This window comes from Bubalus kerabau, chromosome 15 (genome assembly GCF_029407905.1).
Source record: "Bubalus kerabau isolate K-KA32 ecotype Philippines breed swamp buffalo chromosome 15, PCC_UOA_SB_1v2, whole genome shotgun sequence".
Classification (NCBI taxonomy): Eukaryota; Metazoa; Chordata; class Mammalia; order Artiodactyla; family Bovidae; genus Bubalus; species Bubalus kerabau.
The window spans coordinates 26,784,858-26,929,036 of NC_073638.1; the positions used below are offsets into that span (position 1 = coordinate 26,784,858).

Sequence of the window (144,179 nt, forward strand, 5' to 3'; positions counted from 1 at the left end):
GAAAATCCCCTGGACAGAGGAGCCTGGCGGGCTACTGTCCATAGGGTCCAAAGAGTCGGATATGACTGAAGGGACTTAGCACAGGCCAAGCAGGTAGGAGCCCACTTAAGGTTGCTCAAAGCCCATGCCTGATGCTTCTGGCTGGGCCTCTTCTTGCAGAATTTCCAGTCCCTTCTCAAGGCCTCTTTTCTTGGGGTCACTGCCCCTATATTGGGTCCTTCCTGTGGGGGTTCAGCTGGACAGTGCTGAGGTTGTCAGAGGGAGGAACACAATACAAGTTCCCAGGACAAGCATTTACGTCGTTTCCTGATGCCCTCTGCTCTACAAGTAAGCCACTGCTGCGCAAATCCTTCATCCTTAGAACCCAAAGGTTCAGTCACCATACTTTCAAGTGGTACCCAGGGGTCCCTCTCCATGCGTGCATGCTAAGTCACTTCAGTCGTATCCGACTCTTTGCAACCACCAGGCTCCTTTGTCCACGGGATTCTCCAGGCAAGAATACCGGAGTGGGTTGCCACGCCCTCCTCCAGGGGCTAAGGATTGAACTCAGGTCTCTTATGTCTCCTGCATTTCAGGCAGGTTCTTTACCACTGGTGCCACCTGGGAAGCCAGGGGTCCCCCAGCAGATCATAATTGAACTGAACAAAGACCACCCCTAGATCTGTCTGGATATTAAGAAGAACATCTTTTTTCTGATAATAACATTTGCTGGGCACCTCCCACAGCCAGATGCTAATGGAAGAGGGAGTTTTTGGGGGGGAGGTCACTGGTTTAGATTCCAGGTAGTCTGTGAGCCTAGGAGAAGGGACTACCTTTCTGACATCCTCAGTGGTACTCAGTCGGTACTTGGCAAATGCTACAACAGACCCTTGCATTCAGAAATGAAAAGTGAAGTAACAGAGCCAGTGATACAAGGCGGCTCTTACATACACCCATCAAACTGTCAGCCCCTCATCCCAGCCCCTCGGGGCTTGGTCCTGGAGCCCCCTAGAAGGAGGGGGGTGCGGGAAGAGACAGCTTCCCAGGGGATTGTTCCACGCTGAGGTAGCATACTGGCTGCTGTGCCCTGGGGAACAAGCTCCCTGCATAAATGCACAGATAGACAGATAGATCTGATTAAGCATACAACATTCAGGGGCTTCATTTGGGAAAGACATTGATTCTAAATGGCTGTTTGCCATTGACAAGCCACAGCACCAAGGCAGACAGCTCTGGGTTATCCAGATCGTGTCCCCCATACCTCCATCCCCTGTGTGGGCACACACATTTACCCTGGGGCCCCTCTACCCTAGCCCTGTACCCAAGCTGATACTGCATTCCGGGCAGCAGACTTGCTTGGCAGAGACCAGATGCCAGCACATCCCTTCCTGTCCCCTGAGGATCTCAGACCCAGCTGTAGCAGCCAGGCAGCCTTGGGACCCTGACGTCCCCACAAGCACCCCCACCCTCAGAGCCTATCGGCACGACTCACCATCTCCTGGTCCCCTTTCCCACTCCATCCTCCCACCTTACTGCTTATGCCTGTGTAGGCAGGAGGCAAAGCCATGCGAATACATTAACATTTCCTTAATTCTATCTGCGCCTCCAAAACTCTGAGTCACAACTGGGTGGGTTTTCATGCTTGGTGAACTGTCAGCCTCATTCAGAAATGCCGTGTTCTACTTTGCTCCTGGATCAGCAAGGGGACAAGGGGTGGGACTTGTGGGATGGAAACTGGCACACCACACCCTGACTGGTCCTTCACTGACGACAAGACCAGAGCAGGGCCACTTCTAAAAGGAGAAGCCATAGAGGGTTCTACAAAGAAGGCTAAGAGCAATGCCCTGCGTTTGTATTGCAGTTTTTTACATTGTACAAAGTGCATCCACCTTTCTATTTCGTTATTCCCACACACATTCTGCGTACGTGAAAGCTGAGGCACAATGATTTGAAATGCCCATCCCAGATATCATACAACTAGAATCAAGACTAATGCTTGTCTTCTGACTCCGAGTCCATGCTGTGCCAGCTGGCCTTGCAGCTGCTGGCAAAACTCCAGCAAAGTCCCGGTTTCCCCAGAGATGGAGAGTTAAGGTTTGAGCTTGAAGCAGCAGTCACACACAGAAGACCTCAGACACACTTTTTCAGCCAGAAGTGTTTTTGAAAGAAGTGGATCTGGATGTCTTAAGCAGAGTACACCTACCCCAGCTACCCCCATCTTCCTCATCCCCTGCCCTGTTACGCTGACCAGTTTACATGTGCATCTTCCTCATCTGGCTCTAGAATTTGCCTCTCACATAAGGCTTCTGTCACCTAAGGACAGTTCCACATTTATACAGAGAGAGGAGGACCAATAGTGTGGGGTTCTAGGATGTTAGCAAGCCCTCTCTGCTCTGAAATAGCTCACTCACTTTTAACACTTATTAGACTCTGTGTACCGGAGAAGGCAATGGCACCCCACTCCAGTACTCTTGCCTGGGAAATCCCATGGATGGAAGAGCCTGGTAGGCTGCAGTCCATGGGGTCGCTCAGAGTCGGACACGACTGAGCGACTTCACTTTCACTTTTCACTTTCATGCATTGGAAGGAAATGGCAACCCATTCCAGTGTTCTTGCCTGGAGAATCCCATGGACGGAGGAGCCTGGTGGGCTGCCATCTGTGGGGTCGCACAGAGTCAGACACAACTGAAGCGATTTAGCAGCAGCAGCAGCAGCAGACTCTGTGTACAAGGCAGTCAGTCTGTTAGGTGCTGGGTGGATACAAAGATGAATAAGTGTGATCCTTTCCCTCTAGCCATGAAGTCAGTCACAGGAAACAGATACAATAATTATATCAGATGTTTTCAAACTGTGGTGCTAGAGAAGACTCTTGAGAGTCCCTTGGACTGCAAGGAGATCAAACCAGTCAATCGTAAAGGAAATCAACCCTGAATATTCATTGGAGGGACGGATGCTGAAGCTGAAGTTCCAGTACTTTGGCCACCTGATGAGAAGAGCTGACTCACTGGAAAAGACCCTGATGCTGGGAAAGATTGAAGACAGGAGGAGAAGGGGGCGACAGAGGATGAGATGGTTAGATGGCATCATCGCAACTCAACAAACATGAGTTCAAGCAAACTTTGCGAGATAGTGGAGGACAGGGAAGCCTGGTGTGCTGCAATCCATGGGGTCACAGAGTCAGAAACAACTGAGCTACTGAACAACACAGCAACAATGGTGTTGGTACAAAGATGCTGTAGAACCATGGCAACCTAGGGTGGCGGGAGAGGGAAACAGACTGTAAAGGGGTGAGGGTGCTGAAAGGGAAGGTGAGAGTAAACTAAAATAAAATATAACTTTTTCCCCTGTATCCCTACTGCCAGTCATCCAGAGCTTCCACCTGGCCCCAACACCCTGCTCTAGTCAGTCCACCTAGAGAATCCTTGGGCTTCTGATGTCAAGATGCCAGCACGAAATGTCACGGATGAACTTATTTACAAAATAGAAATAAACCTGCAAGTGTAGAAAACAAACCTATGGTTACCGGGGTAGGGGGGAGAGCGAGGGGGGAGGGATAAATTAGGAGTTTAGAATTGGCATATACGCACCACTGTATATAAAACAGATAACTAATAAGGACCTAATGTACAGCAGAGGGAATTCTACTCAATACTCTGCTGCTGCTAAGTTATTTCAGTCGTGTCCGACTCTGTGCGACTCCATAGATGGCAGCCCACCAAGCTCCGCTGTCCCTGGGATTCTCCAGGCAAGAACACTGGAGTGGGTTGCCATTTCCTTCCCCAGTGCATGAAAGCGAAAAGTAAAAGTGAAGTCGCTCAGTCGTGTCCAACTCTTCGAGACCCCATGGACTGCAGCCTACCAGGCTCTTCCGTCCACGGGATTTCCCAGGCAAGAGTACTGGAGTGGGGTGCCATTGTCTTCTCTGACTCAGTACTCTATAATGACCTATATGGGAAGAGCTTCTAAAATAAGGTGAATTATACCATATTTGGAGAAGGCGATGGCACCCCACTCCAGTACTCTTGCCTGGAAAATCTCATGGGCGGAGGAGCCTGATAGGCTGCAGTCCATGGGGTCGCTAAAGAGTCGGCTACGACTGAGTGACTTCACTTTCACTTTTCACTTTCATGCATTGGAGAAGGAAGTGGTAACCCACTCCAGTGTTCTTGCCTGGAGAATCCCAGGGACGGGGGAGCCTGGTGGGCTGCCGTCTATGGGGTCACACAGAGTCGGACACGACTGAAGCGACGTAGCAGCAGCAGCATACCATATTGATGTGTGTGTATATATATATATATATATATATAATGTAATATATATATAACTGATTCATACAGTACAATTTACTATAACATGAAACTAACATAACTCTGTAAATCAACTATATTCCAATTTTAAAAAAGTGTCAGTCAGTGTGAGCATTTGACCATAATGACTGTGCTCAATGAATGCCTGTCCTCTCTTCCTTAGCATCACCTGGAGAGAAGTACCAGATTCTGCCATGAGTCAGTCCTGCTTGAGTGCAAGGAATGTTGGGACTTTGGCAGCAAAGGCTGGTAGGAAACAGAAACTAGCTTGAGCCTGAGCGTGGCCAGACAACAAAAATGTATGGTTTGGTTTCCTTCTCAGAAACTCAAGATAGCAGGGAAAGGTCACACCCATCATGCACCCCAACTTAGTAGGTGGAATTGCCTGCAAAGGGATATTTCTAAAGAAGACCATCTCAATCCTCAGATCTCTAATAGATTCCAAATAATTAAAAAATTGAATTTTTCACATAAATTGAGTAAATCAGAATGGATTCAAGCTGATTCATGGAATTATGTTCATTCATTTATTCATTGGCCATTCCTTTATCTCACAAATACTAAGCCTTGATTACATAAGCCAAGCCCTGCACCTCTCATTCTTCATTGTTGCACTAAGTACTTGTAGTCTCCAATGACAAAGGGAAAGCTAGACAATCACCTCTGGGAACTGTGCACAACTTGGGCATGCCGTAGAATTGTCTCGTATGCACCTGGCATCTGTATGTGTGATAGTGAAACACAGTTGAGAAACCCAGTGCTAAAGGCTATCTGGGTGCTTCCTGCCCCAGCCCATATTGCTCTGTGGCCACGGGCCTCTGGGGCTTGTGGCTGGGATGCAGCCCACAGGCTGGGTGCCCTCCCTTGATGAGACTCCAGGGCCAGAAACTACTGCATAACTGATGTCAACAAACTTAAGCTTATTCAAAGCACACTCCTTCCACTGACCTCCGGACAGTCAGTAACTTCATCTCCAAAAACTTCTCATGCATACATGTCACCTCTTCACCATACTCCTTTCCAGAGCCCCGGCACCATTCCCAGGTACTGTTTTTCATCCCAAAGCAGACAATGCTCTTTCCTCTTTACACGTACTATATTTTCTTCTCATCTTGAGAAGAGCTGATAAACTAATTTCCCCTGGTGTGCCTAGTAACAGCCAAGAGTGTCTGACCTAGAGTCCCTCCTGAGGAAATATCAGACTGGTAGATGCAGCCACATGGTATTTGGGAGCTTTCTCAAGTTGGAAAAACTTAGGGATCCTCTAATCCCAACTGGTTTTGCAGATTTAGGAGGCTAAAGCTCAGGTGGGAAGAGGGACTTTCCCAAGGACACACAACTAAAAAATGACTGTCCATTAGTGCTGCTCAACAAAACAGCCCCAAACTTAAGGACCTAAAAGCAACAACCACGTATTTCACTCACAATTCTATGGACTGGAAATTTAGGTGAACTCAGCCGGGATGACTCATGCAGTCTGGGACCACTTGCAGGTCAGCGAGGTGGCTCTTTTTCTGGGTTTGACAGTCAACTGGGTGGTGGAGACAATTGGGCCGTGTATCTTTCACCATCTCAGCCAGCCAGCTGGTCTGGGTGGCAGCAGGGAGGCAGGCAAGCCTTCTGAGGACTAGGCTTGGGGCTGGTACATCATCACTTCTGCCATATTCTATTGGCCCAAGCGAGTCATAGGGGAGCCCATATTTGAGAAGAATGGGAATAGACTCTACCACTTGATGAGGAGAGCTGGGATGTCACACTGCAAGGAGTGGGGGCACTACAGGGAGGAATAAAGGATTGAGAGCTCTTCTTACACACTTAAGACTGGAACCCAAGTCTGCTGAGTCCTTGCTGAAAGTAGAGCAGCCCCTTTGGATCCCATCTGCATAACTCTTCCCTACTGTCCATGCCAGTCTCCTCCTCTACAATTCAGAAACATCCTCAGTGCTAGAAGAAGAAGAAAAAAAACAATCCAGCATTGGACAGAGTCAAGCTCTTCTGTGTTCTTGAGCAGAGACCATAGGAGCACAGCTTCTATGTAACTAAACCAACATCCCCCCAGTGCATCCATTGCTCCCAACTCCCACCTCCTCCAGGACACAGGCCAGAGTCCCCCTCCCTCTACCCTCAGCAAAGCCTCAGATCCCAGATTCCATTTTTTTTTTTTTGGAGCTCTCCCACATAAGCTCTCCACTGTTCCATCGTCCTGGATGGGGAGATGGCAGCCAATTTCCCAACACTGAACAAGCTAGCCCCTAGAGTCACTTTTGAAACACCAGCAAGGTGGTATGCCAACTTCTTTTCTGGGGGAGAACAAAAGCTATTTTTCTCTGTTTTCTTCCCTTGATGGAGAGAACCAAGACCCCTTTTTGAATTCAACTTTCTCTTCTCTGGCATTAAAAAAAAAAAAATTTAAAAACAAATCTGTCAAAATTCCCACCCTGCTTTCCTAGTCATATTTTTTAATTCAGCTGGCTCCATGTGGGGGAGTCTTCTATTAATAGGTATACCAGGAGGCTTAGCAACTCAGGCAGAAGAGTACCTAGGAGAAAGCTGCAGAGGGCTGATGCCCAGAACAGTGAGCAGGAATCAAACGGGGCTTAATTAGGAAAACATGACTTCCCTATTAACGCCCCTGTCCGTGTGATGCTGCCGCTAGGAAAAAAAATGCCAAGAAGCTTATTTGTTTTGCAATTATGGATGAAATAAAAAATTACTTGGTCTAATTGGACCTCTTTTACTAAAAGAAGCGTGTAAAATAACCTCAGTTTCATTAGCAACTCAAAATGCACTACTCAGTGTGCTACATATGTTTAAGTGAAATGTGGAGGGTCAATTTGCTATGTAAATTTCCACAAATTTGGCTAAACTAAAACGATTAACCTAATGTGTATGCAAATTAACTTAATTGATAACGACTTTTCTCCAGGAACTTTAAAAGGGGGGGAAATATATTCCGATTCTAACAATCCTCCCAAGTGTTCCGTCACCCAATAGCAAAATGATATCTTGACAAATTAAAGAGAATATAATGAAATCAGATTAATTAATGCCAAGACCAATTAGCACATGCAAAGAAACAAATCTCACTAATAGACAAACTCAGCAATCATTTGAATGAGATTTTGAGAGCTTTCCCTATTTGTCAATTTGTGTGTGTGTGTGTAATTCCACCTCTGAAATGTTCCTTTTTGTTTAGGGTATAGAATGTAAGCTAGAACAGACCACACACTCTGAAACCTCCACTTGGATTAAGAAACTGAGCCTCAAAGAGATGAATTTATTTGTTCAATGTGGAATGGGCACATTGGCATTAGAACCCGTGTCTTTCTTCTTCTCTAGCACCCTGTCTGCCAGCTACACCCTAGAATGTAAGAAAACATTCCACTGCCCCTTCCCAGGAAGGGCTTGCTCTGCAGAAAAGCATTCACACCCTTATTTTCCCCAGGAGATGGTTGGTTTCCCAGGCCAGAAGGCAGGGAAAGCATTCTAGAAGGCCCCTTCAGCTCTGGGATTACCTGATCCTATAGTCTACAGTGGAATGTTTACCATATTAGAATGCAGTCTACATTAGAATATACCTATATATTTAAGAATTGAAGGGATTTTCATCTTGAGTCTCTTTTCCCTGACTCAGGCCACCTTTTTTTCACACCAAAAGCAATCATCATAACAAGCTGCAGAGCTAACCCCAGTTCCCGCTGGGCTTGCCTTAAACCCCTGAGCAGTTAACAGTGAATTCTCCAGGCTGGTCATTTAGCTGGGAAATTTTCAGCCCATCTCTCCCCTTCCCCACTTTCCCATAGTCAAAGACTCTAGGCTAACAGGCAGAGCTCTGACTTGGGTTTATCATTTTTATTTATTTATTTTTCTTGTTATTCCAGATGGTTATTGCTGGAAGACTGAAGTCTGAATAACTTCCAGTGGGATCCTCCGACACTGGCAGAGTGGAAGGAGAAGCAACTCAGGATGCTGCTGGCGCACCAGAGAGCAGGTAAGCCTCTATCAAGGAGCCAGAGGTGGCAGGAGCGATACCAACAGCACCCACTGGGCTCATTCCGTGGACTCGGGCAACGGGCTGCCTCCTGTGGTCAGCTCCCAGCCTTGAGGTTCAGTTCTTGCCCAGACCTAGGCAGGGCGATGGCATGGCAAACCAGAAGAATAAGAGCAAGAAAAGAGAAACTGGCTGGGGAGTCCATAGACCCATCACCGGGCCACTGACCTTGCCCAAGCCATTTCCCCTCTCTGGCTGTCAACTTCCTCCTCTGATAAACAGGAACAGGGAAATGGATGCATAATCTCTTTTGGCTCTGACTTTAAGCATAGCATTAGGCTCAAAAAGGACATCCACCTCATTGAGTTGTTAAGAGGATTCATAACTATATACATAAAGTGCTTAGGATTGTGCGTGGGACATAGTAAGTGATCAATAAATGTTAACTTGCATTATTTTTATCCAGCCAAGCGGTTCTTCCCTCCTTGCTTGAACACTAGTGGAAAGGGTTGCTACACAGTGGTGTGTGGGTAGATATTTAACCACCAGTGGAGGTTGTTAGTGGGACTCAACTTCGTCAAGTTTGCCAACTGCCTCAGTGTACATAATCCCACTATGGCTGAATGCTAGCTATCAACATTGAGTTAAACAGCTCACAAGATTTCTGAAAATTTAACAGTTTGTTTTTGCATGCCAGTATGAAATCGCTCCGGGGCTTCCCAGGTGGCACTAGTAGTAAAGAACCCACCTGCCAATGCAGGAGACATAAGGGACACAGGATTGATCTCTTGTGACGATCCCCTGGAGGAGGGCATGGCAACCCACTTCAGTATTCTTGACGGAGAATCCCATGGACAGAGGAGCCTGGCAGGCTGCCGTCCATAGAGTCGCACAGAGTTGGACACAACTGAAGCGACTTAGCACGCGTGCACGCGTGAGACAGCTCCAGGGCCTTCCCTGGTGGCTCAGTGGTAAAGAATCTGCCCGCCCATCCACCTGCCAATCATAAACAATCCAATCCCTAGGTCAGGAAGATCCCTTGGAGAAAGAAACGGCAAACCACTCCAGTATTCTTGTCTGGAGAATCCCATGGACAGAGCCTGGTGGGCTACAGTCCATGGGAGAGCAAAGAGTCAGACACAACTCATGTGTGTGAGTGACTGAGCGCACACACACGAGAGACAGCTCCAGAGCACTACTGAGATGCAATACCTCCCATCCTCATTCTATTTAAACAACGATCTGACTGCTGCCCGTCCTGCTCGTGGAGAGACTAGATGATAATCAAATAAAAGGTACTGGTGGTTATCTTCCCACACGGCCCTCTTGGGGGCCACCACAAATTTCCTCCCCATCCATCCACTCCCACCTCCTCCCCTCAATGCTCCAAGCCGAGCAGTCTCTGTCTCTGGAAGCATAAGCTCACATTATCATTAATCTAAGCCAAGCATCATTGGGAAAGTAAATCTGCTGAAAAGAAACATTTATTCATTTTTAAATTTTGATGATGTACATATTAATCACTGTTGACAATTATCCACTCCACACGCCCTTGGATGAGTCACCTTGTCCCCATCCCCTCTGTCCTCTGCCTTTGACCCCAGCCTCAATTCTCACCATCATAGCCTCTCTTGTGGGGATGGTTTCACCTAGATCCCAAACTTGACATTCCTCCTGCTCCCAGGAAGTTGGTTATTTACCGACAGAAAATGGAGAATTAAAAGTAGAAAAATAAAACACCTTTCCCAGCGGGGGCCATAAAAGGCTCATGAAGTCATAAAGACAATTACTGGCAGGCCTATATGGAATACCCTCTGCGAGTCATCTGTCTTCTGCTGGCAATAAAGACATGCAGCAAATTAACCATGAGGGAGGCCCGCTCACTTACCCTGTAATTAGACAGAGCTGCAAGATGCTTCCTTTCAAACTTCACGTGGGAGGGTCTGTTCCGGCTCCAGGCGGCCCTCCTCCCAGCCCAGCCAGGCCTGGGCTCCTTTGGCAGTTGCACACACGACCGGGCTTGGAGCGGTGGAGGCAAAGGACAAGGCAACAGCCTCCCTTCAAAGGGGCCTCCCCTCAAGGCCCTGATAGTCTATTTACAGAGGTGGGCAGGGTGCAAAGATTCAGAGAAGTGACCATAAGCTTCTCTAAGTGACAGAAATACCTTTCTTTCCCTCCACAGCTTTCACCATGTACTCTCATGCGATGTGTATTTCAGCCACGTGAAAGGGCCTGTTTCTCAAGTTTGCCATCTGCCTTCTGACCTCCAGACTTTTGAATGTCCTGTTCCCTCTGCGTGGAATGTCCCTATCCCTACAAGGTCTCATCTTCCAGACAGTGTTAGTCACTCTGTAGTGTCCGACTTCTTGTGACCCCACGGACTGTAGCCCTCTAGGCTCCTCTGTCCATGGAATTCTCCAGGCAAGAATACTGGAGTGGGTTGCCATGCCCTTCTACAGGGGATCTTCCCAACCCAGGGATCGAACCTGGGTCTTCCGCATCATGGGCAGATTCTTAACCCTCTGAGCTACCAGGGTGCCCCCCATCTTCCAGAGACCGAATGCAAATCACAAGTCCTCCACAAAGCCTTCCCTGAGCGTAACCTGAGCAGGTTAACGAGCTCTTCACTCCCTGCCCACCTTTGTGCTAAACTTTTACTTTGTGCTCATCCCATCGATTATAAATCAGTGTTTTGAAATTATATTCCTCACCCCAGATTGTGATTTGGGGGCATGGAGAAGGCTGACTAATGTCTTGAAATCCCATTTGTCATCCTACCCCCAATCCCAGCTCACAGCCCCATGCTCTCACCCAAGTACATGCCCGATAAATATTAACTGGAAGAATAAAGTCAAAAAAAACCCAAAGAACTACCAGCTGAGTCTGTGATGTATTGAGAAGAAGGGGTAAGAGCCAAGTCCAGACCGTGGGGGGAGGGTTGGAGTTACAAGCCTGGTCCCTGTGTTTGGTGGAGACAGCGCCCACTCCACACCCCGTGTTCTTGGTTATGAGGTCCTTCCTCTCCACTCCGGACCCTGCTTTTTTGCAATCGACACCTCAATTCTGGCTCTGCACCGAAAAGAGGAAAATGAGAAGTGGTCAGGGAGCATCCTTGCATCTCCGGACAATCACCTAAGACATTAAGCTCCCAAGGGCAGAGTCTGGCATGCAGATGAGCATTGGCCCACGGGCCCTATGCTGAAAATAAATCCGCTGGAAGCAAGACGAGTTATTGGTTAAAAATAAAAGTTAAGGTGGTGCTGATGCTGCGTTTTCCTGAGCCCAGTGCATAAGCAGCCAGAACCTTCTTCTCCCAGGATGCCAGTGAGTGGGCAAAGGGCAAAGACTCTTAGGGAAGAGGAGAGAATTTGCAGGCTGGTGGCTGGGCTCTTTGAGGAAGGAGGAGAGGAGAGGGGCTGGCAGAAGATCCAGGTGCCCAGATGAGCGTTTCCACCAAGGCGCCTTTGGTGGATTTCTACCATTCCACCACTTTTGCCCTTTTAAAAGGGCTATTGTGACTTTGAGAATGAACTTACGGATGTCAGGGGGAAGGATGAGAGGAAGGGATTGTTAGGGAGTTTGGGATGGATGTGTACACACGGCTATATTTTAAATCTGCTATATTTAAAATCAACAAGTTCCTTCTGTGTAGCACATGGAACTCTGCTCAGTGTTATGTGGCAGCCTGGATGGGAGGGGAGTTTGGGGGAGAATGTGTGCATGTATATGAATGGCTGAGTCCCTTTGCTGTCTTCCTTAAACTATCACAACACTGTTAATTAGCTATACTCCAATACAAAATAAAAAGTTGTTTTTTTTTTTTAAAAAAAAAGGGCTGTTGCCAAGTCTTGCCCCAAACTTCCTGCTGAACCAGCAAATCAGAAGGCCTTTCAGTCCAGCAATGAATATTTATCAGGTGTCCACCACATGCCAGGCACTGCTCCAAATGCTACAAATACCAAGGTAAACAACATAGCCCCAGCCCTCATGGAGTTCTAGACCAGGTATGAGGTACGGGAGGGGGACAGTGTGGCGGATATACAAGTAACTAATGAAACTACCTAGGATGACTGTCTGTCACCATGGTGTATGATAGGGCCCTGTTCCAATCTGAGAACATTCACATGGAGGCCAGTGGTTGGATAGCATCTCCAGCTCCATGGACATGAGTTTGAGCAAGCTCTGGGAGATGGTGAAGGACAGGGAAGCCTGGTGTGCTGGAGTCCATGGGGTCACAAAGAGTGGGATACAACTGAGCAACTGAACAACCACAATGGAAACCAACAGGTGTGGGTGGGAGCTCCAGGCCAGCAAGGACCCCCAAATGAACCAGTGTGGCCACAGCGGGTGGGAGGGAAGGCTGATGGTGGCTAAAACCCAGTGGTTGTAGACCACACTGAGGAATTGGACTTTCTAAGGGGACTGATGAGGACTGAAGTCCCACCCACCCTCCACTCCCCAAGCCTGCATCCTGGCACAGGACTGCGTTCCCCAGGGGAGGGTGTCTTTTCCAGCTTCACGAAGGCATCATCTGGGACCAAGCCTGCAGCACTGAGACCACCCACAGGAGTGCTGGCTCAAATCCACACACACAGGCACTGGTGAGTGTTAGACTAGACATCTCTGAGGCCCCTCCCACACTTGCCTTCTGTAAGTCTTTGAAAGAAGGGGGCAATTGTATCACAGGGGAGGGACGACCTGTGAGGGAAGAGACCTCAAACCTGAAGAGCCTTCATTGTCTTTACTGTTCCGTCTGGACCACCCAGCAGACTTCCTACAGTTTCCTCACTGTCCAAAGCCTTGTGGAGGGGAGGGAGCTGATGCGGGCCTCGTGATCTGAGCAGGACACAGGCCAGGGCTGCTGCAGGAAGGGACACCTTGGACGAGCAGCCTTTGTGGGTCAGGTCTTGCAGGTGTGCTCTGGCTTCCTTCAGAGGACAGCCCAGGGAGCAGAGTCCTTGGGGAGAAGGCATCGTTTGCACAAAGTGTCTGTCGTTGCCTGAGGCCTGCAGATCCCCTGGACATGGTCCCTTGCTGGCTGGCACTCATCTTCCCTGTGCTGGGAGGACGGAGGGTGCTCTGTCAGATCCCATCCATCAGGGCATCGTGGGGGCACTGCAGGCACCACTGGCCCAGGGCTCGGCCTCCAGCCCCAGTGCCTGGGGAGGAGAGGTGGCTTCTTCTGTTTCCCTGCTCTCTGGTCCTGCAGCGGCTGTCCCCCGCCTCCTTCCCTTCCATGTCTCACCCCTACAGCAGCCGCCCCCAGCATCCTTCCCCATCCACATCTCACCCCTGCAGCAGATACCCAAGCTCAAACTTCTGACATCTCCCCATCCCCGCACCTTGCCTTGACAGGCTGAGCCTCTCAAAACTACCCCCTGGATTTGGTTGCTGGCACTCCAGTAATAATAACTGTGTCCATCTCTGGATGCTATCAGTAGCAGACCCTGTCCCAGGGGGACAAACAGAGCAGGGGAGGAGTCCATGAACAGACATATCCTTGCCTGCTCCCAGCATTATTTAAAAATGATGTGACATCCTACTGTATAGCACAAGGAACTATATTCGATATCCTGGGATAAACCATAAAACCATTCTTTTCCATATGGTTTATATCTATCTGTCTATATCTATATATGCTGTGTGCTGTGCTTAGTCGCTCAGTTGTGTCTGACTCTTTGTGACCCCATGGACTGTAAACCGCTAGGCTCCTCTGTCCTTAGGATTCTCCAGGCAAAAATGCTGGAGTGGGTTCCTATGCCCTCCTCCAGGGGAGTCTTCCCAACCCAGGGACTGAAGCCGGGTTCTGCACGCATTGCAATCCTAGTTCCGAGTGCAAAGCCTAGCCCACCGTTTATTAACCATGTGACCTCGAGCCTCATAAGAAATGTCTCTGATACATGCATCCCCATCTGTAAAATGGGCTAACATAACACCGGCCTTCTCAGAGATACTCCGAGGCTGACATGAAACATTAACTGTGAAAGTGATCTGTTTCTACCATAAAGTGATGGTCAGTTATAAAGAACTGTCACTGAGTCACACTGGCTTAGAAGAAATAAGTCAAACTGTAAGAAGACTTTGGTTAAATTTAACACACGAATACTGAGCTGTACTGAAAGCACCTATTCAAATTCAAAGATGAGATCAAGGAAATGAATATACCGTCTTATAGTGTTCTATGGGGCTCACAGACCAAGTTCAGAGTAGAGGCAGAATTTCCTGGAGGAATGTTTGCACACTGAGCTTTTGAGAGGAGAATGAGAAGGATGTTGATGCCGAAGGAAGTTGCTCCAGCAGAATACAGATTGATCAAAGGCAGAGGTGGGGAAACCAGAAACAGGCAGAGTCCAGGGTGACTGGACTGCTGTGTACCCACAAGAGAGCATAGGAGAGAGGCTGTGAAGTGGGCACAGTTATCCCCATTGAACAGATGAAGAGACTGAGGCTCAGAGCAGTCATAGAGTTCACACAGCAAGTGAGTGTGGCTGCAGTCAGCCAGGGGTCTGGCTCCATGTTCTTAACTGTCATCTCAGGGTGGGGCTATGGGAAGAAAGTGAACAAGGGTTCCTGCAGATGTCTGGGCACTGTGTGGGATGAAAAGATGAAAAATGAGTTGGGAGGCTGCAGTTATTGGGAAACTCAGGTGAATGAGCCCCTTGATAAGAACCAGTCATCCCAAGTCTGGCCAAACGTTGCTGAGGCCTTTTCTGGCCTGCGTGTCTAAAGCCTCTCCCGTGCCTGCTGGGTAGCGGTCAGGAGGGCTGATGATATTATTACACCCCAGCCCCCCATGCTAACAGCACCCCTGGGAAGGTCTCATGACCCTGGGCCACAAAGTTTGGTGTCCAGATGCCCTCCTCACTCTTGACCTTTTAGGATGGAAGCGTTCCTCCAATTCCTGCTCTGTCTTCACTATGCAGGTTGGACCAGGTGTAGCCTTGCAGCATCTCTGTGTACTTAATCCAGGATGGGCCACATTCCTTCTCCTACGAGGATACAGCAACCTGGCCTTCTCATTTACTGAGCCCAGGAGGTACACAGACAGAGGGGCATAATGGGGAGAACCTGCGTTTGTTTTGGAGGCAGAACAACACAGACTTGATTCCTGGATGTGCAACTCACAAGCTGTGTGACCTGGAGAAAAATCCCTTAGTCTCCGTGGGCCCCATTTTCCTAGTTTGTAAAATGGGGGCAAATAATACCTACCATGCAGAATGGAGAAGCACAAAGGTTAATTAGTGCCTATCCCAAAGTGAAAGTGAAAGTGAAGTTGTGTCCGACCCTCAGCGACCCCATGGACTGCAGCCCTCCAGGCTCCTCCGTCCACGGGATGTTCCAAGCAAGAGTACTGGAGTGGGGTGCCATTGCCTTCTCAGTAAGGGAACTCTAAATGCCAGGCCTCTTTGATAACCACTCTTACAGGCCAGTGTTTAAAACACCCACTCAGTGGCATTTACTCTTTGCCCAGAGCACCAGCCCAGATAAAGACAGATAGCTCTAGGCTCTGCCCCCAAATGGCACAGACAAACAGAGGGGCCTCCTGGCTACCTCAGAGGATAACTCCATCACCAGCTCCTACAGAAGCCCTTTGATGTGGATACAACCCAGGCCTGCAGCCTCATTGCTTATGAAGACGCTGGTGAAAGATTTATAGAGGAACTCCATGGGGGACACAGCAAGAGGAGGGCAAGCTGGAAAGCAAGAAAGTGCAGGTGCCTGGGGACAGAGCATCTGAGAGACGTGATTACAGACCCGTCCGTGTTAACGGAGATGTTAGCAGGGCTACTGTACACACCGGCTGGCAGGCTGCTCTCAGGAAGGGGACGAAACAAAGGCACGGTGTGCAAGGCCCCTTTCGTAGGTTGGCTCATTTGATCCTCACAGATCCTGCCCTGTAGGCAGGTGAGCAAACTGAGGCCAGAGAGGTTAAATAACTTGCCTGGTGCCACACAGCATCACAGACACCAAAAAGAAGGTGGCATTTGAGCTGGGCCATGAGAAATGTGTAGGGTTTGTACAAACAGGAGGCTGGCCTAGGAGGGGCCTGCCCTCTGAGCAGGGTCATCACATGGGCAGAGGGTATAAAATGAGCAAAGACAGGAGGGGGACAACAAACTAGGTGCCACTCGGGACAGGGGGCGTGCTGGGAGCACGTCTGGCGGGGAGCCTACACACGCTAGGCATTCTTGGGGTCCAAGAAATTCGCTCATGCCCATACAGCTGGGGAGTGATAGAGATGTCAAAATCTACCTCTTTGGGCTTTTTTACTAAGCCAAGATAGGACTTACTCTACCTGAAGAAACAAGATATCAATGCAATACAAAAGATACAAAAGAACTAAAAATACCCAGTTCAGAGAAGAGAAGACTGAAGCATGAGATGATAAGAATTGTCATCAAAGCTGGTGACCAAAGGCTCCCGTCCTTCCTCCCCAGAGACAGGAAGGGGGAGATGGTAAAAGTAGATGGTAGAAGCGGTCCAGGCCTGACTTCACCTCACTGCCCACTGACTCAGGCCCAAACTCCATAGCCTGACCCTTTCAGCATCTCCATACTCACCTGGCCCCACACTTGCCCCAAGGCCTGATTGCTGCCTGTTTCCCATCATGCTCTTGCTTTAAGCAGGGTTCTCACCATCCCCTGAATCTCCAAGCCCTTCCTCCAGACACTCTCCATCCCTGGCTAACCCCTCCTCCTCTTCCTTCATTTACAAAATGCAACCAATACCAGCTACCTCACAAGACTGTCTCAGGATTCCATGAGATGACTCGTTCTCAGAATCCACGGATATTTTTTGAGAATATTGAGCACCAAGACTTCCCTGGAGATCCAGTGGTTAAGAGCCCGTGTTCCCAATGCAGGGGGCTCAGGTTCAATCCCTGGTCGGGGAACTAAGATCCCACATTTCAAGGTTCCCCCCACCAAAATGCAAAGCTGTGCCTTAAAATATATTAAAAAAAAAAAAAAGAAAAGAATATCAAGCACCTGCTACATGCCAAGCACTGGGCTAAGCACTGGGGACTCTAGGGAACAACACCTGAGTCCTTGCCCTGGGGTTGCTGGTGGTCAGGTGGGGAACAGACCAGTACATCATCCACTTGAGAGCACTGACACTTTGGAAATGCAGTGGTGGGATTAGGGGAGGTTTGCTGGAGAAAGTGACAGTTAAGCTGAGACTTGAAGGATCAGCAGAAGTTGGCAAAGGGCGAGAGTGTAGAAAGCAGAAGGAGCAGCATTTGCAAAGGCTTTCAGGCCATGAAGAGCATGACATTTGGAGAAAGTGTCTGCAGCTCAGCGTGGAGTCACTGGGAGCAGGTGGTTGGGGGCAGCCAGAGATGAAGCAAAGGGTGAAGCAGGGGCTACAGCCAAGAGGCTTGAAGACAGCAGTCCTTAGTCTTTTGGGGTATCATGGACCCCTTGGAAAGCCTGGTGAAGCATTTGGACCTCTTCCCAGAATAATATCTTTAAATGCATAAAATAAAATACTTGGGATTACATAGGAAATAAATTATATTGAAGTGCAGTTAAAGAAATATTTTTTAAAAACTAATTTGTAATATAGTAATGTATGAGATTTTTATTAATGCTGTAAATAATCAGTTCTCTAGTGGCAAGTCTAATTACATAATTTTGAAGTAGTGCTGGGGGAAAACAATATTTCAAGATTAAGTGTAATAACTATAATACGATATAAAAATATCTGTGATTTCCATTGATGACAAAGTCACGGTACTGCCAAAATTGCTATGGATTAGATGCTATGGATGGCGCTTTCATGTGTAATTAAAGGAAATGCTAACTTCAGTGCGAGTTTAGTAGAATTAAAGACTTTTTTCTTCTCATCCATGTTTATAATCCCTTGGCTTTAAAGACTTGTTAAGGAGCATTTCCTTGATCCCTAGCTCTTGAAAAGTCCCTGCCACAGCCACAGTCATTTGTCCAGTCCTCATCTCCTGCCACCTGTCTGATAGATCCCTCCTTTTCAGCTCATTAGACTCCTTGCTGTCCCCTGAACATCCCAAGCAGACAGCTGCCTCAGGGCTTTTGCACATGCTGTCCTCTGCTTGGACTGCTGCCCCCCAAAATATGGACATGAATCCCTTTCTCCTCTCTTTTAGGACTCCGCTCAAATGTCACCTTATCAGAGAAGCCTTCCCTGGCCACCCTATGAAAACAGCAACACCTACTTGCCCCGCCCCCCCGTACTCATATCCCCCATTCTCTGCTTTATTTTTCTCAATCATGTGTACACTGTCTGATGTCTGTAAGGTTTTGTTTCTTGTCTTCTTCACCCCACTAGAATGGAAGCTGCATAGTAACACAGGCTCTATTTTGCTCACTGCTGTCTCCCTGGCATTTGGAGCAGTTCACACTAGAAGACTTTAGCCCCCACTCCCTTCTACTCATCTAAATCCTTCAAAGCCCACCAAGGCCCACCAGCAACATGGAGCCCCAACTGCTACTCCAGCCTTCTCTGGATGCCCACTCTCAGGGACACAAGGCGACTGAGGGTGGAAACCTCGCCTTGTAGTTTCTGCATTGCCCCCAACCAACATGCTGGGTATGGGACAGGCTTTCAAAAACACATGTGCCATAAAGAAAATGTGGTATGTATACATATATATATATATATATATATATGTATATGTATATATGTACGTATATATATGTATATATACATATATATATATAATCAAATATTACTCAGCCATAACAAGGGATGAAATTGAGTCATTTGTAATGATGTGGATGAACCTAGAGTCTGTCATACAAAGTGAAATAAGTCAGAAAGAGGAAACCAAATAATGTATATTAATGCATATATATATGGAATCTAGAAAAATTAAATTAATGAACCGATTTTCAGGGCAAGAATAGAGATGCAGACATAGAGAATGAACTTGGGGACACAGAGGAGGAAGAAGAGGGTGGGAGGAATGGAGAGAGTGGCATTGACATATCCACACTATCACATGTAAACAGATGGCTAGTGGGAAGCTGCTGCAGAGCACAGAGAACTCAGCCTGCTGCCCTGTGATGACCTAGAGAGGTGGGATGGGGATGGGGGTGGGAGGGAGGCTCAAGGAGGAGGACATATGTATACCTATAGCTGATTCACCTTGAGGTACATTAGAAACCAAACCAACACGGCATTGTAAAGCAATTATACTCCAATAGTAACCAAAAAAAAATGTATGCATCAGCCAGCCTAGGCAGTTTCGTGAATGAACGGAGCTGGCTGGAGGAGTCTGTGGAATCCCATCCATAGTGGGCTGAATGGTGGCCCCCAAAGATATATGTTCATGTCATAACCTCCAGAACCTGTGAGTGCTACCTTATTTGGAGAAGGGGCCTTGGTAGATGTAAAAAGGGTAAGGGTCCTGAGACGCAGACCATCCTGGGTGGTCAGTATGGGCCTCAGGGTCATCACAAGTGCCACTCTAAGAAGCAAAGGGAGATGGCACAGATGCTCAGAGGGGAAGGCGACGTGAGGATGGAGGCAGACACAGGATGGAGTGATGCAGCCGCAGGTCTAGGGATGCCAGGGCGGCCACCAGAAGCCAGAAGAGATGAGGGGTGCATTCTCCCCTCAGCCCCCAGAGGAACTGCAGGCTTGCTGGATTTTGGAGTTGGGCTGCCAGAACTGCAGGGGAATAAATGTCTGTTGTTTTAAGCCACCCAGGTAGTGGTAATCTACTAGAGCAACCACTGGGAAACTAATGCCCCATCTGTAGGCCTGCTATAGGGGAACACAGACTAACACTAGGCTTTTCCCCTCTTCCCGCCGCCCCCCCCCCCCCCACCAAAAGAACCTGGAAATTCAACCTTTAATGTGCAAGCTCCTGGTTTCTAAGTCTGGGTTTTGGTTGCGAATGCCAACTCTGGCTAACATGAGCTAACACGAATGCTGTATTAGAAGGAGTTGGATGAGCTCACAGAACTGAAAAGATGAAACAAAACCTGGAAAATGTGCAGGATCCAAGGGAGACCTGTGGCTTCCAGACCGCGGTGACATCTTCTCAAGACACTGATGGTACTGGTCATCCATAACCACACCACTGGCAACCACCAGACTCCAACCCCGAGGTCACAAGGAAAACATGTGGGGAGTGGGCTACAAACCCAGGCAGTGGGACTCCAGAGCCTGCACCCTTCCCCACACACAAGGAGCCCACTGAGGGAAGCTCTGTAGAAGGACAAATATCTGAGCGATGGGCACTCCCAGTGGGAGCAGCTTTTAGACTTGTTGTTTGGGACCCACAAGAAGAAATGCATTTTAGATCACCGACCAGCATAGAAACACACCACATATAAACCTGAAATAATATTTACCTTACTGTGTACAATTCCTGAAGACAGCCTTCTTTCTTCTTCTTTTCACTTATTTTATTTCTTCTTTTCTGTCTCCTCTCTCCCATCTTCTCCTATCCCATCCTATCCTCCTCATTCTGTTCTATTTTCATTCCCAGAGTGATGTTCATTTCTGAAAGGAAGAGAAAATATTCCCCATGCACGGAAATACTCAGAACAGATAACCACTTAAAAATTTACTTAGAGATAAATTTTTCCCCAAATCAAAATTTAAGAATGAACAACTTGGGATCCCTTCTAAGCTGATTTCAAGATCAGCTAAGGGATCATAAACCACAGTTTTAAAAACACTGCACTAGAGCAACTAATTCTACTGAAAAGAAAAATAAAAATACAAACAAACTAAAACAATAAATAACCAACATTATTGAAAGTGAAAGTCGCTCAGTTATATCTGACTCTTTGTGGATCCATAGACTGTAAGTCCCATGGAATTCTCCAGGCCAGAACACTAGAGTGGGTAGCCTTTCCCTTCTCCACAGGATCCTCCCAATCCAGGGATAGAACCCAGGTCTCCCATATTGCAGGTGGATTCTTTACCAGCTGAGCCACAATGGATGCCCAAAAATACTGAAGTGGGTAGCCTATCCCTTCTCCAGGGGATCTTCCTGACTCAGGAATCAAACTGGGGTCTCCTGCATTGCAGGTGAATTCTTTACCAACAGGGTTATCAGGGAAGCCTCAAAAGTATTGGGGACAAACAAAAAATGGTTTTGAGCTGGACACAGTCATGGGCTGCCAGTGTAGGTCCTTTCATTAAAATCTTGATCTGCTGATCAATGGATTGGTTGATGCAACTGTAGTAAGAGAATGTGGGGAGTGCTCTCTTTGGTTTAGGGTTTATAATGACAGCTTTAACTCTAAGCATCTAGCACAAGCCTGACACACAGTAGGTGCTCAATAAATATTTAAGTGCTATAAAGGAAAAGAATTGAACACACACACACACACAAACACACACACACACACAGGTATAGCCACTTTCCCAGGTGGCACAATGGTAAAGAATCCACCTGCCAGTCTGAAGGAGAAGCAAGAGACCTGGGCTTGATCCCTGGATCAGGAAGATCCCCTGGAAGAGAGCATGCCACCCACTCCAGTATTCTTGCTTAGAGAATCCCATGCACAGAGGAGCCTGGAGGGCTACAGTCCATGGGGTTGCAAAGAGTCTGACACGACTGAGTGGCTGAGTGCACATACACACACACATACATATATATATATAATTCATTTTGATGGACACCTCAAATTAACACAACATTGTAAATCAACTGTACTTAAATTGTTTAAAAGGAAGGAAAAAACAAAATAAATATTTAAGTGCAACTGAAAACAGATCTCAGTTCCCTTGTCCTGTAGCAGTCTGGCTGGAGTTTGGGTGTGGCTATGGGCAGAAAACGGACCCACATCCACAAGTGGCCCAGAGCCCAGGAGCACTTCCAGGCTTGGTGCCTGTCGCTCCTTCCCAAGCTCCATTTGTCACCGTCCTCATAAACACCCAGCCAGAGGAGTGCTTTGTTTCACACCAACCTGCATCATCCTCCCCTCCCCCTCTCCTTCTCGCATCTCTCTTTAGGCAATGCTATTTGTTAAACTGTAAAAAAAAAAACACCTAAGGAGGCTCTGTGGTTACAGGGCAGGAGGAGAGCAGGGGATGGGACAGGCAGAAAGGAAAGAGGTGCTTTTTCAACTTTGCCTCTAATGTCTTCGTTAATTGAACTCATCAGCTAAAATCATTTGCAGAAATTTTAAAAAAAAAGGAGAGAGAGAGAGAAAAGGAACTGATCATATGCAGGAGAAATAACTCAGATGTGAAAATCCTTCAGACTGGGAGATTGCACTATTTATTCACCCAAGTGTCCTGCTGTGTCTCTGAAATGCAGTGATTTAATGAGGTGCTGCAAAGGTATTTGTTATTAAGAAATTCTGTCTCTGCTTATTCTCCTCCGTGTGATTAGGACGGAGCCAGCGGAAGCTCCTCACCGGCACGCTATTAAAGATTTAGGAGGCTGTTGCTCTCCCCCTGCTCCCCTCTTACAAGCGCCTTTTGAAATGGTTCCAAAATTAAATATTGTACAAGCCGATCAGCCTTGTTTAACGCAGATGCTGAGTGAGATTTAAAAAGAAATTAGAAAAGCATTTGTGTTAACAGATGTTCTTCCTTTTCTCTCTTGGAGCTGAGATGATTGGGGCTGGGTCCCTCCAGAGCCACGCAAGAGCCAAGAGGGATAAGCCCCAGCTTGCACAGGGGCAGAGAGGGGACACCTGGGTCCTCGATCCCTCTGTTGGTGAGGACCCTGGGGCTCTACAGGAAGGAGAAAAGCAAGCCGCTGACCTGGCAGACTCTTCCCCAAAGCTCCTGTATCCTCCCAGAGCCTCTTCCAAGGCCAGGTTCAGCAGGTGCTCGCTGGAACTCTGCAGCCATGCAAACACCATAACCCAGAGCTTCAGAAAATCAGCAAGTGGACAGAAATCTCTGTCCCCGGACTCATCCAGCTATTGCCTTTGATGTTGGACACAGTCTTCTTAGAGCCTCTAATCCAGACCTTTCATCCAGGCAACGCCAGTTCTGGCCAGCCCCTCAGTAAGTTAGACGCCCTGCTTCCTCAGTCACACGTTTCCTCCCTTGAAGTCCAGTTAGATAGACCATACTAACTTGGTAAGCTCTGGCTGGCATCTTAAATCTCTCTTCAACAGACTTTCTGCTCTGTCCTTAGTTAAAACTAATGGGGGCCATCCCTTGAATAAGTAAAACCATCCAAGTAGATGGCAAGTTGAGGCTTCTCAAAGTGCTTATCCCTACTCTGTAAATTGATCCCCACGCCCTCCCTCGAGGCATGAGGAAGAGGTTCAGTGACTTCAGTGATGGGGGTACTAGTAAGTGGCAGACCTGGATCTAGTGCCAGGTCCCCCAAACTTAGTCAGCTGTCTCATTTGATATGCCACAGAGATGGAGAAACAAACTGTTTCTTTGCAGATTTACATGTTTGTTTATCGTTGTTGGGGAAACACAAGGCACAGAGACACAGTGACTTGCTCACAATCCCACAGAGGCATCAGGGACAGAATCAGACAAGAATCTGCCTCCCAAGGTCTAACTGAGTGTCCAACTGAGTGTTTCCCCATCGGTCAGTCCATTGCACCATCTACAGATGTTTGTTAAGTGACTGCTGCTTGCCGAGCTCTGTGCAAGGCTCTGAAGACATTTAGGGGAGGGGGTGAGGGGAGGAGCAAACCAGAGCCTCAAGAAGAAACAGACATTGAGCAAATTATTGCAGATATGGACAAAAGAATTTGCAAGGAGGATGGGGGCCATGGGACTATAAATGTAGAGAAGTAGAACCAGTCAGAACTCAAGGGCTCCTAAGGAAAGACAGCAAACAAACGACAGCCAAGAAACCAACTGCAGGTCTGAGGTCGCCACTATCTGTCCATTTAACCCAGGGGCGTCCTTCACTGCATTCAACTAGCTCCCCACGGAAGGATCCTGTTCAGTCCCTCCTGCCAACTCTCACGGCATTAGTTGTGGAGTGCTGCCCTTCTTTCTCCCATCCCCTCCGGCAACAAGGATGGCAGAGTAATAATCTCCACCCCACCATAACTCACCACTTCCTCTCTGAAGTCCCAGCCCCGCGCACACACACCCCAGAAGCAAGATGAAAGACAAGTCAAAATGAGAACCAGGCAACTTCCTAATTAACACTCTCGGAAACAGCCAGACCTCCTCCCCCGCACACAAACGAAGATCCGCATTTAAAGACTGGGATGTGGACATCCACGAGGGGGATGAAGATGTCTCTGGGCTGGACTGGCAGTGCCAAGAGAGGGGGTCAGGGGACAAACGCAGTACTGCTGTGACAAACTGAGCTTTGACAAACTGGACAAAGCTCCCCAGTGCTCTGGGTCCCTGTCTCCCCATCAGCAGGGGGCAGGCGGGGAAGGGCTGAGTCCAGTGCAACCTGAGGTCTTGTGGCCTCTGCTTCCTCTTGGAGGTTCTTCTGTGGAACTCAGCCTTTAACACCCCACAGCTCCTCCCTTAACTCTAAATGTCCCATTTTACATCTGAATCACCCAGGGAGCCTTAAGAAGACAGATGCCTAAGAACCACTCCAAGAGATTCTGGCTCAGCTGGTCTTTGTCAAGACCCAGGGCTTATTTCAGGCTCTCGAATGGCCAAGGATGCTCTCTAGCAAGTTAGTTGCAACTAGAGCTCCTCCCTGGAGGCAGAGGAGACCCTTCTAGGCTTTCCTTCTTTGGGCCCTACTATCAAGTCCTCCAAATCCCAGGGACAACACCCAGAGCAGGGAGCTTTCAGCTACTGTTATGTCTAAGGCTCTGTCTGTGCTCTTCCTCTAATCTACGTTACCTCTCCCCTCAATCTCTGTCCTCTCCAAAGACCCCACCATGGGGTCTTCCACAATCCCCCACCTCAGACAATCAAGCTGCCTCCACATCATCATCACTTACTATCTGTGCAACACTTAGAGCCCAGTGTCTAGCCTTACCGTTTGTTGCTGATGCATCTATAGTCCTCTGTAGATGGCAAATTCTTCGCGAGGAACTGTGTGTTTTATTTATCCTTTTATCCTCCTCACACCAAAGCCTTGCCTAGTGCTTTGAAACATAATAGGGACTCAGAGTCTTTAGTTGGGGAAACAATAGTAACACATGAAATGGCTAGAGAAGAGTATTAAATATGTATATTTCAGAGAGGCAAAACAGCCTTAGTCTAAGAGTCAGGAAGGTGGGATCCTGGTTACAGCTCTGTATGTAGGTATATACATTAGTCATTCAGTCGTGTCTGACTCTTTGTGGTCACATGGACTGTAGCCCACCAGGCTTCTCTTCCATGGACTTCTCCAAGCAAGAATACTGGAGTGGGTTGCCACTTCCTCCTCCAGGGGATCTTCCCAACCCAGGGATTGAACCCTGGTCTCCTGCATTGAGGGCAGATTCTTTACCATCTGAGCCACCAGTAACTTTGTCCATAAAAGCAGGTGGTTGGACTCAACCGTCCCTAGGCTGTGAAGAGCCCCTAACTGCCTCCAGATATTCACAGAAACAGCCCTGACTCCTCATTACTTAAGGAACCAGCACAGAAGCAGAATCGGTATTTCACGCTTTTTCATGACATAACTGGGAAAACACCAGGACACATGACAAGGGAGATTCCTTCCCCTCAAAAAACATGTGTCCATACTTGACACACTCACGTACATCCCATCTTCCTTTATCCTCAACCTCTACCCTGATGTCTTACAAAACCCAGGAAGGCGCCAAAGCACTGTTGTGCTTGAAGTGAACCAGAACAGACATGCACCAAAGGCACTAGGCTAAGTGGCATTATATTAAAAAGTCTCATGATGCAAACTCTTCCAGAGCTAAGTGCCCCGACTTTTATCTGGAAGTGGAAGGAGGAAAAACAACTTGTTTTTCTGCCAGTCAAGACCTGCTGGTTCAGCTTCCCTCTCAGTTGGGAATTCGTAGAGCTATAGACTAGGAAGTACAGGGATGGCCTCCAGTTTAGAGACTAGGTTGCTGTAGTAAAGGTTGCTAGCTGCTTTCTGGGAGCCACTCCCTCCTGTTTTCTCAGGAACACAGAAAGTCTCTATGATTTTTCACTAGGCACCCAGCTAAAAGATGACATTTTCCAGCTTCCTATCTAACTAGTGTGACCATCAAGTAAATAGTAGCCAGTGAGACAGAAGTACTGTGTGACACTTCCAGAAAGTCTCCTGAAAGGGAAGGGCCACCTCCTTCTAGCTACTGGGTGTAATGGCTGGAGCTCCAGATGCCGTTTTGGACCATGTGGTAAACTTGGGAAAGAAGCCACACAGTAACGAAGTGTCAAGTAGAAAAAGTCTTGGTCCCTAACTAACATTGTGGATCTGCCATACTTTCTTCTGATTGATTTTACATCTGATTTGCTTGCTTCTGATATATTTTATGTCAAGGAGGGAAGTCACTATTTGCAGTGGTGTCTGTTACAGTGGTGTCTGTCAATCCTAATTGATACTGCAGACAAAGTGGGCAGAACACTGAACTGAGAGGGAGGGGACAGGGTCTTGTCCTGAGTCTGCTATTAGTAACTTTGGGCCAGTCCCTAAATTCTATAGGCCTAAGCTTAACCTGTAAAATAGATCCAGATGAGAAAAGGAATGAATTACATAGTCTCAAAGGGCTATTCAATTTTCAAACCAGATACTTCTGTTAAAATTTTCAGCTGTCCCAGTGACTTAGTAGTGACCAGTTGGAGAATCCAGTCAAGAGTCCCCTGTGCACCAGTGAGGGCATCTTTCACCAACGAGACACCACTCAGTTCAGTTCAGCCGCTCAGTCATGTCCGACTCTCTGCAACCCCATGAATCGCAGCATGCCAGGCCGCCCTGTCCATCACCAACTCCCAGAGTCCACCCAAACCCATGTCCATCGAATCGGTGATGCCATCCAGCCATCTCATCCTCTGTCATCCCTTTCTCCTCCTGCCCCCAATCCCTCCCAGCATCAGGGTCTTTTCCGATGAGTCAACTCTTCACATCAGGTGGCCAAAGTATTGGAGTTTCAGCTTTAGCATCAGTCCTTCCAAAGAACACCCAGGACTGATCCTTTAGAATTGACTGGTTGCATCTCCTTGCAGTCCAAGGACTCTCAAGAGTCTTCTCCAACACCACACTTCAAAAGCATCAATTCTTTGGCACTCAGCTTTCTTCACAGTCCAACTCTCACATCCATACATGACCACAGGAAAAACCATAGCCTTGACTAGAAGGACCTTTGTTGGCAAAGTAATGTCTCTGCTTTTCAATATGCTATCTAGGTTGGTCATAACTTTCCTTCCAAGGAATAAGTGTCTTTTAATTTCATGGCTGCAATAACCATCTGCAGTGATTTTGGAGCCCAGAAAAATAAAGTCTGACACTGTTTCCACTGTTTCCCCATCTATTTTCCATGAAGTGATGGGACCAGATGCCATGATCTTTGTTTTCTGAATGTTGAGCTTTAAGCCAACTTTTTCACTCTCCACTTTCACTTTCATCAAGAGGCTTTTGAGTTCCTCTTCACTTTCTGCCATAAGGGTGGTGTCATCTGCATATCTGAGGTTATTGATATTTCTCCCGGCAATCTTGATTCCAGCTTGTGCTTCTTCCAGCCCAGCCTTTCTCATGATGTACTCTGCATACAAGTTAAATAAGCAGGGTGACAATATACAACCTTGACGTACTCCTTTTCCTATTTGGAACCAGTCTGTTGTTCCATGTCCAGTTCTAACTGTTGCTTCCTGACCTGCATATAGGTTTCTCAAGAGGCAGGTCAGGTGGTCTGGTATTCCCATCTCTTTCAGAATTTTCCACAGTTGATTGTGATCCACACAGTCAAAGGCTTTGGCAAAGTCAAAAAAGCAGAAATAGATGTTTTTCTGGAACTCTCTTGCTTTTTTGATGATCCAGTGGATGTTGGCAATTTGACCTCTGGTTCCTCTGCCTTTTCTAAAACCAGCTTGAACATCTGGAAGGGCACTCAAAAAACCCGAGACCACAGGCTTTGGAATTTGATAAACAACTTCAAATCCCAGTGCCACAGTTTCCTAACTCTGAGCTCTTGGACAAGTCATCTATCCTCATCCTTAAAACAGACAGACAATATCCAATGCTGCAGGGATGTTGAATGTGTTTGTGGGACTGTGAGTGGCAACCCACTCCACTATCCCTGCCTGGGGAATCCTATGGACAGAGGAGCCTGGTGGATTATAGTCCATTGGTTCGCAAAAGAGTTGGACACAACCTAGTGACTAAACAACAAAAAACAACAAACATCAAGCTTACTCAGGGCACCAGAGTGGCACAGTTAATCTTTGTAGATTGTGCCAAAGTTAACTGGATGCCTGGGGAAGAGGCCAAACACCCTGGGCAAACATCCTCTGTCCTCATGTGTCACCAGCATGGGAACCCCGATCCCCACTAGGCCCACGCTGAGCCACGTGAAAGGGGAAAGACAGCCAGGTCTCACTGCTCTCCATGAAGGAAAGAGGGTGGGGATCACAAGAAGAGAAAGAAAGACAAAACTGAGGAGCTGAGATTTGTGTGTGTGAGCACTTAAGCAAGAAAACAAATATCTTTATTGGCTCTGGACAGTCTGCCAATCAGCCACAAAATTACCAGCTTCTCTCTCCTCCCAGAAGGGCCTCCGCGGCTGTACACAAAAGCTGCCAAAGGAACTTCGGGACCTGGAGAATAAAAGCCCCTCTCTGCCTGGTGCAGGCTGATTTGCAATGCATTGCTTCAGCATAATTTCCCAACTCTGCAGCCACACAAAGGCATTTCTGTCCCTATCTGTGAGTTTAATAATTTCTATTTCCTACACCTTGCATTCATAATGCATCCACCCAACCTGGGTTTGGGCTGGGCACTGGCCTCAGGCCTTGGCCATGTCAGATGCCCTCTCTAGGGCCCCAGGCTGAAAAAGCATACATTAGACAATTTAGCATCATTGGAGGATGTAGCAACAGAAGGCAGACAGCCTGGCCTCCGTGAAATGTACCTCAAATGTTGTCACCTGGCCCTCCATGGTCCTTTACCCCACTTCATTAATTTATTTATTCTATGCAGCAACTACTAACGGTAGACATTCTCCTGGACACAGTAAGAACTGATTTCCTATCACAGATAGCACAGTACTAAGGAGGTATGATATATATATATATATATATATATACAGGGTAGGCGTGATTTGATTGATATAAGTGCACTTGCCCATAAGGCTTCCCAGGTGGCACTAGTGGTAAAGAACCTGCCTGCCAATGCAGAAGACATAAGAAATGCGGGTTCCATCCCTGGGTTGGGAAGATCCCCTGGAGAAGGGCATGGCAATCCACTCTAGTATTCTTGCCTGGAGAATCCCATGGACAGAGGAGCTTGGAGGACTACAGTCCATAGGGTCACACAGAGTCAGACACTACTGAGGCGACTTAGCACACACACATGCTCTTGACCATAACTCTGGGAAGGTTGGCACCATGTCCATTCAAGTTCACTCTTGATATCTTTAGTACTTGACAATATCTGTACATAATAAGTCCTCAATTCTATTTGATGAATATTGAGTGAAAATGTAAATGACTATCAAGATCTGTGAGCATAATGAAAAGAGATTTTGTTCTTTAAGTCTTGCTCTGTTTGGCATGACAGGGTGGGGGTGGGGGAACAGGGGAAGGGTACCGGTCCCAGGACATCTAAATGCCAGGGTCGCTGTGGAGATGGCCCTGGAGGAGAGCAGAAATGTGACTGCACAGAGAGAGGCACAGATGAGAGAAGCCGCTCCCTGCTGGGGGAAAGAGGCTGTGGAGACAAGAAGAACATTAGGAGTTTGGGGTGGAACGGTAGGCCTGCCGGCTGAAGGAGTAGGTCGGCCCCAGTGATCTAAGGCCTCACTCAGAGGCCAAATTGGGAATGACGTCAGACAAACTCAAGCTTGGGTCCCAGCTTCATCGTTCATCAGCAGTGAGATATCCATCATGACCTCTCACCTTGGGCTTCCCCGGTGACTCAGCAGTAAAGAATCTACCCGCCAATGCAGGAGACACGGATTCAGTCCCTGATCCAGGAAGATCCCACATGTCTCAGAGCAACTAAGGCTGTGTGCCACAACTATTGCGCCCATGCTCTAAGAGCCCAGAAACTGCAACCACCGAGTCCACAGGCCACAGCTACTGAAACCCGTGCACCCTAGAGCCCACGCTCGGCAAGTATAGAAGCCGCCACAGTGAGAAGCCTGCGCACCACAACAAGAGAGTGGCCCTTGCTTGCTGCAGCTAGAGAAAGCCTGCACAGCAACAAAGATCCAGTGCAGCCAAAAATAATAAATAAATATATTATATATGTACATATATACAAAGACCTCTCACCTGCATGTTCTTTTCTGATAAGTATGATCACTGCAAATCTCTCCCTTCTATTATCTCCATGAAGCTGAAAAGCAGTGGTCCTGCACGAGAGAGGGAGCATGGCCAGTTCATGAGGTTTTGGTGGAAGTCATATCTGCTTTTCACAGGAATCCTGACACTTCTGATTCAGGCAGAATCTGAGCCTCTCATGCACTCCCAAGCCCCCCTCTCCTCTCTGTTTGGGAAACGCCACAAGATCTCTGTACCCCCACCCCTGCAGGGAGAGCTAATTTCGCCAAGTAGAGTGAGAGGCACAGACAGCCTGATGGGCTGGAGCAAACTGTCTGCCGCTGACTCAGGCCAGAGAGGGGTTAGGGGAGTGGCTGATGGGGGACCATGTGTCCTCCAGATGCTTCCCTGAGCAGGCGGCACTCGATATATGCTGCTTCCTGCAGACAGTGAAGGAGAGCCCTCCTCTTCCTCTTGCCCTCCACCAGCCATATCACAGATGCCTTTCTGTCTGACTCAAGCTTCTTTGCACCTTCCCCTGCAGGATACCTATGCCAGTACTGAGTGCAGAGTAATATCAGAAGGGTTAGATTTGGAATGGATCCTTATCCCCACCCTCATTTCACGGAGGAGAAGACTGAGGCCCAGAAGGTAATGAGACCTGCCAGAGTCACACTGAGTCAATAGTGGAGGCAGTGGCAACTGAGTGTACACACGCTGGCTGGCTGTTTCTGCCTATACAAGGTAGAAGACTTGTAGCTGCAAGTAATCAAATGCCTAGCCCCAAAGAGCTTAACAGTGAGACTATGTATTACCTAACATAACAATGAAAGTGAAAGTGAAGTTGCTCAGTTGTGTCTAACTCTTTGCAACCCCATGGACTATACAATCCATGGAATTCTCCAGGCCAGAATACTGAAGTAGGTAGCCTTTCCCTTCTCCAGGGGGTCTTCCCAACCCAGGAATCAAACCAGGGTCTCCTGCATTACAGGCAGATTCTTTACCAGCTGAGCTCCAGGGATATAACAATAGGTACTCTTAATTCTGTTGATCAATATCAAGAGCTGGTTCTTCCCCTCTCTCTGCTCTGCCATGCCCAGCATGTTGGCAGTTGTCCTCAAGCTTATCTCCTCATGGTGATAAAGTGGCTGCAGCAGCTCTCAGCATATGCCCTCACATAATAATAACCCTCCAAGAATAGAATGCCCCTCTTCTGTGCTCCATTCAGGGTGAGAAATCCAAGAGTCCCTGCAGGCTCTGTTGGTTAAAACTGCAAGGCGATTGAAGTGGAAGTCACTCAGTTGTGTCCAACTCTTTTCGACCCCATGGACTGTACAGTCCATGGCAATTAGACTGAATGTAATTGCCTGGCTGCCTTTATGACTTACCCCCAGGGCCTGGGAGAAGCTAGCTTTCCCTGAGGTGCATAGGTACAAGACACGTAGACAAAGTAAAGGTTCTGCCAGTAAAGAACAATGTGGAGGCTGAACAGAGTGCAGGCAACCGATATCTGGCCATGCTGCCCACGTGTGATGCTAATCTTCAGCCTCCCAGGGACAGTGAGGAGACAGTTTTCACAGGAATGCAAGAGCCCATCAGCATTTGTTGCAGCCTAAGTCTCTGCTTTGCTCCTCTTTAAACTCAGGCACAGGGCTAAGCACCCAGGACTCAATCCGTACTAGCCCTCTGAGATAAAACTGCCAGCTTATCACTGAAGCTTCAGTTCACTCAGCCACTTGAGAGCAGGAGCTGTACTTCTCAACTCTGCACCCCAACATTTACCCTCACACCCTGACACAGAGGAGATGCTCACAAAATGTTTCTGAGCAAATGAATAGAATCTGTAAGTCTAACATAATTATCTGTCGTACAGGGCTATAATTGGAATCCAGTGTAATAACGTAGAAAAAAAGTATTTGGTTAAAAGTACAAGGAAGTGTTACTATTTTCATTATTCCCCTCTCCTCTCTTTCTTCTCCACCTTAGAAAAATCTGACTCTATACACAAAGTTCCCCACTGGAAAGCTTGAGGGTGGGTGAAGAGAACATGAGGAAACAAGTCCCAATTCAAGGTCTGTGTTAGTCAGCTCAGGCTCCAAAATAGAGTAGCACAGACTGGAGATCAGGGTGGGTAAAGCAACTGAAATCTACTTCTTACTGTTCTGGAGGCTGGAAGTCCAAGATCAAAATTCCATCAGGGTTGAGTTCTGGTGAGTGCTGTCTTTCTGACTTGCAGATAGCCACCTTCTTGCTGTGATCTCGCATGGCCTTTTCTCTGTGTCCTTGTGGACACAGAGCCCTGGCGTCCCTTCCTCTTCTTATAACTACACCAGTTCTATTGGCTTAGGGTCCCACCCATATGACCTCATTTAACATTAATTAGTGCTAGTGTTAGTCACTCAGTTGTGTCTGACTCTTTGCGATCCCATGGACTGTAGCCCACCAGGTTTGTCTGTCCATGGAATTCTCCAAGCAAGAATATTGGAGTGGATTGCCATTCCCTTCTCTAGAGGATCTTCTCGACCTGGGTCTCCTCCATTGCAGGTGGACTCTTTACCAGCTAAGCCACCAGGGAAGCACTAACATTAGTTACCTACCTCTAAATATAGTAGGTTAAGAGGTTAGGACTCCAACATATGAATTTTGGGGATGGGACACATTTCAGTCTGCAAGTTCTGAGGAATGTTCTGGAATTGTTCCTCTGGTTTTAGGAACCAAACTTAAACATACCCTGCCCTTCATGATCTGTGTCACAGCAGAATGAGAGTAACTGTGGCCTCTGTTCTGGTACCTTCTCGGATCTCATCAGCTGATCCTGCCATTCTTAGTATCACTCTCAGACTCAGCCGGCCCATTGTCAATTCCTTCTCTGCCCAGGACACAGGCATAAAGGTCTAATGACCCATTTGGACTCCAGTTTCTGGTGTGCTAACCCTGGCCTTCCGTTAAAGCTAAAAGACCTGCACACTCGTTTGATTCTGGCATCATTCATCAGGATCAATGAGATCAATGGTTGCCAACAATTCCAAAACCACAATCACTCAACAGATTTATTTCTCACTAATCTACATGCTCAATGCTGTTGGCCATGGGACTCTGCTCCAGGCAGTCACTCAGGGACCCAGGCAGATATAGGTTCCTCCAGACTGTGACATCACCACCTCAGGATTTTCTAAAGAGAGAGAGAGAGAGAGAAAATGGAGAAAAATGCCTACCAACTCTGAAATGCTCACAGGTCATTTCTGGTCATACTCCACTGGTTAAAACTGGTCACATAATAGGGATTAACTCATTCATGCTAAATGGAAAGGGAAGAGATTTTGAAATATTGGTGAGCATGAGTAATGTCTGTCAAACTCACTCCCTCAAATAACCATGACTTCCCCCTTGCCAAGAAAGTCTACACGTTCCCTTCTTCTCCAGGGTACAGAATTTATATGTACTTACATATTCTCAACATATGCACCCAACAATAGGCAAAGGGTCACCCATTATTTCTAAGTTAATAATTTCAACATTTTTTTACTAAACTCCCCAGAAATGGGAAAGGATGACCTCTAGCTTTCATCTGCTCAGAAACTCACAGTGCCTCTGCCCATCCACACAGACCGCCCTGCCCTGTCCTATAGCAAGGTATTCAGGACTGATATCATCATTAGCCCACCGCTGCTCCCAACCCCATGCTGGACTACGCTGGAGAGCACTTACAAGCACCCAGTGCTTCCCCTTCCCCCAGGGTCCCAGTCCCACCCAAAGATAAATAATTCAAGCCAAGACATTCAACCGTGCTGCTGCCGTGCCAGGAATTTAGTGCATGTGCTCCTTTTGCTGCCACAAGAAAAATTACAAATTGATCCACAGGACCTGACTCCCTGCTCATACTTCTCCTGGGCTGCCACTGATGCTTCTCTCTAGAAGTAACGGCTGGACTGGTGACAGTAGGATTTAAGTCTGCTGTGGGGGGTGGAGGAGGTGCTAGGGGTGATAAGCTGAAAAGGCAAGAAGGGTAGACCATGGGAGGAGAGCCTGGGGCAATGGTGAAAAATGATGAAACAATGATGAAAAATGCTAGATGTCTTCACCTAGAGACCCCGTGGAGAAATAAGACCAGTCCTTTGCAACTCAGTGGGCAGGATCTTTGTCTTCTGTCTCCTTTAGAGTAAGGACCGAAAATACTAACACAAGCCACAAGTTCTTGAAACTTTATTATGTGCTAAGCACTAAGTGCTTCATATGCAGCAATTCATTTGCATTCATTAGAATTAGGCTCAGCTTGAAGTGACAGTAAATAACAGGCCCAAAATAACAGTAATTTAGGTAGGATGTTTATCTTAGCTCCTGAGGTAGGCTGTCCAGGGATAGTATGCACATCACAGTATTCAAAACCCAGGTTCTTTCTGTCTTGTTGCTCTGCTTGCTTAATCTCCACTTCCAAAGTCACTTTATGCCCCAGAATGACTGTTCCAGTTCTAGCCACTGTGCCTGAATTCCTGCCAACAGGATAGGATAAGGGGAGAATAAGAGTTTGACCCCTCTCTCTCTTTTTTTTTTTTTTAATTTTATTTTATTTTTAAACTTTACATAACTGTATTAGTTTTGCCAAATATCAAAATGAATCTGCCACAGGTATATATGTGTTCCCCATCCCAAACCCCCCTCCCTCCCCATTCCATCCCTCTGGGTCGTCCCAGTGCACCAGCCCCAAGCATCCAGTATCGTGCATCGAACCTGACCCCTCTCTTTAAGGGCATGTCCTAGAAATCGCTCATAATACTTCTACTTGAATTCCATTGGCCCAACCTTTGTCATGCAAAGGAGGCTGGGAAATGTAGTCTTGATTCCAGGCAGCCATGTGTTCCAGGCATCTTGAGTCTGAGCAAACGCCAGGAGATAGTGAAGGACAGGGAAGCCACGCTTGCTGCAGTCCATGGGTTCACAAAGAGTCAGACACAACTGAGCAACTAAACTGAGCTGAACTAAACTGTACAACTCCCAAATGTTGTGGCTGTTGTTCAGTTGCTCAGTCATGTCTGACCCTTTGTGAACCCATGAGGTACAGCACGCCAGGCTTGCCTGTCTATCACCAACTCCCGGAGCTTACTCAAACTCATGTCCATCAAGTTGGTGATGCCATCCAACCATCTCATCCTCTGTCATCCCCTTCTTCTCCTGCATTCAATCTTTTCCAGCATCAGGGTCTTTTCCAATGAGTCAGTTCTTTGCATCAGATGGCCAAAGTATTGAAGCTTTAGCATCAGCCCTTCCAATGATTATTCAGGACTGATTTCTTTCAGGATTGACAGGTTTGATCCCCTTGTTGTCCAAGGGACTCTCAAGAGTCTTCTCCAACACCACAGCTCAAAATCTCCAACACCGAAGTTCAGAAGCATCAATTCTTTGGCACTCAGGTTTCTTTATGGTCCAACTCTCACATCCACACAGGACTACTGGAGACACCATAGCTTTGACTATACGGACTTTTGTCAGTAATGTCTCTGCTTTTTAGCATGCTGTCTAGGTTAGTCATCACTTTTCTTCAAGGAACAAGCGAAAAACAAGACCAGGAGCTGACAGTGGCTCAGATGATGAACTCCTTATTGAAAAATTTAGACTTAAATTGAAGAAAGTAGGGAAAACCATTAGACCATTCAGATATGACCTAAATTAAATCCATTATAATTATATGGTGGAAGTGACAAATAGATTCAAGGGATTAGATCTGATAGACAGAGTGCCTGAAGAACTATGGATGGAGGTTCATAACGTTGTACAGGAAGCAGTGATCAAAACCATTCCCCCAAAAAAGAAATGCTAAAAGGCAAAATGGTTGTCTAAGGAGGCCTTACAAATAGCTGAGAAAAAAAAGAAGCTAAAGGCAAAGGAGAAAAGGATAGATATATCCATCTGAATGCAAAGTTCCAAAGAATAGCAAGGAAAGATAAGAAAGCCTTCCTCAGTGATCAATGCAAAGAAATGGAGGAAAACAACAGAATGGGAAAGACTAGAGATCTCTTAAAGAAAATGAGAGATACCAAGGGAACATTTCACGCAAAGATGGGCATGATAGAGGACAGAGACAGTATGGACCTAACAGAAGCAGAAGATATTAAGAAGAGGTGGCAAGAATACACAGAAGAACTATACAAAGATCTTAATGACCCAGATAACCACGATGGTGTGATCACACACCTAGAGCCAGACATCCTGGAATGCGAAGTCAAGTGGGCCTTAGGAAGCATCACTACAAACAAAGCTAGTAGAGGTGATGGAATGGAGGTGACGGAATTCCAGCTGAGCTATTTCAAATCATAAAAGATGATGCTGTGAAAGTGCTGCACTCAATATGCCAGCAAATTTGGAAAACTCAGCAGGGCCACAGGACTGGAAAAGGTCAGTTTTCATTCCAATCCCAAAGAAAGGCAATGCCAAAGAATGCTCAAACTACCACACAATTACACTCATCTCACATGCTAGCAAAGTAATTATTGTACAAAAAGGAGAGAAAAGTGACTGAGAGGCCATTAGCAGTATCAGTCACATCATTCATCTCACATCAATTTCTTGAGGCAGTACTGTTATTAAATGTCTTTTTAATAAGGTAACTGGCATACAAAACTTTTGCATGAAACTCCCTGATCAAAATCATTCTTATCCTTCAAGTTTTATCTTGTCAATGACCTTCCACCTCTCATCAAGTGTTTATCTCTCAGGCCACACAAGAGGGGCTGTGTAACACCCTTGAAAGCAGGACAGTATATTTAATTCGTCTCTTTCTCCCTGATGCCTGATACTGTGCCCGGTATAAAGGGGACATTTAAGAAACATTTGTGAAACCAATCAAGCTACCAACAGCATTCTTCACAGAGCTAGAACAAATAATTTCACAATTTGTATGGAAATACAAAAAACCTCGAATAGCCAAAGCGATCTTGAGAAAGAAGAATGGAACTGGAGGAATCAACCTACCTGACTTCAGGCTCTACTACAAAGCCACAGTTATCAAGACAGTATGGTACTGGCACAAAGACAGAAATATAGATCAATGGAACAAAATAGAAAGCCCAGAGATAAATCCACGCACATATGGACACCTTATCTTTGACAAAGGAGGCAAGAATATACAATGGATTAAAGACAATCTCTTTAACAAGTGGTGCTGGGAAATCTGGTCAACCACTTGTAAAAGAATGAAACTAGAACACTTTCTAACACCATACACAAAAATAAACTCAAAATGGATTAAAGATCTAAACGTAAGACCAGAAACTATAAAACTCCTAGAGGAGAACATAGGCAAAACACTCTCTGACATACATCACAGCAGGATCCTCTATGACCCACCTCCCAGAATATTGGAAATAAAAGCAAAAATAAACAAATGGGACCTAATTAACCTTAAAAGCTTATGCACATCAAAGGAAACTATTAGCAAGGTGAAAAGACAGCCTTCAGAATGGGAGAAGATAATAGCAAATGAAGCAACTGACAAACAACTAATCTCGAGAATATACAAGCAACTCCTACAGCTCAACTCCAGAAAAATAAATGACCCAATCAAAAAATGGGCCAAAGAACTAAATAGACATTTCTCCAAAGAAGACATACAGATGGCTAACAAACACATGAAAAGATGCTCAACATCACTCATTATCAGAGAAATGCAAATCAAAACCACTATGAGGTACCATTTCACACCAGTCAGAATGGCTGCCATCCAAAAGTCTACAAGTAATAAATGCTGGAGAGGGTGTGGAGAAAAGGGAACCCTCTTACACTGTTGGTGGGAATGCAAACTAGTGGGAATGCCACTATGGAGAACAGTGTGGAGATTCCTTAAAAAACTGGAAATAGAACTGCCTTATGATCCAGCAATCCCACTGCTGGGCATACACACTGAGGAAACCAGAAGGGAAAGAGACACGTGTACCCCAATGTTCATCGCAGCACTGTTTATAATAGCCAGGACATGGAAGCAACCTAGATGTCCATCAGCAGATGAATGGATAAGAAAGCTGTGGTACATATACACAATGGAGTATTACTCAGCCATTTAAAAGAATACATTTGAATCAGTTCTAATGAGGTGGATGAAACTGGAGCCTATTATACAGAGTGAAGTAAGCCAGAAAGAAAAACACCAATACAGTATACTAACGCATATATATGGAATTTAGAAAGATGGTAACAATAACCCAGACAGCAAAAGAGTACGAGACAGCAAAAGAGACACTGATGTATAGAACAGTCTTATGGACTCTGTGAGAGAGGGAGAGGGTGGGAAGATTTGGGAGAATGGCATTGAAACATGTAAAATATCATGTATGAAACGAGTTGCCAGTCCAGGTTCGATGCACAATACTGGATGCTTGGGGCTGGTGCACTGGGACGACCCAGAGGGATGGAATGGGGAGGGAGGAGGGAGGAGGGTTTAGGATGGGGAACACATGTATACCTGTGGCGGATTCATTTTGATATTTGGTAAAACTAATACAATTATGTAAAGTTTAAAAATAAAATAAAATTTTAAAAAAAAAGAAACATTTGTGAAACCAGATCAAATGTAACTCTTTCCTTTGCTCTGACATGATCAACCTTGGGCTGCAGTCCATGGGGTCGCTAAGAGTCGGACACGACTGAGGTGACTTAGCAGCAGCAGCAACATGCACTTGGTACTCAATTCAAGATAAACAGATGTGGCATCCACTGCCCAAGAATTAATCGTCCAAATTTGGGAGAATTTGAAATAGAAAGAGTAACATCCACCTCTTCCCCCACCCTCTTCTCTGGATAAAGACCCTGCTCTCCTGTTGGAGGAGCCCTCATGCGCTTTTTGACCAAAGGATAGAAACTCCTGCCTCCCCAGGGGAGAGAAGCAGGGCTGCACCCAAGAATATGGAACTGCTGATCAGCAGCGCTTGCAGACACCCCCACCCCACCCCCGATGCTGACGAGGCTGAGCAGTTCAGGCAGAGTTCATCTCAAGCAACTCCATCATCGCCCCACTCTCAGCCCACTCTTTGCGGCATTTGCAGTTTCTCTGCTCTGGGGGTCAAGTCTCCAGTGTGCCCTCCCTGAGTAATTGTGAAATTATTATGGTTGGTGATTTTAATTTAAATTGGATGGAGAAATGTCATACCACGGTCGACTCATTTGCTATGGATTTTCACTTAACCAAATTGATTAGTCAACCAACTAGACTTAACTTGAGAGTTGTAATCATTCATTATTAGATCTCATTTTTTCCAACGCACTTAGATGATGTCAAGAAATTAAAACTGCAGCAAAAACTTCAGCAGTGTCTTCTCATCAAGGAGGCAGGGTCTGATTGAAAGTCTCTGGAGATGAAATAGGCTGTGGAAATCTGTGGGGTGCCCCTGGGGCCAAACTCCTCAGTGTTGCCCCAGAAGAACGGCCAGAAGAAATGAATTGGGAATTCACAGGGGAGGAAGCCAGGCTATCAGAAACTGGGCTTCCCGTCTTCCCCCTCCCATGTGTCAAACTTCTAGTCATCCTTTCAGAGTCATCTCAAAAACTCCCTCATCTTTGAAGCCTTTCGTAACTTTCCAGGTAGAGTAATTTGCCATCTTTTCCATGCCTGTATACATCTCTATTGAAAAAAAAAACAATACACTTTCATGTAATTATTATTTAAATATATTTTCTCCTCTAAATTAAAACTCTTTTAAGCCCAGGGTAAAATTTTAGCCAATACTGTATCCTGCCTGAAAAAGAATAGGGATATAGACATGTTTAACCAAATCATTTTGCTATACACCTAAAACATTGTAAATCAACTATACTTCAATTCTTAAAAAGTATATAGTGTGTAAAATATTGTATTCTGACTCCTATCACCGTACTAAGCATATAGCAGGCCCTCAGTAAATATTCCCTTGTGGATTGAACCAGTAAATAAATATACTGCATAAAGGACAATGCCCATACTCAAGCACAGGGAAAGATCCTTATTTAACTTATATGCAGAGTACATACTGAGAAATGCTGGGCTGAATGAAGCACAAGCTGGAATCAAGATTGCGGGGAGAAATATCAATAACCTCAGATATGCAAATGACACACCCTTAGGCAGAAAGCAAAGAAGAACTAAAGAGCCTCTTGATGAAAGTCAAAGAGGAGAGTGAAAAAGTTGGCTTAAAACTCAACATTCAGAAAATGAAGATCATGTCATCTGGTCCCATCACTTCATGGCAAATAGATGGGAAAACAGTAGAAATAGTGACAGACTTTATTTTGGGGGGCTCCAAAATCAGGGCAGATGGTGACTGCAGCCATGAAATTGAAAGACGCTTTCTCCTTGGAAGAAAAGTTATGACCAACCTAGATTTGCCAACAAAGGTTCGTCTAGTCAAAGCTATGGTTTTTCCAGTAGTCAGGTATGGATGTGAGAGTTGGACTTTAAAGAAAGCTGAGCACCGACCGAAGAATTGATGCTTTTGAAGTGTGGTGTTGGAGAAGACTCTTGAGAGTCCCTTAGACAGCAAGGAGATGCAACCAGACCATCCTAATGGAAATCAGTCCTGAATATTCATTGGAAGGACTGATGCTGAAGCTAAAACTCCAATCCTTTGGCCACCTGATGCAAAGAACTGACTCATTTGTAAAGACCCCAATGCTGGGAAAGATTGAAGGCGGGAGAAGAAGGGGACAGCAGAGGATGAGATGGCTGGATGGCATCACCGACTCAATGAACATGAGTTTGAGTAAACTCCAGGAGTTGGTGATGGACAGGGAGGCCTGGCATGCTGCAGTCCATGGGGTCACAAAATAGTCAGACATGACTGATCAACTGAACTGAACTCAACTCAACTGGGAAGGATCCTGTGTGAGCAAAGCAAAATTCATCACTGTGGATTCTTGCTACTGCCCACGAGTGGGAAGGAGATGGCTCAGCCGCTACAGGTAGGATTCAAACCTAGAGATTAGAGTGGGCATTGTGCTGAGTATGACTCATCTGTATGCTCTGACTGCCAATAAAGCTAATGTGATCAATCAATTGCTTCAACAACACTGGAGGATACATCTAGAAAAAAAGTGGTAGTCACTATGCTTCTGCTCTGAAGAGTCTAGTCCTAGAACATCACTTAGAAGGACACTGCAGACTGATATCTGGAAAAAGAGATACCATATGTTTCGGGCTGGCTTCATGGGGATATAACCCTAAGCTTGTTTTAACCCTGCCTGCTGTCACCATCTTGAAATTCTTAGTCATTCTTGAACAAAGGGCCCCACATTTTTACTTTGCACTGGAGACCCAGGCAAAGTATGTAGCCGGTCTTCACATAAAGGAGGAAACCATGGTATATGAAAAATGGCTAAAGAACCTAAGGTGTTTTGCCTGGAGAAGGGAAGCCTCAGGGAGTGTAGACATCCTGTCTTCAAATGTCTAAAGACAGTCACGGAGGAGAAGAATGAGACTATTTCTGTGCTGACCCAGAGGACGGGACTGGGGCCACAGGGCTGAGGCTCATTTAGGCTTGGGGTTGGTGCCGGCAGGCAAGGGGCAGTGGCACTCTGACTTGACTAGAACTATCTAATGGCAAAAGACTCCTGGGAGATGCAAACAGTCCATGAGTTATTCAACTTGCAACTACATTTGGCATAGATCACTGTAGAGGCAAATGAGGAAGCATCAGGGTGGGGCCGGATGGAAGGATTCATTAAATCCTTCCCAGTGCTTTGATCCTATGCCTCCAAGGCTAGGCAATCGCCTCTCTAAAGCAGTGCGGAGAGGAGCAGAAGGGAGTGACAGAGAATTGCTGTCTGGGTTAAGTGGATGCAGACCACCACCCTGGACTTGGAAGAGCTGCAGCCCCAGGTGAAGAGAAGAGACTTCACAAGCGACCCTCCTCTAAGTCCCGGCAGCCTTCCTTCCTGTCGCTGGTGGAGGAGGTTTAGTTGCCAGGGGCAGAGTTACCCAGGCAACTGGTCAGCATCCTCTCCCCCACTGCCAACAAACACCCTCCCCCTCGCCAAATGGATTCAATCGCCCACCCAGGGTGTATCTGAGGGCTGAGAAGGTAGGAGTGACTAACAAGGAGTGACCTTCATGATCAACCCTCCAAGTGGACCTAAGAGGCTTTGATCTAGAAAGATCCAGGGAGTCTCAACACATGAAAAATAAGTTCCAGGCCAATTGCTTCCTTCCTGGCTCCTGGAATCACTTTTCAATCCGTGCTATCTACATACCCCATGGGAGCTATTCATTAATGAGGGTGAGAAATGCCTAAATTATGCCTCCGGTTTACGTCCAACTCATTCACAAGGTAAGAAAGTGAGATAACTCACTCCTGCACCATTTCAACCATTATCATCGAGTCATATTCCTTCAGCACAGAGAGGCCATTGACCAAGAGACCCAAACGGCACACATTCCCCCTCGTTTCTGCACCTCACACTGGACCCCAGGGCCCCTCCTTCCCATTGCTATTTTCTTTATCAATGGAAACTTTGTTTTCCTTTCTCTCTGCCCCTACCTGGACACCTGATCTTATCTGTCTCTGGTTTTGAAAGCAACCACATCGAACCCTTTCAGTGTTCTCTTCCCTGGAGAGGAGCAGTTTTACTCTCCCACTCCATGCAAGGGATTGGCAGGGCAACCGGTCCCCTCCTCCACTCCCCGTCCCACCCGCCCACCACCACCTCCAACTTCAGATGGGCTCAGCAAACTGCCACCGCTTGGGGAGAGCAGAAGGCAGAGAGTAAAGGGCGCCGAACAAAGGCTTTATTCAAAGTCTTGCATGCTAACATCTCCAAAAAGCTTTTAACAGAGACCATCATTTCCCTCCAAGAATCAATGCATTTTAATTCATACGAAGATATTTGTCTGCTGCTCCGTTCCTTCGAGGCGTAGAGACACGTTTAACAAAACAAGTCAGCCTCGCGTGGAGACGAACGCGCCAGCTTCTCCCTGAAATTACTGGAAGTTCATTTTCAAAAGCCGTCCTGTTTTCTGGGAATCAATGCATATCAACTAAAATCAATAGCTTCTCCGTGCGGATGGGCTGAGACACCAAACTGATCTAGCGTTCCAGTGCATTTGTATCCAAATCTAGACGTTCTCAACAAGTCAATGAATTTAAGCGTCTGCCAGTGTCTTTTCACTTAAAACTAATCTGCTTGCTGATCGGACTGCACATTTCCAGAGCGTGCAGTAATATGCTCTGTCTGTTTACCAGATCCAATGTACATTAGCTCGAATAAAAATATTTCCACTTAACTTAAAATCCAGTTTGTCCCAACTTTAGCAGTGCTCATGGGAATCAACTCCAGCCAATCATCAGGTTCACCCAGCTCTCCTGAAGAACAAAGCTCCCTCTCCTCCACCTGGCACCAAGGATGTGGTCCCTCTGGGGCTGACTGGTGTATTCTGGAATAAAGTCCTTCCTGCTTTTGGGGACCATCAATTCCACGACTAGGAGGAGCACCAAAGGACTTGTTTAGTCACCCTTCCTCCCAAACTGGAGACTTCCCCTAAGCCACTCTGCAAAAGAGGGTCCCTCTTCAGTCCCTAGAAATCACCCGAGTGTAGCTCTGCACTCCCTCATTCTTGCATGGCATGATGCGAAACCAAGGACCAACAGGTTACTACAGAATATTGACATTGCTATACACTTGAAACTAACACAACATTGCACATCAACTATATTCTAATATAAAATAAGAAATCAACTCAAGGGAAGGATCGTTCTCTAATGAGTCACTTATTGGGCACCTACTATGTACAAGACTGAATGGAGATTCAAAGAAGTGAAAGAGTGACTGCAGTCTAGAAACCAACAGTCTCAGATGGAGGGGCTGTGATCTGTGTGCAGATGGTCAGTCAGCAGATGTTTCTGGAGCACCACACTGTCCAGATTCCATGCTAAGCACAGGGAGACAGTGATGGACATATCAGACCAAGCCCATTGCCTGCAAACTCCCCAAGAGAAAAATCAAGTGAATCAGTACAAGAAACCAGTGATTAATTATATGTGTGTGCAAAGCACTGCTGGGGAAAAAATACAGGCTGCTGGGAAGCGAAGAAGGAGACAACAAAGGATGAGATGGTTGGATGGCATCACCGACTCAGTGACCATGAGTTTGAGTGAACTCTGGGAGTTGGTGATGGACAGGGAAGCCTGGCGTGCTGCAGCCCATGGGGTTGAAAGGAGTTGGACATGACTGAGCTACTGAACTGAACTGAACTGGGTAGCAAACAGCAGTATCTAAACTAGTGGTGGGAGAGAGGCAGCAGGGAGCGGCCACGCCTACTACTCTTTATACCAGCACTTCATTTAACTCACTTCATCCTCACAAGTTTATAAGGAGTTACAAGCATCCCCAGTTTGCAGGTGAAGAAACCGAGGCTCACAGGTTGCTTAGCAGCCCTATGAGACAGCTAGGAAGTGGCATTCGTCCAATGGAAGAAAATCAGCAAGTGGCAGAGGAAGGATTCAAGCCCAGGACTGTCAGAGGCTGGACCCTTTCCTCTCCCACCACCCTCCTTGCCCCTCACATGCAAAGTGATTAACTACACAAGCCATAATGTGTTCCTAAGAGCAAGCTAGACCCAGAGAGGCAGTGGGTGTCTGGATTCAGAAGAAAGGGAGAGCCCTGGGGGTTGAGGTTTGTATCAGGGAAGGCTTCCCAGAGAAGGTGACTCTGGAACCAAGTCAGAAAATTACCAACACAAAGGTCCAGGACAAGAGGCACAGCAGGAGAAAATGCTCAGAGGTGGGAATAAATACTAGTTTTTCAGGGGGGAATGGGGAATGAGGAGACCAGACCAGGCTCATGTACCAATTCTGTGTAGAGGAGTCATAGGGGATGAACCTACATGGGGAGCATGAAACCAGATTCTAGGAGATCTTGAATGTGACAATTCACGTGTGTTCCTTGATTGGATCCCAGGTTTCAAAGCTGCTGCTGGTCTTAAAAGAAGCTAAGGGTCAAGAATACACATACCCAATGTCCAGGCCAACCCCATCCAGACCTCCTTTGATCCCACGGGGTCCCTCTCCCCACCCATCTCTGATACTAGCATCTCGGGGAGCGCTGCTGAGGGAGGCTGGTCCCCAGCTCTGAGAAGCCTCAAGGCATCACCATGGAGACGCTACAGGCCACCAGCCACACAAAAGGAGCTGTGAGCTCCCAGTTCACCTGGGACTTGGAGCTAATGAGGAGGTGGCAAAAGTGTTTCATTTTCTCTCTTCTTCTTGCTCTCTCTCAAAAAGAAGAGGCAATTCACACAGGCAAACAAACCCCACCCTGCCCTGGAAGGAAGCTGCTCAGTCCACCCTTCCGTGGTGGCTGGCCTCCTTCTGAGAGGAGTGGGGGGAACCCTGTATCTGAGGGACTGCAACAGGAGATCCCTGGGAGAGAAAGATGCTGGAAGGACCAACAGGAAACCTAGAGCTGTTCACCTTTTCTCCTACCTATACGGAGGAACAACTCAGCCATGTGTGTAAATGTAAGTTGACATCTTCCATTTCATTGGCTTTGGGGTTCTGAAATGCAGACAACCTTTATTCTTGCCTACAAGCCCAGGATCCTTATATCAGAGTAACTCAAGGAAATCGGATGCACTGGGATGGTTTCCACAGCATCCCCACTCAAGAGCTGCATCTTGGATCATACATCCCACTGCACCCTGTCCCCAAGCAGCCCAGGGAATCCTGCCTGTGCACAAAGGGCAGGAGGACAAGAGACAAGGAGGGATGGAGATGCTGAGACACCCAAAGCAGGATGGGGAAAGGAAGGCTGTTGCTTCTGAGTTGGGAAGGGAGGAGACCAGAGCGTCTCCAGCCAGGAAGCAATCTTCACACACGCATTGTCGTTTTCTTCTGCAAAGGGGTGAGAAGAGGGGAGGGGGGAAGTGGCAGCAAGAGGGGGAGCAGGCGGGAGAGGCGAGAAATCCAGCATCTTCAGACCTGCCCACACTGCTGGCTTCTCTGCTGTGTGCAGTACCTCATCTCACAGTCATTAGAGAGCCCATGGGAAGGGTGGAAGCCGGATGCCCCGAAGAGTGGGAAAATAGAAGAGATGCGCACACAGAGATGTGTGCCTAGACCTCTTGGAGAGAAGGCTCCCAGCCTGAAGCCGTCCCAGCCCCCAAACTCCCAGAATCCTTAGAACACCAAATGGACCTTAGAACAGCAAACACTCTGGTCACTCCAAAAGCCCCAGGAGTACCCAGCGGGCAGAGTCCCCATGTCTGATCCACACCGTTCCTCTCTCCTTGCCTTCCTCTGGAGCAAAAAGGGTCTCAGCTTTCCCTCCAGTCTGGCCAAGCCCCTTCCAGCTCATGAGCAGAGAGCAGTAAACTGGAAGGCTGGGGAGGGGAAGGTCCCCAGAATAGCCCTGGCAAGACAGGACAAGCACTCGCTATTGAAAGGACAAGTCAGCTCCGGACAGCCCTCTCCTCAGAGCTTCCTGAGTTGCCCAACTCCCTCAGGGTAAAAGCTAAAGCTCCTGCATAAACACCCTGAGTAATCTCACCCCTCCGACCCATAACCTTTCTGAACTCCCCCTGAGCGTTGCCTCTTACCTGCTCTGACGGAGTTCACAGCATCTCCTTCTCACTCTCCAAACACATAAGATGCCCTTTGGGCCTCAGGGCCTTTGTACTTGCTGTTTCCTCTGCCCAGAACATTTTCTTTCTTTCTTCAGTCAAGGGCTTTTTAAAAAATTATTTGGCTTTGCAGGGTCTTAGCTGCAGCATGTGGGATCAAGTTCCTTGATCAGGATTGAACCCAGGCCCCCTGCATTGGGAGCAGAATCTCAATCACTGGGCCACTAGGGAAGTCCTACAAAACATTTTCCTTAGATGTGTTCACATTTCACTCTCTCAGGCCTGAATTTCAACATTACTTTCTCAGTGAGTCTTCTTAGTACCTCTCTCTAAATATCCAGCCACCCCAACACTCCCCACTCTTTTTCCCAGTTTCACTTCATCTCACCTTTTATCTGAAGCTGAAACTCCAGTATTTCAGTCATCTGATGCTGGGAAAGATTGAGGGCAGAAGGAGAAGAGGGCATCAGGATGAGATGGCTGGATAACATCATAAATGCAATGGACATGAACTTGGGCGAACTTCGGGAGATGGTGAAGGCCAGAGAAGCCTGGCATGCTGCAGTCCATGGGGCTGTGAAGAGTTAGATATGGCTGGGCAACTGAACAACAATACCTTTTATCATCATCTTCCCTGGTGGCTCAGATGGTACAGAATCTGCCTGCAATGCAGGAGACCCAGGTTTGATTCCTGGGTTGGGAAGATCCCCTGGAGAAAGGAATAGCAACCCACTCCAGTATTCTTGCCTGGAGAATCCCATGGACAGAGGAGCCTGGTGGGCTACAGTCCATGGGGGTCACAAAGAATCATCGGACATGAATGAGTGACTAATACTTCCACTTTAATTGCAGTACTAATTCATCTAGTTCATTGCCAGGATCCTTCACAGGAGTGCACATTCCATGAAGGCAAGTTTTGACTGTTTTGTTTTCTATTGTATCCTAAGCACCTAGAAGCATCTTGGCAGATGGTAGGTCCTCAATAACTATTCACTGAAGGAAGGAAACATCCCTATGCTGTTGGCTTCTCCCACTTCCCCGGAAGTGCCTGCAGCAATGCTTCTTCCAATACCTCTGAAGATTCCCACCCTCTTGGAAAATTAGTTGTCCTTTGGACTCAGACTGAGCCTACCAGGAGAAGGAGGGCAGGGAAGAACAGAGTGGGGATTTCTGCCAGGTTCAGAGTGGGCAGGATATGGACAAAAGGAGATGCTTCTGGGTGGCAAATGCCCTGATCACCATGGCCCCAGAGTAAAGTCACCATGATCTCTAGCCTCTACTTTGGTGAGGACACCACACACATACACATACACACACACACACACACACACACACACACACCCTGGTTTCCTTCTCCAGTCATTGAAGTTTAAGAAAAAGATCTCCATAGACAGAGGATGGATTCCATTCCCCGCTGTCACCATCGGGCTCTGCAGAATTTAGTGTCTGCAGTCACCTCACCAAGCTGCTGAGACAGAGTACCCTTCCCTGTTACAAGTGCTCCTCCTCCTACCTGCTCATCACGAGTGAGGTGAGGGTCTCAGGTGTGGCCACCTTTGTAAATACCATCCTACTGAAAAGCATCCTTGGTGCTCACACAACTTTTGCTGCTTTCTACCTATAGTTGAGAGGGTGGGGCAGGGGAGGCTGAAGAAACGAAAACAAAAGGATGAAAACCGATGCCCCTGTCGCAGGCTGTTAGGCAAAGCACCAAACCGTTCCAGCCAAGTTGATTTCCCGCTGGAGCAAAGGCCTTTTGCAAGTTTGCATGCTGAGTCACTTCAGTCGTGTCCGACTCTTTGTGACCCCATGGACTGTAGCCTGCCAGGCTCCTCTGTCCATGGGATTCTCCAGGCAAGAACACTGGAGTGGGTTGCCATTTCCTCCTCCAAGGGATCTTCCCAACCTAGGAATCAAACCTGGGTCTCCTGCATTGCCAGGAGAAGGAGGACAGGGAAAAACAGGCAGATGCTTTATCATCTGAACCACGAGGGAAGCCCATTTGCAAGTTTAGACTAACAGTGAGAATCACAGACAACCCTGTAGCTCTGAGGTACTGTAAGATCCCTGTCTGCCCACCCCGATCTGGGCAGGTGGAACCCAGGGCAAAACACACACTTTTCAGGCAGACCAGCCAGGTTCCCATGACACTGTAAAGGTGGCTTGGGACTGGAAGGCCCTGGTCTGGAAGAGGCAGCCTGGCTGTTGCAGCGGGCGTCCTGGCCCCAGCTGGGTGAGCCCGTCATCATTTATAATTGAACTGATTGTGGGCCGTCCTCACTGTCGCTGTCGCTTGAGCCATTTGATGTCGTTGAGCCTTTGTAAAAAGGAGAGGGGTGGGAGGGAAGAGGTAAAGGCAGGAGAAACAAAAGGAGTTTCGTAACAGAACTTCAAAAAAGCCAAGTGTTTGAAAAGATCTTTGCTAAGGTTCTGACCTACTTTACATGCGGATAAGCCATCTCCTTCGCTTGCAAAGGAAAAAAAAAAAAAAAAATCCCGCACAAAGTGGTCGCAGCTCTGTTCAGCAGAGCTCGGGCTGCATTGCAGAAAGGGGCTTTAGTGCTGTAATCAGAGGCCATTTAGGAGCCATGATTTGGGTAACTGTATAAGATTTCAACCTCTCTGGTGTAAGCCTGGAACAAGGGGCTGCCAGAGAGAGACGGCTGGGGCTGAGAGAGGAGGTATCGGACAAGAACAGCTGTAGGGAGCACACCTCTTCACTCTGGAACACCCGCTAACACCCTGCCCCAGCTGCACACCTGGGCTCTGACCACACCCCTCCCAGCCAGGCAGCCTTGTGTTTCCTCCCTGTGCTTACACCTCAGATCATGCATCAGGGGGCAGCCAAGAGTGAAGGTTCCTGATCCAGCACCTGGCACACAGCAGGTGCTCAGTCATGGTGACTCTCTTCTCTGTTTCTAGAATGAGTTGGGAGGAATCATCCCATCCTGCTCACAGATTCTCGGGACTCATGAGTGCCATCTGGGGCCTCCAGCACCCAGTGATTAGGACATACATATGAAGAGTCAAGGCACCAGGCCATCTGAAATCAGAGCAAAGGGGGCACAGAAAGGGCAGGACAGGAGGCACAGGACATGGGGGCAGAGGAACAAGGGATGCTCTGCAGAGAAAAGACAGGGACGGTGGCCATGCTCCTTCACCCGCCACCTTGCCCCACGGCTTCAGAGCCCCACTGGTCTAGAGGGTACCACACCCTGACCTTGGTCCCCAAGAGAGAGAAAAAGCATGATGTGGGGGACATTCTAGGACAGCTACAGTGTTTGAGAAATGAGATGAGCTGGGAGAGATCAAAGGGGAGAGAAGGAGAAACTCTTGGGAAGTTGGGCTGTTTGTTGTCATTAAAATAACAGATATTGTTAATGATTTTATTATATCGTCCTCGCATCAATCCTGTGAGGTTGGTACTTCTAGGGAGAGGGGCTTCCCCAGTGGTTCAGCAGTAAAGAACCCATCTGCAGTGCAGGAGATGTGGGAGATGTGGGTTCAATCCCTGGGTGGGGAAGATCCCTTGGAGGAGGAAATGGCAACCCACTCCATTATTCTTGCCTGGAGAATCCCCATGGACAGAGGAGCCTGGCAGGCTGCAGTCCATGGGGTCACAAAGAGTCAGACACTGAGCATGCATACATTCACGTACTGTTAGGAAGCATTATGACTCCCATTTTAGAGATGAGATGACTGAAGTCCTTTAATATTTATGTATTCATTTGGCTGCTCTGGGTCTTAGCTATGGAACTTGGGATCTTTCTTGTGGCATGTAGGATCTTTTTTTTTTTTTAAACTGAAGTGTGCGTCTAGTTCTGACCAGGGATTGAACCCGGGCCCCCTGCATTGGGAGCACCGAGTTTTAGCCACTGGACCACAAGGGAAGTCGTAAGACAAACTCTGAACTGTTCAGAATCTCACAGCTAGTCTGTGAGTCTGTCTGAGTCAAAAGTCTGGGCTCTCAAGTTACTTGATATTGCCTCCAGAGCTTTTGTATTCATTCAATAAATATGTAACAAGCACCCACTGTGGGTGTCAGGCTCTGATCCAGGCTCCAGAGATACAGCAATACACACAAACAAATAAGCCTGCGACCACATAGCACCCACACAGGTCCCTCCTTTTCCCCGCATGAGGAGGGATACTCCAGGAATGTACGCAAGGGAGGAAAACAAACTCTTTTGATCTCAATCAAATTCAAGCATCTAAGGGTAGGTCAGTGTCTTTCGAAAATCTAATCATTTTGTGAATTCCAAACAAAGACAAAATTAATTGTGGATTATCCTTTGGCTTCAGGTCGCCCTCTGAATGCGCTTAGCCAGCAACTGAGCCACCACTGGCTCCCTGGGCCTTAGTCATCAGGGCTTTGAGGGTTCGCGTGCCCGGTGCCTCCTCCAGGTCCCTCTTCCTCCAGGTCATTGACTGACTGGTCTGGTGGTGGGGGTGGGTATCCTTTGCCTCTCACCCCATTGCTGTTCATCTGTGGGTCATCTAATCCAAGGGCAGGACAAAAAGGCCAGAGCTCAGCCAATCTCTGCAGCTGCTGCTGCTAAGTCGCTTCAGTCGTGTCCGACTCTGTGCGACCCCAGAAACGGCAGCCCACCAGGCTCCCCCGTCCCTGGGATTCTCCAGGCAAGAACACTGGAGTGGGTTGCCATTTCCTCCTCCAATGCATCAAAGTGAAAAGTGAAAGTGAAGTTGCTCAGTCATGTCCAACTCGCAGCAACCCCATGGACTGCAGCCCACCAGGCTCCTCCATCCATGGGATTTTCCAGGCAAGAGTACTGGAGTGGGGTGGCCCTCCCAATTCAGGCAGGACTAAACTCCCAAAGAATGCTCCAACATCTCAGCTCAGGGCAAATGTGCAGAGATCTCATAAGCTAAGAAATGCTCATGCTTTTTGGTCTCACCTACCACTCAAGGAAGAGAAGGAAATGGCAACCCACTCCAGTATTCTTGCCTAGAGAATCCTGTGGACAGAGGACCCTGGTGGGCTACTGTCTATGGGGTTGCACAGAGTTGGACACAACCAAAGCGACTTAGTAGCAGCAGCAGCAGCACCACTCAAGGCATTATCACAAATAACCTTTACACATTCCGCACAAAGACATATGCCTAAGGATGTCTGATTCAGCCTTGTTTATGATAATAAAAAATGAAAGCTCATATATATAGATATATAGACAGCTATAGGAATAATGAAATACCCCATAGTACAGCCATGCTGTAGAATACTATATATCTGGCGAAAGGAATCAAGTGGAGAAACAGACACTGCCGTGAAAGATGCAAACACATTCAGTAAAAAGGCAAGCCACAGGGACTTCCCTTGTGGTCCAGTGGTTAAGAATCCCCTTTCCAGTGCAGGGAACCCAGGTTCAATCACTGGTTTGGGAACTAAGATCCCACATGCCTCAGGAGAACTAAACCTGTGCACAGCAACCACTGAGCCCACGTAATCTGGAGCCTACAAGCCAGGACTAGAGAAGCCCACAAGCTGCAACAAAGATTCCATGTGCCACAACTAGGACCCAATACAGCCAAATAATTTTGTTTAAAGCAAAAAAGGCAAGCTACAGCACAATGTGTTTGATATTTGTTGTTGCTGTTGTTCAATCAGTCATGTCCGACTCTTTGCGACCCCATGGACTGCAGCACGCCAGGCTTCCCTGTCCTTCCCCATCTCCCAGAGCTTGCTCAAACTCATGTCCATTGAGTCAGTGATACCATCCGACCATCTTGTCCTCTGTTGTCCCCTTCTCCTCCTGCCTTCAATCTTTCCTAGCATCAGGGTCTTTTCCAGTGAGCCGACTCATCGCATCAGGTGGCCAAAGTATTCAGTCCTATATTTTTTAAAAACCTGTGTGCCTGTTGGTGGGGTACACAATTTCAAATAAGATAATGCATATATAAAACTTTAGCACACTGTCTGGCAAATAGCAAGTTCTAAATATATTTGGCTATTATTTCCAAATACATTTTTAAAGGTGGGGCATAAGGAAAGATCTACACCAGGCTCCCACCTGGTGCTTGCCTCTGGGGACAGGAGTGAGATGCGGATGGTTCTGAAATGGAGCGTCCTCCACAGGCTGTTCTCAGTGTATTGTCTGAATGCCTTACGTCAGCATGCATAATTTTTGCAACTTTCAAAACATAAAAGGGGGAGGAATGCGCTGAGCTTCATTTTCCCAAATACTGTCAGAAGAGGAGCTTTCCTTGATCCTAGGTCCTTTGGTCTTTGAAAGTTCTTTCTGGTGTGCTCTCTGAGTGCCTTCTGAGCAGCTTCAGGCCATGACTTTGCTTCTACCCGCCTTCGCAGACGAACTGAGAATGCCTCACCACGCCAAGGAGCTTCAGCCACTCGGCACCCGCCCCCACCAGGATGCTCAGTATCACCCTGGACACTGGACCACAAGGGGCCAAGTGGTGAGAGCTCTTCCCTTCCCCCAGTTCAGGCCATCAGTTTAGTTGATGGCTCATAAACACACCTTTGCAGAGGAATCCATGCAGAGCCTTTTGACCACTGCTTCCATGGTCCAGGGGTCTCTTTGCCTAAAGATGGTGGAGAGGGTCAGGCAGTTCCAAGAGAAGGGGATTTCCTGGGCTGTAGCCCTTGACGATGAATGGCCCAGTCCTGGCCACTCCAGCCCCCTGACCTCTTCACCTGCAGAGGGCTGAGAGTTGGGGAATGAGGGTAGGGAGAGAGGACGGGGAGGCAGGCAGTCCCAAGCAGCCAGCCCACTCCAGCCTCCTGCCCACTGGAAAAAGGTCCCTGCCTGAAGGGGTGCTCCCTGCTGCCTTGAAAGCCTCTCCCGCCCTTGTAGCCTTGGCCCTGCCCAACTCCAAGCATCCATGAGATTTGGGGTGTTTGGGATGACGCTCAGCCATTGAGCGCAGTCCTCAGCAGCTCAGGGGCTTCCCAGGTGGCACAGCAGTAAAGAATCCACCTGCCAAGCAGGAGACAAGAGTTCAGTCCCTGGGTCAGGAAACGGCAACCCACTCCAGTAATCTGGCCCAGAGAATTCCATGGACAGAGGAGTCTGGCGGGCTACATTCCATAGGGTCGCTGAGTGACTAACACTTTCACTTTTCACTTTCACTCAACGGCTCAGACCCCTAGGAGACCCCGAAATGGATAAAGCAGATGGATAAGTGGATAAATAGATAAATCAGTCATCCTTTGGGAGCTGCCTGGAGTGAGGGAGGGGGAGAATCTTGGAAGGTGCCTGCCATGTGCAGTTCCAACTTCAGCCCCGGTCCACCAGGACCCTGCGCGGGTGAGAAGACACAGGTCCCGGCTCGGACACAGCAGGATCCGCTCCTAGATGACCTCCCCAGACAGGGGAGACTGGGACCTGTGCCAGCCTGTCTCTGCCCACCCTTCCCTTTCCACCTGGGAGTCAAAGGAACAGTGGGCTTTTAGTCACTGTGAACCAAAACAGAATTTTCAACATTTCCAAAACCTTACTATCATCTTCACTGGCTCTGAGTGTTATTTCAGGTAAATACAACGTTCCCATTTTACAGAAGAGAAATAGACATCACAGTCGCAGCCACACAAGAGTCAACGGGGGACCGATGACCAATTCTCCTGACTCCCAGCCTCCTTCCATCAGACCGAGCTGGCCTGCCTTACCTAACCCCTGAAGCCAGGCCCTCCACCCGGGTTACCTGTACCGCTATCTGAAAGCACCTAATACCTACCACCCAAGGGATCAAATCATAGACACCCACTAGAAAAACTGTTCCAAAGGCTTAGAATCATAGCCTACTAGAGATTTTCTGGTCCTCTTATTTTACATGTGAGGGAAGTGGGATCCGGAGAGGGGAAGTGCTTTGTCCAAGGCCACACAGCAAAGCAGAGCTAGGATTCGCCCTCCAGCTGCACCCAGAGACTCACCAGGCTCAGGGTGAGACCGTCCTTGCCCGTCTCTCCTGGTAGAGCCTAGGCAGGGCCGCTGTTTTCTTCCATCGTAGTATATGGAAGTTTTTCAAGGGTGAGGCAACTTTGCGCTTCCCTTGCTCCTCTCTTGTGCATCACAGAGGCCATGAAGGATTTTCATCCAGAAGATTGTAAGCGTCTCCGGCTGCTCTTGCGATGAATCTCGCCTACCCCCACTTCAGGCAGAGCTGCCCCAGGAAAATGCCAGGATGTGGGGACCCCCGGGAGGTATCACAGCTGCTGCCCACAATCTGGGTGCCCTGGAGGGGGGACTGAAACTCAGGGTTCCCACTTTAGCCTCGGTCTCATTGGTTCATCACACATTAACGTAAACTGAAAACTAAAAGCTTTTCTCTGCCTCCTGGGCAGAGAAAGCTCTAGAGTGGGAGTCCAGAGGCCCGGGTCCAGCCTGAGCTCTGAAGCAACTTCCAAGACGCCTTGGGCAAGTCTCCTACACGTTCTGGGTGTTGCGGCCCCACCTGTGCAGTGAGGACATCAGGCCAGATTATCTCTAGCATCCCTCCAGCTCTGCCAGGCCCAGCTCCGTGGTTTAGGAAGCAGTAGAGAGTCAAGTAAAGCCATTAGGAGTAGCGAAGAGATGGGGGTTGCATAACAGTCATAATGCAGTTTTCTGCAAACAGGGACTATGTTCTAGGAACGCACCTAGGGGCTGCACACCTGTTCCTCCTTTTGATCCTCACAAGGATTTTGGAGATCCTACTATAATCTTCTTTATTTCACAAATGAGTCAACTGAGGCTCAGAGAGATTAGGCAATTGTCTGAAGTCACACAGTCTGTAATCAGTGAGGTCGGAACGGCTGACTTTTCTCCTTCACCTTTCCCCCCACCACACACCGCACCACCCCCCAGGGGGCGGCCACCTCGGTTCTCAGGGCCCGCCTCTCTAAATCGGCTCTGGGGTTAGTGGGGCCTCCCTCGCCCTCCTCTGATGTCATCATCACAGCCCTAACTTTCCAGCACTTTCTCAGCGTCAGACTCTTGTCAGACCACAAGTCCCAAATTTTGCTCCAGAGAAAATGACCCTATCCCACCTCTCATTCAAGCCCTTACTGCTTCTTGCCCCTCGTTTACCCTCCCCTCCTTGAGGTCCCTGCCCATGACCCATCCCCAGCCCCTTTCCCAGGGACCCCACATTGCCTAACTCCTGTGACTTTAATTCCTCCCCAACTGCTTTTCTCAGCTTTGGGGCTCATGACTTCTGGGGTGGAGGTGTATCCAGCCTGCCTCTTTCCTGTGCATCTTCTCAGAGTTATCCGGTATCGGCTGGGTGCAGGAGTGAAGGGAAGGTGCCTGGATGTTCACAGGTGAGATCACTGCAGGAGGGCAGAGGGGACACCCCAATGGGCTCCACCGCAAGGGGTCTGCGATAGCACCCGGTGCCGAGGAGAGTACTTATGAGTCACTGGCGCTGCTCAAGGTGGAGGAGAGTAGGCTGGCCCCCAGGCGTACCCCAGGGAACAGAGGGGAAGGAGAACTGGAAGGAAAAAGCCAGAGGACTTGCTGATTCATTATAACCTGGAAGACCAGAAGAGGGAGCAACAGAGGATGGCACCAAGGTCTAGGGAAAACGGGGTGATGGGAGAACTGTGGTGAGCCACATAGAAATCGAGTTGTTCACAGAAAAATCTGTGTGTGTATGCGTGTGTGTTTGTGGTGGGGCAGGAGAGGATGGAGGATCTTGTTTCAAACACTGGTTTTGAAATGACAGAGGGATTTTCAAGTGGAAATGCCTACTGAGTGATTAGAAAAGCAGGACCCAGAGCAGCAGGGAAGGCAAGGGGCAGGTCATATAATTACTGTGCCCTGAACTCTAAGCTGAGCGTGGGGGCCCCAGGCTGCCCCCTCTCCGGCCCCACCTGCCCCACCCGGAGCCTGAGTCAGCCAGCCTCAGTGGAAATTTGATGAGTGAAGCCAGGTGACCGCATCCTGAGATAGGGTCATCCTGACCCTATAGAGATGACCGCACCTGGGGGCAGCCAGGGTGTGTGGTGTCCACAGTGGCCGCACTGCAGGGAACAAAGGGAACAAGGAAAGCCAGGGAATCCCTGGCCATAAGAGGAGGTGAGCCTGCAGAGGGTCAGACGGGCTGGTGGAGGTGGGGGCAACACTGGGTTTAGAGGGGAGAGAGAGAGAAAGGCAGGTAAGCTAGAAGAGAGAGTAGGGTAGGTCAAGACTGGTCCTCTGTTCCAGTCAACAGTGTGGATGTCGGGAGGGACCTGGGCATGGATCAAGGCCCTGCCTGACGAGGCGGCGGTGCGGAGGGCGTGGGGAGAGGAGCCGTGGGCCAGCAGCGACAGCACCAGGAGGCAGAGGCTTTCACCGAGACAGGAGTTTCGCTCTTGAAACAGGGGGCTGTGTGCACGTTGTGGGGGAGAGAGCGGGACTAAAGATGGCCGCGCAGGCCCTGGGAGGCGGGGGGTCCCAGCGGTGCCTGGAGACTCAGGTCCCCAGAGACCGCAGCCTCCTCCGGCCAGAATCACAGCTTCAGACAACGCAGCAGCTTCCTAAGACCTCAGGCGTTCTCCCGAACGCCCAGGCAGAAGCAGGAGTGTGGCCAACATTCTAGCTGTCTCTTCCGGTTCAGTGAATTCTGGTGTCCCCCCTCCAACACACACACACACACACACAGCAGAGTCCCCTCTGCTTTCAGCAAAGGCCATGCAGCAAGTCACTCTCTGAATCGAGGAGTGGCCAGCACCCCTTTGAGCAGATATTCCCCAGATGGGTAGGGACGAAGGGACCAGATCCCCCAGGGAGCTGCCTTCACTCAGACCTCCCAGAGCCTCCATCCCCTCTCCTAAAGGCACCTTCCCTTCCCTGGCCTTTTCCAAAATCAATCCCGACATCTCCTTAAATCGAAGTCAGCCACAATGAAAGGGTGGTGCGGAATTTTGTTTACCAATCCTGGCATCTAATTAAAATTAGCTGATGGTTCTTCTAGTTGGTTTTTTTGTTCTGACTATTTTTAAGCCGGAGCTGCTACATCAGTGCAGCCACTAGTAAGCTGTCAAATCAAATTTTCAAAAGCAAATTGCTTTTATAATTAATTTAATTATTATTACGGCTCCCAGTTTTGTGTTGCCTTAATGAACACAAGCAGGTTTCACCCTCTGCTTCTCCCCCACACACTCACTTAGCACCCCCTTGCCTCCCCAGACCCACCTCCCACCTCTCCAGTAGGAGTTGGGCAAATGGAAAGGCAAGAAGGAAAGCAGACACACGCGCCCAGGCCCCCTCCGCGACCACCCCCCTCCCCAGCAGCTACCTCTCTGACTCACGCCCTCACCCTCAGAGTGAGTAATTAAAGTTCTGCTCCCTGTTATGGAATAAATGGTACATGTTTTAATTACCCCGAGCCTACCCAGGCATCCTCACGCCCCCACCCAAGACTGTGAATCTGGTGGAGTGGGGGAAAGGGTGGGGGGACAGTTCCGAGAAAGAAAGAGCTTCTGTGACAGTGACAGCGGTCTGTCTCCCGGGGTCTGGAATCCGCTGGGGAACCGTCAGTTACTAAGGAAACTAGGAGGAAGAGAAGAAGGGAGAGAGGCGGTTGGATCCAATTTTGGGCGACAAGTGTGAGGCATAAAGATGTTGGACCCTCTGCGCATCCTAGATGCTCGGTGGCAGCATCTTCAGGGGTGGGTAGGGCAGGTCATCAGAGAGGGGTCACCTGGAGGCCACACCCTTCTCAGGAGCCCAAGGCAGGTCAAGGGGATGGAGACACAAAGGCAGGAGCAGCGATGGGCCGGGACAGTGACCAGAAGCTGTGTGTGTGTGTACCACCCACAAGCACACAATCGTTCACACCCATGTTTGTGCATGTCCATGTTTTTATCCTTTTCGGTCTTTGGGGTGTTTTCTTTTTGTTTTCCTCCTTCCCAGTTTGCAACTTATCTCACTTCCATCTTTTCTCCTTTTTCTGGCAAGCATGGTTCTGTCCCCTTCTTTTCTCTCTCTCTCCTCTCTCCATCTCTGTCTTCATCTCTGTCTTCTCTTCCCCTGCTTCTCCATCTGCCACCCTACCCTGCATCCCCCAATCTCTCTTTCTCTGCTTGTCCAGTTAACCCCCCTCCCAGGCCCTCCCTCTCTGCCTCTCTTTCCCTGTCTCTGTGTCTGTCGGACTCTGGCTCAGACATGACGCTGTGAACTGTAAGGGCAAGAGACCTCGGGACACAGGAGCATCCCTGCCTGCCCTGACTCCCCTCCCAGGCCCGGCTGATTCCTCCTGCACCAAGGAGCCACAGCACCCAGGGCTTCATTGGATCAGCTCTCAAAATCCAATGCTGTGGGGAGGGAGGAACTTGGCCCATATAGGTCCCCATTGTTTCTGAAACAGAAGCAGAGACCAGGAGAGAAGGGAAGGGCTAGGGGCGGGCCCTGAACCAGCCCAAACAAGGGGGAGGGGGAGCTCCAGCCAGTGAGGGAGGCAGGGCTTATTTCTGGGCTTTTGGCTGAAGGACAGACAGGAAGCTCCACAGAATGAAGGGTGTGAGTCACCAGCGCAGTGGGGCTTGGGCCTGGCTGGTGGCAGGGCATTCTGGAAGCCATTCAGGAATCCCATGAGCATGCCAGTTCCTGGGGAGAACCCACCATTCCCCGGAAAAAGCCGTTCCAGGTGAGGCTGGGCCCTCCCTCATCTTCCGATGGGCAGGGGGGACCCACGCCCTTTCTTCAGGAAGCCGGGGCTGGGACTTCTGCGGCCTCACTCCTGCTGCAGAGCCAGCTCCTTCTCCACCTGTCTTCTCATCTCTTCTCGGTCTGCAGCTGACCCAGGCTTGGATCCTTTCCTGTTCCCCCTCCTGGTAAAGAGAGGGCCCAGGTTCCGTGTGGCCTGACCCCTGGCTCCCAGGATCCCTCAGGGAGAGCCCAGTGCTCCGGAGGGACAGAGCACCACACCCCACATCCCGCAAACCCCGACACCAGCTGCTCAGAGGGGCCGGCAGTGGTGGAGGACCACTCAGGCTGCCCTGCCCAGAGCAGGAATAGCCTAAGAGGTGGGTTGCCTTTCTCTCCTGGACCAAGATTTTGGGAAGCCTGGGAAGGTAAGAGGTCCATTTCTGTCCCACCTACATATCCTTACACACACACACACACTCAAAGGGTGACAACACATCCTTACACACACACACACTCATTCAAAGGGTAGCAACTCAGCCCTCCTTACTCTAGGGGGCGCTCTCCAGTCAGATGCCTGACAGCCGCCTGGAGGCACTTCCAGAAGACCAAGGTCCTCTCGGAGCCAGAATCTCAGCAGGAGTTCAAGGCCAAGGTGAGAGGCCTCAGCCCTGCTTCTAAAGCCACCCACAAAGGCCTTGACACCGCGGGCCGCAGGCGGATCTGGCATCCTCGGACACCCCTCGCCATTGCCAGGCAAATGCTCCAGCCAAGGCACGTGTGTAGAGCAAGCCTGCCACCTGGTGGTGAGGCTACTCAACTACAAACCGGGGCTCTGGAGGGGTTCGGTGGGCGTGGGGCCCCCCGGGCTGGGGCCCCTCCAGGGCTGATCCCTGAGGCAGCGCTGTCATGTGGGGGCTGCATGGAGCCCTTCCCAGAACCCTTCCAAAGTAGCTCATGGGGGCAGAAAGCAGAAAGCAGGGCGGGGTGGGGTGGGCTGGGGTGGGTTCAAGAGCTAAGACGGGGGACCCAAGGGCCAGGCCTGAATGGACTCAGAGGAGAAGAGATTTCATGTGTCTCTGCCCTGAGGAAGCAGCAGCCTGGGGCACTGGGAAGCTCAAAAATCCAGGTTTCTCTCCTGGGTCCACCACCAACACCCAGCTCTTAGGTAGATGGTGGGCCTTTGCGTGGGGGACCTGGCAAGACAAAGCCCTGCTCTTGAGGAGCTGGTGGGCTTGAAGCAGTTCACACCACGAGCCAGGAGCTGACAGTTTGGATTAAGACAGGAAGGACCTCGGGGGTCAGCCGGCCCAACAGAGACTGCAGGACAGGTTTTGTGAGCCCCTGCCCCCACATGCAAAAATGTCCATAATAAAATTGCATTTTATGACTTTGGTATAAAGATGAATACATTTATACTACACAGGTGGTTCAGCAGTAAAGAATCTGCCTGCAAGGCGGGAGCCACAAGAGACCCGAGTATGATCCCTGGGTCAAGAAGATCTCCTGGAGGAGGGCATGGCCACCCACTCCAGTATTCCTGCCTGGAGAATCCTACAGACAGATGAGCTACAGGATGAGCTATGGAGAGCTCCAGCCCATGGGGTCAAAAAGAGTCAGAGCCAGACACAACTGAAGGGACTTAGCACACATGCTCGCACACCCTATAACATTTCTACAGCCTAAATTTGGGGGGGGGGGTTCCTTCTGACTTGAGAAGAAATTAAAACCTTTCCAGATGCCTAATGGAAACATGAACCCTGAGTCCAACCTCTTCATCTTGCTGATGAGACAGAAGCCCAGAAGAGGACAAGGTCTGCCTGCCATCACACAGCAGGCACTGGCTGGGCTGGGGGGCCACAAGTAAGTCTTCTGAGCCAGACTAGGGTTCTCTTCATTACCCCTTTAACCTCTTTCAGGAGACAGAAGAATCCCTGCTACCTACACTGCAAGCCAAGGAAGAGCCCCCTTGCCCAGCCCCTCCAGGCCCCTTTGATTGCCCACCACGTGGAGAGAGCCTGGTTGGTTTCCACCCACTCCTCCCCGCCCTCCCAGCAGAAGCTTTCCCTCCCCCAGTCCTGGCCAGGCAGCCAAGTCACCACCACCACCACAGCTCTTTGGCCTGCTGTCTTATTAATTCCTAATTTCCAATTTGCAAGAGAGAGCCTTAAACCTCCATCTCACCAGCCCAGCAATCACACAGATGTACCAAGTATCTCTGGACAGCCTTTAATTTATCTCCCAGCGCACACGGGCACTGCTGAGAGACTTGATGGCACCAGCTTAAACATAATAAATTACTCAAGTACCAGAGATTAGTTAATAAAGCTCCAGGCTCCCTCCAAGCCCCTGCTGACTTGGTCGATGACACCAAAGGTTCCTTTGACGCTGCCCAGTGCGGGGCAGGAGCACCTGTGATAGGTGTCCCTGCTCTGAGCCAGCTGTCCAGTCCTCCTCAGAACCCTTGTCGCCAGGCAGAAGTGGTAACGTGGCAGAGAGGAAGGGGCCCCAAGAAACGCCAGGGCAGACTCGCAGTTCCCACTCCAGGCCTCAGTATATCAATGGGGTCATTATCAAATGGTGGCAAGTCTGACCCTTGCTTGGGCACAGCTTGGAAGACCAGGGGTCAGAGGATGCCCAAGAATGAAGCAAGATGTCAGCTACCTTTGGAGCCAGGTGAAGGGAATGGAAATGTTTTCTTGAAGACACAAAGGGCCAGAGATAGTCTGAGGCATTTGAAGGCCTGTCTCTGCCCCTCACTCCAGGTACCTGCCAGGCGTGTCTTCGTTGGGCCTCGCATCCACACCATCTACCGTCTTCTCATCCCCGATGACACAGTAGTCCTCCAACAGTCCTGCCTCGTCCATATGGACACAGTCCACCCCCTCTCTCCACCAGCATCATCTTTATATAGCCCAGCTCTAGCCACATCACTCCTCTGACTACAGTGTGGGATGCTCTTCCATTGCTTACCTAATAAAACTGGCTCCATACCTTGGAATGCATTACCTTCCCCTGTTGGTCATGAAAATTATCAGACTGGGAAAGATGCTTGAGGGAGAGGGTGCAGCTCACCTTCTGGGTGAGATTCTCATTTATTAGATGGTTCTGCAAATTCCTACAAGAGACAAAGAAATGGGCAAAATCACTCAAAATTAGTTCCTAGACCAAGATACTGGGAAAAGGGCTTCCAGAGAGGGTTGGGGAGTAGGAAAAGGCTATCTGTAAACTGCTAAGCATTGCCAGAATCCTGAGCTATCCTGGAAAACCCCTGTTCCTTAAGAATCTCTCCCATTAGCCTCAGCTCAGGCATCCCAAGCCCCAAATGATATCGAGAAAGATAAGCCAAATAACTACATCTTCTTCATTTCTCCTGATACCAAAGCCAGAGCTCCTGGCTCCCAGGCCCTGCCCGCCCCAGGCCCCCACTAGGGTCCCCCTTGGTCCCAAGTCAGACCCGAGAGCAGGGAGTGGGACTTCTTCCCCAGTCCCCTGCCACTGAGGTGCTCTTGAAGGTATATTAAAAAAAAAAAATTGTGATCCATAGTCATCTTTGTTCCCAGGCACTAGTATTATTCATTGTTATCAGCAATAAAAACCTCTTCAATATCTCTAATTCTTTCCTTCCATAATGCTCAAAGTACTGCCTACACATGCTCTTGTTTATGCAGAGACGGCCTCCCTCACACAAGAGGTGGTGGCTGAATATGGGGCAAATTGAATCACATTATAAACGTGCAAGGGAATCCTAACATGAATCCTTTAATAAAGAGAATAATCACCCCTTAATTTTTCATTAGTGTAAACCCAGGTGTTCCTGGAATGAGTATGTTGGATGTGAACAGAACCTATATGTGTGTGCACACACACACCTGGGGAGTGCAACCCACCATGCCCAGAATAGCCCCAGGCACAAAGCAGTCTTAATATTAATAAAAACCTGATAGAGATACTGAGGGTGTATTTTTATAGTGGCAGTGGTGAACGGGAACACCAAAGATGATAAGGTATGATCTAAGGTTGCTTCCCCTGAAGGAAAAGGAAACCGAGGCCCAGAAAGGAGCGATGGCTTTACTGCTGCCACCCACATGCACAGACGCTCCACGTGTTTATAAAAACTCCTGCATCCCTATAGCACAGAGAGCTCTGCTCAGTGCTATGTGGCAGCCTGGATGGGAGGGAGTTTGGGGGAGAATGGGTACATGCATTTGTACGGCTGAGTCCCTTCGCTGTTTGCCTGAAACTATCACAGCATCGTTAAACAGCTCTGTCACTGTTGCTGTCGTATCCACTCAGTCGTGTCCGGCTCTTTGCAAGCCCAGGGACTGTAGCCCACCAGGCTCCTCTGTCCATGGAATTCTCCAGGCAAGAATACTGGAGTGGGTTGCCACTCCTTTTTCCAGGGGATCTTCAAAACCCAGGGATTGAACCCAGGTCTCCTGCTATACCCCAATACAAAATTAAACATTTAATAAAAAATAAAAATGAAAAAAAACATGATGATATTTAAAATTTTTAGAAAAAAGAACTTCTAGGTCCCAAGAAGATGGTATATGCTAGAATTAATTTATTAACGCTATCATTATGGAACTAGAAAGGAAAAGGCTGTTTACTCTCAGCCTGGAGCTTGGGATGAAGAGAACTCTCCCAGACCTCTCCCACCCACATCTGATTCAGATAATCCCAACATTCATCCTGCAAACCTAGTGGTCGATGACCTAGATCCTCAAGCCACTGGCCACTGTTTTATGTGCGGCTCAGATGTCAGCCGAAGACCTGACCCCAAATCCTCAGCCTGTGGGAATCCAGAGCCTCTGATTTTCATGCGTTCCCCATATCTGGTTAATCCCCATTCTCACTGCCTTTGGCCTGCATCCACACTGACCCCCTCCATCCTGCTCTGAGCACCCAGGGCACAAAGCTCAGGCTTTCTGTGGAGGGTTCACAAAAGGCACATGTGCACCAAGCGCTCCCTGTTTAGAAGCATTCCTGGGAATGTGGCATCCAGGAGAGGGGCGCTGAGGAACAGCACAGTATTCTGGGGTCTTGCTGCCTCTCTCATCCCTCACTTCCCTGTCCTCCTGGGAAAACAGCTCATTCTGCACAAAACAGTTTCTTTAATACTCAGGTTCCTTAGAGTCTCAGCTTCTCTCCTTTAAAAACCTAAGAAAATAAAATACCTCAGTGACACAGCTGAGAAAGAGCTCTCAACCCAACCCAACTGTAAGCCCCATGAGGTCAAGGACTGGGTCTTGAGATGGACTGTAAGAGTTCACTTTAATAAATGCCACCATTACAGCCGATTCTCATGACCCACAGTACTCACGTTCCATGAAATCAGCTCAAACACTGAAGTAGCAAATGCTAAACCTTTGTCCCAAAGGGAAATACAGGGGGAGGTTTTGTGAGCCTCTGGTCACATTTTCATCTACTGATCAACATACCATCTTTTTTTAAAATGCATTTCTGTTTAAAGACACCTTATTTAATATCACTGTTGATTCATTAACATTGAACTCACGGCCAATGGTGCTATAATTCATGCCTGATCAGAGCTTATCTAACACGTGTTTTCTCCATAAGGCACTTCACAGCCTTCTGCGCTCGGGACCCCAGACAGCACAGTAGCACCACATGTGCGGGCCATTTTGCAAGATCGCCAAAAAAAGCACACCAAAAAAGTGTACAAAAAGGTGGCACAAAAGAGCCCACGAGAAACACTTGTTTACAGGCTGAGAACTGAAACAAGAAGGCAAAGTGTCGCCTTGTGCGACCTCCACTGAGAATGTGCGCATCAAGCAATTCCAATTTCTCACCATTCTGCACATGTCTGAGTACCCTAGAAAGCACCACAAGGATCCGTGGGGGAGTCATGCATTTTAGCGAGCAGGTGAATTTGAAAACATGGAATGCACCCATAATGAGGATGGACTGTCCCTGTGTGCTGGGGAGTACTACTCAGCCATAAAAAGGAACAAACAGTGGGTGCAGGCAACTGCCTGGATGGCTCAAAGAGGCCAGTCTCAAAGGTCCCACACCATATGGTTCCAATATATGATACTATTGAAAAGCCAAAACAGTAGCAATGGAGAGTGGATCTGTGGGTGCCAGAAGACAGAGGTTGGAGGCAAGTATGGCTTAAATTAAAGGTTAGCTCAAGGGAATTGGGGAGGGGGTGTGATGAAACTATTCTGTATCCTGATGGTAGCAGTGGTAATGCAAATCTCTGCATTTATTAAAATTCATGAACTGTACGTCAAGAGAAAAAAGGTCATGCTACTGTATGGTAATTTAACAAATAAAATAAATATGTAAGCAAATATCATAATAAGGATAACCAGAGAGGCGACACCGCGGCTGCCTTGCTGCAGGGAATAGGGCCTCGGGAGAAGGTGCATGTGGCCATGCGAGGCCCTTCCTAGTGGCCTTGTTGGAGGAAAGAAAGTGACCACACGTGCCTCAGTTATGATCTCCTGCGCCATGCAGGTGACTCCTACAGCCTGTTAGTCACCAAGAGAGGGCCGCCAGGTCTGGAGGCTTCTCAGCCTCGTTCCCTGCATGGGCTCCTCTGCGAGAGGACCCCACTCCTCCCAGGTCCCCAGGGCACTGGCTTTATATCCACATGCAGAGATTCCCCCTCAGAAGTTAGTGTTGCCCCTAGCAACCAGCTCTGTCTCCAAAATGCTTTGAATACAGACTGCCTTAGGAAGACTGCTCCTCAGAACTGGTTTCTAAAAGACCTCCTATCACTATGTGAACAAAACATTTTTAAACAGAAAATTTAACAAGGTTTTAAAACAAAGATTCATCCTTTTCATCCTCTTCTGACTATGTGGTTGCTGAGTGGCTTGGAGGGGACAGGGGACTTGCTGTTCTTCCCACAGGAAGGAAGAGGGAGTGATGGAGGCAGATTGTCAAATGCTACCTGTTCTGGGAGGCCGATGTCTGTCCAAAATCTGATAGTACAGGTCTTAGCACATAGTAGGCGCTTAGTAAGTCCCATAAAATCTAGACGAATCCCCAAGAATAAAAGAGCTGTACAGTATAATGGTTAAAACACAGACATGCCTATTGAATATCATCAATAAACATTGCTGGTACCCAGTAAAGAGCTCACAACAAAGATGGGCTTCAGTGAATAAATAAGATATGGCCCACACCTTCCAAGGTCTCCAGGTCTAGTAGAGAGAAAGATATGCATAAATAATTGCACTATCAGGCAGAGACGCTTGATGCTAGAATAAAATAAAAGAACACGCCATGGGAAAATGGATAGGGAGGAGAGTATTAATCAAGGTTCTTTGGTTGCAAATGACAGAGTCTCAACTTAAATGAATAGAAACAAAACAGCCAATGCATTGGTTCACATAATTTGAAAATACCAGAGTATATCCAGAGACTCGAATGTTGATGTTGATAGAATGATAGGATGTTGATAGAAAATTCTGCTCTTCTGCAATCCTTTGTCCTCTGCCTTCACGAAAGAGGTCTTAAGTTTAGAAATGAATCTGGCTTGAGTCCCAGCTCTACAATTTACTAGCCTGAGCTTTTCTGAGCTTCAGCTTCCTCATTTGTAAAGTGGGAATAATAATACCTACCTCACAGATGGTAGTTGAGGGTTAAAGGTAAACTATAACTGTAATTTTTGTTGAACAAATCCTATATCCCCTTCTCAGCTCAATGATCCTATCTTCTAATCCCAAGTACCCATCCATCCATGCATCCATCCATCCATGCATCCATTCATCCATCCATCTATCCATTCATCCATCCACTCAATATATATTAAACACCTGCTCTGTTCCAGGCAATATGCTATATACTGAGATTAATATGCCTACCCTGATATTAATAAGGTAGGCTCCCCTACCCTTCAGTTATTTACAGGTAAGTAAGACTGATAAGACAAACAAATATGAAACACTAAAATGTGAGGAAGTGCATAGACTTAGTACAAACAATCCCTAACATCTGTATAGTGCTTTTCATTCTTAAAGAACATGGTTATATTCAGTCACTCCACTCATAACAATCTCATGAGATATATTATCATTCCATCTTGCTAATGAGAAAGCTGGGGCAAGTTTTCAGTGATATGACTAAAATGCTCATAGTGGGTGGGAGGCAGGAAAAAGTCCTCCTTTCTGTGATGTTATATTTGTGTGGAACATAAAAGGTTTACTGGGAGGAGAGGGAAAAAAAGAGATTTGTTTTGACATTATTTTGAAATATAGTGACCAATAAAGAAGCCATAACCAGACATCAGCAAACTGAGGATAGAATGAGCCATATGACACAAATACCACCAGCGTGAACAAGGGGGAAAGGGCTGATGCATACGCACAAGCAGTTTGCCATCTGGCTAGAAATGTCTAGATCACAGCATGAGAAGTGGAATCACAGCAAAGTGTTCACATTTTTCTTTTCAATCTTGAGAGAAATTTTGCAGGACCATAGAGCTCTAGGCATTAGTGGTAGAGAACCTGCCTGCCAATGCAGGAGACATAAGAGATGCGGGTTTGATCCCTGGGTCAGAAGATCCCCTGGAGGAGGGGATGGCAACCCACTCCAGTATTCTTGCCTGGAGAATCTCACAGACAGAGGAGCCTGGTTGGCTACAGTCCACGGGGTCACAAAGAGTTGGACATCACTGAAGTGACTTAGCATGCAAGCACAGAATTCTGAGAACTCTGATCTAATATGGACCCTGTGTCTATTGCATCTTCAGATTTCCATATCATCTTTTAGGGACATTAGGATGATCTTTGGCTTCCGTCTTCTCAGTCTCCATACTACCCTTATTGGACACAGATACTATAAGTATTTGTCCGGGGTGACACGGTGAGCAGGCCAAAATCCTGAAACTTGGACCCAAGTCTTGAGATGTCAGTTCTGGTGGCTAATCGGTCACGTGAGGCTGCTTCCCGTACCAGATGCCAGAGGGAGAAAAGGACTCCTGAGAGTCTCTGTGCCCCGCCTGGATCTGACCTGCCTCGAGGAATTTCCCGTTGTGATCTGAACCATTTCCCCTTTTTTCCTTTTCTCCCACCAGGGTGAAACTGACCCACTTCTTCAGGTCCCTTAACTCACAGGTGATGTATGCCTCCCCACTGTGTTGAATCAGCAAGGGAGAGACTTGGGTGGGGACTTGGATCCCCTAAAAGTCTACCTGCTCCACCTGTAGGCAGAATGGCATCTGCTGGCCATGCCAGGGCACCCTGGCCTTGCCAGGATCAGAACACTTCCTGCCAGCGGGTGAGGCAGTCACCACCTGGACTGAGGGTGGGGCTTGGAGGGTTGGACTAGTGCAGCACTTTGGAATCAGTTACCTGGGTTTGAACCTCTGCTCTGCTACTTTCGAGACGTATGAGCTCAGCAAGTCCCTTAACTTTTCTATACCTCAGTTTTCTCACCCACAAAATGGGGATGCCAAGAGTGCTACACAACATTTGTGCTACAGGATTGTTGTAAGGCACAAAAGAGTTTATCGTGCAAATTTATTTCTTCAGTCTTGCATATGTGCCTGCTTGCTTAGTCATGTCTGACTCTTTGTGACCCTATGGACTGTAGCTTGCCAGACTCCTCTGTCCATGGAATTTTCCAGGCAAGAATACTGAAGTGGGTTGCCATTTCCTACTCCAGGGGATTTCCCCCGACCCCTTATGGGTATGTAAATTCTTACCTTTGTTTTACTGCTGACAGGTAAGGGTCAGGGAGGAGAATGTGAGTGTCCCCATAGATCCCACTGGGAACTTCCAGAAATTTCCTGGGATACAAAGAGCAGGAAAGCTTTGCACAAAGTAAAATCACAGAGTTCTGTAACCAGGGGCAGTGGAAATTTTTGGTCTTCGGGCTTGCTTTTTTTTTAAAATCCCAGAAAAAATATAAAATAGTTGTAGAAGAAAGAGTAGATAAAATGGAAGAATAAATGGGACATTTTCCCAGCTGGGCAGGAGGGTGCTGATTGAGTACAATCAATGCCACCAGCCCGCTAACGAGACCCAATCAGGCGGGGCGATTAGAGATATTCTTCAGGGAAAGAAGCCTGACAGCTGCAAGAAAGTTTCTGCTTTTCTAGAAAAGAGGGAGTGGGAGAGACAGGCAGAGTGGTGTGGCAGGAGTGGGTAGGGGGTGGGGTGGGGGAGCAAGAAGAGGGAATCAACAAAGCATCGGCACCACCCAGTCCTTTCCTGAAGTCAAAGAAGAAAGAAGGCAGGATAGAAAGAGAGGAGGATAAAGGTTTTAGGGAGAATCTGCCACTGCCTCCAGTTTCTCAGAGGTTGATTTTCACAGTCGTTCCAACCAACTTCCCTCCTCTTGCTGGACTAAAGACTCCTGGGCTAAATAACCATGTGCACTGAAATGGGTGTGGCAAAGATCACAGCTCACTTCTGCAAAACCTATTACATGTTACAAAGCTCCCTCATGTACAGAATCTCATTTTGACCTCACAGAAACCTTTGAAGAAGATTTTTTTTTAATTAGTTTGTTTACTTTTAGTTTTGGCTGCACTTGGTCTTCTCTGCTGTGTGCAGGCTTTCTCTAGTTGTGGTGAGTGGGGGCTCCTCTGGCTGTGGTGCACAGGCGTGTCATTGTGCCGGCTTCTCTTGTTGCAGGGCTCTAAGGTACACCAGCTTCAACAGTTGTGGTGCATGGGCTTAGCTGCCCCAAGGCATGTGGGATCTTCCACAGCCAGGGATCAAAACCATGTCTTTTGCATTGGCAGATGGATGGATTCTTAACCACTGGACCACCAGGAAGCACCTGAAGGATGCATTTTTAATAAATTCCTCACTTGAAGGGTGACTTTAGTACAGCTCATTTTATATGTATATATTGGGCATCTACTTTGCATGCAGTATTGGTATTAGCTTGAATAAAATACTGCCTGCTTTCAGGGAGCTCTTAGTCTGGTAAGAGAGACATATATCATTTCAATAAAGTCTGGCAGCTATTCTTTTCAGCAGAATTATAACTAATAGATGCAGGAGGAATTGCTTATTCAAAAATCATTATTTTGCAAATTTCAAAGGAATAATTAAAATTTTAGGCAAGAACCATTGGGATGCTAAAACCATGGAGTAAAAATTTGGTGAGGACTAGGATATTGACCGGAGAAGGCAATGGCACCCCACTCCAGTACTCTTGCCTGGAAAATCCCACGGACAGAGGAGCCTGGTAGGCTACAGTCCATGGGGTCACTAGGAGTCGGACACGACTGAGCGACTTCACTTTCACTTTTCACTTTCATGCATTGGAGAAGGAAATGGCAATCCACTCCAGTGTTCTTGCCTGGAGAATGCCAGGGACGGGGGAACCTGGTGGGCTGCTGCCTATGGGGTTGCACAGAGTCAGACACGACTGAAGCAACTTAGCAGCAGCAGTAGCAGCAGCAGGATATTGACAATCTTAAAGTATCTCCCCGTAGATTACTTATTAATTACAAATGAGGAAATGATAAACTTCCAGTAGAGAAACTCGGAAGGCAGCACTTGACAAAGTAATCAAATTAAACAAGACCAAAAACAGGACAAAGAGGCACCCTATGCCTCTTGATACAATGCACTGAAATGGATGCAACAGAATTTATCTAATACACCTGCCAGAAATGTTTAATCTGAAGTTAACCAGGAAGAAACCATCACACATATCCAAACAGAAATCCAAACAGAAGGACATTCTACACACCAGCTGTCCGGCACTCTTCAAAACTGTCAAGGTCATGAAAGATAAAGAAAGGCTAAAGAACTACTGTTCCAGATTCAAGAAATAGACGCAATCTCACAACTGAATGCAGTGTGTGATAATGGCTTGTGTCCTGTATCAGAAAAAGAATTCCTCTAAAGGACATTTTGAGTATAATTTGGTGACATTTGAATAGGGCTGTACAAGAGCAGAAGCCTGTTGACAGTGGGTAGATAAATGAGTGGCAGAATTCAACTGCCTACTTGACATCTACACAATGATGTCTAAAAGATTTCTCATCATTAGTTCTTGATTCTTCCCACCCTTAAACCTGTAACTATCATATATCCCATGTGAGTTAATGTCCCAGCATCTACCCAGATGCTCAAGCCAAGCATCTAGAAGACATCTCTGTTTCTTTCTGCTACCTTCATAACCAATCTATCAGCAATTCCTGTTGACTGTACATTCAAAGTATACCCCACACTGACTCACTGCTTCTCACCTCTACTGCTGCAACTCTGGTCCAACCCACTACCATCTTATGGGAGGACTACAATAATAACGTCTTCATTTTCTCCTACAAGTCATCTTTAACACAGGGGCTAAAGAAATTTTCTTTGCTTATAAGTCACTACATGCCACCACCCTGCCTTAACCTCTCCAAAGTTCCTATTGAGCTTAGAACAAAATCCAGGAACATTCTATCTCCTCCCTGAAAGAAACCCTTATCTCCTATATTCTCTGTGCTGAGCTTTCTGAAAATCAAACCCAGAGTGGTATCCTGTGAGTGGCTGAATTACTGTACAAATTGTATTTCCAACCTTGCAGGGCATCCTATGGTAAAACTAGGACATGGATTGAGAAGAAATGAGATCCTGAAAATTGGACTGGGGACATATGAGAAGTTCCCAGTGAAGTTAAGGGTCCCTACATTCTGTGAAGTCTTCCTTGTAGAAGCAATTCTTACATTTCCTCCTTACATTAAGAAGGTTTGCTGGGTTTTTGTCTGAAGAACCCACAATGGTCTGTTCTAATGTAGTTGCCTTGCAAGGCATTGATGATTCTCCTTAGGACCCCTGCCAAACATCTTTTCTTTCAATCCTATAACCAGTCAATCCTAAAGGAAATCAACCCTGAATATTCACTGAAGGACTGATGCTGAAGTTAAAGCTCCCAATCTTTGGCCACCTGATGTGAAGAGCTGACTCACTGGAAAAGACCCTGATGCTGGGAGAAATTGAGGGCAGGAGAAGGGGGCGACAGAGGATGAGTAGTTGGATGGTACCACTAACTCAATGGACGTGAGTTTGAGCAAACTCCAGGAGATAGTGAAGGACAGGGAAGCCTGGCATGCTGTAGTCCATGAGGTCGCAAACAATTGGACATGACATAGCAATTGAACTACAGAAATCTGGGGGATATGTGTGGAAATGAATATTATGTGTGGGAGCAAGGTAAAAGGAACTTAAAGTTGGGTCAGGCCACATTTATTTATTTGGGCTCATGAAGCAGAGATTCTGGATTCTATATTAGCTTGAAGGGCTAGGAAGGGCTCTGTCAGCTTCTTTGGTTAGTTGACTGAAACACAAATGCAAACATGGCCTACATTAAATTAAGCTGGAATACTAAAGCTGCCTTGGTATACAGTGGAGGAAAGTATCTAAAGACTTAAGGAGATGGGAATATTAAAGTGAATTTACTGAATTGGCAAAAAAAAATTCATTTGGGTTTTTTGGTAAGGTGTTACAGAAAAACCCTAATGAACTTTCTGGCCAACCCAAAATTATGTAGGACCTATTCACCCACCCCAGGAGGGTCTAAAGGACATGCCTTTCCCCACAACTATGAGAAATCCATTTATGAGAAAATCCCAGTGTCATTAAAGAGTTCATTAGTCACCCTTCTCTGTGGTTTGGAAATTACAATGAGAACTGGTACTGTTGAACAAGGATCTCTAAATGGAATGGATATAATAGAATACTAGGCAGCAGTGATATTAACTGCCCGAGACCAGGCAGGCATGGTTACTGTGATGGACAGCAAAGTCAAAGCAGTAATCAGAATCTTTCTGACTCTCAGAGACCCATGGCACTAACTAGTTGATTATGATGCCCCTAGAAGAGAAACAGATATATAGTTCATTAAATTCTTATAAGCAGAGGAGTTCTAGGTCTATGAACAGAAGTCCAACATGAAAGACAGAAACATGGTCACAGCCCCTCAGTCAATCCCAGACTTGAGTCAGTTTACAGACTTAGAATACTTTGAATAAAAGGGAGCCTGGGTCAACTTTGCTTCATTGCTAAATACCTATCCTGTTAGTCTTCCTCCCAGTCTTCTCCAAAGGGACATATAGACATTTACCTGAGTGATTGTGCTCTGGAGGAAGAGAAATAAATGTATCTTTTAGAGATTGCTAGACATTGGCTCTAAATTGACACTAATTCCTAGAGACCCCAAATGTGTGGCCCACCAGTAGACTAAAAGCTTATCCATGGAAGTTTAGTTCACGTCCCTCTCATAGTGGGACTAGTGGGTCTTTGAAGGCTCAGTAAATCCTTGAACCCAGTCTGTGGTTATTTCCCCATCTCTGGAACACATGACTGGAATCCAAGGTCAGTAACTGGCAAAACCCCCATATTGGTTCCCCATCCTATAGAGAGAGGGTTTTTCTAGCAGGAAGTGCCTGGGGGAAGCTGCAAGTACTGCCTATACCTACACAAATAGTGAACCAAAAGTAAGACAGCATCCCTGAAGGAAACGCCGAGATGAATGTTACCATTAAGGACTTGAACGATGCAGGTGTAGTGATTCCCACCCCATCCCCATTTAACTTACCTAAGCAGAAAACAGATGGATACTGGAGAATGACAGTGGATTATTATAAACTTAGTCAGGTGATGACTCCAATTGCAATTGCTCTTCCAGATGTGGTTTTGTTGCTTGAGCAAATTAATATATCCCCTGGTACCTGGCATGTAGCTATTGAGCTGGCAAAGGCTTTTTTCTCTATACCTGTTAGTAAGGACCACCAGAAGCAATTTTCTTTCAGCTGGTGTAGGCCAGTCGTATACATTTACTGTCCTACCACAGGGGTATAACAACTCTCCAGGAATATGTCATAATTTAGTTCACAGTGAACTTTGATCACCTTTCCCTTCCATAGGACATTAAACTGGTCAATTGCATTGACAATATTAATAGACCTGGTGAACAGGAAGTAACAACTCTCCTAGACATATTGGTAAGATATTTGCATGTCAGAAGACAGGAAATAGGGACTTCCCTGGTGGTGCACTGGATAAGAATCCTCCTGCCAATGCAGGGGACACAGGTTCAATCCCTGGTCTGGGAAGATTCCACATGCTGTGGAGCACCTAAGCCCATGTGCTGCAACTACCAAAACTGTGCTCTAGGGCCTGCGAGCCACAACTGCTGAGCCTGTGTGCCACGACTAATGGAGCCTGTGCCCCTAGAGCCTGTGCTCCGTAACAAGAGAAGCCACCACAATGAGAAGCACGTGCAACGTTAATGAAGAGTAGCTCCTGCTCATAGCAACTAGAGAAAGCCTGCATGTAGCAACGAACACCAAGCATAGCCAATAAATAAAATAAAAATTTCAAAAAAGAACATGAGAAATAAATCCCACAAAAATTCAGAAGTCTTTCTACCAGTAAAATTTCTAGGGGTCCAGTACTGTGGGGTATGTCTACATATCCCTTCTGAAGCAAAGGAAAAATTGTTGCATCTGAACCCTTCTACCACACACACAAAAAAGAACTGGCATAACATCTAGCAGGTCTCTGGATTTGAAGCCAAAATATCCCTCATTCGGGAATGCTTTTCTAACCCTCTAACCAAGTGACCCCAAAATCTACTAGTTTTGAGTGGACCCAGAACAAAGGAAGACTCCACCACAGAACCAAGCTCTTCTGCAGATTGAGCCATGTGATCCAGAAGAGCCAATGGAGGCTGAAATGTCAGCAGGGGACAGAGATGCTGTGCGAAACCTTTGATGGGTATCTGTAAGAGCCTTAAGATTATGGAGCAAAGCCATGACATCTTTTAAGAATAACTATTATCCTTTTGAGACATCCCTTTTGGCTTCTTACTGAGCCTCAGTAAAGACTGAGCACCTAACTGTGGGCCACCAGAATAACCGTGTGTTATTATGCATGCCATCTGAGCTGCCATGATGAACTGGGTGTTACCTGACTCACCAAGCCATAAAGTTGTGTGTGCCCACTAGCACTCTATTACCAAATAGAAATGGTGTATATGAGATCAGGCTCAAGCGGGTGAGAAAGTCAAAAGTAAGTTGCATGAGGTTGTGTCCCAAGTGCCCATGGCCCCTATTCCTTCTACATAAATTTCTTTCCCTGGGCCTGCACCTTGGCTGCATGGGGAGTATTCCATGGCCAGCTGAGAAAGAGAAAACACAACCTAGTCTACAGATGATTTTGCATGATATACAGGCACTGCCTCAGAATAGACAGGTGTAGTATGAAATGCCCTTTTCTGGAACATTCCAGAAGGACAGTGGTGAGAAGTCCTCCCAGTGGGCAGAACTTTGCACCTGATTGTTCATGTTGCCTGGAAATAGAAATGGTCAGAGGTACAAGTCTATACCAGTCTTGGGCTGTGGTCATTGATTTGGTTGGGTGGTCAGAACCTGGAAGTAACACAATTGGAAAATTAATGGCAAGGAGGTTTGGGAAATAGGTGTGTGAATAGACCTCTCTGAATGGGAGATAATGTGAAGTTATATGAGTGCTCACCAAAAGGCAACCTTGGCAGAGGACATTTTAATAATTTAGTAGATGGGATTATCACTCTGCAGATGCCAGCAAGCTTCTTTCCCCATTGCTAAATAGCTCATGAACAAAGTGGTCATCATTCAGGGATAGAGGTGACGCATGCCCTCAGCAACATGGGTTTCATTCACTGAGGCTGACAAGACTACAGCCACTGCGGAGTGCCGCATCTGCCATCAGCAAAGACCAACACAAGTCTTTGATATGGCACCATTCACCAGGATAATCAGCCAGCTGCCTAGTGGCAGATTAATGACATTGGACCACTTTCACTATGCAAGGCGCAACTTTTGTTCTTACTGGAACAGACCCTTACTCTGGACAAGGATTTACTTTCTCTGTCCCCAGTGCTTCTAACAAAACTACCATTCATGGATTTATAAAATTCTTATTTACCATCATGGTACTGTACACAGCATTGTTTCTTATCAAGGAACTCACTTCACAGCAATGAAGTGCAGTAATGGACCTGCACTCCTGGAACTCATGGGTCGTACCATGTTCTGCATTGTCCTGAAGCATCTGACTTGACGCTTTCCAGCTAAGTGGAAAGACCTTGTGGGGCTGGAGCAAAGGTCTGCAGAAGGCTGTACGTGCTCTAAATCAGCATCTAGTATATGGTGCTGGTTCTCCATAGTGAGGCTTCACGGATCTAGGAAGCAAAGAGTGGAAATAGGACTGGCTCTATTAAATATTACCCCTAATAACAAGACCCCACTAGGAGATGCAACAATGATTCCACTGAACTGGACCACTCAGGCACTTGGGGCTCCTCACGTCTCTGAATCAACAAGCACAGAAGTGGGTCACCATACTAGTAGGATGGTTGATCCTAATTATTAGGAAGAACTAGGTTGCCACTACAATAATGGAGAAAGTATGTCTGGGATACAGGAAATCCTTTAGGGCTCTCTTAGTACTTCCATGTGCTGTGACTAAATTCAATGGAAAACTGCCACAACTTAGTTCAAGCAGGACTACTAATGGCCCAGACACTTCAAGGATGAAGATTTGGGTCACTTCATGAGGCAAAGTCAGACCAGCTAAAGTGCTTATTAAGGACAAAAGGAATGTAAAATGAGTAGGAGAAGGAAGTTAACATACCACCTATGAGCATATGACCAGTTTTAGAAACAAACATTATTAATAGTCATAAGTGTTTCTTCCTTGTTATGAAATATATATAATATTTGCATAAAATATTCTAATATAGATATTTAATTTTACATTTAAGTGTATTATATTTATAATAAATTGTTGTTGTTCAGTCACTAATGTCCAACTCTGCAATCCCATGGACTAGAGCATGCCAGGCTTCCCTGTTCTTCACTATCTCTTGAAGTTTGCTCAGGTCATGCCCATTGAGTCAGTGATGCTATCTACATTACATCAATATATACTACATTGCATCAATGCATATTACATTGATTCAATTCATACTACATTGAACCATTTCATCCCTCTGCCCTCTCTTCTCCTTTTGCCTTCAATCATTCCCAGCATCAGGGTCTTTTCCAATGAGTCGGTTCTTCGCATCAGGTGGCCAAGTGTTGGAGGTTCAGCTTCAACAGCAGTCCTTCCAATGAATATTTAGGGTTGATTTCCTTTAGGATTGACTGGTTTGGTCTCCTTGCTGTCCAATAGACTCTCAAGAGTCTTCTCCAGCACAATTCGAAAGCATTCATTCCTCAGCACTTAGCCTTCTTTACAGTCCAGCCCTCACATCCATACATGACTAGTGGAAAACCATAGTTGACTATATAGGCCAGCAAAGTGATGTCTCTGCTTTTTAATACACTATGTACATTTGTCATAGCTTTCCTTCCAAGGAGTAAGTGTCTTTTAATTTCATGGCTGCAGTCACCATCTGCAGTGACTTTGGAGCCCAAGAAAAGAAAATCTGTCAATGTCTTCTACTTTTTCCTCTTCTATTTTCCATAAAGTGATATTTTTATAATGAATTTGGGAAAACTCCAGGAGATGGAGAGGGGCAGACAGGCCTGGCATGATGCAGTCCATGGGGTCACAAAGAGTCAGACACAACTGGGTGACTGAACAACAAAAATATATAATATGTAATTTATATGTAATGTATATATTATATATAAATTATATGTATTTATAATATATTATTGTTGTTATGATAAATATAAATAAATATGGATGAAACTACATAAATATGGCATATAATATTTTTCTTCTCTTATTCCCTTATCTCATCTAACAACAGATATATTAATAGTAGCTAACTTTATACCTCAGTATTTAAGATACAAGAGGATACAAGACAAAGAATGGTGAACAGCATGCAAGGACTTTGAAATCTCTTCTGTGGAAAATATTGGTATGTTTTGTTTGTTCTCAGGATAGTTCTTTCATGTTAGACAGAAGTAGGACATCATTATTGTCTTTATTTGGATACTAGGTTTGAGGAGCTATGTATGGGTACCAAGTAGGCAGGGGGTGGTCTGTGATGATCATTTCTACATGTCAGCTTGCTAGGCTGCAGTCCCCAGTTATCTAGAAGTTGGTGTAAAGATATTCTGTGGATCCTAGATAATCAGAGTAGTTTTAATTTAATCAGTTGAAAGGCTTTAAAAGCAGGACTGAGGCTTCCCTGAGAGAAGAAATTCCGCTTGTAGACAGCAGCTTTAGCTCGTGGCTGAGAGTTCCAGCCTACCTTTCCTGATAGCATCCCTATGGATTCCAGACTTGCCTAGCCAACCCCCACAATCGTGTGTGCCAATTCCTTATAATAAATCTCCTGATATGTATTTCCTCTTATTCAGCTTCTCTGACTGAACCTTCACTAATGCAATTAGCGGGTCATGGGATTTTATATGACATAGGACAAGTATCAATACTTAAACATCAACAGCAAAATGGATGTAATTACCAAAAGAATTTGCAAGGTCTGAAGCCATTGGGGTAGGGGAAGCAATGAGTGGGTTGAACAGAAGAGATCTGTGGTATTGGTTAACTGATCATGAAGAAAAAGAAAGTTCCCTATGGTACCATGCTGCTTTTATACCTTTTTTTTTTTTTTAAATCAAGTGTTGGAAAGCAGAAGGCTGCCATCAGCTATCATAGTGGAAATTTCTAGGCCTTCACCCCATTTCACACCCAAACCCACAGGTGAAATGGAGTCCAGATTATACTGTGGAAAGATCCTACAGTGTCATCAGAAGTACATACAGTCTGTACTACAACAATCCTTCTCCAGAGTGACATGAGGCATTTGCCAGGATGATCGCACCCCAGGGAAAAGGAAATACCTTAACTGTTCAAGGACCGTTAGACGCAGGATTTGAGCTGACTCTGATACCAGGGAACTCAAAATGCCATCAAAATCTTGATTAGAGTAGAGGTTCTGGGGGTGAGGTGGGGGCCGGGATGGCCGAGTAGGAAGATCATGAGCTCACCTCCTCCCACAGGCTCACCGAAATTACAACTATTAACAGAGCACCTATTGATGAGAAAGACCTGAAGAGTAGCAGAAAAAAAGCTTCTACAACTAAAGATATAAAGAAGGAACCACAACAAGCTACGCAGAAGGGGTGGAAATGAGGTACAGTCAAGACCCACAGCCTCAGGTTAAAAACCCACAATGGGAGGATAACTATGATGGCAGAGGCTCTCCCCAGCCCAGGGGTCCTGTGCAGGAAGATAAGCCCTCAGAGCCTTTCATTTGAAGGACAGCAGGGCTTACTTTGGGGACAGCCAGGGGACTGCAGGAAATAAAGACTCCACTCTTAAAGTGAAGGGAAGGGAAGTCACTCAGTTGTGTCCGACTCATTGCGACCCCGTGGACTATAGCCTACAAGGTTCCTCTGTCCATGGAATTTTCCAGGCAAGAATACTGGAGTGGGTTGCCATTTCCTTCTCCAGGGGATCTTCCTGACCCAGGGATTGAACCCGGGTCTTCCGCATTGCAGGCAGAGACTTTACCATCTGAGCCACCAGAGAAAATCTCTCATGTTCCAAGACCCAGGACAGAAGCAGTAACTTGAAAGAAATCTAGGTCAGACCCACCTGCTGATGTTAGAAAGACTCTCAAGAAGGCAGGAAGTCCCTGGCTCACCCTGGGGACATAGACACTGGCTTAAGCCTTTTGGGAGGAGTTTCTTCTACCGTAAGAACACTGGTGCTGGCAAGTACCATTTTGGAATTCTCCTTCTAGCTTAATATCACTAGGACTTGGCCCAACCCACCAGCCTACCAGCACCTATCGGTACTAGGACACCTCATACCAACCAGGTAACTGCAAAATCTGAATTCCCAACCACCAGTGGGCCAACAGCAAATCCAGTATCTCGGGGCCCTGAAGCCACAGGCCCCAGAACACAGCTTCACCTACCAGTGAGCTGGCACTAGGCCCAGGACCCCTTTGAGCCCTCCTCTGCTCACCACTGGGTCAACACCAGCCCCGGTACCCCCAGGGTCTTGCAACCACCCAGCCCAGGACCCACTCCACATACTAGAGGCCAGCAATCGTCCCAGAACACCTGGGGCTCTACAGTCAGTTGCCTCACGACCCAGCCCTGTCCATTAGTGGCCAGCAGCCTCAACACAAAACAAAGCCTGGCAACCAACCAGACCAGGAGCCAGCCATGCCCAAAGTAGTCAGCCCACCACAACAGAAGGGTCCACACAGCCCACATAGAGGGCAATCCTAGAGCATGTAGCTCAAGTTGCCAGAGGGGAGTGCACTGCTAGGACCCGTAGGACATCTCATACAGAAGCCATTTCTCCAAGATCAGAAAGTATAATCAGCTTTCCAAATACATAGAAAAAAAATAGCTAGTTAGGCAAAATGAGGTGACAGAGGAATATGTTCCAAATGAAGGAACAAGATAAACCACAAAAGAACTAAGTGGAATAAGCAACCTACCTATTAAAGAGTTCAAGAAAATGATCATAAATATGCTTAAATAATTCAGGAGAAAAATGGATAATAGAGTGAAAAGTGTGAAATTTTTAAAAGGTTGAAAATATAAATAGGAACCAAATAGAGCTGAAGAATGTAATAACTGAAATAAAAACTACACTAGAAGGAATAAACAGTAGATTGGATGATTCAGAAGAACAGATCAATGAAACAAACTGGAAGACAAGTTGTCAAAACCACTGAAGCTGAATGGAGAAATGAACTTTAAAAATTAGGACACTATAAGATACAGTCAAGGACACCACCAGATGTACTATATTTATATTATATAAGTCTCAGAAGGAGAAAAGAGGGGGAAGGGGAGGCAGAAAACATATTTGAAGTGATAATAGCTGAAAACTTCCCTAACCTGGGAGGGGAAACAGATATCTAGGCCTAGGAAGCACGGAGAGTCCCAAACAGGATCAACTCGAAGAGAATCACACCAAGACACAATTGTAATTAAAATGGCAAAAACTAAATGTAAATAGAGACTATTAAAAGCAGCAAGGGAAAAGCAACAAATTATATACCAAAGAACTCTCATAATTCTATCAGCTGACTTCTCAACAGAAGCTCTGCAGGCCAGAAAGAAGTGACATGATGCATTTAAAGTGATGAAGGGGGAAAACCTGCAACCAAGTATATTTCATCTAGTAAGGCTTTCACTCAGATTTGGAGATCCAAAATTTTACACACAAGCATAAGCTAAAAGAATTCAGTACCGCCAAACCAACTTTACAAGAAATGTTAAAGAAATTGATCTAAGTGGAAAAGAAAAGGCCACAACTATAAATAAAATTATGAAAGGGAAAAAAATCTCATTGAAAAAGACAAATATACAATAAAAGTAATAAATTAACCACATACAAAGCTAGTTGGAAGGTTAAAAGACAAAAGTAATAAAAATCATCTATGTCCACAATAAGTAGTTAAGGGATACAAGAAACAAATAAAATGTAAAATATGATGTCAAAAACAATAAACATGAGGTAGAGGAGAAGTAAATATGTAGGGCTGTTAAAATACATTCAAACTTAAGAGATTAGCAACTTAATCATATACATGTAAACTGCTATATATAAATCTCAGGGAAACCACAAACCAAAAATCTATAATACATATAAAAGGGAGAGGAATTCAAACATAATGCTAAAGATAGTCATCAAATCACAAAGGAAGAGAGCAAAATAAGAAGGAACAAAAAAGATACAAAATCAATCTACCAAAATTAACAAACCGGCAATAAGCACATACTTAATAATTACTCTACATGTAAATAGACTAAGTGCTCCAATCAAAAGATATAGAGGAGCTGAATGGATACAAAAACAAAACCCATATATATGCTGCCTACAAAAGACAGATCTAAAGACACACAGTCCAAAGGTGAGGGGATGGAAAGATATTCCATACAATCATTTCATGAAGTATGTAAGTCACATCATTATGCTGTATACCTTGAATTTGTAGAGTGATATGTATCAATTATACAATCAATAAAATTGGAAGAAAAAGAGTAGAGGTTTTGGAGGACAGATGATGAATGGAGTTTAGGCTCAAGTCCACCCACGGTGAGTTCACTGAGCCTATCAAGTCATTCTGTGGTTATTCTGACATCTGGCAGAACTTTTCTATTGTTTCCCTGGCCTATGGATTAAAGGTTATTAAGATGAGGGGAAGGGATCAAGTGGAAACCCATGATTCTCACCTCTGATAAAGATAGTATATCAGAAATAGTGCCGTTAACTGGGGTATTGCAGAAGTTCCCACCACCATAAAGGTATGAGGGTGATAGTCCACATCCTATTCCTTTTCAATTGCCTATCTCAGCCCTGTGAAAACACGGCTGATCGTGACAGATAATGGTTGATGACTAAACTTAACCAGGTGGTAGCCCCAATTGCAGCTGATGTGGCAGCCAGTTTGGACTAGAGGTTTTGGAGGACAGATGATAAATAGAGTTTAGGCTCAAATCCACCCACAGTGAATCCACTGAGCCTATCAAGTCATTCTGTGGTTATTTTGGCATCTGGCAGAACACTTATAGCTAATGATTTGGCAAATGTATTCTTGATCCCCATCAGTAGGAAAGATGAAAAAATAGTGTGCATTTACATGGTCAGGGCAGCAATACACAGACATTATATTTCCAAAGGGTTCTATTAACTTTTTGCTAAAGTGTAGTGCGCAGTGTCGGAGAAGGCAATGGCACCCCACTCCAGTGCTCTTGCCTGGGAAATCCCACGGATGGAGGAGCCTGGTGGGCTGCAATCCATGGGGTCGCGAAGAGTCGGACACGACTGAGTGACTTCACTTTCATTTTTCACTTTCATGCACTGGAGAAGGAAATGGCAACCCACTCCAGTATTCTTGCCTGAGAAACCCCATAGACAGAGGAGCCTAGCAGGCTCCTATAAACCATTTCTATAATTTTTTTAATTGTACAACTCACAGTAAAGGAACCAATTTTATAGAGGCTTGTGGCCAGAAATGAAAGAAGAGATTTTTAAATCATTTCAAGTAAGCTCAGGGTATTTATTTTTAAATTTTCTTCAAAATGAAACAAGTGATACTATACTTTCAAAATCACTCTTCAGTTCTTCATGATACAACCCCAATACTCTAATCCCATAAAATTATACTTAAACTGAGATTATCTTTTAATAAAAGAAATACATTTATGATTTATACACAGGGATTACAATTGACTAACTTAAAATATTATAAACCATATACACAAGTTTATGTGAGTTCAAAAACACCCACACTGGTCTAACCTGGTAAAATAAAACACTCCACCAATCATGAACTTAGATATCACAGCAATGTCAAATTGTTACAGAATTTTCTAAAAGCAGACCTCTCAATTTCTGCGTTCATCTAGTTGCATAGCAGTAATAAACAGTTCACAAACTAGCACAAGTCTACACATTTTCATTAGCCCTACTGTAGATGGCCTAAGGAAAAAATCAGTGCAATAAATAAGAAATTCCATGAAGATTAAGGATTCTGCTTTAATCCTTATATTAAAGTTTTTAATATTAAAGTTTTTACAGTGCTGGTGGTCTGGGGCAGGTTGAGACATTTTCTCTGAGATAAATGATATATTCTTGTGTCTCATTCCACCTACCATTTGCATTTGTATAAGAACTGCCCTTGGGAAGACTGCTTTGATCCATTATCAGGTGACTTTGAAGGCTTTCAAAAAGAACAGCCTCTGTAGCATATATAGACTGTGGGTACAGGTTGTCATGTCACTTAGACAATATAAACCAGTGGCAGAGACAGGTATCCATAGTGTATAGGGGTATTTAATGGAATCTTCCACAAGCCCCACCTGGTGAGACATCTGACATGCTCTTAGCTTCCCTCATAGCTCAATTGGTAAAGAATCTGCCTGCAATGCAGGTAGACCTGGGTTCGATTCCTAGGTCAGAAGGATCCCCTGGAGAAGGCAACGGCAACCCACTCCAGTATTCTTTCCTGGAGAATCCCATGGACAGAGGAGCCTGGCAAGCTACAGTCTACGGGGTCACAAGAGTCGGACATGACTGAGTGACGAAGCACAGTGGAGACTGAATCCAGATGAAATCAAGGAACTGGGTTACCACAGTTGCCCATTATGGCATGAGTTTTATCAGAGCCACCAAGTTATAAGGTTGAGTGGGCATAACCACAATCTATCATGCAGTGCAGATGGCACATTTCAGATTGAGGCAGAGCAGGTCCAGAAAATACAAGTCAATTATACTAAGCGAGCCAGACTGCCATGTCTCTGGACCAAACATGTGTTCACTGATTCCCCTACTCTAATTCACATGTATTACCTCATGGGGTAGAAGAGTTCTTAAACCAACCAAGGGAAAAAAAATAAAAGGACCTCAGGCTGGTTTGTAAAAACTGTAGTATGATAGTACTAGCCAAAACTTGCTGCTGCATTGAAGTCCTACTCAAGAGTGACTAAAGGAAATTTTCTCAGTGGTAAATACTCCCAGTGGGCAGACAAGGAATGTTACGCTTCATCATTTTCTGTGGGTGAAGGAAAAGAAACCTGGCTGTATATATACATGACTCCTGGGTAGCAGATGGCTTGGTTGGAAGGAGCCTGGAAGAAAAACAATTGGAAGATTTGAGACAAGGAGGTCTAGTGAAAAGATACATAAACAGATCCATGGGCACATAGGTGGGCACAAAAGATGCAGATCTTTGTATCTCCTCATGCTCAAAAGGTCATCTACTATAGAAGCAACCCTTAACAGTCAAGTCCTGCGAAATCAGCCAACCCATCTCCTCCTCCAATCAGTGCTGATGCAATGATCTCATGAACAGAGTGTGTGGTGAGAATGGAAATGACACAGGGTCCCCAAAGCATAGGCTTCCCCTCATCATGACTGATTTACCTGGTCTCTGTGATGCTTGCCTGGCATGCCAGCAGCAGAGACCTGTCTGAACCCTTGATATGGCACAGTTTCTGAAGGAGATCAGCCAGTTACTTGGAGCCCCTCGATTACATCAGATTCTTTGCACTTTGGAGGCGATAGAAATTTGTTTTCACCAAAATTTGTACTCTTCATATGTGTGCCTCCTGCCTATAAAATCACCTCTGGCACTACTATCCAAGGGCTCACAGTAGGCCTAACCTAACATGGTCTCACACATAGCACTGCCTTGGATCAAAGCTCCTATTTTATGTCAAACGAGGTGCACCAATGGACACACGGCCATGATCACGGGATATGCTGGTTTAACCAGGTACTGCATCACCCAGTCAGTTCAGTAAAGTAGTAGATTAGTCTTTAATGCTCCAACTAAGATGCCAGTTGAGGGTCAGTATCTTATGGATTGAGATTAACATATATTATATATGTTAAAATAATGACATATGTGTGTGTGTGCTCAGTTACTAAGTCTATTCTGATTCTTTGCAACCCCATGGACTGTAGCTCACTAGGCTCCTTTGTCCATGGGATTTCCCAACCAAGAATACCAGAGTGGGTTGCCATTTCTTTCTCCAGAGGAGCTTCCCAACCCAGGGACGGAACTTGCATCTCCTGCATGCATTGGCAGGTGGATTCTTTACCACTGAGCCACCAGGGAAGTCTAATGACCTACATAGAGTGTTGTAATAGCTAGACTTTATAGGTTGGGAATCAGATAGAAGTTGTCACTTTCACCATCACTTCCAGCGATCCACATACAGAATTTTTCCTTCACAACATTACACTAGCTAAATTACAGGTTTGGATTCCCAGGGGCAGAAAACTTTTGTCAGGGATCACAGTAAGGATTCCACTGAACTGAAAGTCATGAATTTGGCCATTTTGAGTTCCTCATGGCAATGAACTAACAAGCAAAGAAAAGTGTCAGTATGATGGCAAAGAGACTTACCTTGATTATCATGAGAAGTTATATAAGGGCAAGGAGGAGGATATTTGGTAACCAGGGTATTTGCAGGTATGTCATTTGGTGCTTTTATGCCCAGATAATGCTTAATATGCAATTAAAGAAAACCACAACCCAACAAGGGCCACCAAGGGTTAAGACACCTCATGGATGAATGGCTGGGTGTCCTTACCAAGACCAGTAAGAATACTAGGAAAATCTAGAATAGTTAGTAGGAAAGGAAGATGATGAATATCAATTACAACTTTGGGACCTACTAAACAATAGCAGTCTCCTTTACTAACTGCTTGCTTTGAGTCTTCTCAGAGATTGTGACTAGCCTCTATTTTGAAGGGAACTCTGTAACTTATTGGACTTGTATCTCATCTCAGGTAAGAAAAAAAGACATCTTTTTTCATTAAAATGGAGAAGGTTCAGAATGAGCAAGGCATAGAACCAATTAACATCAAGCAACTGCATGCTATTCAAGAAGAATATGTGATGGGGAGTGTGCTAAGACTTATTTAAAGTCACATGGAGAAGAGCCGAAGAGGAAGCCTCAAACTTAGGGCTTCTCATCTTAAATATCAAACTTTTCCCTGCACCTTTCTATTTACTCCACTGAGTAAGAGCCACAGAGTGCGTCTTCGGTGATGTCAAGATGTTCTCACTATGGTTGCTACCCTCAAGTACTAATTTAAACTTGCCTTTAAGCATATATTTTCGAGTAAAGAATAACACAAAGCAGCCAGAGCTAAGTGCCAAAGACATTAATTATACAGTCAGATAGTACTACAGAGACTCTGGTGGAAAAAATACCTCCCCAAGAAGAGCCAGGTAGGCAAACCTCATCTACGGAGCTTGAACTCAGCTTTACCAATTCCCACTTAGACGCAGAGGTTAGGGGAGGGCTATTCTTGCCAATGCAGTGAACATTCATGTAGGGTGGCCCTTGTGCTGACTCTGAAGCTAGGATATTTGTATGCTATATCAATAATCACATTCACCCTTCCCTGCTCCATGCAATATGCCAGCAAATTTAGAAATCTCAGCAGTGGCCACAGGACTGGAAAAGGTCAGTTTTCATTCCAATCCCAAAGACAGGCAATGCCAAAGAATGCTCAAACTACAGCACAATTGCACTCATCTCACACGCTAGTAAAGTAATGCTCAAAATTCTCCAAGCCAGGCTTCAGCAATACGTGAACTGTGAACTTCCAGATGTTCAAGATGGTTCTAGAAAAGGCAGAGGAACCAACATCCACTGGATCATGGAAAAAGCAAGAGAGTTCCAGAAAAACATCTATTTCTGCTTTATTGACTATGCCAAAACCTTTGACTGTGTGGATCACAATCAACTGTGGAAAATTCTCAAAGAGATGGGAATACCAGACCACCTGACCTGCCTCTTGAGAAACCTATATGCAGGTCAGGAAGCAACAGTTAGAACTGGACATGAAACAGACTGGTTCCAAATAGGAAAAGGAGTACATCAAGGCTGTATATTGTCACCCTGCTTAGTTAATTTATCTGGAGAGGACATCATGAGAAACGCTAGGCTGGACGAAGCACAAGTTGGAATCAAGATTGCCGGGAAAAATATCAATAACCTCAGATATGCAGATGACACCACCCTTATGGCAGAAAGCGAAGAGGAACTAAAGAAACTTGATGAAAGTGAAAGAGGACAGTGAAAAAGTTGGCTTAAAGCTCAACATTCAGAAAACTAAGATCATGGCATCTGGTCCCATCACTTCATGGGAAATAGATGGGGAAACAGTGGAAACAATGTCAGACTTTATTTTTGGGGGCTCCAAAATCACTGCAGATGGTGACTGCAGCCATGAAATTAAAAGACGCTTGCTCCTTGGAAGGAAAGTTATGATCAACCTAGATAGCATATTCAAAAGCAGAGATATTACTTTGCCAACAAAGGTCTGTCTAGTCAAGGCTATGGTTTTTCCAGTGGTCATGTATGGATGTGAGAGTTGGACTGTGAAGAAAGCTGAGCACCGAAGAATTGATGCTTTTGAACTGTGGTGTTGGAGAAGACTCTCGAGAGTCCCTTGGACTGCAAGGAGATCCAACCAGTCCATTCTGAAGGAGATCAGTCCTGGGTGTTCATTGGAAGGACTGATGCTAAAGCTGAAACTCCAGTACTTTGGCCACTTCATGCGAAGAGTTGACTCATTGGAAAATACCCTGATGCTGGGAGGGACTGGGGGCAGGAGGAGAAGGGGATGACAGAGGATGAGATGGCTGGATGGCATCACCAACTTGATGGACATAAGTTTGAGTAGACTCCGGGAGTTGGTGATGGACAGGGAGGCCTGGCGTGCTGCGATTCATGGGGTTACAAAGAGTCGGACATGACTGAGCAAGTGAACTGAACTGAACTGAGGCCCCCTAGGGCTTGCTCAGTGGACCTAGGTACAAAGTGGCCCTGGTGGCATGGATAGAGGCTACTCATGGGATTGGCCACATCCACTTTGTGTCACCAAGGCTGACTTGCTTGTCAGTTTTGCTATGTCCAAACTGCCAAAATCAAAGACCAACACTGAGCCTCCTGTGTGGCATCATTTCCCAGGGAGATCAGTGGCAGTTTGAATAATTGAACCCCTTCCATCATGGAGGCGACAGAGAGCTGTCCTCACTGGGATAGACACATATTCTGGGTCTGGATTTGTCATCCTTGCTTGTAACACTTCTGCTAGCACCACCATCCACGTGCTTCTAAAATGCCTTATTCCCCATCATGGTATTCCTCACAACATTGCTTCTAATCAAGGAATTCATTTCTCAGCAAAAGAAGTGCAGCAATGGACTCAAGCCCATGGAATTCATTCTTATTACATAGCTCGTCAGCCAGAAACAACTGATCCTAAAGAATCCTGGAATGAGCTACTGGAGCCTCAGCTGTGGTTCCAGTTGGGAGATGACCCTCTGAAAAAAAATAGGGTCTGTCTTACAGAATGCAATATGTACTTTGACTCAGTGACCAATATATGGTGCTACATAGAAATCAGGGCTTCCCAGGTAGCTCAGTGGTCAAGAATCCACCTGCAATGCAGGAGACACAGGTTTGATACCTGAGTCAGGAAGATCATACCCTGGAGAAGGAAATGGCAACCCACTTCAGTATTCTTGCCTGGGAAATCCCATGGACAGAGGAACCTGGAAGGCTACAGTCCACGGAGTCCCTAAAGAGTCATACATAATTTAGGAACAAAAAAACAACAAAAACATAGAAATCTTCTGTAACTAGGATGCAGGGATGTTAGACTTGAGGGCAGGAAGCAGGATTAGCTCCTCTCACTCTGACAACTCTCAGAATTTCTGCTTCCTGTCTCTGCAACTTTGAGCTCTGCTAGTTTGAAGTCTTGGTTTCCAAGAGAGCAACACCAAGGGCTCCACTGAAAAAATCTGAGACTCCCCCTGGCCATTCTGAGGCCCTTATGCCATGAAAGTGAAAGTGAAAGTCACTCAGTCATGTCCAACACTTTGCGACTCCACGAACTATACAGTCCATGGAATTCTCCAGGCCAGGATACTGGGGTGGGTAGTCTTTTCCTTCTCCAGGGGATCTTCCCAACCCAGGAATCAAACTGGAGTCTCCTGCATTGCAGGTGAATTCTTTACCAACTGAGCTATCAGGGAAGCCCATGGAAGCAATGGGCAAAAAATTGGGGAGGAGGAATTACTCTACTATTTGGGGTGATTAATATCAAAAGGGAATTTAATGGCAGAGAAAATTGTGTCTGGAGCTTAAGGGATTCTCAGGGATCCTTCACTTCTTTTGTGTCCAAGAGTAAAGAGTAAAGGGAAAGTCACAGCAACCATAAAAAGGTAGAATCCCTAAGAATTTGGAATCTTTGGGAATGAAGGTTTGGGTCACTCCAACTCTCCACTGATGGAAAACACTGATCAGATAATACCCTAGATGAGGATGATGAAAACACAAAATATATGAACAGATAGTATACAAAATAATATATATATTAATATAATTCATTTATATGTAATGTATTTTTATAATTTACCCAGCCAGACATCCTGGAGTCTGAAGTCAAGTGGGTCTTAGGAAGCATCACTACAAACAAAGCTAGTGGAGGTGATGGAATCCCAGCTGAGCTATTTCAAGTCCTGAAAGATAATACTGTGAAAGTGCTGCACTCAATATGCCAGCAAATTTGGAAAACTCAGCAGTGGCCACAGGGCTGGAAAAGGTCAGTTTTCATTCCAATCCCAACCATTCCAATCCCAGTTTTCAATTCCAAAAGGTCAGTTTTCATTCCAATCACAATCCATTCCAATCCCAGTTTTCAATTCCAATCCCAGTCCATGGGGTTGCAAGGAGTCGGACACAACTGAGCGGCTTAACTGATACACGCATACATACTTTAAGATCAGTTATACAAATAGGGACTATGGAAGTTATGCATATTTTCTTCTTCCTGTGTATGAGTATGTATGTGTCTATTATTTTACTTTCCATTCTCTTTCCCTTATTATGTCAAACAAGTTATAAGACTTTGCTAACAAAGTCTTTTATAACAAGTTATAAAACTTTGCTAGTTTACTGTTAAAAGAAGAAAATACTCAGATGATGAAGCTCTCCTTGGAAAGAGTAGTCAATGCAACTGGTAATGGCAAGTCACTGTCCCCACAGATGGATACAATGACTATTGAAACTGCATCTCCTCATCTGGAGGATAGAATGAGAATGTGTTTGTGCAAAAGATGGTTACATCTTGTTAGGTGAAAGAACAATTCTTTTTATGGTTGTAGGAAGTTCAAATTTGTGTAAAAAGGAATATGTAGATGCTGAGGACCAAAGGAATAACCTGAAATGGCCCAATTGTCTAATTTGAACCCTTCCTTTCAAACTTCACTTTGTGATACTGGAGCTTCTCCTGTGCACTGGCTCCCTGCCCAATTCTGTCCATTGGAGCCATTGGAAGAAGACCGAAGGTTTATAGGAGGAACAGAGAACTTGGTCCTTCCCGTTGATGCCCTGTTTGCTTCACGCCTTGGTCAGATTAGTCTACTTGGTGTTGGCTCAAGGTACCAGTTAAATACACTTTGAAGTTTTCCCAACACAGCCTCACTGTGACCCCTTAGAGAAACCAATTCTAGGCAGCTGAACAGCCCCAACTCCTTAGGATTGAGTCCCAACCCCACAGCCCCACCCCCTTCGAACTCAGCCATACCAGTCCCAGCCAAGTAGTTTCCTTTCCTTGGCAGTTCGACTTTCAGCTCTGCGGGTCCCTTCTCTCAAGATTCTAGGTGTTAATAATTCCAACCTCTTCTCTTTGTTCCCCTAGTTCTATGGGTGGTGGCTGCTTCCTCCATTTGCTCCTTCCATGACACCCTAGTATTCTCTTTTCAGTAAGTTAGCAATTCTTCTGAGTTAGTTACAGTCCTTTATGCTAATTCTTCTCTTTGTTTACAATTTTCAAAATACCTGGTATGGCTTTTGTCTCTTGAATAGACCCTGACTAATACATCTCTTAAGGGGGATCTCTACAATGGCATGGCAGGCTAAGATGGAAGCCTCACCGGCTTTCCTGATAGCTCAGTTGGTAAAGAATCCACCTGCAATGCAGGAGACCCTGGTTCGATTCCTGGGTCAGGAAGATCCTCTGGAGAAGGGATGGGAGGGATGGGCTACCCACTCCAGTATTCTTGGGCTTCCCTTGTGGCTCAGCTGGTAAAGAATCTGCCTGTAATGTGGGAGACCTGGGTTTTATTCCTGGGTTGGGAACATCCCCTGGAGAAGGGAAAGGCTACCCACTGCAGTATTCTGGCCTGGAGAATTCCATGGACTGTATAGTCTTTGGGGTCACAAAGAGCCAGACACAACTGAGCAAATTTCACTTTCACTTTCAACCACACTTCATGCTCTGGTAATATCAAAATTGCCTGCAGCTCCCCATTCATAACATGTTTTTTGCTTCTGGGCTCTCTCCCTATCCTAGGAATCAGGACAAGACCATCTCTTTGGACCAAAGACTAAAATTAAGATGTATAAACAACACGAAGTGTTAAGTGCCTAAGAGATAAAGCAGTGTGAGACTATAAAAGACAGAAATTCCAACTAGCAGTAGGTGGGAGGGAGCCAGGAAAAGCTTCGTGAAAAACAAGGCATTGGATCTGGGTTTGGAAATGTATTGGGTTGGCCAAAAAAGTTTGTTCAGGTTTTTCCTTAAGACAAGTAATGTCTTACCAAAAAAACATGAATGAACGTTTTGGCCAAACCAATAGGTAGAATATGTACCTCTTGGTAGGGGAGAAAGAAGGGAGGGCATGTAGGCAGGAAATGTGTCATAAGCACAGGCCCAGAAATGGAAAATCTTGGAGTATGGGTGGAGAAGAGTGAACAGAATTATTGGATGGAACATCAGGTGACCAAGGGGATCTTCACCCCTCCATCTCCTCCCCCTACAATCTTTCCGCCAGCCTCACCCCTTTTTGGAGCTCAGCTACCCCTCCAGCTCTTTCATCTCTTGTTACTTCCATTTCCCCGTTCCTGCCCCCAGGGAGCCCTCCGTCAGAATGGAGGGATTTATGAGCAGTAACACTCCCTCACTCAGATCAATGGCCGAAGATCAATAGCTATAATGCAGAAAATTAATCCATATTCATCAGAGTTGAATCGAGCAAGTGATATTATAAAAAAACTCCCTTGGAAATCTATGGAAGGGAATTAAAGAGAAAGTTGCTCTAATGTCACTACAGTCTGCCAAGAGACAGGTTTAAGAAATCAGGCAAAGGAAGCTCCTGTTAATACTCAAAGGAAGATTTAAGATCACAAAGGGGCATAGCTATATTGGCTACTTGAATGTACAGGGTATGGAGATGTTTTCCTTCACATGAAACTGGAAATCTAGGAAGTAAATGAATTCACAGGTCACCTCCAGTCCTAGAAACCTGTAACTCCTAGATTCCTCCCTGATGTGACAAGTAGTCACAGATGAGCTTCAGGATTGTCAAGTGCAACCATTAACTTAGACAATAGCCTTGAAGACTCCCCTGGTTGTACAGTGGATAAGAATCTGCCTGCCAATGCAGGGCACACAAGCTCAATCCCTAGCCCAGGAAGATTCCACACGGGCATATGCTCAGTCATTTAATTGTGTCCTACTATTTGCAACCCCGTGACCTGTAGCCCAGAGAAGGCAATGGCACCCCACTCCAGTACTCTTGCCTGGAAAATCCCATGGACGGAGGAGCCTGGTAGGCTGCAGTCTATGGGATTGCGAAGAGTCAGACACAACTGAGCAACTTCACTTTCACTTTTCACTTTCATGCATTGGAGAAGGAAATGGCAACCCACTCCAGTATTCTTGCCTGGAGAATCCCAGGGACGGCAGAGCCTGGTGGGTTGCTGTCTATGGGGTTGCACAGAGTCAGACACGGCTGAAGCAACTTAGCAGCAGCAGCAGCAACAGCAGAACTGTAGCCCTCCAGTCTCCTCTGTCCATGGAATTTTCCAGGCAAGAATACTGGAGTGGGTTGCCATTTCCTACTCCAGGGGATATTCCTGACCCAGGAATTGAACCCATGTCTCTTGCATCTCCTGCACTGGCAGGCAGATTCTTTACCATTTTGCCACCTGGGAAGCCCAGGAAGTGCAACTAAGCTGGTGCACAGCTACCGAGTCCATGTGCTGTGACTACTGAAGCCTGCGTGCCTAGAACCTGTGCTCCACAATAAGAGAAACCACCACAGTGAGAAGCCTGTGCACCACAGCCAAGAGTAGCTCCTGCTCAGAGCAACTAGAGAAAGCCCGAACATAGCAATGAAGACCCAGCAGAACCAAAAATAAATAAACAAATAATTTAAAAAGAAAATAACCTTGACTCCTGAAGACTAGGCTCCCTCCCAGTCCCCTCTCCTGTCCCAGGGGGTCTCTGGTCATTCCCACAGGCAGAACCCCCAGTCTCTACCCACCATACATCTCACAAAACAAGAACAGGTACAGATTCACAAGAAAATCAGTCCAATGCAGCTGTGGAAAGTGGAGCAATCTCAAAGGGCAAGTACAAGCCTGGCCCGGTTGGCAGAGCTCAGGCAGAAGGACTGGTCTCCAGTTCTTACTAGCTAAGGACTGGACTTCACCTCTTACTAGCTATGGGAAAATGACACAATTCTTTGAGGTTCAGTTTCTTTGTCAGCAGAATAAGGACAATAATATAATAATTCCTTCCTCAGCAGGATTACTATGAAGATTAATTAACACAATGCATGGTTAAAGTGCTTTACGAACTGCAAAATGCTATTCAAAAACTTTATTATATTATCCTAAAAGACTAGAGATGTGCTTCTGAGGCAGGTATCTTGTTAATGGAATCTGCCTATGATTCCACAAGGTCCATAAATGCCCTGAAATTGTATGCCAAATTGTCTATGTATGTATGTATGTGCATACACCTCCCCTCCCAGGACTTCCCTTGTGATCCAGTGGTTAAGAATGAGCCTTCCAATGCTAGGCACTCGGGTTTGATCCCTGGTTGGGAAATTAAGATCCCGCATGCCATGGGGCAACTAAGCCAGCATGCCACAGTGAAGATCCCATAGGCCGCAACCAAGACCCAACACAGCCAAATAAATAAACAGAATTAACAACTCCCAATAGAAGGAGATTGAGCAGAAGTGCCACATCTCTGTGTAGATGGGACTAGATTCTTTTATGCATGACAGCAAGAAAGACCTTATCTTAGCAGGAGTCACTGGAATATGAAGCATCAAAGCTTCATCTTGGTGGTCAGCCACACAAATGGCCTGGGTGCTGGCTTGCCCTGAAGCAGGCGGAATGGTATTAACAGATTCTTAACAGTTCTTCCACCATCCATGGTGTTCAACTCCAGGGAGCCTCTGTTCAGCTCTTTGTAACTGGAGCCCTTTGGAGGAGATCCCCAGAGTCTGGCAGAGAGGAGCCCCTGCCTCCAACTTACCTCCCTCTACCCTTCTTCCAATCTCAATCATCACAGCCAGAGAAATCAGATTCTATGACTGCCCTTCCTGAAACCCTGGCTGCTTCCTTCTCCCCTGGGCATGCTGGGAGATTCCTGGCTGGGGGTGGGGAGGAGGAGGGGAGCATCTAGATCATATCTTACTTTATAGTGTCTCATGTTTGGAACCCAGACTCAGGTACAGGATGGTCCCATACTCCCTTCTAACTCAGGCTGTTTGAAATCCCCCTGGTCTCCGGAATCCTCCAGGGGAAAAATTAAACAGGGCCCCAGCTCACTGAAGGCATGACTGGCCAACTGTTGGGTTTTTGTTTTTATTGTTCACATCATTTTATTTCCCACTGACCCCACTTGAAAAATCCTGGAGGCCCCTGACTGATATCTTTTCCAGTGTTTATAGAATGAGGGCATAGAAAATGACCCACACTGGGAGGAAATAAAGAGGTTAAATCTTGTGCTTGCCCATAGCCTCCTTCCCTGAAAGCCTCAAAGGGCCGGGGGTGGACTATACAAGCTCCCCTCCTCAAAAGACCAGACGCTTCTCCTGGTGTCTCATCCTAGCCCTGCGGATGGTGCTGTGTGGAAACAGGAAAGTGACCCCACATCTAGACTCAGTCTCTTCCTCTCTAACTGTCTGCAAGTCTCAGGGCCCCATGAACTACTTTGGGTCTTTTTTCTTCTTCAGTTCTTCCCCACCTCCCCAACTAAGAAACAGCCAAGCACTTGGGGGATGTAGTGTGGATAGAAATGACCACAGAGCTAGAGGGAATGTTTAAGGAGTCCAACAACCATTCAACACGATTTATTGAGCATCTGTCACTTTCCAGGAATGATGAAATTCACACAAAGAGATGGGCTCTGGCCAGGTGAGCTCCTCTAGGATGTCAGCTTCCTTCCAAGGAAGGAAGTTCCACAATTCTGCCTATCTTTGTGGAATTTATTCCAGTCTGTCTAATGGGTATCATGGTGATTTGGATAAATGACCTACTCCCCTACTAGAACATAAATACCTAAAGGGCAGAGGAGTCCAGACAAGTGTTCTGCACTTGTTTGTTGAATTAAATTAAATTAAAACAGAGTTCATGCCCCATTTTTATCTCTTTAGGTGGTAGAGAGCAAAAGGAAATTAAAATAGAACACTGAATACACATAGTGCTCCTGAAGAATTCTCCTCTATTAAACACACACACACTCATATACCACATACACACATGTGCATATGCGTGCACACATGCATATCACATTCAGAGGAGACTCTTGGCTCCCCGCCACTTGCTTGAAAAGCCAGGCTTCAAGAGACAATTAAATATTGATATCTTTACATCTTAGTATCTTCTTTTCAAATCCAAACAGCCCCAACAGGAGCCATCACTGGCACTTATTTAACTCCTTAAAAATATCCACGAGGGGTTTTAGCCTTTTAAAATTAAGTCGTTAAGAGCAGAGAAGACGCAACAGGCTTTAAGGTGGGAGTGAGCTAACTCCCCAGAAATAAGGCTCGTAGAACCCCAACTCACTTCTTAGACTCAGTCTGGGATCCAGCATTCCTGGATCCAGGGCCCTGTTTCCCAGTCCACACACCCCCTGCATGGTGGTCTGCAAAGGACAAAGCGATACTCTCTTGCCAGCTTTCCCCAACAGGTACTTGAATGCCCTGCAATCAGGGCTTGGCAGATTATACAAATTGTGCATAATGATGTCCTCACTGAATAGATTAACCCAGCAGGGGCCCTGCACAGGAGCTAGCAGGTGTTGGCTTCCAGGCCCTGAGCACTCAGCCCCAGCCCCAAGCACAGTGATGGTGCTTCTAGACCCAGCTGCCAATGGCCTTCTCACTACCCTACCTGCACCACCTGCCACCAGGCTCCATCACACACACACTCTTGCCTCTTCTCCCCCAGTCTTTCCTTAATGGTCTACCCTATGGGATCTCCCAGGTCAGGGCTGAGAGGCAAGGGAACAGAGCACTTTCCCAGGAGTTGTTTGAGCTAAGGGTGGGGCAAAGGAGCTTTCCTATGGGCCGAATCTTACCACCTTGAGTCACTGATACAGGCATTCCTGTCTAAGTCCCCATCTGTGGGCAGGAGTTACGTCCCTGTCCTCTCCACAAAGCCCAGTCTAGGGCCCGCAACACAATAGGTATTCACTAAATGAATGTTTCTTGGGCAGAATAGAACTTCAAAATCACAGGGCTGGGAAAGCATCTTTGAAATGATTCAAGCAGTCAATAGACATATTCTGATTATGACTCATCTGCCAGGCTCTGTGTAAACACTGGCATAGGGATGTGTTGCTATCAGTTCCTTGAAATTATAGGCAAATTAAATGATCACATATTTTTCTGTAGGGAGATGGCCCATGGCTTTCACCACATTCTTCATTGGGCCCTGACCCATCCTTTAAAAAATGTTAACCACTGCCTGTCCTTCCTACTCCGGAGAAGGAAATGGCAGCCCACTCCAGTACTCTTGCCTGGAAAATCCCATGGGCAGAGGAGCCTGGAAGGCTGCCGTCTATGGGGTCGCTAAGAGTCGGACACGACTGAAACGACTTAGCAGCAGCAGCAGTCTTCCCTACCCAGGTGGCACTAGTGGTAAAGAATCTGCCTGCCACTACCGGAGACATAAGAGACTCGGGTTCCATCCCTAGGTCTGGAAGATCCACTGGAGGAGGAAATGGCACCCTACTCCAATATTCTTGCCTGAAAAATCCCATGGACAGAGGAGCCTGGTGGGCTACAGTCACAAAGTGTCAGACACAACTGAGCATCTGAGCACACACTACCTGTCCACAGGAAGGACAGCCATGAAAGCCAACACTCACAACAGGGTGATAACCCCAGGATGCAGATGAGCAAAGGATGGTGTGGGGCAGAGAAGAAAGTCCAGCCTGTAGAAGACATAGCCCTGAAATCAGCATCACTCCCTTCTAAGGTAGATATTACAAGTCCCATTTCACCAGTAAGGAAAATGAGGCTCAGAGAGGTTAGGCTACCTGACTAAGGTCACACACCAAAAGAAGCAAAAGTGAACCGAAGTCTCTCTGACTCCAAACTCAGTTCTCTCTTGCTCTCTGCAACTGCCTTGGCATTTGAGAGCCCGGCTTTGATACCCCTCATGCTCTCCCAGGCATCCGGGGTGGGTGGCTGGTGCAGAAAAATGGAACCCCTGCAATGTTTGCCTGAATTCTGATCAGCCGAGGTGCAGGCTTGGCGGCAAGGCCTCTGGGTCCCCCGTGTGCACGCCTTTGCATGCCTCAGCGGACTTTGTGGAGTCTATTTACCACATCTAAGACCAATTTCCTTCCCTTCAGTTGCTTTGAAGATAATTGAAGGTACTTGCATTGTCTGCCTGGGAATGTAAAAAGCTAGCTAATGCTGAAATCGATGCTTCCTGCTTAATGCTGGGCCTCCGCCCGCCCGCCCTGAGCAGCCGCTCACACAGCCTTCAATGACCGCTTCTGCAGATCTTCCCGGCCAGCGACTTTGTTAATCAGAAAGGGGCTGGGGGATGTGGGGGCCCTCAGGATAATGGCAGGCAGATTGAGTTGTTAAGTACAAATGAAATATTTAGTAGCACCATTTGCAGGATTCAGCTGGTTGGAACAGTACTTCAGCCCTGCTTGGGGAAGGGGGTGGGGGAAGGTACCCTATGGGGGCTCCCCAAACTAGGGGCACTGATTAACTTGTTCTAGCCTGCAGTGAACTAGAGCCTGGGGGAGCAGCACTAGATCAGGCTGAGAAAATGCTGCAGAGACAAGGGAGAGAGGAGGAGAAGACCAGCCCCACATGACCTCCTGGCTGACTCTGGTCCCCAGGGCAGGCTGGGACCACTCAGCAGAGCAGGTGGCCACATTCTGCCAAACCTGTACCTGCAGCCCCCAGAGGGCATGAAATAGGGGGCACCCATCACCAAGGAGTTGGTTCTCAGAGTCTCCATTTCTCCACACCTCTTCCAGATGCCAGCCGATCCCCTGCACTGAACCTTCGCTTATCATGGCAAGTTTAACTGGGACTTATAGGCCTGGTATCTTCCCAGGTGGCTCGGTGGTAAAGAATCTGCCTGCCAATGCAGGAAACGCAGGTTTGATCCCTGGGTTAGAAAGATCCCCTGGAGGAGGAAATGGCAACCTGCTCCAGTATTCTTGCCTGGATAACCCCATGGACAGAGGAGCTTGGTGGGCTACAGTCCCTGGTGTGGCAAGGAGTCAGACATGACTGAGTGACTAAGCACACGCACACACACACACACAGGGCTAGCTAAAGCTTGAGGTTGGAGAGGAGGAAATAGAAAAGATGGTGTTCTCCATGTTCTCCCTTCCTGAACTCTGTAAGAACAGCGCATTCTAGTCCTATGTGCTTTGTACCACCCCATCCTGCTAAGGGCTTCCCAGGTGGCGCTAGTGGTAAAGAGACCACCTGCCAATGCAGGAGACATAAGAGATGTGGGTTTGATCCCTGTGTCAGGAAGATCCCCTGGAGGAGGAAATGCAACCCACTCCAGTATTCTTGTCTGGAGAATCCCATGGACAGAGGAGACTGGCAGGCTACAGTCCATAGGGTCTCAAAGAGTCAGACATGGCTGAAGCGACAACACGCACAACACATCCTGCTAAAATCATGGAACCTCAGCCTTAGGAGAGACTTAGTAGATCTTATGTTCATTCAACATTTATTGAACTCCTCACCTACTATGGTCAGGTATAGTACATACCATGCCATCTGCCCATCCCACATTCAATATTTTAATCCCCTCTATAGCATCCCATTCCAACTTGGCCATCCATGAAGTCATTCGAATGACTTCATGGATGAGGAATGAGTTAGTTCCTATTGATCATCCTAACCCATCTTTGTTAAAAATAACCCCCTTTATTCAAACCAAAATCTGTACCTCTTCAGCTTTTATTTATACCTTGGCCTTTGCTCCCCTGACCCATTCTCTAGTCTTCCACTCTCCCACCCCCAACACTGCCACAGTGGCATCCTTCAGGTATCTGAACTATGTCCAGGTTTCTTCCAACCCAGCAGGAGGACCAAAATCTAATTATAATCTGAGGAACCAGGTGGACTGTAGCAGTGCTAAGTCTTTTGGATGTCAATTTAGTCTTTCATAACTCTTCTCCCTCACATTTGATTCTTTTTTACTTAATCTCCAGGTCTAGTGCAAAGTAGCAGTCACAAAATTCCTTCATAAGAGCAGGTTACAAAATTTCTGTTCTTGTCTATAGTAGACTGGCTTGTATCAGACAAATTTTCCTGCTAATAAAAACTTTAAAAATCAAAAACAAAAAACAACTCTTTAAAAATCAACAGGGAGCTGCCAAGGCAGCCAGGACTTATGAGCCAAAATTCAAAAAAGAAGGGAAATGAACTGAGAAGTTACCCTACACTCATGGTTGCCCTCCTCTGATTCATATGCAGTAGCTCAGAGGCTGAAAGGACAAGCTGAGACTAACAAGACAAGCATAAGGTAGTAGCTAATACACAGTGAAGCCAAGCAGTACCTAGTCAGCCTCATGAGGCTGAGGAGACATAAATGGAGTTTAGAGCTACCAACCAAAGCATCCAGGATATAAAGGTTAAGATCTTGGAGACAAGAGAAGGTCAAAGAAATGAGCCCCATATTTAATGGCACTTCCCCTTAAGACATTTGTCATCCATAAGCAATAGCCCAGGGAATGAAAATCCTAAGCAAAAGTGGCTGCGAGGCTAGAAAACTAAAATGAGCTGTTAGCTCTGGGTCCTTGCGGCTGAGATGCCAGAATGGGGCTGAGGTTGGCTGTGTTAAATGCCCTTCCTAACAGATCTTCATCCCGGTGTAAAACCAAGAAGTAAAAATAGTCGTGTCAAAAAAGGGTTATGGCCACATGCAGTCTAAATGCTGAACTAACTGCAACCAGTGTGTGCCCAAGGCTGTTGAGAAGTTCATCATTCAAAACACAGTATAAGCCACAGTCAGCAGAGACATCTCCAGAATGTCTTTAGCATACATGTGCTTCCCAAGCTCTATGTGAAACTACATTACCAGTAAGGCAGTCAGGGACCATTCTCACAAAGCCCAGAGAATCCAAAAACTCTCACCTAATTTAGATCTAATGGTGCTGCCCCGTGATCTCTGCCAAAGTCCATGTAAGGAGTTGGGTTCTAAAGACTGAAGGAAAACTATCCTCTGGAAAAAAAAAAAATTAAATGGAAGTTATACTTAAAAAAAAAGAGATTTTAATAATCCCATAGTCTTAGGAAGATAAAAATGAAAGGTCCCAACCAAGAAGAAGACCTGGTGTACATTCCAGGAATTCATCTGGGATCCCTGAAGTGCTAAAGTGAAAGAGTAACTGTGAGGCATGAATGTACCAACGTTCAGAGAGACTGGAACCCAGCTTCAAACACAGGTGATCTTCCACTACTTTAATTGGTGAAGCAAATCTTAACTGGAAGAAGACATCACCTAGAGACAGTGATTTTCATAACAATGCCTCAGTTCAGTTCAGTTCAGTCACTCAGTCCTGTCTGACTCTGCAACCCCATGAATTGCAGCACACGAGGCCTCCCTGTCCATCATCAATTCCCAGAGTTCACTCAAACTCACGTCCATCGAGTCGGTGATGCCATCCAGCCATCTCATCCTCTGTCGTCCCCTTCTCCTCCTGCCCTCAATCTTTCCCAGCATCAGGGTCTTCTCAAATGAGTCAGCTTTCCACATCAGGTAGCCAAAGTATTGGATTTTCAGCTTCAACATCAGTCCCATCAATAAACACCCAGGACTGATCTCCTTTAGGATGGACTGGTTGGATCTCCTTGCAGTCCAAGGGACTCTCAAGAGTCTTCTCCAACACCACAGTTCAAAAGCATCAGTTCTTTGGCGCTCAGCTTTCTTCACAGTCCAACTCTCACATCCATACATGACCACTGAAAAAACCATAGCCTTGACTATGTCCACCTGGTTCCTCAGATGGACCTTTGTTAGCAAAGTAATGTCTCTGCTTTTCAATATGCTACCTAGGTTGGTCATAACTTTTCTTCCAAGAAGTAGACATTCAATAAAAAGTGACTAGGCATTCTAAGACACAGAATGAAATAACTAAGAACCAAAATAAAGATCAGATCATAGAAACAGCTTCATAGCTGAACCAAATATTAGTGTTTTCAGACATAGATTTTAATATAACTATGATGAATATCTTCAAGAAAATAGATCAAAATGGGGAACTGTAGCAATAAAGAAAAGAAAAAAACCCACTCTGGAATATTTAAAATAAGAACCAAAATTCAAGAACCAAAAATATGTAACACATAAAATCAATTATTTGGGTTTAATAAGAAATTAGACACTGCTGAAAGAAAGAGTGGGTTGGAATGGTAGGTTGAAAGACAATAACCAGACTGACAAAAAGAGAAAATATTATTTAAAGATGGAAATGTAGAAAAGAGTATAAGACATATGGGACACGGTAAAAAGATCTAACATATGTGAAACTGAAGTACCAGGAAAAAAGGAGAAGAATTTAGCATAAACAATATTTGAAAAATAGTGGCTGTGAATTTTCTAAAATTCACATTCTTTTAAACTAAAGAAAGACATTAAGCCACAGATTTTCAGAGAACCTCAAGTAGGATAACTGTGCAGGCATATCATGGCAAAGGTATTGAAAACCCAACCCAGAGAAACATTTAAGGCAAACAGAGGGTGAAAACAACTCACGTTACTTTCAAATAAGTAAAAATAAAACAAAAATAACTTCTTAATAGAAATTATAAAAGTAGTAAAAGTAATTATTTCAATTTATTGTAATAAGCCAAAGATGCACATTATAATATCAGGAGTAGTCAATAAAAAATAGAAAAAGACTATAGCTCACACCGGAGATTCAGGTTCAATCCCTGGGTCGGGAAGATCCCCTGGAGAAGGAAATGGTAACCCACTCCAGCATTCTTGCCTGAAAAATCCCATGGACAGAGGAGCCTGGAGAGCTACAGTCCAGGGGGTTGCAAAGAGTTGGACACGACTTAGAGACTGAGTACACTTGCATACAACTAACACAATAACAGAAATAATAAAGCATATTTAATTAAATCAAAAAAGAAAATAAAGGAAAACAAAATCATTATAAGAAAATACACACTATAATGTGTTTAAGCCCAAAAAGACCAGTAATTGCACAAAAGGATAAATACTAAATTCTTCTATTGAAAACAAAACTTGTCACAAGTTTTTAATTTGTCAGATGTTTTTAATACCTATTATTTATTTATATTATTCTAATAACAAGCAAATATAAGGTGTCTGGATTGAGGCAGACTATTATTACTTAGAGTAATAACTTCATTGGTAATCCATGCCCAATTCTCCCCCTTAAGGGTGGTATAACGAGAACCAGATGGTTAGAACTGTACATGCAATGCGTGTTCTGGCACAGAGCAGAGGAATTCAAAAATCATGAACCTGGGAGTTTATATAGGAACAGTCATACAGTTCCTCCCCGCTCTTCATCCTGAGAGTGGGAGAGGAATCTTATCTTTCTAAATCAAACTATTTTCTCACGGAAGAGAAATGACAAAGTCTCTACTCTGGAATGCAAGTATTTGGCTCTGGGGTTGATACATTTACTTACCCTTTGAATGGGAGCAGATGGCTCCATTATAACGCATAAAAGCAGCTCCAGGTTTATCACCCTTAGAATGTGAGGAGCAAATGTGACTGGAGGAAAGAGACATCTTTCTTTGCTCAGAAAGACTTAGAAAACTTTAACCATGAAGAAACATAAAAATATTCATATCGCTTTCCAACAAGTATGATGAACAAAAACAACTATATGCTGCTTATAAGCAATGCATCTTAAATACAAGACCAAAGAAAGGGTAAAAGAATAGAAAAAGATACACTATGCTAACACTAACCAAATCTGGAGCAAGAAGAAATAAAGAATTTCTGATGTTTTTCTCAGTAACTGATAGAATGAGCACATAAAAATATAAAGGATATAGAAGATTTGAAATATACACTTAATAAACCTAATTAAAATCATGTTACACTAATAAAAAATACACAAAAACAATACACTCAACATCTCTTTAGAGTAACAGATATACCTTCACATCTGAAATAACCAAAAACTTAAACAAAATTTATAAAACAATGGTTCACAAGACTTAGGGCATCAGGTGACAAAGAAGAGTGATCCCTGAGAAATGGGAAATACAGGAAGTGAATGAGCCTTCTTGTTCCAGCTTACCGCCTGCAGAGAGGAAACCCAAATGGAACCCAGTGCTCTCCCTGAGTTAAGAAACTCAGTCCAAAATTCTAGGGAGTCCTAGGTTACCAAAATCCACTCATACCACAGTTCAATAATTCCATTATTTTTCAGTCTTTATTTCTATGTTTATTTTGAATATTTTCTACTTCGTCTTCAAGTGTACTAATTTTTTCTTGTACAATATCTAAACTACCATGATCCCGAACAGTATCTTTTTCATCTAAAACAATGCATTTTTTCCATCTTTAGAAATTCAAATTGGGTCTTTTTCTTTCGTGTTTCCATTAATACTTATGCATAGTATAGCTAAATCTTTCCTCCAGCTTTTTGACCCTATATAATACAGTTATAATAACTGTTTTCATGCCCTTATCTATTAATCCTACCATTTGGATCAGCTTTGACGGAATAAAAATTCTCATTATAGGTATAATTTTACATATCTGATGATTTTTTATTGGATGGGAGCACTGGTGGTAAAGACTCCGCCTACTAATGCAGAAGATGCAAGAGACGAGTTTTGATCCCTGGGTTGGGAAGATCCCCTGGAGTAGGAAATAGCAGCCCCCTTCATTTTTCTTGCCTGGAAAGTTCCCTGGACAGAGGAACCCCACAGGCTACAGTCCATGAGGCCACAAAGAGTCAGAAACAGACTGAGCAACTAAGCACAGCACAGCACAGGTACTAAATATATTTGTATTCCTATAAATGTTCCTTAACTTTGTTCTGGGGTACAGTCAAGTTATTTGGAGGTAGATTGACCTTTTTGAAATTTGGCTTTAGCCTTTATTATGTGGGACCAGAGAAACATTTAACCTAGGGTTAGTTTTTATCACTCCTGAGCCACAACCCTTCTAGTTTCTGTCCCTCAGGCTCCATGAATTATGGTTTCTTTTCTGGATAGTAGGAACAGACAATATTCTTAGTTCAATGAATGCAAGAGAAGATTGTTCCATTGAATTCTTTCAGGTGTTTCTTTCCCTGGACTCAGGTAGTTTCCTCAAATGAATTTTCTCTCTCCCTCTCTCTCTCTCTCTTCCCTCCTTCCTCTCCTAAAGTTATATCACAATAAGTTTAAACTATATACTTTAAGCCTTTCAGTTCAGTTCAGTCCAGTCGCTCAGCTGTGTCCAACTCTTTCGACCCCATGAACCACAGCACACCAGGCCTCCCTGTCCATCACCAACTCCTGGAGTCCACCCAAACCCATGTCCATCCAGTCCATGATGCCATCCAACCATCTTGTCCTCTGTTGTCCCCTTTTGCTCCTGCCCTCAATCTTTCCCAGCATCAGGGTCTTTTCAAATGAGTCAGTTCTTCGTACCAGGTGGCCAAAGTATTGGTGTTTCAGCTTCAACATCAGTCCTTCCAATGAACACCCAGGACTGATCTCCTTTAGGATGGACTGGTCGGATCTCCTTGCAGTTCAAGGGACTCTCAAGAGTCTTCTCCAACACCACAGTTCAAATGCATCAATTCTTCGGTGCTCAGCTTTCTTCACAGTCCAACTCTCACATCCATACATGATGACTGGAAAAACCATAGCCTTGACTGGATGGACCTTTGTTGGCAAAGTTAGGTCTCTGCTTTTGAATATGCTATCTAGGTTGGTCATAACTTTCCTTCCAAGGAGTAAGTGTCTTTTAATCTCATGGCTGCAATCATAATACCACTAAAATGATAAAGAGTTACAGTTAAACCCAAGTGATACAATGGAATCATAACAAGTACTCAGTATAAATAATAGCAGACATCTTAGGCAAATCTAATACTATAATATACAAAAAGATAATATATCATGACCAGGAATGCAAAATTGACCTAACATTTTAAAACCAATGTTATTAATTGAATAAACTGACCAAAAAAGACAAAGCATATGTAGAAAAGCACTTGGCAAAATTCAATGTCATTCCTTATAAAAACTCTCAGAAAACTACAAATTAAAGAGAACTTTCTCAACTTGATAAAGATTATCTACCAAAACCTACAGAAAATATCACACTTAAAGAGAACTTCAAGTACAGATGGTTTTTCCAGTGAATTTTAACATATATATAAGAAATAAATCTACACAAATTTTTCCAGAGAATAGAATAACTTTACATTTCACAACTTATATTATGAGACCAGTATAATCTTGATACCAAAACCTGATAATAACATTACAACAAGAAAAATTTCAGATCAATCTATCTCATGAATGTAAATGCAAAATTCTAAACAAATTATCAACAATGGAATCCAATGATATATAAAAAGAATAATATATCACAATCAACTTGGGCTTATTCCAGGAAAGCAAAGTTTGTTGACTATTTGAAAAGTAGTCAACGCAACTGATTATAATTCCCCAGTTAACAGAATAAAGGAGAAAAAAAATTACATGATCTCATCAATAAATGTAGTAAAGTCATTTAATAAAATTCAACACTCATTCATTTTTAAAATGAGAAAAAGAAAGCTTAACAAATTAGCCACAGAAAAAAACTTCCTTAATTTTATAAAGGATAATTAGTTTTTAAAAATTGCAACAAACACCATTCTTATTAATATTGAAAGATTTACTCCTGATATGAGGAATGAGGCAATGATGTCCACTGTCACCCTCCTATACAACATTATATCTTAGGTCTTACCCAGAGCAATGAGGAAAAGGAAAAAAGTATATAATGTTCTAAAATCAACAGTCACTTCGCAAAGGATGTGAATATGTATTTGAAAACCCAAGAATTTTCATATAAACTTATAGTTAAAAAATTAATTCAGCCAAGTCAAGCAAGGTTACAGTTCAACATGTCAAAATTAATTTTATTTCTATATACAACCAAAATATTAAGAACTATTTTTTAAAGAAAGCATTTTCAAATAATATTTGGATATAGCATCGAACACATAAAATATCTAGAAATAAACCCCACAAAAAAATGCAAAGCCTCAAGGAAAAAAACCTACAAATTTTATTAAGATGAATTAAAGAAGACTCAAAAGAGTGAGGAGATATAACGTATTTATGGATTGGAAGAATCAATATTGTATGCAAAATACTGTAAAAAAAAATCAATCCTCTTCAAAATGATATAAAATTCAATAACATCCTAATCAAAATCTCAGCATGTCTTTTATTTTGTAGAGATTGATAAGTTGAATCAAAAACTTATATGAAAATGTAGAGCATAAAAATAGAAAAGACTTGAAGAAGAGTAACAAATTTGGAGAATATAAACTACACATATTAAGTATATTATTAAGCACCAAATAAGACACTGTTGAGTTGGCACAAGGTGAGCAAATGTGCAATAGAACAAAGTAGAGAATACAGAGTCTCATGCATGCTTCATTTCTAGCAAAGATGGTATGACAGAATGGTGGGAAATGAACAGTCTTTTCAATAAGTGGAGCTCAACTAATTGGATATTTATATGGGTGGGGGGGAATGTTGATCCCTACCTCACACTATACACAAAAATTACTTCCAGACTTATTGTAAACAAAAAAGTGAAACAATAAAGCTTCTAGAATATAAGAGAATATATTAATGACCTAGAACTAGGTAAATATTTCTTAAATTGGGCACAAAATATACTAACCATAAAGGACAATATTGATAATGGGACCAAGTTTAAATGTAAAGCTTCTATGTATCAAATGATATCTTAAAAGATTGAGAAGGCAACTCACATAGAGAAAGAAGATATTTTTTGATATATATTTGAAACAAAAAACTCATATCCAGAACATGTAAATAACCTGCATGCTTGGTCGCGCAGTTGTGTCTGACTCTTTGCAACCCCATGAACTGTAGCCTACCAGGCTCCTCTATTCATGGGATTTTCCAGGCAAGAATACTGGAGTGGGTTGTCATTTCCTAATCCAGGGGTTTCTTCCCAACCCAGGGATCAAACCCATGTCTCTTGTATCTCCTGCCTTAGCAGGCAGATTCTTTACCACTGTGCCACCTGGGAAGCCCATATGTAAATAACTCCTACAATCAATTAAACACACACACATACACACACAGAAAATCCGGTAGACAAATAGGAAAAAAATGAACAGGTATTTCACACCCACAAAAAGGGGATATCTGTGTGTCCAAGAGGGCACCTCAAAAGGCATTCAATTTCATTAGTCATTGCTGCTGCTGCTGCTGCTGCTAAGTCGCTTTAGTCGTGTCCGACTCTGTGCGACCCCATGGACTGCAGCCTACCAGGCTTCTCCGTCCATGGGATTCTCCAGGCAAGAACACTAGAGTGGGTTGCCATTTCCTTCTCCAATGCATGAAAGTGAAAAGTGAAAGTGAAGTCGCTCAGTCATGTCCGACTCTTCATGACCCCATGGACTGCAGCCTACCAGGCTCCTCCGTCCATGGGATTTTCCAGGCAAGAGTACTGGAGTGGGGTGCCACTGCCTTCTCCCCATTAGTCATTAGGGAAACACAAATTAAAACCACAATAAGTTACTACTATACACTTTAAAATAGATAATTTTAAAGCATTGATAATAATTGTCAGCAAAGATAAAGAGCAAATGAAACTCTCACAGACTGATGGTGCAGGTATAAGCTGGTTTACCCACAAGTCTGCTCCTAAGTATATACCTAATAGCAATGTGTACATAAATGTATTAGAAGACGTTTCTAAAAACAACATACTGGGTTTGGGGATGTTGGGGGGAGTATCTATCAATAGCAAAATGTGTAAGTAAATTGTAATATATTCATACAGTGGAATACTATGCAACAAAGAAAATGGATGAACTAATACTACATACAACATGAATGTACCTTACAAATATGATGTGGAAGAAAATTAACACAAAAAAGCATATACTGTATGATTCTATTTGTAAAAAATTCAAAAGCAAGCCACTTCTCTCTAGTGATGAAAGTCAGAATAGTGTTTAATTGTGTTTGAGACATGGAGAGGTTTTGAGGCGCAGGTAATTTCTTGATCTGAACATTAGTTGTTTACATGCCAGTGAAAATTCATTGAACTATACTTATAATTTGTGCATCTCTCTGTACATATTTTCAGCTTCAAGTTTTTTAATACTTACCAAAAAAATAAGATTATAAACATCATCTGTAGCATGATTTTATATATGTAAACCTCTATTAAGAATATGCTAAATATACATAACTACATATGCCAAAATGCTAACAGTAATTATGTCTGGGTGTTGGTTTATAAGTAATTTTCATTTACTTCTTTATACCTTTTGATATTGTCTGAATATTTTTGACAAGAATATATTACTTTCATGAAAAATTAAAAATAATAAACTTTAAAGTTCTAATTTTAAAATGGAAAAAAATGGCATTGTGGCAATATTTAAAGGAGAAAAGAGTCCTAATCTCTTACAAATATATAATTGAAGCATTTACATATGAAATAATACAATGTCTAGGAGATTGCAGGGAGAAGTGGGAAGAAAAGATTTTTTTAATGACCATATATTGGTAATTGTTGAGGCTGAATTATTGTCCACAAAGGTTCATTATACTCTTTTTTCCCACCTATGTGGAAATAATATATTTGAATAATAAAAGGCTGAAAAACAAACATTCTTTCATAAACAGAGAATTTGTGTATGGCAGATATTACCCATAGCAAAAGCTATGCATAATCTGTATACAGGCAGAGAGGATGAATTATTAAAGATTTCCTCAAAAATCGGATGGAGTCTCAGCAGGAATCCAAAAGGAGTTTGACATGAAGACTGCTTTCATGCTACATGGCAGGTCCACCAGGTCCCACATGTTGGTCAAGAGTTCAGCACAAAGAACTACTGCTTCAAAGGAAGGGATGCCAATCTCCCACCAGCCTAGAGAGATCCAAACCCAAAAGGGCACATAGTGACTTAGAAGATGGAGCACCCAAAGCTGACCCTTACTCTAGGGTTTCCCTAAAAGGAGACAAGAAGGTGACTCCTTTCATGAGAATTCGGACCTAACAGAAACTTCAGAGAAGCTTCTTGCCCTTGCAGCTTAGGAGAAAGGTATTGGAGACAGCAATTGTGGGGGGAGGTGGGATAAAGGAGAGAGGAATCATAAATTGCCTTAGATGGAAAGGCAGTGGCTGCTGTGAATCCTGGCCAAAGCTCGAGGCGTCTGAGTGCTGTCTGCAGTGGTGGCACGGTAGATCCCTTATGGGACACTGTCTGGTGGGCTCTCACCCTGACTTTTGTCTGCTCTTCATCTAAGCCTGATTAGCCTTGATGTGAGTATGACCTGCGTCAATCTGTCTTTTTCACCAATCTGGCCTTGACACTCTAAGATGCTAGTCTTTTCTATAATCTCTTTTTTGTTAATGGATAAAACCACCACTAGCTGAATTTTCAGCAAATTTCAAGTACAGGTCAAAGACCTTAATTTCTTTTGGAGAAGGGTGCTTGGTAGGAGTCGTCAACACAGCAGCTGAGAAATCTTCTAAATGTTGTAGGCACTTCCATACTTCTTTATAAAAATCAGAAGAATTACACTGTTACTTAAACATGTATGTTTCACTTTGTTTTTTAATCTGAGTGCAACCTAGAACTTGAAGAGTGATTAAAGACAGTAAACTAAGGCATTCTCTAGAACAATGCTGTCCAATAGAAATATAATGCAAGCCACAAATGTGAACCACACATGTAATCTTAAATGTTCTTATAGATAATTTTTAAAGGTAAGAAAATAAACATGTAGATAATATACTTTATTAAATTTAATGTATTCAAAATATTATTTAACATGTAATAAACATTAAAAATATTAATGAGATATTTTACATTTTTGTGCTACATATTTGAAATCAAGTGTATATTTTACACTTAGGGCACCTTTCAGTTTGCATGTGTGCTCAGTCATGTCCAGCTCTTTGCAACACCCTGGACTCTAGCCCATGAGATTCCTCTGTCCATGGGATTTTTCCAGGCAAGAATACTGGAGCCAGTTGCCATTTCCTACTCCAGGGGATCTTCCAGACCCAGGGCTTGAACCTGCCTCTCCTGCGTTGGTTGACAGGTTCTTTACCACGGAGCCACCTGGGAAGCCCTCCCTTCTGTTTAAACTGGTCATATTTCAAGAGCTCAATAGTGACACACGGCCACTTCCTCTCTTATTAAACAAGCACAGTCCTAGAAGCCAAGCCCATAATGACTGCGGAAGACTATTACAGCTGAGGGGCTGGGTTTTCAATCATAAGCTGCCCTAACACCCCTAAAGCACCAGCCATGCCCAATTCCTGGAGAACCCATTGTTCTACTCAAGCCCTAGATAAGACTGGTTCTACAAGGAGCAATAACTGACAATAATTATGAAATTGGTAAAAAAAAAAAGAAATGTTATCATACTTGGCTATTCCAATAAACTTAAATAATTCATATATTTAAAGTATAATCAAAGTGTAAAGGTTTCCTAATATCTCTCAAAGGTCACTGGAAGCCCAGTGGTTCCAACCTCATGACCTTCTGATAGTCGCCACCAAAGCACTCAGAAAAAAGTACAATCACATTCTTTTTTACTGCAAAACATTCAGCACTAATCCTGGAAAATAAAAAGAGCTAAGTGAAATACTGAAAAGATACATTTGGGGAAAAAAATATAACGATGCGAATTAATTGCAGTTTTAAAGAAAGAGGGAAGGGGAAGGATGAGGCGATGAAGAGGCATGAACTTGGAGCCACACTGTTTGCTCTGAGATGTCTCCAGTCTCAACCCACTCCTCTGTAACATGGAACAATGATACCTACTTCTCAGCAGCTGTAAGGACTAAATGAGAGAAAACCCAGTGCCTAGCATGTGCCTTTCCCAGAGTAGATGGAAAAAAAATGTATTTTTTAATTTTTGTAATCAACAAATATTTGTTCAACAGCCAAATATACAGGAGATGCTGAAAAACCCAAGCCTGCAAAGAGGTAGTATTATGAACACAGAACAGTGAGTACCACTCAAAAATCTCATCTTTTCTAACAAACAAACAAAAAGGCTTGTACCCAGCTCTGCAGCCCAAGCCTTTGCATCTGTTACTTGTGTCCGGCTCATTTATAAAATCTCTAGGGCAACATACTGGCCTCAGGAGCATTGGCTTTTCCAATCTGTTCACCATTATTCTGACTTTTGACAGACATGACACTCAAGGAGAAGGTGGGAAAGTTTCTGGAGGGCCTACCAAGCAGATGTGGGCATGTATACCAATCACCCAAAGGTGTAGAATCCAAGGAAACTCTATTACAGAAGTGAAATGATGGCTATAGAGAGTCAGCTACCAAAAATCTTTGCGACTTTCCAGATCACCACTACTTCCCTCATCTCCCACTGCTACTGCTTCGGAGGGCCCGTCTCTTCCGAGGCTGCACAAGGCTGAGCAAGGGACACACTGCCATGATGAGCCAGTTATCTCCAGAGAGCTCTGGTTAAGCAGCCTATCGCCCACTGCACCAACAGAGTCTAAGTCTAGAGAAAGGGAGCATGTGGTCAGGCTACAGGTGTGTGAGCATTGATGCCATGAGGGCGCCACTGCTGCCTACCGATGGAGGGGCTGGTGGTGGAGGGGCTGGTGATGGAGGCGCTGGTGGTGGAGGGGGCTGGTGGTGGAGGGGCTGGTGATGGAAGGGCCTGGTGATGGAAGGGGCTGGTGGTGGAGGCGCTGGTGGTGGAGGGGGCTGGTGGTGGAGGGGCTGGTCATGGAAGGGGGGGCTAGTGATGGAAGGGGGCTGGTGATGGAGGCGCTGGTGGTGGAGGGGGCTGGTGGTGGAGGGGCTGGTGACGGAGGGGCTGGTGGTGGAGGGGGCTGGTGATGGAGGGGCCTGGTGATGGAAGGGGGCCAGTGATGGAAGGGGGCTGGTGACGGAGGGGCTGGTGGTGGAGGAGGCTGGTGATGGAGGGGCCTGGTGATGGAAGAGGGCTAGGGATGGAAGGGGGCTGGTGATGGAGGGGCTGGTGGTGGAAGGGGGCTGGTGATAGAGGCGCTGGTGGTGGAGGGGGCTGGTGGTGGAGGGGCTGGTGACGGAGGGGCTGGTGGTGGAGGGGGCTGGTGATGGAGGGGGCTGGTGATGGAGGGGCTGGTGATGGAAGGGCCTGGTGATGGAAGGGGGCTGGTGATGGAGGTGCTGGTGGTGGAGGGGGCTGGTGGTGGAGGGGGGCTGGTGATGGAGGGGCCTGGTGATGGAAGAGGGCTAGGGATGGAAGGGGGCTGGTGATGGAGGGGCTGGTGGTGGAAGGGGGCTGGTGATAGAGGCGCTGGTGGTGGAGGGGGCTGGTGGTGGAGGGGCTGGTGACGGAGGGGCTGGTGGTGGAGGGGGCTGGTGGTGGAGGGGCTGGTGATGGAAGGGCCTGGTGATGGAAGGGGGCTAGGGATGGAAGGGGGCTGGTGATGGAGGTGCTGGTGGTGGAGGGGGCTGGTGGTGGAGGGGCTGGTGACAGAAGGGCCTGGTGATGGAGGGGCTGGTGATGGAGGGGCTGGTGATGGAAGGGGGCTGGTGATGGAGGCACTGGTGGTAAAGGGGGCTGGAGATGGAGGCACTGGTTGTGGAGGGGGCTGGTGGTGGAGGCGCTGGTGGTGGAGGGGGCTGGTGGTGGAGGGGCTGGTAGTGGAGGGGCTGGTGATAGAAGGGCCTGGTGATGGAGGGGCCTGGTGATGGAGGGGCTGGTAGTGGAAGGGCTGGTGATGAGGGGCTGGTAATAAAGCTGTCTAGTAATGGTTGCCAGAGAAGGCAATGGCACCCCACTCCAGTACTCTTGCCTGGAAAATCCCATGGACGGAGGAGCCTGGTAGGCTGCAGTCCATGGGGTTGCTAAGAGTCGGACACAACTGAGTGACTTCACTTTTACTTTCCACTTTCATGCATTGGAGAAGGAAATGGCAACCCACTCCAGTGTTCTTGCCTGGAGAATCCCATGGACGGAGGAGCCTGGTAGGCTGCCATCTCTGGGGTCTCACAGAGTCGGACATGACTGAAGTGACTTAGCAGCAGCAGCAGCAGTAATGGTTGCTAATGTACACAACCTTTTGTTTTGTCCTTGTCCCAGCCCACTTGGCACAGCACTGAGAGCCTCTATTCACTCTATCTTCCCCTGTGTCCTAGGATCTGGAATCTCCCTGCACTGATCACCTGTGGTTATCTTCCTTCACATATCTGCAGAGAGCAGGCCCTGTCCCGAGCTTCTCCAGGCGTGTCCATCTCCTTCAAGCCATGAGTCAGCACCAGCCCCCAGGGTCCTGCCTCTCACACAAAATGGGTACCTGTGACCAGACCACTGATACCAGAGACATCATGTAAATGAGACCTAGGAGGGGACAGTCAAGGGAGCTGATGATAAAGTCCAGACTCAGGGGAGGTAGAACTATCTCTCATTGAGTCCTACCAGGTCTTACCACTGTGCCTGACACACAAAGCCTAATTTAGACTTCAGCCCAGCTCTGTGAGAGAAAAATCATTATCCCCATTTCACAGAAAATAAAATTAAGCAACTCCCAGAGTAGAAGTAATTTGTCTAAAGTTATCCCTCCAGGATGGCAGTGCCAATATTAGAAACTAGGTCTCTCTGACTTCACTAATTTTTTTCACTGCAAATAGTTTCTAAACTTTCTGTGAACATCTGCTTGTGTCCTAGACGCCAGCAAGTGCGTGTGCACATGCTCAGATGCTTAGTCACGTCCAACTCTTTGCAACACCATGGACTGTAGCCGGCCAGTCTTCCCTGGCCATGGGATTTTTCAGGTAAGAATACTGGAGCAGGTTGCCATTTCCTCCTCCAGGGGTTCTTCCCAACCCAGGGATTGAACCCCTGTCTCCTGCGCTGGCAGGCAGATTCTTTACCAATGAGCCACCTGGGAAGCCCCCAGCAATTGGGAGCACCTGAGTAATTCAATAGGCTGTGAATTGCAAGGGCAGTTCTGGTGGAATTCTCCTCTTTGTCGTGGGAAAAGTCACTCAGCCAAAACCCTCAACCATGGTGATTCGGTGCCCAGTTCCCTGCCTTACTCACAAGGAACATTCCTCTCCTTGAGACCTTGCCCCACTACTGTCAGGGAGCCTTCGGGAATCCACTGGGCCCAAGAGTGCCCTGCAGGAGCCCCAGCCCAGCCCAGAAGCTAAACCATCCGTGACCCAAATCTTCTCAAAACTGAGAATTTTCTCATTGGAAGGAGCCTCCAAAGTCGTTACATCCAACTCCTCAGTTGAAGCTAAGGTCTTCCGGACAGGGACCCCGTGCCTCTCATGCCCCTCCTTCCCCTTGTAGAGACTCTCCCTACCTCTCTGCCTGATGGCCGACGTCCTCCAGTGACCGGAACTCCCCTCCTCCCTAGGATACTAGCATCCCCCTTGGTCGGCGCCAGCCGGAGAAACCTCTTGTGTTGGGCCCCAGGCCGTCTTCCTGAGGCTTCTACGCATGTTCTATTTCTACCCTTAAGGATGTGGAGAACAGGGTATGTGCCCTCTCACTCACAATAGCCTTGGGGAGATAGTCCTCATGCTTCTTTGAGTCCTTGAGCCTACACACAAGACCTCCTTGTTTCCTTCCACCATTTCTCGCGAGACACTCATTTCTCGCGAAGCACTCATTTCTCGCTAGAAACGAGACTCCTTTCTCGCGAAGCTTTTACTTTCACACCGTCTCCAACATCCTCCGCTGAATACACTGCCACTGAACAGGTCTCTGATAGTGAAGATACTGTTAAAAGGGGTCGTTATTTGCTGCAGTCCTCTCATCTCCTCTCTCTGTCTCTCTCCCTGTTTCTCTTTCTCCCAGGTTCATAATGAAAAAAAAAAAAAAAAAAAGACCAGGTCCTGCAGCCTCATCCTCAGCAGCCCCGTGGGGCTCCAGCAGCCAATTTCCTAGCATCTGCATCCTGGGCACACCTGGGGCTTCTCATTCCAGCCCCACCACTACTTCACAGAGACTTCTGCTACCAGCCAGCGGCAGAGGAGATGGGCCCATACAAGCAGAAACTTTCATTCACCAGGACTTGGCAGGAACTCAGAGAACCTTCACAACTCCTTGACTGGCTGTAAGACAAACTGCCTCTTCGATCCAACTGAATAATCCAGTATCCAAATAGCAGGGGACAATCCAGGGCAAACAAGGGCTTCCATACCAATGCCCCTAGAGCAGGGAGGGGCACACGATTTTCAAAGACATTCCTGAAGCTCCCTGCCACAGAACACCTCCTCTTTCTTGGGACACCATGAATGAGGGAATTGTTAAGTGAAGCAGCAGAGACTTGGCCTGGATGTTGAGAAGACACCCTGAGTTACAATCTGGGATGCTGAGACACATGACAAAGTTATCTGAGGATCCCCAGGGAGGCTGTTCTTTGCTCAGAGTTGAGGGGGCAGCGTGGCATTCCATTCCCCATGCAATTTGGGAAGGTCTTTCAGACACAGAGCGGGTATCATGAAATACAGCCTAAACCCACACATATGTATCATTCCTGCTCCCCACAGTTAAATAATTAGCCTGCATAACCGCTTGAGTGGAGGGAGAGGTACCAGAAGGAGCCAGCCTCATCCCTCCTGTAACCTGGCTGTGATATCACCCCAGTTCTGGCTAACTTTGCCAAGAAGCATGCAGGGGACACCAGGGAACTCTTAATCGGCCGAATAAGCCCTGGAACCACTGCCTGCCCTATTTGTTTTATATGCTACCTAAGACCTGCCCCTGTCCCCAAGAACTTACAGTCAGTTAGGGGACACCTCATACCTGGCAATAGAATGTTCAGTCACACTCCAGGCAGCAGAGAGCAAGGCATAGACGGTCCAGGGAGTTAATCACATAGTAAAGGCCAGAGGAGTGATCCTGCAGAGAAAGTGGGATCTTCAAGGAGGACACACGTGGGAGGTCTAATCAATCACTGGGCCAATATATTTGCTCCAGTAATTCCAATTATGTTGGCCCAGATCAGGCTATAATGGCAAACACTGCCCCGGATGGGGCACTCAGGTCCCAAGCACCGCCTCCCTCACAGCCCAACCAGCTCATCCCAGCTCCCAACTCTGGGCTCAGTGGCCCAAAAAACACTGTGCAGTGAGGGCCAGCCCTCTTCTGCAGCTGTCTCCCTCTCTCTCTCTCTCTCTCAGTCCCAGGTTTCTCTTTTACTGTATAGTTCCAAGCACTATCTATTCATACCCCAGCAAAAAGCATCAGGAAAGGCTCTGATAAGTCATCCACACCAGCGGTTTGCCTTTTAAAGAACAAACACGTGAAACGTTGAAATGAAAAATTCTTGGGCATCAGAACATGGGTAGAGGATATAGTTCTGGTTCAGAAAGCAGGAGGAGGAGCTTCTAAGGTTCCACATTTCCCCTGTAGGAGACAGCTTCCTCTGATTCCCAGGAGGCTCTTGCTGCCTCCAAGAGCTGGGAATCTCACTGAATAACAGCAATAGAAGAGAGCAGTGTCCCTCCAAACCCCCTTCCCAGGGTGGTCTGTGGGCAGTGCCCGCACTCAGCCATAGGTACCCCTCAGCAGACCCCATCGCTGCCACAGCACGGTTCACTGTGTAACCTGGGAAGAGACCTTCTCAGACCTTCTCAGGTCTGAGAAGGTCTCTTCCCCTCCCTCTCCTTGTTTTCTCACCTGTCAGACACGGGGCTTGAACTGGATGGCTCCTAAACCCACTTGCTCACAGACATTCTGGTCACCTGGGTCTCTGGGCTGTAGCTGTAGGAAAGATCATATTCATCTTCCCCCTCACCCTCTCTCTCTGGTGACCCACCTTCATCAAGGAAAAAAGATGCAGAAGGTAGATGCTTAAAGAACTCTCTTTTCTTCCTATCCCCTTCCTTGCAGGCATGCAGGAGATGGCTGGAGGGACAAGAAACTGAGTGGTAGGAAGAAAGCCTGAAAAGTCACTTAGATATTCTTTTCCTGGGCTAAGATAAAGGGGAAGGGAAAAGAAGTACCAGAAATTGAACCCGATGCCCTAACCCAGTTAGGTCCTAGTTTGAACAAGCGTGCAGTCCTGAGTCTACCCTGGGGCAAAACACGTGGACAAGAGGAGGCCAGGATCACACTCTCCTTCTCCAGACTAGGCTGCACCAAAATAGTTTCCACTGAAAATTTGAGATGGCTTGGCAGGAGGGTTGGCAAAGGGGTTAAAGCTGCAGACAGGCCGCTAGACTTGCAGACCCATAGGGCCCCTTCTGGTTCTGGCATTCTGCGAGAAGTTATACCTGGCCTGGGCCATTAGAGGTCCCTGAAATGTCTGTGATGTCCACCTTGCCTATCCCTGCTCAGAGCCCCCTGCCAGCAGAGGACCCAGTTTCCAAGGCTGGATGCCCATGCAGGTCACTGTCAGCATCACTGCCCACCCCTCTGTGCATACCCCTCCAGATCCCTATTTATAAACATGGCAGAGGCAGGCAAGCTGAGGAAACAGCCGTTTCTATGCTAACTACCCACATGTGACCTGAGGGTTAGATTGCTGCTGCTGCTGCTGCTAAGCCGCTTCAGTTGTGTCCGACTCTGTGCGACCCCATAGACGGCAGCCCACCAGGCTCCCTCATCCCTGGGATTCTCCAGGCAAGAACACTGTGGGTTGCCATTTCCTTCTCCAATGCATTAAAGTGAAAAGTGAAAGTGAAGTCACTCAGTTGTGTCCGATTCTTGCAACCCCATGGACTGCAGCCTACCAGGCTCCGTCATCCATGGGATTTTCCAGGCAAGAGTACTGGAGAGGGTTGCCATTGCCTTCTCCAGAGGGTTAGATTATGAAACCATAAAACTGCTCAGAAAGCAGGGGAGCTGGAGTCCCTGAGCCCTTAAGGCAGAGAAGAGCCCAGCCTCCTGGTCTAACCTGGATTTGAGCCTTGGCCTTGGACACTGAAGGCCCACATGGCTATAGAAAGGGCTGCTGGCCCTGAAAACCAGCCACCAGTGTGACTCCACTTAGAACACTGCTGTGCCCAAGCATGGGGCCAGGACGTGACCCCCTTAGCACAGTCAGGACTGCACTCAACCAGCCTGCCCTCGCCCCCTTCTTTCCAACCCAACCCTGTGGCAGGGATGCCCAGTCGAAGAAACATGATCAGGACTCAGGAGATTGAGCTCTGGCAGATGTGGACCTGATCGCCTAGCTCATCCCCCTCTCTGAGCCTCAGTTTTCCCCCAACAGCCTATACAACCCCAAAGGCTCTTCCAACACATTGCCCTTCTAAGAGGAGATCTGGTAGACTCATTCACAGGGAATAGTGTGAAAGTCGCTCAGTCATGTCTGACTCTTTGCAACCCCCTGGACTGTATAGTCCTGGAATTCTCCTGGCTAGAATACTGGAGTGGGTAGCCTTTCTCTTCTCCACGGGATCTTCCCAATCCAGGGATCAAACCCAGGTCTCCTGCATTGCAGGCGGATTCTTTACCAACTGAGCCACAAGGGAAGCCCAAGAATACTGCAGTGGGTAGCCTATCCCTTCTCCAGCGGATCTTCCTGACTGAGGATTCTTTACCAGCTGAGCTATCAAGGAAGCCCCATTCACAGTGATGTGTGTGTAAGTGATAATGTATAACAATTTCCTCTTCTTACTTAGAAGAAGAATCTCTCTCAGAAGAATGAAGAGACAGAAATAGAATTTCAGAGAGAAAAATAAGCCAGTCAGGGTACCCTCTAGAGACAGAAAAAAGGTAAAGATGTCCTGTGACAGGAAGAAAAGGTTTGGCCTCATTATTTGGCTGCATGCATGCTAAGTCGCTTCAGCCAAGTCTGATTCTTTGCAACCCTATGAACTGTAGCCCACCAAGCTCCTCTGTCCATGGGATTCTCCAGGCAAGAATACTGGAGTGGCTTACCATGCCCTCCTCCAGGGGATCTTCCAGACCCAGGGGTCAAACTTGCATCTCTTTTGTCTCCTGCATTGGCAGGTGGGTTCTTTACCACTAGAGCCACTGGGAAGCCCTGAGTCCCTCACAAAAATAGGCAGGAAAAGGAGGTGATCATTAACCCAACCCTTTTGTAGGCAACTCCAGGACTGGACAAAGCAAATACCACCAGATGCCTTCCTGCCACTCACCCAAAAACTGTTCTCTGACTATTTGGGCAAAAGAGCTGGCTGCTTCTGGCCAATGCCACAGCCTTTCGCAGGGGAGTGGAGAAGGAGTACCTGAATATCCATTTTGTATACAAAGGATACTAGATTATCAGAGCATCCAGTCCCAATCACTTCATGGCAAATAGATGAGGAAACAGAGACAGATTTTATTTTCTTGGGCTCCAAAATCACTGCAGATGGTGAATGCAGCCATGAAATTAAAAGATGCTTGCTCCTTGGAAGAAAACCTATGACAAATCTAAACAGCGTCTGAAAAAACAGAGACATTACTTTGCCAACAAAAGTCCATATAGTCAAAGCTATGGTTTTTCCAGTAGTCATTTACAGATGTGAGAGTTGAACCATAAAGAAGGCTAAGTGCTGAAGAACTGATGTTTTTGAACTGTGGTGTTGGAGAAGACTCTTGAGAGTCCCTCGGACAGCAAGATCAAACCAGTCAATCCTAAAGGAAATCAACCCTGAATATTAATTTGGAAGGACTGATGCTGAAGCAAAAGCTCCAATACTTTGGCCACCTGATGCAAAGAGTCGACTCATTGGAAAAGCCCCTGATGCTGGGAAAGATTGAAGGTGGGAGGAGAAGCGGTGACAGAGGATGAGATGGTTGGATGGCATCACCAACTCAATGGACATGAGTTTGAGCAACTCCAGGAGATAGTGAAGGAGAGGGAAGTCGGATGTGCTGCAATCCATGGGGTCGCAAAGAGTTGGACATGACTTGTGACTGAACAAGAAGAACAAGGTGGCTCAGTGGTAAAGAATCTGCCTGCCGATGAAGGAGATGCAGGAGAACTTGCGTCGGGAAGACCCCCTGGGGAAGGAAATGGCAACCCACTCCAGTATTCTTGCCTGGAAAATTCCATGAACACAGGAGCTTGGTGGGCTACAGTCCAGGGGTTTACAGAGTGGGACATAGTTGAGTGACTGAACTCACAAATACAAGGGCAGTCTTACAAGATGGAAGTTTAAACAACAGTACATGCATACCCACCTGGCATAAGTGGGTAGAAACAAAACCTACCCATGTGCTTCAGTGATTGAGATTAAAGAATTGCAGCTCATACAACCCAGTAACAAGCAAACAAACAACTCAATCCAAAAATAGGCAGAAGACCTAAATAGACATTACTCCAAACAGGATGCACAGAGGCCCAACAGGCCCATGAAAAGATGTTCAACATTGTTAATTATTAGAGAAATGCAGATCAAAACTATAGTGAGGTATCACCTCACACCAGTCAGAATGACTATCATTAAAAATCTACAAATAATAAATTCTGGAGTGTGTATGGGAAAAAGGGAACCCTCCTACACTGTTAGGGGGGAATGTATATTGGTGCAGCCACTATGGAGAACAGTATGGAGGTTCCTCAAAAAGCTAAAAATAGAGTTTATCATATGATCCAGCAATTCCACTCCTGAGCATTTATCCAGAGAAAACTCTAATTTGAAAACATACATGCACCTCAGTGTTCATAGCAGCACTATTTACAATAGCCAACATGGAAGCAACCTAAATATCCATGGGCAGACAAAAGGGTAAAGACACTGTGGTCTGTATATGTAATAGAACACTATTCGGCCATAAGAAAGAAGGAAATAACACCCTTTGCAGCAACATGGGTGAACCTAGAGATTATCATACTATATGAAGTAAGTCAGAGAAAGACAAATACCATATGATACCACCATTTGCATGTGGAATCTAAAATACAATCAAATGAACTTATTTACAAAACAGAAACAGATTATAGACACAGAAAACAAATCTATGGTTACCAAAGGGGAAAAGATGTAGGGGAAGGATAAATTAGAGTTTGGGATTAGCAGATACAAGCTCCTGTTTATAAAATAGATAAACAACAAGGACCTACTGTGTAATTCAGGGAACTATATTCAATGTCCTGGAACAAATCATAATCAAGAAGAATATATACTACATATAAATATATACATATATATTTGTTACTATTGTTTACTCAGTCATATCCGACTCTTGGCAATCCCATTGGCTGTAGCCTGCCAGGCTCCTCTGTCCATGTGATTTTCCAGGCAAGAATACAGGACTGCATTGCCATTTCTTCTTCCAAAGGATCTTCCCAACCTAGGGACCGAACCCAAGTTTCCTGCAAGTCTCCAGCATTGGCAGGCAGATTCTTTACTTCTGAGCCACTAGGAAAGCCTATATATATATATATATATATATATATATATATATATATATATATATATATATCTGAATCACTTTGCTCTACACCAGAAACTAACACCACATTGTTAATCAGCTATACTTCAGTTAAAAAGAAAAGAAAAAAAAAGAAGTGCAGACTGATTACACGTGGCGCACAAAGTCCTGGCCTTTTTTGCTTCTGGCTGAACCAGCTCGTGGCCCTGCCCAGCTATTTTCCCTTCATCCTCTTCTCTTTGCTCAGGGTAATAATATTCAACCTAATGAATAGAGACCCCAAATTTCATCCATACCCATTATCTCATTTAAATTTTGTTGCATTTTACTAATGAGAATATTGAGATTCATAAAGGTTAAAAGACTTAGCCAAGATCAGACATTCAATAATTGCACTTGAACCCAGGTCCCCAGAGTCTACAACTGGAACTCTTTGCATCTTGTAACGGCTGCTGGGCAGGGCTGGGAGGAGCGAGGACAGCTTGTGAGTGGGCATCAGTCAACTCCCTGGCGGCAGGAGGGCAGCAGGGCCAGCGCTGATGGAAGCCCAGGAGCCCACGGCAGGACGGGAGAGTTTCCTCACAAAATGGAGCAGGCCGCCAGCATGCTCATTACCCAACCTTATTCCATTTCATAATAAATGGAGCCCCTGGAGGGCCAGGCATGATGGGTGGGGTGAGATGGGGAGTGAAGACTATTACGGGATTTTAACCTTCGTCTTCTCTTTCCGGGCCTCTGAAACAGCTGTTCGACAAAATGGATCTGTGCAGACAATCATTTTTGCTGCATTACTTAATATACAGTTGCTCTCGGCAAGAGATATAATTGACTTGCTTAACTAATCAATCTTTCTATAAGCATAGCTGCTTTTCCTCTCCCAGTGGGGGAGGAAAGCAGGGGGAAGGCGGGGGAGGAAAAGAGAAATTGCAAGAAGCAACCTTTGGCATGAATTACAGAGCTCCAACACTCAGCTGAGGTTTCAGAGCTAGGGGGTAAAAACTGCTGCCAAGTCTTTCCATCCAGTCTCCTTCTTGGTCCAGATGTGATCTGTGGTCACCTGGAGTAACGATTGCCCCACTGAAAATAGAGGCAGGAGTTCCAGAGGAAGTCAAAGGGGCCATGGCTCCAGCAATTCAAAATTCATCTTCAGTGGTCTTTGGAGTGACTTGCTGTATATTTAGAAAAAAATAAAAGTGTGCCTGATGACCTCGGACTTGAAAACACTCAAATGCAAGGAAGCCATGGATAAAGGCTCATTTGGGCTAAGTGTGAAAATATCCAGCCTCCCCCATACGCCAACCCCCGCCCCCCCCCCCCCCGCAAGCTAATTTCGCCATCTCTCCTCTTCTGCAATGAGATCCATCACCCAGCAAATTCTCCTAAAGCACAGGCCCAGGCCACACTGCCCTCTCTCTAATCTCTTCTGCATCTGACTCCCCCTGGCCTCCATTCAAAAGAGAAACTTCAACCCCCTCTGCTCTTCCTTACACACACACACACACACACACACACACACTCCCCAAGTACTACTGAATTGGGGGTTATCATTCTAAATTTACAGGAAATGAAGTTGAAGAATGAGTCACAAAGTAGAGAGGGTAACTGAGTTAAATATGATGATGACACCCAAGAGGCTACATGACAAAATCAAAAATACCCCCTCGGGGCTCATCCCCACCCCCTCCCAGCACTCCAATCCTGGTAAGTCTGTCTCCTTCTCTAACTCAAATATACCAAGCTAAGGGAAGTGTCCCTTGGCTGGCCTCCCACCCCTCTGCATCTAGATGGACTAACCAGATGCTGTTATTATTTGTCTATGTGTTCATCACTCCAATGCCACAAAGTGCTTTGTGAAAGCAAGGATTTTTTTTTGTTTGTTTGACCACTATTTCTTCAGTGCCTAGTACTTTACCTGAAAAATCTAGGCATTCAATGTAGGATTGATATGAAATCCTGAAGCCCAAAATGACAATGTACCCATTACAAGGTCCCTCAGTAGAAGATACCTCTCTCTAGAGAAGAGATCCAAGATCCATCTTCGGTCTCATTCAATGTTTTTTATCAATGGCATGGATGAAGTTTGAGAAGGGGTGATTACCTAATTTGTAGATGACAAAGTTTAGAGAAATTAATTGCATGGCAGACCTAGACTTAGATATCTGACTGTCTAAGTAAGCTAGAATACAAGCCAAAGCCACACAAATGAAATCCAGGAGTGTTAAGGTTTGCATTTAGGTTCAAAGAATCAATTGCACAAGTCTAAGGTAAAGGAGCTCTGGCTTGGCAGAGATCCTTGAGAAAAAGATCTGCGTTTAAGCTGACCACAAGCTCAATATGGTGCTGCAGCTGTTAGGAAGGGAAAGGAATCTTAAAAGTGCCCAATTAAAAGGGAGAAACAAAAGCCACTCTGTAGTTTGCCCTGATGGAACCCATCTGGCTCATTGGGCTATGTTCTTACTAGGTCATTTTAAAAGGGGCAGTGGAGAGTGACTGGATACCAAGGAGTTTAGAAGCAGTGCAAAGACTCTGGGAGTGTTTTACCCAGAACAAATGACAGGTAGTTTCAAACAAGAGACAGACTGTTCCTTGCAAGAGAAAGGAGTCAAGATTTGCCTGGCAGTGTAGAGGTTAAAAAAAAATAACTGGTTCAGAAGCCAGAGTTTCCTGGGTTCAAATTTACCTGGGCTCTGCTGTTTACCAGGTGAATGAGCTAGGGCAAGTTTCCTGACTTCTCTGAGCCCAGTTATCAGTAAATAGTTATAATGGTTCTCAACTCATTTAACCTAGAAGCTCACACACACATATCTTAGAGAAAGGCACAAGGTCAAGTCTCCATAAACCATGGCATGTTACTATACTGTGACTCTACAACACAGACCAGGAGGGAAGTGCAGAAGCTGGTTACCAGAGGCTTATTTCACCGCACTGAGAACCTTTAACAACCAGGACTGCTGCCCAAGTGGGATGGAAGTCCTGGTGAGATGGAGAATTTCTGGTTGTTTGACTACTAGACAGGCTAAGTGCTGTGGATGGGACCGTCTGAACCTGGTAAAGATTCCATTTAAGGTCCCTTAAAAAAAAAAAAATTATGTATTTATTTGTTTATGAATTTGCTGTGCACGAGGTCCCTTTAAGTGCTGTGGATGGGACCTTCTGAACCCGGTAAAGATTCCATTTAAGGTCCTTTTAAAGAAAAAAAAAAAACTATGTATTTATTTATTTATGAATTTGGCTGTGCCACATCTTAGTTGTATGTGTAACCTAGTGCCCTGGCCAGGGATTGAACCTGGGCCCCTGGCATCAGCCACTAGACCACCAGGGAAGTCCCTAGGGTCCCTTTCAACTCTAAGACTCTTGGAGTCTCCAGGAAATCTTCCTCCTTCCTTACCCCTTGGGGGAGCTGATCAAGTTTTTCCCTTTTATGTAAGGAGTATAAGAAATGGAGCATCGATAGGATTTCCTACTCCATAGAGGAACCTTCCAACCCTCTCTGGTCTACCAGAGAGCCCTGGATTCCCACCCCACTAAGACAGACAGTCAAGGCCTCACCCCCAGAGGCCCAGAGCACTGAGCTCCCCCAAGGAAGGAGGAGGTACCTTCCTGATGAGCCCCTGAGCCTCACAGAGCAGGCTTAGGTCTTGGCCCCCAAGCCATGAGCGAGCACCAGAAAAGGCCAGGTTCCCAGTGAGACTCAGAGAGGGACTAGAAATGAGATTTAATTACCAGAGCCACCAAGCTCCCCCAGGAACAGAAGCTTTGCAGCCAGGTCCGAGGGTGACATTTCGGGAGGTCCAGGGAAAATGGCTCACTGTCCCCTTGTGCCTTGCCTCACAGACAGCTGCCAGCATTATTTCATCAGGAAGGCAGCCATGGCCTGGCCCAGGCCCCAGCAAAAAGGCACTGGCGGGAGGTGTCTATTGAATTACTGACCCAGAAAACGGGGACAGGTGGGAGTGGTTAGCTCTCCTGGTGGCTGCAGCAGAGGTTTTGTGCTAAGGAAATGCTGTCTCGGATCCCCCTCTTCTTGAGATCCTGGCTTAGAATTAATCATAACAATGACTTTTCCGTGTTCTGCCAGGGTGAACTTGAGCCAAGTACTTCCATCTCTTTGAGCCTCAGTTTCCAGATCTACAAGATGAGCATCTGTGCTGGATGACCTCAAACGCCCCTTTCTGATCAAACACAATTTGCCAAAAAACCCTCACAGTCTTGGGTTATTTAACTCTCCCACTGAGGTCAGCAGGCCAAATTCTGTAGTTTATACAATAGGACCTTTAAAGAGGTAAGTGACTTACCCAAGGTCACAGAACCAGGAAGCAGGAAAAGTCAGACCTATGCCCAAGTCCGGTCTTCCCAGGTGGTGCTAGTAGTAAAGAACCTCCCTGTCAATGCAGGAGACACAAGAGACGGGGATTTGATCCCTGGGTCGGGAAGATCCCCTGGAGGAGGGCATGGCAGCCCACTCCAGTATTCTTGCCTGGAGAATCCCATGGACAGAGGTGCCTGGCGGGCCGCAGTCCATGGGGTTGCAGAGTCGGACAGGACTGAAGCGACTTAGCATGACTCCAAAAGGTAGTGCCTTTTTCTTTCTACATCCGGTTTACTCTCGGCACCACACCAGCCCCCGAAATGTGTTTCCATGTCCTTTAGGGTTTCCCCTCTGGTGAAGGGACTACAGGGATGCTCAGTGAGCTGGGTAGGGGCAAGGAAGGGGACTGAGCTCATTCCAGACAGAAACTCGAAATTGATCCTCCCAAGGAGGCTGCTTCCTGCCCCCCAGGAGGAGATTGATCAGGGTTTGATGCTGTAAACGCACATCATTGTTTTGGCACCTTAGCGCTGAGCCTTGCTCTGCAAATGGATGTGATTTTTATGGCAGTGTTTATGGAGCTGAATATTCAGATTGATTCTCTTTTCCCTTTCCCAGGGCTCTTCTGGGAAGAAACAGACAAACACCCCCACCCAAAAGCGGGAAACTGCTCCCCGCCACCCCCCCAAGCAGACAATGGGCCTGTCTCCCCACTCCCTGTAGGCCCCTGCACAGGTCCCCAGCCACATCAGAGCCAATCCCCAGAGCCTCGGATGCCTCCCAATCTTTATCCGTTTACTCCCTTGAAATCTAGAAGCCTATGATTAGGAAAACAAGATAAAACAAATACAGCAAAACAGAACAAACAGAACTAGCAGAAGAAAAGGCAGCTCCCTGAGCCATTTCCAGGCGGCTGGGTCATCCTGGCTTCTGCTTCTCCAATCCTCCACGGAGCAGCTGGTCGCCTGCTAATCTCCGGGCAGGTGTCTTCCCGTTAAACCAACACGCCCAGTTGCTTTTCCTTTACTCACTAACAGATCAGGGACCAGTCCTTCCTTCCCTGGCACTGGAAGCCCTGCTCCAGGCCATGCTTTAAAAGGGGCATGATTAAAGAATCCGCCTGCAATGCAGGAGACCCAAGTTCGATCCCTGGGTTGGGAAGATCCCCGGAGAAGAAAATGGCAACTCACTTCAGTATTCTTGCCTGGAGAATCCCATGGACAGAGGAGCCTGACGGGCTGCAGTCCATGGGGGTCACAGAGTCAGACATGACTCAGTTACCTGCATTTTCACTTTTCACTTCATTCTCACCCCACAAGCAGAGTCTCCCACCTGACCACCCACTGTTCCTCTGTAGGAAACTGCATCTCTTTACCCATAGCAAAACCCTTCCCATCCGAAACCACAGAATGGCCCCTGTGGCTCAGAGAGGGCCTGAAAGGTCACCCCACCCACTGCTGCCATCAACTAGCCAGACAGGTTCATCCTTTGCCGAGCCTTGATCTATGAATGTGCTCATTCCCCTTTACACACAACCAGGAAGGTTCTGGAGCCAAACACATTTTGTTAGGGTTCCTGAAGCATATTAACACTGAAAGGCACCCGAAGACCTACATCTGAAGCAAGGTCTTTTATGCCTTTTATGTCTGATGGCAGAAAGCGAGGAGGAACTAAAGAGCCTCCTGATGAAAGTGAAAGAGGAGAGTGAAAAAGCTGGCTTAAAACTCAACATTCAAAAAACTAAGATCATGGCATCCAGTCCCATCACTTCATGGCAAATAGATGGGGAAACAATGGAAACAGTGACAGACTTTATTTTCTTGGGCTCCAAATCACTGCAGATGGTGACTGCAGCCATGAAATTAAAAGACACTTGCTCCTTGGAAGAAAAGTTATCCATATAAGCTTTTATAAGAAAAAGACAGAATATTAAAATTAATAATTAATTATTAAGAAAAAGACAGCTTATTAAAAAGTAGAGACATTACTTGCCAACAAGGTCTGTATAGTCAAAGCTATGGTTTTTTCAGTAGCCATGTATGGATGTGAGAGCTGGACCATAACGAAAGCTGAGCACTGAAGAATTGATGCCTTTGAACTGTGGTGTTGGAGAAGACTCTTGAGAGTCCCTTGGACTGCAAGGAGATCAAACCAGTCAATCCTAGAAAAAAATCAGTCCTGAATATTCATTGGAAGGACTGATGCTGAAGCTGAAATTCCAATACTTTGGCTACCTGATGTGAAGAACTGACTCATTAGAAAAGACCCTGATGCTGAGAAAGATTGAAGGCAGGAGAAGGGGACAACAGAGGATGAGATGGTTGGATGGCATCACTGACTCAATGGACATGAGTTTGAGCAAGCTCCAGGAGTTGGTGATGGATGGAGAAGCCTGGTGTGCTGCAGTCCATGGGGTCGCAAAGAGTCAGACATGATTGAGCAACTGAACTGAATGGAACTTTTATGCCTTTAAACAAAGTTCTCTAAATTTTTAAATCATGGATTCGTTTCTCCTTAGGATGATTATTGACATCTTGGAACTAGAGTTCTATGAAACACAATTCCTGAAACTATGGACTAGCTGGTTCTCTGGGGGCTCTGTAAGCCCTGATAGTTCATGATTTTATAACTTAAACCTCTACAGTATCATTTAATGTAGCCCAGAACCCATCCAGCCTTTGGGTCTCTGTAATTTGCCTCTGTCATCCTGTCTGAAGTGATAGACGTTTCCTCTATTCTCAATACCTGCCAAAAAGAGATAGGTTTCAAGGGCTACACTCCCAAATCTCAACACTTTCATTCACTGCCCCTGCGGCAGCACAGCCACCAAGGGCTCTGAGTAACCAGGTTTCACTCCATCTCTGCAGTTTACAACTGCAGGGCCTTGGAAAAATTACTCAAGTCTCTGAGCCTCAGTGTAGAATTCAGAATTCTAAGATAGCTCCCTAGGGTCCCATGCCTGACACACACATCCCTGTACCCCTACCTCCTCTGGAGCATTGGATCTTCTCCATGAGATTAGATCCCTAATCAGTTGATTTTGAGCTCATCAAAAGGGAGGTTCTTTTAGGTGGACCTGATCTAGAATAAGGAGATTTGGAGCCTCACTTCTGTTCTTCTTTTCTCTCTTTCAGGACTCTCCTTGAGTACCTTGAGATTAAGATGGGCTGAATGGGAACAAGCCATAATTTATCACCTGAAAAAAAAAAAAACTCTCAAAAGTAGATTAATGGATTTGACCACCTGAAAGTTGATCCTACCAACTTTGTCCTAGGTCTCCCAAACTCCACTCACCAGGTCAATTTTCCAACTCTTTGCAACCCCATGGACTGTAGCACGCCAGGCTTCCTGTCCATCACCAACTCCTAGAGCTTGCTCAAACTCGTGTCTATCGAGTCATTGGTGCCATCTTATCCCCTGTTGTCCCCTTCTCCTCCTGCCTTCAATCTTTCCCAGCATCAGGATTTTTCTAATGGGTCAGTTCCTTGCATCAGGTGGCAAAAGTATTGGAGTTTCAGCTTCAGCATCAGTCTTTCCAATGAATATTCAGGACTGATTTCCTTTAGGATAGACTGGCTTGATTTCCTTGTAGTCCAAGGGACTCTCAAGAGTCTTCTCCAACACCACAGTTCAAAAGCATCAATTCTTCAGTGCTCAACTTTCTTTATAGTCCAACTCTCACATCCATACATGACCACTGGGAAAACCATAGCTTTAACAAGATGGACCTTCATTACAAATGATGTCTCTGCTTTTTAATATGCTGTCTAGGTTGGTCATAGCTTTTCTTCCAAGAAGCAGATGTCTTTTAACTTCATGGCTGTAGTCACCAGTGACTACAGTGATTTCTGCAGTGATTTTTGAGCCCAAGAAAATAAAGTCTGTCACTGTTTCCATTGTTTCCTCATCTATTTGCCATGAAGTGATGGAACCCAATGCCATGATCTTAGTTTTTTGAATGTTGAGTTTTAAGCCAGCTTTTTCACTCTCCTCTTTCACTTTCACCAAAAGGTTCTTTAGTTCCTCTTCACTTTCTGCCATAAGGGTGGTGTCATCTGTGTATCTGAGGTTATTGATATTTTTCCTGGCAATCTTGATTACAGCTTGTGCTTCATCTAGCTGGGCATGTCACATGATGTACTCTGCATATAAGTTTAAAAAGCAGGGTGACACTATACAGCCTTGACGTACTCCATTCCCAGTTTGGAACCAGTCCATTGTTCTATGTCTAGTTCTAATTGTTGCTTCTTGACCTGCATACAGATTCTCAGGAGGCAGGTAAGGTGGGCTGGTATTCCCATCTCTTCCACAGTTTGTTGTGATCCACACACGCAAAGGCTTTGGGTAATCAATAAAGCAGAAGTAGATGTTTTTCTGGAATTCTCTTGCTTTTTCTATGATCCAACGGATGTTGGCAATTTGATCTCTGTTCCTCTGCCTTTTCTAAATCTAGCTTGAACATATGGAAGTTCAAGGTTCACATTACTATTGAAACCTGGCTTGGAGAATTTTGAGCATTATTTTGCTGGCATGTGAGATGAGTGAAACTGTGCAGTAGTTTGAGCATTCTTTGGCATTCCCCTTCTTTGGGATTGGAATGAAAACTGACCTTTCCCAGTCCTGTGGCCACTGCTGAGTTTTCCAAATTTGCTGTCATATTAAATGCAGCACTTTAACAGTATCATCTTTCAGGATTTGAAATAGCTCAACTGGAATTCCATCACCTCCACTAGCTTTGTTTGTAGTGATGCTTCCTGAGGTCCACTTGACTTCACGTTCCAGGATGTCTGGTTCTAGGTGAGTGATTCCACCATCATGGTTATCTGGGTCATGAAGATCTTTTTTGTATAGTTCTTCTGTGTATTCTTGCCACCTCTTCTTAATATCTTCTACTTCAGTTAGGTCCATACCATTTCTGTCCTTTATTGTGCCCATCTTTGCAGAAATGTTCCCTTAGTATCTCTTATTTTCTTGAAGAGATCCCTAGTCTTTCCCATTCTGTTGTTTTCCTCTATTTCTTTGCATCGATCACTGAGGAAGGCTTTATTATCTCTCCATGCTATTCTTTGGAACTCGGCGTTCAAATGGGTATATCTTTCCTTTTCAAAGATATATCTCTCCTTTGCCTTTAGCTGTCTAGGTTGGTCATAGCCTTTCTTCCAAGGAACAAGTGTCCTTTAATTTTATGGCTACAGTCACCATCTGCAGTGATTTTGGAGCCAAAGAAAATAAAATCTGTCACTGTTTCCACTGTTTTCCCATCTATTTGCCATGAAGTTATGTCATTCTGTCAATTGTCATTGACAGTAGCCAAATGAACATTCATCCAATAACAAGCACTAACTCTGTACCAACCATGTGTGGGCCTGGAAATAAGACAGCGTCTTTACACTCAAGGGGTTCCCAGTGTGTTTGAGTTGCAAACAGGTAGTGACATTAAGATTTCCATCAGGGTTCCAGCCTTGGATTAGAGTTCCATAAACCAACTTGGCTGTGAGCATTAAAGGAAAGATAATGACTATTTATTCTATTGTTGTGGGGGGGGGGGGACCTCAGATGCTCACTCATAAGATTTTCAAGCAGTTCTGTTACCAAGTGTGTGTGTGCTAAGTGGCTTCAGTCATGTCCAACTCTTTGTGACCCTATGGACTGTAGCCCTCCAGGCTCTTCTGTCCACGAAAGAATACTAGAGTGGGTTGCCATGCCCACCTCCAGGGGATCTTCCGGACCCAAGGATCAAACCCACTGTCCTAGGTCTCCTGCTTTGGCAGGTGAGTTCTTTACAACTAGTGCCACCTAGGGAGCCCTCTGTTACCAAGGCTACCCCCTAATTTTGAGGCAGTGAGTGCCCAGTTAGGGGAAGAACATACACTGAATGGAGACCAAATACCCAAATCAGGTGTAGCAGCCGATCCCTAGAGGATGATGGTTGGTGGGATAAAAAAAAAAAACATTGAGAGAAGCACTGTGTCTGAGCCTTCACTGTCTCCTACCACTCCTAGCCCTGACAAAAGATAATAAGAAATAAAAAGGAAAGATTTGTATAAAAGATTCAGAAAGTCATCCTGGCAAATTCATTCAACGAGCACCAAGAGACTACATGTGCCTGATCATTGTTCTAGATGCTAGGCATACATCAGAGGACAGATGATAATTCTCCTTTGATAGGGCTTACACATTTTAGCAGAGAGAGGTAAACAAGCAATAGACAAGGCTTTTTTAATAAATCATATGTTCTTAATAGAAGGTAATGGGGACTGCAGGTGTAGGACGATTTTGCAATTTTTAAGTAAGTGGTGAGTGTGGTCTCATTGAGAAGGTGAGATGGGAACAAAGACTTGAAAGAAATGGAAGAGTTAGGCAAAAAGATACCTAGAAAAAGAATTCTTCAGATGAGGAAAGAAGTGAAGCAAAGACCACAGGGCAGGACCTGGGGAGCAGCAGAGTGATCAGTGATGCTAGATCAGCATAAGGAGCAGTGAGAGTAGTAGAAGGTAAGGAAAGGGGGTGGAGTGAGGTCCTTGTAGGACTTCAGCTTTAATTCTGAGAGGGATAGGGAGCGGCTCAGGGCTTTGAGCAGAGGAGTGCCATGATCTTTTATAGTCTCTAAAAGGATCATTCTGGTTTCCATATGAGCAAGTGCGGGAAGAGTAGAATCAGGGGAACCTGTTAAAAGGCTACTGGAGTGACTCAGGTATGAGATGAAGGTGGTTCCAGGCAGGGTGGGAGCAGTACTGGTATGAGAACTGATCAGATCCCATACTATTTTCTGTAAGTAAAACCAAAAGTAGAGTATTTCCTGGCAGGTTTTTTGGTCTAAACAACTGGAAGATTGGAGTCATCGCCAGCTGACATTGAGAAGGCTATAGATAGAGTGGGCTTCCCAGGTAGCTCAGCTGGTAAAGAATCTGCTTGCAATGTGGAAGACCTGGATTCCATCCCTGGGATGGGAAGATCCCCTGGAGAAAGGAATGGCTACCCACTCCAGTATTCTGGCCTGGAAAATTCCGTGGTCTGTATAGTCTATGGGGTCACAAAGAGTTGGACACAACTGAGCGACTTTCACCTTCATAGATAGAGCAAATGTAGAGCAGAGGGGGAAAGGGCTGTCCAGAGTTCTGTTTGGGGCATGTTGAATCTGAGAAGTCTACCAGAATTTAATCAAATGCAGGCTGGTTTCATACTTGTAATAGTTCAGAGTAAGTCTGTTGAGGCTATTGGATACGTAAGTCTCAAACCCAGGAGAGAGGTCGACGTTGGTATCATCAGCAAACAGTCAGTATCTCAAGTCACAGCACAAGGTAAGATCATCAAAGAAATGAGTATATTGAGAAGGGGACCTAGGAGGGAGCTCAGAATAAGCTCAACATTAACTCATTGCTGACATGGCATTTTTGCAGAAAATAATGCCTGTAGCCAGTGATTTTTATTTTGGCCAGCCAAATATTGAGTCTGTTATTTCACTAACACTTCATGGGTTATTACATTCAACAGTTACACCTGGCACACCTGTAAAGTCTTCTCCAGCACTGTGAGTTTCATTTTCACTCTTCATATCAGAATCAATCGCTAAGGTTTCTTTTTATTGGTCTAATATTCACAGTGTCTGAATCAGAACTATATTCTGAAGAACTATCATCTTCTAGACACTAGTATATATGTCACTGAGACAATCAGAGAAAGCATCTGAATAAAATTCACTGAAAAATTCTTCACTCAAAATTTCACAATGCATCATTTTTGAAAATTTTATGGTAATAAACTTGCATTTATAATAGACACGAAGTTGGAACAAAATCCTAATGGAGTAAAATGTGAATGATAACAGCAATCATAAGTTGCATAATGAACCCTTGATCAATTTCAAGCTCTAACAATTTTGCACAGTGATGCTAATTGTATCACTCTCTAAAAACGTATTGATACATCTCTGGTCAATAACATTCGGGTAACAAAAGACATATTAATATGCCTCTGGTCAATAATGTGCAGAAAACTAGGAGGAGAGAGAAGAGATGAGAAACCAAAGGGAGTGCAGAAGCACCAGCAGTGAGATAGGAGGAAAACCCAGAGACTGTCACATGTGGGAATTCAAAGCAGAAAGTATGACCACCTGAATCAAAGTGTCCCTGACAATGTCCAGTCCACATCTCGCTTGACCTGTCCACTTAGCAATTGGAGGTCATTGTTGGTCTTGGTAAGAGCAGTTTCAGTGCAGTAGTGGGTGAAAGGCCTTCCTGGGTGGTACCAACTCTTCTTAGGAGTTTTGATGCAATAAGAAATAAGATGTGGGCAGTAATAAAAGAGAAGTGGCGTCAAGAGAGGATTTTCTTAACCTTGGAGAAGAGCATGTTTACATGCAGATGGGAATGGTCTAGTCCAGAGATAAGAATGGATTAAGTGTAAAAGAGGCAAGAATTGCTGCTTGTGCACATAGGGGAGGGGAGGAGGAAAGGGCTCTCATGAACACGCAAGTGTAAGTGTTGGCTTTAGCTAGGAGTATGGACTGTTCACCCATGCAACATGTGGAAAAGGCAGACAAGGAGTGGACAGATGCTGGTAGGTGGGTATATGCTGCAGTAGAATTCTGTGGAAGACCTTTCTCGATTGTTTCAATTTTCTCAATGAAGTAGGAAGCAGTCATCAGCTGGGAACAAGGATGGGGGAGGTATCACTTGAGAAACCTGTCATGAAGATACGGTGTTATGACATACACTTATTGAGCTTTTGCTTCGCCCTGTGTACTAAGCTCTTGACGTGCATCATCTTCACAACAACCCTCAGAAGTTAGTCACTATATTAATATATCCTTTAAAGATGGAGAAATGATGCTCAGGCATTCATAGAAGTGACTAGGCAAATTACTCACGGTCACCCAGCTGATAAGTGCCAGAAGATGCAAACTTCAGCCCGACTCGCTGCAAAGACTTTGCTCTTAACCTGAGTGGGAGTGGAAGGTGGAAGTAGGGAGTGCTCTGTAGAGGAGATAACAACACCCTCCCTTCTTCAAGGCAGTGATGGGTCCAGAGGAAAGGGCTGGCTCGGCTGCTTCAAAGCCCATGAACAAATAAACTGAGTTTATCAGTGAGGTGCTCAGATGTTCCCCACACCTCCATGCCCCTTATTAGGCTCTCACTGCTTTGCACATACATTTATTAAAGACAGCAGGTTCATGGTCTGTTGTTGCGGTTGTTTAGTCCCTCATTGTGTCCAACTCTTTGCGACCCCATGGACTGTAGCCTGCCAGGCTCCTCTGTCCATGGGCTTTCCCAGGCAAGATTACTGGAGTGGGTTGCCATTTCCTTCACCAGGGGATCTTCCTGACCCAGGGATCAAACCCACGTCTTCTGCATTGGCAGGTGGGTTCTTTATCTACTGAGTCAGCAGGGAAGCCCTTCATGGTCTGTTAAAATCCATTATAATGTACCTCAGGCTTCTCTCCATCACATCAGCCATATCAGGACACCTGAGAAACACACACTTTTGTATTTGTTTCCTATTTCTGCTGTTAACACATTACTACAGACATGGTAGCTTGAGACAACACACATTTTTTATCTTATAGTTCTGGAGGTCAGAAGTCTCGAAGAGGTCTCACTAGCTAAGACCAAAGTGTTGGCCAGACAGTGTTGCCCTCTGGAGACTCTAGGGAATAATCCATTTCCTTGCCTTTTCCCACTATTAGAGGCCACCCAGTAGCATTTCTTGGCTCGTGGCCCCTTCCTCCATTTTTAGGGTCAGGAATATAGGCTGAGTCCTTTTCACATGGAATCACTCTGACCTCCTTTTCCGCCTCTCTTGTTCACTTTTAAGTCTTCTATAATTACTTTGGGCCCCTCTGAAGAATTCAGGCTACTCCCCTTAAGGTAGACACAGCTGATTAACTCCATGTTTGCAGGTTCCAGGGATTAGAAGGGGTTGGGGTATTATTGTGTCTACTACAATGGTAAATTCTGGAACACTAGCCTATAGGTCCTTACCGTCCTCATTCATTCTTTCATTTATTGATTTAGGAATCTGGGCTTTAGGAACCAGCCGTGGTCTGGAAGTCATTCTCCTGACCTCTCTACAATAGTTATTTTACTAACAGATATGTTCTTTGCCCAAGAAATCCCACAGAAAGTCTGAAATGAAGTTATTTTGTATCTAATCCAATACAATTTCTGTGCTCTATGGGGTTGGGAGGGATGTGGGGGCATTGCTCAGGAGGATGGAGGGAGTTGTGGGGGGACAGGGAGATCCCCTCCATTTCCCCAGTATATATTTTCCACGCCTTCCTTGTTCAGGATGCAATACATGTACTGGGGGAGCCTTGATGGGTTATGGGGTTCTTCCTGACAAACTTTGTTAGCAGGGCTATTTAAATCATTCTAATTATTCCAGAAGCACTCCATTAGGTTTCCCAGTGAGGGACGCTGCGGTAAAGGACTAGGAGAAATTGAGGAGGGACTGAGAAAGGAAAACAGCAAAACAGTGGCAGACTCATTATTTGGCTCCTGCAACCTCTTCTGCCATTTGTTTCAAATAAGGAAGCAGGAGAGGGAGCCAAGGGCAAGAGAGAAAATAAACAGATACTGTCAAATCCTTCCATTAGAAATGCAAAATTCATTAGAAAAACATTGATTGCAAAGAATTGATTTGGTAGTGATTTGATTGTCAGGCATACAGTACATCCAAGGAAAATTTTTCATTATGATTCAGAATTCGTTAAAAAGAAGATAAGACCAGAAGGCGGTGAGCAAGGACACGCGGGCAGGGCGCCCTATTGTTAAAAACTCAAGCCTGGCCCGAGGGACTGCCCCCCAAGAGGACCATGCCTATTATGTTATGGAGGGAATAGTGATTTACCTGTCACTTCTCCGGAATCTTCAGTCTGGGTACTCTACCGAGGGGCTCAGACTTGTTGGACTTGACCCTACCTCCCAGTTAAGGAAGACCCAGTTCCCAGCATCCCTCTACAGTGCTCCCCTGTCTCTCCCGTCCCAGCAGTGAGGTTGCACAGCTGATCCTGAGGGAAGTACAGGGGGTTTCAGGGTATCAAGGATGCCCAGTGATGTGGCACCCTGGTCCAACTTCCCAGTCCTCGGAGAACTTTACTAAGCCTCTCTCAATGCATGCCCTGCCTGGTGTTCTGTGCAACCCCTGCCCCCCACCTCCTTTTTTCTGACTCTTGCTCCAGTGCCACCATCTCACATCTTTACATCCCTGGAAAAGCCAGGTACTTTCTGTTCAAGATCCTGGTATATTCCTTTTGGCTTCTGGTCTTAACTCCATCTTCCTCACCAATGGAACTTCTCTAGGAAAACCTCTACTTTCCTCTGCCCCACCTTTCTGGCCCTTGATAGAAGCTGGGGTTCCTCAGCTGAGCCTAAAGATGGCTTTCCATCCACTAAAACCACTTGGGCATCTTTTAATTTTGTTACCGAGCTCTTTGTCCTAGCCAGCCGTCTCCATCCTGGCATATTCGCTGTCATCTTCTGGCCTCCTGCCTCTGTTTCTGTTCCTGCTCTCTTGTACCCAGCGTTCTTTGCTTCCTCTCTCTCTCTTTTACCAAATACCAACCACTAGCTGTTCCCAGCTCTGCTCCTTTAATCCCCTGGACAATCGGCCAAGTGTAGGATCTTCTCCATCACTCGGCTGAGAGACATCATCTCTCTTTACAAGGTTTCGCGACCTCCTAGCCTATACTCTCTTCTGTAAAATGAGCATGATGATAGTAATGAGCCTTCCTGCCTCAGAGGAGCAAATATAATCACATACTGTGTAAGTGCTTTGCAAACTGAAAGGGCTACTTAAATGTAAATTGTTTTACTTCTCCAATTCAGGGATTCACAACATAATTTGCATTCTGAAGGCCATCCTCGATGATTAGCATTAAATATTTAAGAAATACTTTCAGCCAGTGACTCTCAACCCTGGACAAAAAATAGTGGTTTCATTGGTCCAGGTTAAAACTCACACAACGTCTGTCTGTCTGTTTTCTGCTGTGCGGGGTCTTTGTTGCTGCACGAGGGCTTTCTCTAACTGCCGCCAGCAGGGGCTCCTCTTCCTCGCAGCGCACGGACGTATTGCTGTGGCTTCTCTTGTTGCAGAGCGAGGGCTCTAGGCTCGCAGGCGTCAGCGCTTGTGGCGCACAGGCTTCGTTGTCCCACGGCACGTGCGATCTTCCTGGACCAATGATCAAGTCCACGTCCCCTGCATTGGCAGGCAGATTCTTAACCACTGGACCACCAGGGATGTCCCAAAGCAATGTATTCTTGAGAAGTTCCCCCAGTAAGGGAAACTGGCAGCCGGGGTTGAGAGCCAGTGATGTGTACTTGACTTTCATATTTTGATGCCTGTCGCCTATCGCCACCCACACCTATCCAGGAGCAGACTCTTCTCGCCTGCCCACTTTCCCCTCTCCTTCAACCAAAGTAGGTCTGTGGACAGAGATCTGTAAGAGGGACAAAGAGGCCTAGAATTTGGGAGGTGGACAAGAGACCTGGGAGGTGACTGTTGCCTCCATCCACAGTGTCACTTCCTTCTAGGGGTGCTCACTGAGTGACAGGAAAGCTCTCCTCCTTCAAAAAAGAAACTCAGCAGGGGCTTTCCTGGTAGTCCAGGGGCTAAGACTCTGCACTCCCAATGCTGGGAGCCTGGTATCAATCCCTGGTCAGGGAACTAGAACCCACATGATAACTAAAAACCCCACATGCTGCAATTCAAAGATCCTGGGGCAGCCAAGTAAAAAAATAGATAAATATTTTTAATTTAAAAAAAAATAAAAGAAATACAGCAGCAGTAAGACACCAAACTATACCCCAGCTTCCTGTTTCCTCTGATGCCTCACCCACCTCATCCTAGCCCTGGATCTGCTTCCTTCTCATGTCCAAGTCTGATGCCAGTGATGACTTTACTTAGCCACCCTTATCTCAGCCCTGATCTCTGTTCACAGGTAACTTAATCTATTTCAGCAAATCTAAGGTACATCCATTGTAACCTGCAATTTTTTTCACTAAAAACAATGGCCTTTCATTTTTCATTTTTATAAAAATGTTAAAGATTATTTTTCCCATTTACAGTTATTAGAAAATAACTGTATTGACTGTATCCCCCATGTTGTACGATACATCCTTGAGCCTATCTTATACCCAATAGTTTGTACTTTTCACTTCTTCACCCCTATATTGCCCCTCTCCCCTAGCCCCACTGGTAACCACTAGTTTGATCTATCTGTGAGTCTGCTTCTCTTATGTTATATTCACTGGTTTGTTGTATTTTTCTGATTCCAGATATAAGTGATATCATATAGTATTTGTCTTTCTCTGTCTGACTTATTTCACTTAGCATAAAATGCACTTTGCACTTACCTATCACTAAGAAAGAAAAGCATACTGTCAAATAAACCAGGATCGGTTATCCATGGCCAGAACCTTCCTGATTTCAGAGATGCTAACACGAGAACAAATGCAGGAGTGATGAGATAAAGCGCTTCATTCTGACTGCATGGGTCACAGATGGAGTGTTCCTGTCACTGACTGATGTTCCCCATCTGGTCCTCTGGGGCTGCCCCTCTTCAGGCCTCTGGTCTCTCACTGTGAAATTCTCACGAGGGCCTGAGGCCATGTGGGGATCTCAGACAAACCCCACTGGGCAGCCTGAGGCCCACCAAGATGAACAAACAGGGCTCTTGCTGTTCAAGCAGTATTTATCGGCACATCCATACTAAGCGCCAAGGACAGAGCTCAGTTCTGGTGCAGGAGGGTAATGGAGATGTGCTCCCTGACCACAAACATTTCATCTCATTACATCTCGAGTGAGGTGTGATCTAAATGGGAGGGTAAGAGTCAAGGAAGGCTTCACGAAGGAAGTGACAAAGGGCCAGGTCCACAAGAAAAAGAGAGATATTAACAAGTCAATAAGAGGGAAAATGTTTTCCAGGCAGAAGAAAAAGCATGAACAAAGAATTCAGACATGAAAAGTCAAAGCATTCCGAGGAGCCGCTGTGCCCAGGGGTGCTGCTACGAGAGGATGCTTCGACCAGGGAAGGGGTGAAGTGGAGCCTGCTTGTGACAATCCTGTGTGTGTATCAGTCGCTCTGTTGTATCCAATTCTTTGTGACCCCATAGACTGTAGCCCACCAGGCTCCTCTGTCCGTGGAATTTTCCAGGCAAGAACACTGGAGTAGGCTGTCATTTCCTCCTCCAGGGGATCTTTCCCACCCAGGGATCAAACCCAGGTCTCCCACATTGCAGGCAGATTCTTCACCGTCTGAGCCCCCAGTGAAAATCCTGAAAGGCAGGTTAATGAATTAAGCCTGACCTCTCTGATGGTCCAATGGTTAAGACCTCACCTTCCAACGCAGGGGGTGTGGGTTTGATCCCTGGTCAGACAGCTAGGATCCCACGTGCCTCGCGACCAAAAACCCAAAACATACAAACACAGAAGCAACAGTGTAACAAATTCAATAAAGATTTTTAAAATGGTCCACATCAAAATAAATAATTGGATGAATTTTTTAAAAAATAAAAGATTTAAGCCTGTGGCCTTAACAATAGGGAGTCACAGGTATTTGAGCAAGAGTATGGCATATACCTGCAGGGCAGGAGACCCGGGGTCAATCCCTGGGTCTGGAAGATCCCCTGGAGAAGGAAATGGCAACCCACTCTAGTATTCTTGCCTGGAGAGTGCTATGGACAGAGGAGTCTTGTGGGCTATAGTCCATGGGGTCGCAAGAGTCGAACACGATTTAGCGACTAAATCACCACCACCACCGTGGCATGTCTTCTGTGTATGCTTGCAGGATACTCATTGGCTAAGGACTTCTGCTAAAAGAGCAGGTCTCGGTGATTGTCTGACCTCCGACCTTCTCGCATTACTGTATCGTGTCATAGGCTCTGTCCCTGCCTCTGACTCTAGCAGAACTGAAATTCCAAGGATGGCATAGATGCCATCTCAGAGGTCCCAGTGTGGGGGAAATCTTCAGAGGCATTTAATGAGATCATTGGCACTGACCCAGGTTGCAGCAACAGAAGCTTCAGCTCATGAGGCTGAGGTTGGGGGAGAACTCTCATCAGGACCATTTGGGAAGAGGAAAGGGTCCTGAACTGAGAGGATTTGAAGAAGGAAAATCAAGGGTGAGCTCCTGGTCACTAATGTCATTTTGATCCGTCCTCCAAAGGGCAAGGCCATTCACCCCATGGGCTGAGGTTACAAGGAGATCTGAATCTGTCTACAATTTTAAAGGATAATTCTCAGGCATCACAAGTAAAAGCCAGGGATCCTCCTGAAGAGTGAAATTTGCTCAAAGGACAGCCAGAATTACTGTAATGAGTACATCCATTAATTTTATTATACACTGCAGGAATAGTCGCCATGGAGACTCAGGTTTTCCCTCTGGTGCTGGGCTGCTCTGGGTAATCAAAAGGAGCCCCATTTTGTGATTTAAAGACAGTGACAATGAGGAGGAACTTGGAAGGTTTTTCTTAAGGGTCAGTTCCTGAAAAAGAAGAGGTAGTGTATTAATCAAGATGATGCTAGCTGCTGTAACAAATAAACATAAAATCTCAATGGTTTTAATGCAACAGAAATTGTATTTCTTCCTCTCATGGGGAAGCACTCTGCTTCAAGGAGACATTCAAGGACCCAGACCGATATAAACTGTTGCACCATCAACATGTGGTTACTTCCTGGTCTCCCTGGGCAGTCACTTCCAGCCAGCAAATGGAGGAAGACCAAGAGAATATATGCCTGGGAGGTAATTGTGAACAAGACTCAGAGCTGGCATATGTCAATCACTTCCATTCATATCCCATGCTCAGAACTCAGTCATGTGACCCATGTAGATACAAGGGGTGATAGAAATGTGATCCCTGTATGCATGGGGACTTTTGCACGACAGCTCTCTACACTATAGAAGGGATACATGAATCTTTGGTGGACTACTACCCATCTGGCCCAGGACATCTGGTATAACCAGGGGAAAGACACTGGACCAGGGGTCCAGCAATCAATGTGTGGGCCACAGTGAGTCATCTTTCCTCCCTTGGCCTCAGTGTTTTCATCCCTAAAATGGGAGGGTTGGACTTTGTGGTCTCCAGCAGACTTTGACCATAATACTGAAGTTGAGCCTGTCCTGTGGGAAATAAGCTGTTCCCTGAGCTCATAGAAAGTTCCACCAGTAAACTGCCCTCCCGGGCATCAAGTCACAGTGCTTTGGGAAGACTGTACCAGGCCACAGTCTCACTCTCAACCTGGCATCACACAAACTGGACCCCAGAGAGGCTGGAAATTGAGCGATCCCCACAGGAGAGGAAACATTAAAGGTTACATGATTTGAGCCTGCACAGGGGTCCAAGTGACCTTTCCTTGAGTGGAAAGACACAGGCTGCCAGTCCAGTGACCAATGAGGCAGACAGCGCCAGGAGCTGGGCTGCCCCCAGGAACCACGATTGAGCAGAAGGGCTCACGCTGCCTGAGTCACAAAGGTGAGCACGCTGAGTGCAGGCAGGAAATGCTGGAGCTCTATGGAAACAAACGCACAATCCATCTGTTACACAAACACATGCAGTATTTACATGGCTGGATACCGAGGTCAGGTACACAGCAGAAAAGCAAGAATGAGGATATGCAAACACGGAGTTAAGTATAAATGGATATACGGCCAGTGCATATTTGCCTGGGGTAGATAAAGATGTATTGCTCTTCATGAGTGGAGAGACACACTTAGACACACACAGAGGTGCATTTGTATATTATACCAGGACCCATGGTGGATACATAATGAGGTGTATGTAGATGCATACATAAGCTCATTTATACCCAGAATTCACTTCAGGACATTCATAGCATTCACCTAGAAGTCCACATAGTTTTCCACATACGGAAACACACCGTACACAGGAGCACATACACAGGAGCACACAAGCAGCTACCC

At 46.0% G+C, this 144,179-nt stretch overlaps 3 long non-coding RNA genes and 1 other non-coding gene across 4 annotated transcripts in view; 1 reads left to right on the plus strand and 3 right to left on the minus strand.

The window, feature by feature from the left end:
- Positions 1-11,195: 11,195 nt before the first annotated feature.
- On the minus strand, positions 11,196-116,112 carry LOC129628707 (uncharacterized). The gene is made up of 4 exons (XR_008702873.1): positions 115,976-116,112; positions 62,668-62,812; positions 20,613-20,763; positions 11,196-11,346 (listed from the first exon to the last, which is right to left on the minus strand). It is a non-coding gene; the product is annotated as an uncharacterized LOC129628707 (long non-coding RNA).
- On the minus strand, positions 59,892-59,979 carry LOC129629407 (Z6 small nucleolar RNA). Its single transcript, XR_008703233.1, has one exon. It is a non-coding gene; the product is annotated as a Z6 small nucleolar RNA (small nucleolar RNA).
- A 136-nt stretch (positions 116,113-116,248) lies between the features above and the next one.
- Positions 116,249-117,394, plus strand: LOC129628708 (uncharacterized). Its single transcript, XR_008702874.1, has 2 exons — positions 116,249-116,375; positions 116,473-117,394. It is a non-coding gene; the product is annotated as an uncharacterized LOC129628708 (long non-coding RNA).
- Positions 117,395-142,572: 25,178 nt separating this feature from the next.
- LOC129629052 (uncharacterized) overlaps positions 142,573-144,179 on the minus strand; it is an 8,472-nt gene continuing 6,865 nt past the window's right edge. Inside the window, exon 4 of the long non-coding RNA XR_008703060.1 lies at positions 142,573-142,742. This is a non-coding gene — a long non-coding RNA (uncharacterized LOC129629052). The remainder of the gene's footprint in view (positions 142,743-144,179) is intronic.